Genomic DNA, 107,500 nt, shown 5'->3' with positions numbered 1-107,500 from the left:
AGACAGTCAATGTCTGTAGTCCATTAGGGCACTATACAATCCCTTCAATGTTTTGCCTGATTCCGTTAATTCCCAAGTTCCCTTTTCTCCGTTTAGATTTCCCCGTTGACCGTTTGTCCCTGTTTTGGCAGGTTTTCGCTCTCAAAAGTACACCTTTTTAATAGCAAAACAGCACAATTGGATGTTCTATGTCCACAACAATGTTTAAACCCTATCAGGTGACCATTTGTGAGGTCTGGGAAAAATGTAAGACATTTAGATGTTGGGGTGTAGTTACCCTTAAATGCAAGCATGCACCAGGAAGAGACCTTTGTTTGGTTAAGCGGTGTTGCTGTAGAACAAATGGCAACTGGAGTGATGCAAATGATCACGGTATAATTCTGCCAGGCAGGCATAGGCTACTTTGTAGTTAACATTTACTTGCGAAGGTTTTGGGGAAAGCCATTCCTCCCCTACCAGAAGAAGGTTATCATTAGCATCATCGCTAACGGCTACACAAAGTGTAGACATACGCGCGCACCGCACACATGCACACAGACAGGGGCATTCCTGTGCCGTTTCAGAAAGTTCATGGAAATACGAATCACTGATGCATTTTGTTCATGTCTTATGATTGACTTGGGCAAATAAATGCGTTTTCTAACAAGTTGAATAGATTTAGTTGATTTCTTACTAAGTTCAATAAATGTTTGAATATTGTTGAATTTCGGTTTAATGTCTGGATTCCGTGATTCGGTCCGCAACGCCTATTTTATAGGGCCCTAGTCAATGAACTTGTCATAAATCAACATAGGATATGCCCTCTTCCCCCCCCCCCCAACAAGACTCAAATATATATATATATATATTGGAAATGTAAGCAGGGGTTGAGCTTCTTCAGTTTGTGTCACAAAGTGGATACGTTTCTGTGTCCCTTTCAGAGTGAGTGACACATTGACTTTATATAGTGTACCAAGAGTTGTTCCCTCGCTTACGGCCATACCAGCCTGAATACGCCCGATCTCGTCCGATCTCAGAAGCTAAGCAGGGTCGGGCCTGGTTAATACTTGGATGGGAGACTGCCTGGGAATACCAGGTGCTGTAAGCTTTTTGTCCCAGTAGAGCGTGCTCTTGTGTCATGGAGCAACTGCTTTTTATTTATCACCCTAATAATATCATGGATTGTTATTGGACTAAATGCAGTTTGTGTGCTGCCCTGCCCTGATCAAATCAAATCAAATAATGGACAGTGCGTTTCCCTCAAAATATAGGCAGTACATGCAGCCTTTGTTTTTAGTCTAGGAGACAGTCAATGTCTGTAGTCCATTAGGGCACTATACAATCCCTTCAATGTTTTGCCTGATTCCGTTAATTCCCAAGTTCCCTTTTCTCCGTTTAGATTTCCCCGTTGACCGTTTGTCCCTGTTTTGGCAGGTTTTCGCTCTCAAAAGTACACCTTTTTAATAGCAAAACAGCACAATTGGATGTTCTATGTCCACAACAATGTTTAAACCCTATCAGGTGACCATTTGTGAGGTCTGGGAAAAATGTAAGACATTTAGATGTTGGGGTGTAGTTACCCTTAAATGCAAGCATGCACCAGGAAGAGACCTTTGTTTGGTTAAGCGGTGTTGCTGTGAACAAATGGCAACTGGAGTGATGCAAATGATCACGGTATAATTCTGCCAGGCAGGCATAGGCTACTTTGTAGTTAACATTTACTTGCGAAGGTTTTGGGGAAAGCCATTCCTCCCCTTCCAGAAGAAGGTTATCATTAGCATCATCGTTAACGGCTACACAAAGTGTAGACATACGCGCGCACCGCACACATGCACACAGACAGGGGCATTCCTGTGCCGTTTCAGAAAGTTCATGGAAATACGAATCACTGATGCATTTTGTTCATGTCTTATGATTGACTTGGGCAAATGAATGCGTTTTCTAACAAGTTGAATAGATTTAGTTGATTTCTTACTAAGTTCAATAAATGTTTGAATATTGTTGAATTTCGGTTTAATGTCTGGATTCCGTGATTCGGTCCGCAACGCCTATTTTATAGGGCCCTAGTCAATGAACTTGTCATAAATCAACATAGGATATGCCCTCTTCCCCCCCCCCAACAAGACTCAAATATATATATATATTGGAAATGTAAGCAGGGGTTGAGCTTCTTCAGTTTGTGTCACAAAGTGGATACGTTTCTGTGTCCCTTTCAGAGTGAGTGACACATTGACTTTATATAGTGTACCAAGAGTTGTTCCCTCGCTTACGGCCATACCAGCCTGAATACGCCCGATCTCGTCAGATCTCGGAAGCTAAGCAGGTTTAGGGCTGGTTAGTACTTGGATGGGGGACCACCTTGGAATACCAGTTGCTGTAAAAGCATGTAAGAAGCTATGACGTGGACTGATAATCTGCGTTATAGGCTGAGATGTGAAGATGTGAAATATGAAGATATGATATGGAAAAAATAAGCTGTGAAGCTATGAGATGTGAAATATGAAGCTATGATATGTAAAATAAGCTGTGAAGCTATGAGATGTGAAATATGAAGCTATGATATGTAAAAAGAAGCTGTGAAGCTATGAGATGTGAAGAAGTGATGTGAAATATGAAGCTATGATATGTAAAAAAAAGAAGCTGTGAAGCTATGATATGATGTGAAGATGTGAAATATGAAGCTATGATATGTAAAAAGAAGCTGTGAAGCTATGAGATGTGAAGAAATGATGTGAAATATGAAGCTATGATATGTAAAAAGAAGCTGTGAAGCTATGAGATGTGAGGAAATGATGTGAAATATGAAGCTATGATATGTAAAAAAGAAGCTGTGAAGCTATGATATGATGTGAAGATGTGAAATATGAAGCTATGATATAAAGATGGGTTAATTTAAAAATAAAAAAAAAAAAAAAAAAAAAAAATACGCCCGATCTCGTCCGATCTCGGAAGCTAAGCAGGGTCGGGCCTGGTTAATACTTGGATGGGAGACTGCCTGGGAATACCAGGTGCTGTAAGCTTTTTGTCCCAGTAGAGCGTGCTCTTGTGTTTTGGAGCAACTGCTTTTTATTTATCACCCTAATAATATCATGGATTGTTATTGGACTAAATGCAGTTTGTGTGCTGCCCTGCCCTGATCAAATCAAATCAAATAATGGACAGTGCGTTTCCCTCAAAATATAGGCAGTACATGCAGCCTTTGTTTTTAGTCTAGGAGACAGTCAATGTCTGTAGTCCATTAGGACACTATACAATCCCTTCAATGTTTTGCCTGATTCCGTTAATTCCCAAGTTCCCTTTTCTCCGTTTAGATTTCCCCGTTGACCGTTTGTCCCTGTTTTGGCAGGTTTTCGCTCTCAAAAGTACACCTTTTTAATAGCAAAACAGCACAATTGGATGTTCTATGTCCACAACAATGTTTAAACCCTATCAGGTGACCATTTGTGAGGTCTGGGAAAAATGTAAGACATTTAGATGTTGGGGTGTAGTTACCCTTAAATGCAAGCATGCACCAGGAAGAGACCTTTGTTTGGTTAAGCGGTGTTGCTGTAGAACAAATGGCAACTGGAGTGATGCAAATGATCACGGTATAATTCTGCCAGGCAGGCATAGGCTACTTTGTAGTTAACATTTACTTGCGAAGGTTTTGGGGAAAGCCATTCCTCCCCTACCAGAAGAAGGTTATCATTAGCATCATCGTTAACGGCTACACAAAGTGTAGACATACGCGCGCACCGCACACATGCACACAGACAGGGGCATTCCTGTGCCGTTTCAGAAAGTTCATGGAAATACGAATCACTGATGCATTTTGTTCATGTCTTATGATTGACTTGGGCAAATGAATGCATTTTCTAACAAGTTTAATAGATTTAGTTGATTTCTTACTAAGTTCAATAAATGTTTGAATATTGTTAAATTTCGGTTTAATGTCTGGATTCCTTGATTCGGTCCGCAACGCCTATTTTATAGGGCCCTAGTCAATGAACTTGTCATAAATCAACATAGGATATGCCCCCCCCCCCCCCCCCCCCAACAAGACTCAAATATTGTGATTGTGGAGGCCAGGTCATCTAATGTATTACTCCATCACTCTCCTTCTTGGTAAAATAGCCCTTACACAGCCTGGAGGTGTGTTGGGTCATTGTCCTGTTGAAAGACAAATAATAATCCCACTAAGCCCAAACCTGATGGGATGGTTTATCGCTGTAGAATGCTGTGGTAGCCATGCTGGTTAAGTGTGCCTTGAATTCTAAATAAATCACAGACAGTGTCACCAGCAAATCACCCCCACACCATAACACCTCCTCCTCCATGCTTTACGGTGGGAAACACACAGCGGAGATCATCCATTCACCTACTCTGCGTCTCACAAATACACGGTGGTTGGAACCAAAAATCTCCAATGTCCATTGGTCGTGTTACTTTGCCCAAGCAGGTCTCTTCTTCTTATTGGTGTCCTTTAGTAGTGGTTTCTTTGCAGCAATTTGACCATGAAGACCTAATTCACACAGCCCCTCTGAAAAGTTGATGTTGAGACGTCTGTGACTTGAACTGTGAAGCATTTATTTGGGATGCAATTTCTGAGGCTGGTAACTCTAATGAACTTTTCCTCTGCAGCAGAGGTAACTCTGGGTCTTCCTTTCCTATGGCGGTCCTCATGACAGCCAGTTTCATCATAGCGCATGAAGGTTTTTGTGACTGCACTTGAAGAAACGTTAAAAGTTCTTCGGGCGGCAGGTAGCTTAGTGGTTAAGAGTGTTGTGCCAGTAACCGAAAGGTTGCTGGTTCTAATCCCCGAGCCGATTAGGTGAAAAATCTGTCGATGTGCCCTTGAGCAAGGTACTTAACCCTAATTGCTCCTGTAAATCGCTCTGGATAAGAGCGTCTGCTAAAATGTAAAAATGTTCTTGACATATTCCGTATTGACTGACCTTAAAGTAATGATGGACTGTCTTTGCTTATTTGAGCTGTTCTTGCCATAATATGGACTTGGTATTTTACCAAATAGGGCTATCAACTGATTGGCTCAAACACATTAAGAAGGAAAGAAATCCCACAAATTAGCTTTTAAGAAGGCGCAACTGTTAATTGAAATGCATTCCAGGTGACTACCTCATGAAGCTGGTTGAGAGAATGCCAAGAGTGTGCAAAGTTGTCATCAAGGCAAAGGGTGGCTATTTGAAGAATCTCAAATCTATAATATATTTTGATTTGTTTAACACTTTTTTGGTTACCACATGATTCCATATGTGTTATTTCATAGTTTGGCATCTTCACTATTATTTTACAATGTAAAAAATAGTAAAAATAAAGAAAAACCCTGGAATGAGCAGGTGTGTCCAAACATTTGACTGGTACTGTATATGGAAATACCAAAAAGATTAAAGAACATATAACGGATAAATGCAGTGAAATGTGTTGTTATCTGCCTTGGTCATGGACACATTGACACATTTTTCAGCTTCGGTATTCAAACCAGCGACCTTTCAGTTACTGGCCCAGCGCTCCAACCTCTAGGCTACCTGCCATGAGCCAAGCATGTTTACATGTAGAATGGAATAGGTTATATGACCACTATGATTAATGTCATTGTCAGTTCTACCACCTCAACATTGTCCATTTTAAACAGGGTTAAATATCTAGTTAGGGGGGGCACTGTGTAACTGTCAGAAGATATGTGCTTCAGTCAGAAAATTTTTCTCTCATCTCTTCGGTCTCAGCTAGCTAGCCAGCCAGTAGCTACCGAAACAGCTAGCCAGCCAAGCTAGCTGCAGAAATGAAAACCATCAAATACACTTTTCCTAATATTATGACTTACATCAACATCCTTAGCTTGCCCATTCACTAAATATACTGTTAAATAACTCTGACTGACACCCAATAGCTTAAGGATGCTGAGCTATTTAACGTTATAATGAGAAAGATGTTGTTATTATGAAATAATCTGGTTGCAAGTTATTATGAGAAATAGCTTTATTATGCCGAAACATTAGCATAGGCTACTCGGCAAGCTTGGCTTCCTCTCATGCACAGGTTGACATTATGGCCGGTTTGCTTGAGTTGATCAACTTTTATTTTTGAGGCATTGGGAAATATTAGTGTCATTGAGCAATATAGATGGTGTTGTCAATACTTTACATACATTGCAGAGAATTCTGAGTTCTCTAAGGCTCTACAGACGGAAAAAACAATTGGACCTCCTTGACATAGCATTACTCCTTCTTGATCTAGGCTGACATGGGAAGCTTTATGGATACAAATTAATCTTAAACGCATCCAAGTGGGATATGTGGTGACTCATAACACAGTCAGGTGTTTACTTCATATTCAAGTCCCCAATGGAGTGTGCATTTGTGTGGAAGTCTCTGGGAATGACATTAGCCAGCTAGCTACCTTACCTTCACAAACAAGAAAGACGACATAGAGGAACAGCTTAGCTAGCTAAGTGTCCTTTTTGTCTTGTAATTTCACATTTGGAAGGTGCACTGAAACAAAATTATTATTTCATTTCTAGCACAGCCAACAACTAGCAAGCAAAATATATGAATAATGCGCTGAAATTAGCGACTGAGGGGTCACTATGGTAGTTAGCAATGGCTATTCTCAGGAACAAGCAAGCCCCTATCTGAGAAGCATGTTCGACTGATCGAGTATTCTATTCAATGCATTGTCAATGAACACATGATTTCATAAAAAGTGCATTAGAGTGGCTTGGAAATACAATGACATTGCAAAATGAGGCAAATAATTAGTAGGAAAACATATTTTCATCATTTTGATGTCATCAGATTGACTTTAGGTGCAGTATAACGTTAGCTAGCTAGATAGCTAAGATTTAGGGGAGACCACCGATTTTAGCTAGCTAGCTAACATTAGCATTGATAGCTATTTTTGATTAACTTTGTTAGCTAATGACAACGTTGCCATCCATTTGACGACATGATAATGATGGCAAAGTTGTTTCCTACTAAACATTTGCCTACTTTAGCAATGCCATCATATTTCCAGGCCACTATAGTGTTATTTAGACTAAACAGCCATTAGCTTCCATTTATCACACCACTAAGGCGCCAGTGGGCGGCTTGAGAACGTTCATAACAATGGCATGATGTAACCCAGTGACGGAGGTGCAACCTATGAATAGCAACATTTGTTTTTGCGTTATTCTATTTTACCCAGCTCTCACACTGTGTGTGTATGTGTGTGTGTGTCTATCTGTCCGTCTTGGAGTTCCAGATGTGGCGGCCACTGGAGGGCAACTTTAATACTGGAGCACATGTAGGAGCTCATCGTCATGAAATTAATCTATAACAGCTGATACAAGTATCCTATATTAGATGCCACTACAGTGCTAGCTAACTAGTAAATGTACACCGCAGGCGCATTGGCAACATTTCGTAAGTCCAGCTTGGTGAAGACCCGGGCTCCCTGCAATGACTCGAATGCCGTCAGGGGGAGTGGGTAGCGGTTCTTAACCGTGATGTCATTGAGCGCCTGGTAATCAATGCACGGCCGCTGCCCACCGTCCTTTTTGCCCACGAAGAAGAAGCCCGCGCCCGCGGTGAGGTAGAGGGGGCAGATGAGACCCTTGACGAGTGCCTCGTCGATATACTCCCTCATTGCCAGTGTCTCCGGCAGGGACAAGGAAAACAATTGCACTCGTGTGGGCATGGCGCCCCATGTAAATCCATTACATTAGGATTTCATGTAATGGACATACACAAAATAGTCAAAATTGGTGAAGGGAAATGAAAAAAATTACTTGTTTCAAAAAATTCAACAAAATAAATAACGGAAAAGTTGTGCGTGCATATGTATTCACCCCCTTTGCTATGAAGCCCCTAAATAAGATCTGATGCAACCAATTACCTTCAGAAGTCACATAATTTGTTAAATAAAGTCCACCTGTGTGCAATCTAAGTGTCACATGATCTCAGTATATACAGTTGAAGTCGGAAGATTACATACACTTAGGTTGGAGTCATTAAAACTTGTTTTTCAACCACTCCACAAATTTCTTGTTAACAAACTATAGTTTTGGCAAGTCGGTTAGGACATCTTCTATGTGCATGACACAAGTACATTTTCCAACAATTGTTTACAGACAGATTATTTCACTTATAATTCACTGTATCACAATTCCAGTGGGTCAGAAGTTTCCATACACTAAGTTGACTGTGCCTTTAAACAGCTTGGAAAATTCTGTAGCTCAGCTGGTAGAGCACGGCGCTTGTAACGCCAAGGTAGTGGGTTCGATCCCCGGGACCACCCATACACAAAAATGTATGCACGCATGACTGTAAGTCGCTTTGGATAAAAGGGTCTGCTAAATGGCATATTATTATTATTATGTTATCATGGCTTTAGAAGCTTCTGATAGGCTAATTGACATCATTTGAGTCAATTGGAGGTGTAACTGTAATGTATTTCAAGGCATACCTTCAAACTCAGTGCCTCTTTGTTTGACATCATGGGAAAATCAAGCCATGACCTCAGAAACAAAATGGTAGACCTCCACAAGTCTGGTTCATCCTTGGGAGCAATTTCCAAATGCCTGAAGGTACCACGTTCATCTGTACAAACAATTGTACACAAGTATAAACACCATGGGACCACACAGCTGTCATACAGCTCAGGAAGGAGATGCGTTCTGTCTCCCAGAGATGAACGTACTTTGGTTCAAAAAGTGCAAATCAATCCCAGAACAACAGCAAAGGACCCTGTGAAGATGCTGGAGGAAACATGTACAAAAGTATCTATATCAACAGTAAAACTAGTCCTATATCGACATAACCTGAAAGGCCGCTCAGCAAGGAAGAAGCCACTGCTCCAAAACAACCATAGAAAAGCCAGACTATGGTTTGCAACTGCACATGGGGACAAAGATCATACTTTTTGGAGAAATGTCCTCTGGTTTGATGAAACAAAAATAGAACTGTTTGACCATAATGACCATCGTTATGTTTGGAGGAAAAAGGGGGTAAATTGCAAGCCGAAGAACACCATCCCAACCATGAAGCACGGGGGTGGCAGCATCATGCTGTGTGGGTGCTTTGCTGCAGGAGGGACTGGTGCACTTCACAAAATAGATGGCATCATGAGGAAGGAAAATTATGTGGATATATTGAAGCAACATCTCAAGACATCAGTCAGGAAGTTAAAGCTTGGTCGCAAATGGGTCTTCCAAATGGACAATGACCCCAACCATACTTCCAAAGTTGTGGCAAAATGGCTTAAGGAGAACAAAGTCAAGGTATTGGAGTGGCCATCACAAAGCCCTGACCTCAATCCTATAGAAAATGTGTGGGCAGAACTGAAAAAGCGTGTGCGACCAAGGAGGCCTACAAACCTGACTCAGTTACACCAGCTCTGTCAGGAGGAATGGGCCAAAATTCACCCAACTTATTGTGGGAAGCTTGTGGAAGGCTACCAGAAACGTTTGAGCCAAGTTAAACAACTGAAAGGCAATGCTACCAAATACTAAATGAGTGTATGTAAACTTCTGACCCACTGGGAATGTGATGAAATAAATAAAATCTGAACTAAATCATTCTTTCTACTATTATTCTGACATTTCACATTCTTAAAATAAAGTGGTGATCCTAACTGACCTAAGACAGGGATTTTTTACTAGGATTAAATGTCAGGAATTGTGAAAAACTGAGTTTAAATGTATTTGGCTAAGGTGTATGTAAACTTCCGACTTCAACTGTATACACCTGTACCTATGATGAAAATTACAGGCCTCTCTCATCTTTTTAAGTGGGAGAACTTGCACAATTGGTGGCTGACTAAATACTGTTTTTCCCCACTGTAGATGCCCAGGCAGGAGAGGTGAAACGGCGCCAACCGTGCCAACGACGGAGACCCGAGAGGCAACCCCAATAAAAAAATTTGGGGGGGGCACACAGGGTGGATGACGAGGCTACAGGAGGCTAAAAGGGAGAAGAAAAGTGTAGAGGCACGGCGAGAGGAGCTGGTTAGGCAGCAGAAGGAGCGGGGGTTAATAAAGGAACCCAGTCCCGCTCCTCGCACCAAGAAAGTGGTCCATGTCGCTAGTCCGGTCCGGCCCGTTCCTGCTCCCCTCACCAAGCAAGTGGTGCGCGTCGCCAGCCCGGTCCGGCCTGTTCCTGTCCCTCGCACCAAGCCAGTGGTGCGCGTCGCCAGCCCGGTCCGGCCTGTTCCTGCCCCTCGCACCAAGCTAGTGGTGCGCGTCGCCAGCCAGGCCCGTCTGTTCCTGACCCTCGCACCAAGCCAGTGGTGCGCGTCGCCAGCCCGGTCCGGCCTGTTCCTGCCCCTCGCACCAAGATAGTGGTGCGCGTCATCAGCCCGGCCCGGCCTGTTCTTGCCCCTCGCACCGAGCTAGTGGTGCGCGTCACCGTCCCGGCCTGTTCCTGCCCCTCGCACCAAGCCAGTGGTGCGCGTCGCCAGCCCGGTCCGGCCTGTTCCTGTCCCTCGCACCAAGCCAGTGGTGCGCGTCACCAGCCCGGTCCGGCCTGTTCCTGTTCTTCGCACCAAGCCAGTGGTGCGCGTCGCCAGCCCGGTCCGGCCTGTTCCTGTTCTTCGCACCAAGCCAGTGGTGCGCGTCGCCAGCCCGGCCCGGCCTGTTCCTGTTCTTCGCACCAAGCCAGTGGTGCGCGTCGCCAGCCCGGCCCGGCCTGTTCCTGCCCCTCGCACCAAGCCAGTGGTGCGCGTCGCCAGCCCGGCCCGGCCTGTTCCTGCTCCTCGCACCAAGCCAGGGGCGCAACAGGGAGGCGGAGAATCGGTGGTTGTCACGCCCGGAGCCGGATCCGCCTCCGAGGCGGAATGCCCACCCGGCCCCTACCCTCTTATGTTTATGCTGTGCGGTCGGAGTCCGCACCTTTGGGGGGGGGGGGGGGGGGGGGGTACTGTCACGCCCTGACTCAGGGGACGCTTATATGTTGATTCAGGCTGTGTGTATTCTTTGTTGTGTTAGTTCTTGTTGTAGAATCTAGTATGTCTATTTCTATGTTGGCCGGTGTGGTTCCCAATCAGAGGCAGCTGTCGCTCGTTGTCTCTGATTGGGGACCATACTTAGGCAGCCTATTGGCACTAGTGGGTTGTGGGATCTTGTTTTGTGTGAGGTATGTTGTTTGTGTACCTTGGACTTCACGTTTCGTTTCTTGTTTTGTCGTTGTGTTTATAAGTCAAATAAACATGTTTGCATATCACACTGCACCTTGGTCTGACCCATTCATCAACGTACGTGACACAGTTGTAAATGAGAACTTGTTCTCAACTGGTTTACCTGGTTAAATAAAGGTGAATGAAAAATAAAAAATAAATACACCAGATTCTCAATTAGATTGAGGTCTGGGATTTGACTAGGCCATTCCAAGACATTTTAATGTTTCCCCTTAAACCACTCGAGTGTTACTTTAGCAGTATGCTTAGGGTCATTGTCCTGCTGGAATGTGAACCTCCATCCCAGTCTCAAATCTCTGGAAGGCTTAAACAGGTTTCCCTCAAGAATTTCCCTGTCTTTAGCGCCATCCATCATTCCTTCAATTCTGACCAGATTCCCAGTCCCTGCCGATGAAAACCATCCCCACAGCATGAATCTGCCACCACCATGCTTCACTGTGGGGATGGTGTTCTCGGGGTGATGAGAAGTGTTGGGTTTGCGCCAGACATAGTGTTTTCCTTGATGGACAAAACCTCGATTTTAGTCTCATCTGATCAGAGTACCTTCTTCCATATGTTTGGGGAGTCTCCCACATGCCTTTTGGCAACCACAAAATGTGTTTGCTTATTTCTTTCTTGAAGCAACTGCTTTTTTCTGGCCACTCTTCCGTAAAGCCCAGCTCTTTGGAGTGTACGGCTTATAGTGGTCCTATGGACATGTACTCCAATCTCCGCTGTGGAGCTTTGCAGCTCCTTCAGGGTTATCGTTGGTCTCTTTGTTGCCTCTATGATTAATGCCCTCCTTGCTTGGTCCGTGAGTTTTGGTGGGCGGCCCTCTCTTGGCAGGTTTGTTGTGGTGCCATATTCTTTCCATTTTTTTATAATGGATTTAATGGTGCTCCGTGGGATGTTCAAAGTTTCTGATATTTTTTTATAACCCAACCCTGATCTGTACATCTCCACAACTTTGTCCCTGACCTGTTTGGAGAGCCACTTGGTTTTAATGGTGCGGCTTGCTTGGTGGTGCCCCTTGCTTGGTGGAGTTGCAGACACTGGGGCCTTTCAGAACAGGTGTATATACATACTGAGATCATGTGACACTTAGATTGCACACAGGTGGACTTTATTTAACTTATTATGTGACTTCTGAAGGTAATTGGTTTCACCTGATGTTATTTAGGGGCTTCATAGCAAAGGGGGTGAATATATATGCACGCACCACTTTTCCGTTATTAATTTTTTAGAATTCTTTGAATCAACATCTTTTTTTTCATTTCACTTCACCAATTTTGACTATTTTGTGTATGTCCATTACATGAAATCCAAATAAAAATTCATTTAAATTACAGGTTGTAAAATAGGAAAAACGCCAAGGGGGATGAATACTTTTGCAAGGCACTGAAAGTAAATCTCTGTATTTCATACTACTGTAATCTACTGTAATATAATCTAGTTATGGTATCAAAGCAAGTACATTTATTGTATTATACTGTACAAAAGTAAATGCCACCATAATCTGAATGAATGAAATTCATTGAGGGGAGGGGGTTTGTATTTCACAGTATTTTACTGTAATTACAAGAGATTGGTGCAAGCAGGGTGGCTGTTAGATAATGTGTTTACACATTACAGCATATCAATGAATATTTGGTGTTATATATCACTTGCACTTGTAGAGTAGGGGTTCCCAACCTTTCTTCCCCAGGGCCCCCTTTTTCACATTTGAAAAATGCCACGAAACACAACAATTCTTTCCCTGCCCACAATATTTTCCCACAATGCGCCATAACTTACAGTATGCTGCAATAAAAAATGTCAGAGTATTTTACTGTTAATATCCAAATTACCGTATAAATTACAGTTTTCCATTACAGTGTGGGCACCAGAGGATTCCAATGCTGCAGATACAACTTGCCTCACGAATGGAACCCTAGGGCTCTGGTCAAAAGTAGTGCACTATCTAGGTAATAGGGTGTCATTTGGGATTCAGGTACAGTCACTTTCAATAGCCATGTAAAAATTCAGCACAGCAGTCTCACATCATCATACCCCTCAGACTCTAAGCAGCAGCACTTCTAACACGTTATAAATATAGCCCGTCTTGAGGTTTCCCCTGACAGTGCCATCTAGCATCTGGGATGTTCACAGACATGTTTCTGGTTTCATTATCACTAACCTTAACCCCTAACTCCTAGCCTAGCTAAAATTAGCCACCTAGCTAACGTTAGCCACAACATATTGTAATTCATAACATATTGTACGAATTGTAATTCATAACATATTGTACGAATTGTAATTCATAACATATTGTACGAATATTGTAATTCATAACATATAATTCGAAATGGATGATGGACATCCATAAATGAATACTGTACATACCATAAGAAACTTAACATATCATACTAATTGGAGTGTCCTGGATTTACGTTTACAATGTTACGTCTACCCTACCCAGAGACATTTTGATTTCTATATAGGCTATTGTTAAAAAAGAGGAGTCTAAGTTTGTAACATTGCTAAAGTTGTTTATCAACTAAAAAATGTGAGCGCAACTGAGCTAGTTAAAATCAAATCAAATTTGGCACATTTTTATTTTACCAGGCAAGTCAGTTATGAACAAATTCTTATTTACAATGACAGCCTACACCGGCCAAACCCGGACGACGCTTGGCCAATTGTGCACTGCCCTATGGGACTCCCAATCACGGCCGGTTGTGATACAGCCTGGAATCGAACCAGGGGGTCTGTAATGACGCCTCAAGCACTGAGATGCAGTGCCTTAGACCGCTGCGTCACTCGGTAGCCCATGCTTCGAATACAACAGGTGTAGCCCTTACAGTGAAATGCTTACTTACAAGCCCTTAACCAACAATGCAAAAAAAAAATGTTTTGTTACAACTGAAGTATCTGATCATCAATAGATTAGAGAAAAAGCTATTAGTTTTTTAACACAGCAGCCGCATTTCATCAGTTAGGTCCTTGTTTAATAGCCTATGACATGTTGTTGTAATGTTGAAACTTCTTACGACAATAGAGTGTCATTGCGGCTCGCAATTCGCCGTTCCTGCATGTGGGCATTCCCGCGGGAAAACAGTGCTCGACAGGCGAAGGCGAAGGACACTGTCTACCATTGACATATCAAGCTCTTCTTCTGTGGGGTTTATCGGCGGTTGGCATCCAATGTTATGGTGCATTACCGCCACCTACTGTACTGGACTGCCCCTGCCTCCTGCCTGTGTAGCGGAGTCCTAGTTTAAAAATGGCCAATAGAAGTATAAAGAGGGGTTCCTGCAGATTGAGGAATGCCCATATGCAATAACGCCCCAAATTGCAGGCCACAAATTCACCCTTCTCTCTTACAATAGCCTACTTCAAAACCAAATGGTACATAGTCACAAAAATAGATAGGGTGTTTGTTAAATTATCTTATATTTTAATATTTTATGAATGGAGTGAATTTGGAGCGGCAGTTGTTTTTCCTGTGAGTGCTGAGCGTTTTTTAGCGGAATGGGGGAAAGGACATTGAGCGCTGGTGCTGTCCGTGAGCAATGAGTGGGATTTCCAACTGTTCAACTCTGATCACATACTCTGGAAGCAATCTCAGACCTGTTGCTTAGATAAACTGTCACGGAATCTGCCGAGGCTGCTCCTCCTCCTTGCTCGGGCAGGTTTCGGCGGTCGTCGTCCCCCGGAGTACTAGCTGCCATCGTTGTATGTTTCATGTTCGTTTGGTTTTGTCTTGATGTTGTACACCTGTTTCTAGTTAGTGCTCATTAGTGTCCTATTTAGTTCTCGTTGTGTGTGTCAGATGTTGTGTGTGATTACGCTTCTGTTTGGTGTTCTGTGCTACGTGTTTCCCTCCGTTGTTTTGGAGAGGTTTTCGCACATGTTAGTGCGCCTTTTGTTTGATGCCTGTGTGCGCCTTTATTTCGCCTCCGGGCCTGTTGTGCTCGTGTACTACGTGAATATTTCACTAAAGTCTTTTGGACTTTGTTTCTGCGTCCTGCGCTTGATTCCTGCACCACACCCACCTTCAGCACTCGTGACATAAACCAAATACTAGTGTACATGCCTCTCTGCTCTAATGCTCTTATTGTTGTTGAATGAAACAGTGTTATCAAAGTGAAAGTATATATCAATGTCCCCGTTTTTTTCTCAGCCAACCATTAACATAATTCACAATAAACAATAAATTGTGTGATTCCTAGGGCCGCTTCAGGATGATATGTCTGGGTGGGCAGCCAGACATTTTCTGTCTGTTTCAAAGCTTTCTTACTGCTATTTTAACCGTTTAACATGATTCTGGCATAATCAATTGGGTGGGCAACATAGGATTTTGGGTTGGCAATGCCCAAGCCACAGTTATGTTTTCTCATTCCCCGGATGCACTCCACCACACTCATTAATATAATATTCTGCCCTGTTTATCAAAAGTGTTGGAAAAACTTGTCAATAATCAACTGACTGGCTTTCTTGATGTCTAAAATATTCTCTCTGGTATGCAATCTGGTTTCCACTCAGGTTATGGATGTGTCACTGCAACCTTAAAGGTCCTTAATGATGTCACCAGTGCCCTCTAAGCAATGTTGTGCTGCTATTGATACGGTAGACAATTCCATTCTTGTGGGCCAACTAAGGAGTATTGGTGTCTCTTAGGGGTCTTTGGCCTGGTTTGCTAACTACGTCTCTCAAAGAGTGGAGTGTATAAAGTCAGAACATCTGCTGTCTCAGCCACTGCCTGTCACCAAGAGAGTACCCCAAGGCTCGATCCTAGGCCCCACGCTCTTCTCAATTTACATCAACAACATAGCTCAGGTAGTAGGATGCTCTCTCATCCATTTACATGAAGATGATACAGTCTTATACTCAGCTGGCCCCTCCCCGGATTTTGTGTTAAATGCTCTACTACAAAGCTTTCTAAGTGTCCAACAAGCTTTCTCTGCCCTTAACCTTGTTCTGAATACCTCCAAAACAAAGGTAATGCGGTTTGGTAAGAAGAATGCCCCTCTCCCTACCGGTGTGATTACTACCTCTGAGGGTTTAGAGCTTGAGGTATTCAACTCATACAAGTACTTGGGAGTATGGCTAGATGGTACACTATCCTTCTCTCAGCACATATCAAAGCTGCAGGCTAACGTTAAATCTAGACTTGGTTTCCTCTGTCGTAATCACTCCTCTTTCACCCCAGCTGCCAAACTAACCCTGATTCAGATGACCATCCTTCCAATGCTAGATTACGGGCACGTAATTTATAGATAAGCAGGTTAGGGTGCTCTCGAGTGGCTAGATGTTCTTTACCATTCGGCCATCAGATTTGCCACCAATGCTCCTTATAGGACACATCACTGCACTCTACACTCCTCTGTAAACTGGTCATATCTGTATACCCATCACAAGACCCACTGGTTGATGCTTATTTAGAAAACCCTCTTAGGCCTCACTCCCCCTTATCTGAGACACATACTGCAGCCCTCAGCCTCCACATACAACACCCATTCTGTCAGTCACATTCTGTTAAAGTTCCCCAAAGCACACACATCCCTGGGTCGCTCCTCTTTTCAGTTTGCTGCAGCTAGCAACTGGATTGAGCTTCAAAAAACATTCAAACTGGACAGCTTTATCTCCATATCTTCATTCAAAGACTCAATCAAGAACACTCTTACTGACAGTTGTGGCTGCTTTGCGTGATTAATTTTTACCTCTACCTTCTTGCCTTCGTGGGGTTGTCTGTGTCCAATAATGTTTGTACCATGTTTTGTGCTGCTACCATGTTGTGCTGCTGCCATGTTGTGTCGCCATGTGGTATTGCTACCATGCTGTGTTTCTGTTATTTTATTTTTTATTTTTTATTTTTGGGGGTAGATCAGCTTTAATATTGCAGATAGATTGTAACTTCCATCAATGTAATTGCCTGCATCACTTCCAATCCCCCATATGTATTTTTTCCTCGCAAATATATATATACACACACTACCGTTCAAAAGTTTGGGGTCACTTAGAAATGTCCTTGTTTTCCATGAAAACATACATGAAATGAGTTTGAATAGGAAATATAGCAAAATGAATAGGAAATGTAGTCATTGACAAGGTTAGAAATAATGATATTTAATTGAAATAATAATTGTGTCCTTCAAACTTTGCTTTTGTCAAAGAATCCTCCATTTGCAGCAATTACAGCCTTGCAGACCTTTGGCATTCTAGTTGTCAATTTGTTGAGGTAATCTGAAGAGATTTCACCCCATGCTTCCTGAAGCACCTCCCACAAGTATGTCAACTTCTGAAGCTGAAATAAATCAGTGTACATATACAGTATCTACATTTTTGTAAATATTAGAGTATATCTTTTCACTGAAGAAATGACACTTTGCTACAATGTAAAGTAGTGAGTGTACAGCTTGTATAACAGTGTACATTTGCTGTCCCCTCAAAATAACACAGCACACAGCCATTAATGTCTAAACCGCTGGCAACAAAAGTGAGTACACCCCTAAGTGAAAATGTCCAAATTGGGCCCAAAGTGTCAATATTTTGTGTGGCCACCATCATTTTCCAGCACTGCCTTAACCCTCTTGGGCATGGAGTTCGCCAGAGCTTCACAGGTTGCCACTGGAGTCCTCTTCCACTCCTCCATGACGACATCACGGAGCTGGTGGATGTTAGAGACCTTGCACTCTTCCACCTTCCGTTTGAGGATGCCCCACAGATGCTCAATAGGGTTTAGGTCTGGAGACATGCTTGGCCAGTCCATCATCTTTACCCTCAGCTTCTTTAGCAAGGCAGTGGTAGTCTTGGAGGTGTGTTTGGGGTCGTTATCATGTTGGAATATTGCCCTGCGGACCAGTCTCCGAAGGGAAGGGATCATGCCCTGCTTCAGTATGTCACAGTACATGTTAGCATTCATGGTTCCCTCAATGAACTGTAACTCCCCAGTGCCGGCAGCACTCATGCAGCCCCAGACCATGACACTCCCACCACCATGCTTGTACTCCTCACCTAGTTGCCGCCACACACGCTTGACACCATCTGAACCAAATAAGTTTATCTTGGTCTCATCAGACCACAGGACATGGTTCCAGTAATCCATGTCCTTAGTCTGCTTGTCTTCAGCAAACTGTTTGCGGGCTTTCTTGTGCATCATCTTTAGAAGAGGCTTCCTTCTGGGACGACAGCCATGCAGACCAATTTGATGCAGTGTGCGGCGTATGGTCTGAGCACTGACAGGCTGACCCCCCACCCCTTCAACCTCTGCAGCAATGCTGGCAGCACTCATATGTCTATTTCCCAAAGACATCCTCTGGATATGACGCTGAGCACGTGCACTCAACTTCTTTGGTCGACCATGGTGAGGCCTGTTCTGAGTGGAACCTGTCCTGTTAAAGCTGTAATGCATCCTGATGTCTTTGCTTGCTGGGTCAGTAGGGCACCTCAGAGACAACTACAGGTCTTGACAGGTGGTCATGTAGTCAGCAACCATCTTCTGGTAGACAGACTGCTCACTTTGAACAAGCAGGAGATGCTGCACTTGTTTTTTCAGATTGGCAGATCTGAAGACCTGATAGTTGTTCCTCTTGCACTGCCAGCACAGGTCTGTCCTGGGCTTAGTGCTTGAGACGTGGGGTAGCAATTGTCACCACAGAGTCTTGAAGGAAGACAGCCCGACTGCACGTACCTCTGGAAAATACACAAATAATGTAAGATCAATAAAAATAGTGCCAATCATGTTGCCGGTAAATGCAATAATAAAAAAGGGTTTGTTTATGCTTTACATACTTTACAAGTGTTGTCATTGATTCCTTGTAGAGACGCCACACCGCTATTTTTGTCACATGAGATGGCAGCAGCTTTCCACCAAAGTGTTTGTGTCCTGGGTGGCGTCCTGGTAATACTATTGCATTATCCTCTGCATAGTTGTTGATGAAGTTCATAACTCGCTGCAAGTCGTCATGCTTCAGGTGTAACCTGCGCTTGCTTGGGCCATCTATTTTTGAATTAGACCATTCTTCTTGTATGACTTGTGGAGGAGAGTCAGGCGTGTTCTATTGATGCTGAAAAACAAATTCCAGTTACAAATATTTTAGCAATAAAAGATGAGGCTTACCCAGACACAATTCTCTAAATTGACATCTAGCTAAGTGGATGGGTCTCTATTGTCTAGACCTGTTCACATGTTCATGAAATACAATAGATGGGCGTAATCACCCCCAGACACACCTGGCTAACTTGATGGGTCATGTAATCATTGGGCAAAGTGGAGTCTTTTGTTTAGATATGTAAATTAGCTAGATAGCTAGCTAGCAAAACAATGAACCATTATCCCAATCTATACAGTACTAGGAATACAAACCAATTGCCATAGCTAGCCACGACGCATGAAATGCTGTAGTATGAATCTGCAGGTAGCTAAAGCTAACCAACTAGGTTCCATTTTAGCTATCTAGCTAACATTAGGCTATAACTAGCAATGCAAATGATTTTTTTAGATATATATAATATTACTAAGCAGATCATGTAATCATCTGGCGAAGTGGAGTCTTTTGTTTAGACATGTAAATTAGCTAGCTAGCTAGTTAAACAATGAAAAATTATCCCAACCAATACAGTACTAGCAATACAAACCGATTGTCATAGCTAGCCACCATGCATGAAATGCTGTAGTATGCTGAAATAATAGATCCCAGAAATGACTATATGCACAAAACGCTTATTTCTCTCAAATGTTTTGCACAAATATGTTTACATCGCTGTTAGTGAGCATTTCACCTTTGCCAAGATGATCCATCCACCTGACAGGTGTGGCATATCAAGAAGCTGATTAAAGAGCATGATCATTACATAGGTGCACCTTGTGCTGTAGACAAGAAAAGGCCACTAAAATGTGCAGTTTTGTCACACAACACAATGCTACAGATGTCTCAAGTTTTAAGGGAGAGTGCAATTGGCATGTTGACTGCAGGAATGTCCACCAGAGCTGTTGCCAGAGAATTTAATGTTCATTTCTCTACCATAAGCCACCTCACCAGGGTCTTGATCTGACTGTAGTTCGGCATCGTAACCGACTTCAGTGGACAAATGCTCACCTTCGATGGCCACTGGCACGCTGGAGAAGTGTGCTTTTCACAGATTAATCCCGGTTTACACTGTACCGGGCAGATGGCAGACAGCGTGTATGAGGTTGTGTGGGTGAGCGGTTTGCTGATGTCAACGTTGTGAACACCCCATGGTGGTGGTGGGGTTATGGTATGAGCAGGCATAAGCTACGGACAACGAACACGATTGCATTTTATTGATGGCAATTTCAATGCACATAGTTACCGTGACGAGATCCTGAGGGCCATTGTCGTGCCATTCATCCGCCGCCCTCACCTCATGTTTCAGCATGATAATGCACAGCCCCATGTCGCGAGGATCTGTACACAATTCCTGGAAGCTGAAAATGTCCCAGTTCTTCCATTGCCTGCAAACTCACCATAAATGTCATCCATTGAGCATGTTTGGGATGCTCTGGATCGACGTGTACGACAGTGTGTTCCAGTACCTGCCAATATCCAGCAACTTCGCACAGCCATTGAAGAGGAGTGGGACAACATTCTACAGGCCACAATCAACAGCCTGATCAACAGCCTGATGCAAGAGGCAAATGGTGTTCACACCAGATACTGACTGGTTTTCTGATCCACGCCTCTATCTTTTTTTAAAGGTATCTGTGACCAACAGATGCATTTCTGTATTTCCAGTCATGTGAAATCCATAGATTAGGGCCTAATTATTTTATTCAATTAACTGATTTCTTTATTTGAACTGTAACTCAGTAAAATTGTTGAAATTGTTGCATATGGCGTTTATATTTTGTTCAATACTATCAGTTGAACATCATCATTGTCATCAACCCCGTATCCATCTTCCTTTCCTCCCTTCTCCCGCATTTTGAGAAAGGGGAAAGCAGAGATGACATGAGGAATCACCCAATTACAATTGAGGGTCACCCAGGGTTCGCAATCGGCATTCCTGATGCTGCTTTGAGATGGAACAATGTAGTAGTGTCACCTGTCATGTGTACTGTAGCTAACTGCCTTTATGGAAATTCGAAGTAAGCTTTATTTAAAAAAGGCTTTTCAATGGCTGTATTGTTAAGTGGGTTATTTTGTAAAAAAAAACATATACATATTATTAGTGTAATCATGTATTATTATTATTATGAAAGAATATGAAATGATGTCAACACCAGGTTATGAAGGTTTTTCATTCCACATTCACAAATGTTTCCAAATTACCATGACTCTCTGTTGCTATGTATGGAGCAGTGGCGGCTCCTGAAAAAATTCTCAGGAGGGGCAATTTTTCTGATGATTTAGGTGACCTACACACATTTAAAAAAAAAGATATGTCCAGCAACAACATGAAGACAGGGGCAGCATATAAGTCAATACCAGAAGCATTTATTGACTGATCTCAAAAGTGTTGGCTTACCAGGGTTGGTGGAGCCCTCAGTTTCATCTTTGCCTCGCAAAGCTAACTCAAACACTCCGCAAAACTTCACACACTGGATTAGCCGGCTGAGGATGTGGCGGTTCTTGCTAATGTCGTAGTAAATATATTTGTTATAGTGAATATGGAATATGATATGTTGAGTAAAATGTTGTGCTAAGATCTATTTAGGTCAGGAGCTGGTTATAAGTTCTGTTCCTATCCAATAACAATGGACAAAAGGGTCCTATCTTGTCAGCCTTGTCAGCAGGTGGCCAAGGACAACACTCACGCCATAGGCCTCTCAGTTCTTCCAACTCACGAGTTCTTGCTCTGAGGACACACACACACACAAACACACACACACACACACATCATCACTGTTAAACACACACACACACACACACATCATCACTGTTAAACACACACACACACACACACAAAAATCCCCTCTCTTAGGCTGAACATTTGAAGACAGAGAACCCGACTCAGAGCCAATGCAACAGTGACAGTAGCCTGGAGGTGACCTCGCCCAACTCATCAGGACCAATCAGAAGATCAGAACTACTAGATTGAACCTACTTCATTTATTGCATAAAATGTCTGCACACAATGTTTCGGGGCTCTCTTCAGATAATAATAATAATAATAATAATATGCCATTTAGCAGACGCTTTTATCCAAAGCGACTTACAGTCATGCGTGCATACATTTTTGTGTATGGGTGGTCCCGGGGATCGAACCCACTACCTTGGCGTTACAAGCACCATGCTCTACCAGCTGAGCTACAGAAAGTGGATACTCATGGATGCGCATTGCAATTGTAAAATGTCAACACAATTGGAGACACCACGTCATTTTTGGAGACATGTTATTGACAGTAAACTATTGTAGATGCGACTGCTAACTAAATAAAACATTTTAGCTGGCTAGCTAATCATCTTAGCTAAATGTGGGGCAAACAATTCAGTTATTTACCGTTAATTTGAGGGATTGGGGTGAAAGAAATCGAGTTACATAGTGATACTTTACGATATACTGTATTGACAATATCGCAATATTTTAGCGCTAGTTGGCTGTACCTGCACCAAAACACCATTATTGTTCCTTCATAGCTTGTTCTCAATCTTTTCACATTGGGAGCCAATTAGTTTTCAGCACTTTTATTTCCATGACTGATCAAAACTCGTTCTCATGGCTTTCTGATCCCTCTGCAACAGACATATGGTGCGCAATAAAATCACAGTATCGAATCGCAATACGTATAGAATCATGAGACTCGCAATGCTGATGCATATATCTTATCGTGAGGTTCCTGGCAATTCCCAGGCCAAGTTCATTTGCCACAACAAATCTCTTCGCTAGCAAACGCGATGTCTTCTCCAAAACGACAATGTGTCTCCAGCAATGTTTACTTTTTTGACGTTCTATGGCATCTCCACTTTCCAAGCATATATGACCACATGTAATATTTTGGTAAGTGATGCAAATAGTGAACTATGTAGGGCCAGGATGTAAAATATATGTAGCTGCAGCAATTTCTCTTATCTGATATGGTAAGTAATGGGGCTTAATTTATAGCTCCCTAAGAGTTTGACGAACGGGTCCGTGAACGCGATTCCAGATATATTTACCTCTGAATAAACTGCCTTTATTACACCATATCCACATCCAGTAAACTTGTGATTATCAACACTAACCTCATCGTTGTGGCGGCGGACAGCTAGCCTGTATCCCTCGTCATCCAGTTGAGTGAGTGGCAATGTCTTTTTTCGTTCGTACCAATTTTTGGAAAATCCTCGGGTGTAGGACTTTCCGCCTTTAGTAGAAACCTGTTGAATTATTAAATTTGGTCTGGGAGGTCCTAATTGTTTCGTTGCCAATTTATCTTAATTTGTTCGCCGACAAAAAGGAACTTCTTTCAAAGACACAATCGAGTTGGACTGAAGCCTAGCCATTTTGATAGTAGTAGTGAATTGATTGAGGCTGCTACCTGGTCTTTTCTTAGTTACGTTCATTCGTGGTTACGTTATGTATGACGAAAGCGCGTAAGTGCAAGCCCACAGACACCCATAGAGAATGTATTGAAAGCTTTGAAATGTGAAAAAAATAGATTTTACATGACAGGCTATGAGAGACTTCTGGGCGATTTTCAACCTGACTGAAATCGCCCAAAAAACGGGCGGGGCCATTTGAAGCACGACTTTAGCCTGATTTGACATTTAGTGGCTGTCAGATCAGACGTGAACACTGATAACTGCTGTTGCCGTGATATAATTTTTTATAAATTTATTAAAATCATATATATATATATATATTTTTTTTTTTTTTATAATTCATTAGAAAAAAAATCCCTTCCTTTTCCCGTTTGGCAGTGCGTCGCCCATATCGCCCTATTGAACAAGCCGTCCCTGGTATGGAGGCATATAGCTGTCGATGTAATTTGCATGTCATTGTCTTCACGCAGTCAGAAGCGCTGTTCACAAGTGTCACCGCAGTGAACAAGTCCATATCTTTGGCCTGTAGTAGTCTGTTAGGCGGCTCGAAAAGTGACAACAGTTTCATAACAAGGTGCGCAATGAAAAGAAAACTGCTCTGCGTAATGGCACTAAGCAGCACGGTAGCCTCGACGCGCACCTCCGCTCCAAGGCCTCGTGTGTTTTCCACCTCGGTCAGTAATGTGGATATGTCGTGAAAACTCTTCACCACAACTTTGACCGTTGTCAAGTGGCCAGTCCATCTCTGGTTCAAGAGACGTTTCAGGGTATCGCCTTTGTACAGAATAGCCACGGTTGGCTTCCTGATGAAGTTGTACAGCATGTTGCATACTCCAAAAAAATAATCGACAGCTGCTTCACTGGACATGGCATGAATCACAACCAGATGAAGTTGGTGATTAAAGCAGTGAATATATGGTATGTTATGATCCAGCTTGTTTTGGAGCAATTTCTGCACACCACCATGCCTGCCAGACATGAGTGATGCGCCATCATAAACTTGACTCAGGATTTTGTCCGTGCTGAGTCCGGCGCTGGTGAGCTCATCAATGATGACACCTGTCAGAGCCTCTGCATCACTTTTCTCAGATGTGGCCATTACCAAGAGGCGCTCACACAGACCATAGTGTTTGTCAACAAAACGCACAACTACAGATATGTTTTCTTGGCTTAAAGGATCCCGTGTGACATCCACTTTAATACCAGCTATCGCCGACTTGTCTCACTATCTCCTCTGTCACGAGATTGCTCATCATTTCGAGAATCTCGTTTTGTATCTGTGGGCTGGTATAGCGTGCATTCTGTGGGATTGTTTTTGTAATCCGTGTCAGTTCAGGATCTTTGCGCATGGTGTACTCAAAGAGAGACAAAAACAGCCCCATTGAGCTATTATCATCTAGCACACTGGCAAAACCAGCATTATCTCCACGTAACGGCAATTGATTCACCACTAAAAACTCCAGCATATCAATTACAGCTGACATGTAGTATCTGTTGCGAGCCAGTTGCTCTAAATTTAAGAGTGGTGTCGTATATGATGAATGGTGGCAATTATCGCTGTCAACAAAAGAGTCCATCCATGCTGCATCGTGTCAGAAGTTTTTATTCATACCACGAGGTTACAGCATAGATTACAGACACGCGTTGTCCGGAGAACGGCTCCTCAAGATTGCTATGGCCGTTCTAACGTCTCATCGTTTAACCCCTATTTATAAACACTGATGCCCCCTCTTCTGGCCAATCACCAGTCTCCCCTGTCTACAACCCACCTCCTGTCTGTGATATGTGGTATTACACCTAAAACATTCCCTCTTGATACTACCATAAACAACATTCTATTTCTTCATGAAAAACATTTAACAAAGGCATAATCTTCAGATACGATATTCCCCCCTTTCGAGACGAAATAAACGTCTCGAAAACAAACAGAATAAGATTATGACGATCAACCATTTATCTCATTGAGTATCTTTAACATTAAACCAAACACATTCTCCTCTAGAGTGTAAATACCTTCCTATGAAATACCTGTTTATGAAGTGTGAATACATTACTATGACATATGAAGAAATCTCTATGGAGTGTAAGAGCGAAAAACTGTCCAGCAGCCATCCATCCATATCAATCAAGACAGTAAAATTCTCTCACGGTCCCTCTGCCCCAGGCAACCACCGTCGGTACTCCAGATAACCTCATTAACCATGTAAATACATTTGAAACTATGATGCCATTAAATACACATGTTTCCCCTGCAAACAAAATCCTATCCAGAAACATCCACTCTCAGGCTGGTCAACCCATAGGACCTGAAAGGGAATCTCTCCCTGCTTAAACCTTCTGTCCCTAAACCCCATCGAAATAAACAAAAGCATCTAAGATCCTCATCTGCATTCAATAACATCAAACATCATTCTACCAAAATTAATACCTAAGAATATGACACAATTATGTATTACACATGTCTATATTTCATTGCCAACACTGGAATGTAGTCCACTACACTTCATCTCCCTGTAGTGTCCTCTTCCAATGGACTTGTTGATGATGGAATCAGCCACACCCTCCTTGTGTCATCTCCTCCAGTCATATTGTCCCTTCATATTGTCTTTGTTTGAGTATTCCAATCTCCACATGTTCTCCCAAATGCTTCTGGAATGACAAGAAAATAAACGACCAAACAGTATCTTTTGCAAAACAACATTTTCAAATTAAACCTCAACATCAATTTAAGAATATAAAAATGACCTATAAATGATGTATGAATCACATTAACCTATCCCCCCCTTGATTCATAAATCATACTAAAATCATACTAAAAAAATGTTTTCCTTGAAACAATAAAAATAAAATGATCAAATAATCAAAAAGGATATTTATCCATTCAGTAGTCCATCTAGACCCCCTCGTCCGTCTTCGTCCAGATCCGGAACAGTCAACACCGGCATCATTCTCCAACCTATTTCAATCTCATAGCTTCCTCAAAAGTCAGTACAAACATCACACAGTGTTATCAAAGCTTAAACTAGAATCTGACCCATCACTGCCCCTACTGGCCTAATTGATCTTGCAACCAAATCCTTTCAAATGCATCCCTTATAATGCATCTATAACCCCAGTGATCTTATCTGAACTATCTGGACTCAAAGTATAACTAATATTTATCAATATTATCTTCCCAAATGTTACACCATACCATGAATGAAGTCCCCCCTTCTCCCTTAGACTTACCCTTCAATGATAGGCTTGAAGACTATGACATGTCGCCATGTCACCCTTTTAACCCTAGATTTAGCTGTGTCCAATGCTATCCCTCTTATAATGGTAAAACCTCATATGGAAGCTTCAACGTTGACATGTAACCAAATCCTGTCCATCCCTAATACAAGTATATATATGCTTTATCACCCCCAAACCCCTAAATATCTCTAAAATTCCCCATAGTCACATTGTCAGTCAAAAGCTAATCGTTTAATCATCAACGTCCTGCTCGTCTTACTACCTGGTCCATAAAAATTACATTATATTTGTCATCTCTAACCTTATGTTCATGCTTACCCAAAGTTATCATATAACATCCCAATATGATATTCCTATAAACATACCCTTTACCTCATATGTTTTATTAGAACAACAACAACTTTTATCCCTACTGTTTCACCTGCATACTTCAGGATTCCGTTGTTACCTGATTTTCCTTTCCCATTTAACAATTCCCATAGGGTAATCTCTTTACCCAAGAACACTTAAACCCTACTGTTCTGACAACTACATTATTTTATCGGTCAATGACTGTTGCCGATACCACAGTTATGACAAAGCATAACCCTGACCCAGACCCGCTAGAGGCTGCGCAACCGTCCAACACGTCTTGGGCTGGCATCCCCAACAGACATCAACCCTCAAGATTCCTCACTGATTCTTACAGAATGAGTTAATCTATCTCTAATTTTCACAACAGAGGAACGAGCAGCACTGATCAGATGCCCCCCCCCCCCCCCTCCGTCATCAAAATCAAAAGACCCCATCCTGCAGCTTCCATGATGAATCTATATTCTCCATTTCAGATTAATCTATATTACTCTCTACTACTATCTGCTCTACTTTTTTAACCCTATTCGTAGTAACCTAAACCCCTGAGTCTCTCTTGCTGCCTCCTTTAATTTCAGAAAAGTTGTCATCCTTCCTACATTTGCTATTACCATCGTATCATTAATCCCTTCCCAAAGTTACCATTAACGTTGTTGATTTAGTTGATGAATTAAAACCCTTAATTCCCTCTAGTGGGAAACTACCAACATCCTATTCGATTATTCCCTGTTGGAGTGACTACTGTAATAAACTTATCCTTAACTCCCTCTGTGACTGTGGAAAGTTTTACAGACTTCAAATCTTCCATTATAAGCATCACCTTACAAATTACATAGCCCTTTAACCAATCATTCTTAACCGGAACAAATTTCTATGCTTTCACTAGATAAGTACACATATTCTCCCTGATCTTTATCTGTAACATTACGCAACATAAGTGAACAGTCCCTCCTAACCCTCTTCTAAACTATACCTCCTTTTACTCCTGGTCCTGATAACAATACTTATTCTCCATAATTATCTCTCCATATGAGAGAAACGTCCCCATCCTAAACCCTAATAAGTGTTTTCCCCCTAAAATTGGTGCTGTATTGGTTCCCTTATAATCAAATGCAATATATTTATGACTTTAATACCTATCAATGTTGAAAGAGTTAACTTGCTTCTCACTGTTGTTATAATAGACTGAAGTGTTAATGTCCTTATTTACTCCTAGTTTTCCCCCAGTTTTCCCCTAAGACTTTGAACTCTTTCCTTGTACTTCCATCCATCACCACTAGTGTCACTTTTTCCCCAAATCTCAGTCCTATCTCTAAATCCTTGACTTTCAAACTTTTGATTATAACAAAAGGTACCCACAATTACCTTGATCTTCCTATTCTAAAGTGTCATTCATTACTGTTCTCTCTCTCCCTTACTACTAACGTTAAAACTTAGCTTACTGTCTCAGAGTTCCTTCACCCCTAGTTCTCCTAACTTATTTTAATCTAATCTTTTCTCTCATAACATTTAAAACCTTTTCCCCTGATTTATTGACAAAATCTCCTACCACCAAATTTTTGGAATATGTGATTGGGAAAGTTCCCCACCTGCTTCTGACTCATTACACACAGACTTGGCAAACGACTAAACACCTTTTAGCCTAACCTCAAATCTCTTTGTGTCAGGATGTAACCCAGAATAACAGTCACTCTATTAAGTTTATTTTCCCAGACAGATTGTCTAACAGGTAATCTAATACATTATCATCCTTCCTAGGATATTATCTTTTAAGCAAATGATTCCCAAAAACCCTACTTCGTAAAATATTCTACCAGACAGTCAGTCGTCTAGTGTGCATCTTATTGTACGCTTCAATTCTCTTCCCAACACTACAATAACAGTATCTTCTAATATTAGTACTTTAAGAGTAAGTACTACCTCAAATCCCTATCCTAATTAGTTATCAATTAGTGAGATGTTTAACCTCTTTAGGCTGAACACAGATAAGTTTTCCCCTATTCACTATCACTTCTAATGGCCGGTGGTTTCAACTGTTAGCTATTTTCTCTTCTCCTCTAATCGATGCTCTCAGCTGATACCCCCCTTCCGGATATTGTTCAGTTGAAGCTGTAACAGTGATTGTTGATTTGGTTCACTCTGATTCTTCATCACACAAGCTTCTCTTCTCCACCAATTGTATGATTGACTTCTCAGAGTTTCTTCGTCCTGTTCTTTGTTGTTGACATATCAGGATTCTTCAAAAGCTTATATTTCAAGTTCTGTCCTCGAAATATCGTCTTCCATCATCTTCTTACTTTTCTTCAGCATCTTTGCCTCAATGTATTCTTCTTCTCCTCCAATTCTTGGGATTAAAAATGTTCTCCGCAGGTTTTCTCCTTGTCTCTTCTGTATCTTCAGCGTCTCGAGCTGTTCCTCTAGCTCCCTTACCTCTCCCAAAGTCGTCTCTTCCTCCAGGCCTGATACGCCTCGGTCTATATCTCCTATTTCTTCTTTGCCAGTCATTGTAGGATAAAATCCTCTTGAACATACAACACCTTTAATCTCCAAATCTTCATCACTTTCTTCATCAGAACTCGAATCTCTTGTCTCCTTCTTCGTTCAACTTTCATCAGAGATCAAGTCTCCAGTATCCTTCTTTCCTCTCTTGCCACTTCCTTCTGATCACAGAGTCACCTCCACCCATGGCCTCTCATCAATCACTCTCATCGTCATCATCCTCATCTCCTTAAGTTCCCAGACATCTCGGTTTTCTTCCGTCTTCTTGATTCATCTTCATCGTTGTTTCTGCTCGTATTCGTCTTCATCTCTGATGCCATAATCACCCTGCTGGATGATGTCTTTCTGCTGAATCCATATGTGAGAAAGGTGTACTAACATCTGCCATTAGTCTCTCCTAACACTACCTTAGTTAAATAATTACTATTTTAGTCAATTTTCCCCTATATCAACCCTTTTAAATTCCTTTATTGTGAACTATGTTATTCTAGCCTGTATAGCCTAAGTAGCCTTCCCCCCTGTAATTCTTAATATAACCTAAACAAATCCATTAACAATCCTGAATAATTAACCCCAATTCCTATTCCTATGTCACCAATATCAATTAGTGTTGGCTATCTTACCACAACCCATCAAATGCAAGTAAATTAAGTTAGTAAACTTCAGACTAAAATACCCATAAACAAAGCCTTCTAACCTTACAACCCTTCAATACTCCAATTCCCATAACCCCTTGCTCTATTAGCTCTAATTATCATAAATTTACAGAAGAATCCTCAATCCATCCTGGATTCCCAACACATCTGTAATTAAACCCCAGTGATACACAGCTTCCAAAATGCAATTTTTAATGAAATAGTATTTGCCAAGCCCATGTAAAATTGTCATAACATCACATATCTTGTTAGGATGATTTTGTGTACTAGCCTGATCCGATCCTCTCCTGCATCATGTGATGTCACGTCATGTGACGTCACGCCACGCACACGTCAGCCCCTCCTCTCTCTCTCGTCTCGCCGTTCCATGTTCCTCTCATATTTCAAAAAACATAGAAACACACAAGATTTCAGCAGTTTATGCAATTAACCAAGTTATCCACATTCAAGATTCGTCCGCTTTACATTCGCTCTAAGACTTTAACTCAGGACGAATAGATCGCCCAAAAACCTTGATTTTAATCCGTCATTTAATTATTTAATTCAATCTATTATAATCCGTTATCCTATATTTAATTTATAAATTCAATAGGCTACAAAACAAGTTTCATCTTTAACCAATCGCAGTTTAAACTTATAAGATTCGTGTTAAACTCTCCCTGTGCCTATTTGTTCCGTCGTCTGTGTTCCTCTGTCTCCCCCTGCAGTTTAACCAATGTGTTGTTTTGCAGAATCCCACACATGCGCAAATATCATTTTAACCTCATGCTTGAGTTGCAGCATCCCCTCGTGGTGTCGTTTAGTGCCGTAAAACAAAACGTTCCCTAATCTCGTGCCATAAACTCCCCTTTCTGTAGTGTAGTGTCGCAAAATTAAACGCATGCGCACAACCATTCAAAAACCCCTTTTCACCGTGGAAGAAAGATTCTCTCTTCTCTCTCCCCAAACAGAATAATACCAGTCCAGCTGTAATTCCCATTTCCCCCTTATAGTCAAACAACATTTAACAGCGCTCACAAAACATACAACCTGACTTACAGACAGTGACAAGTTTAAGAGACTTTAATCCATCGCAATGGAATCTCTAAGGATATCCGTTAGCATGTAGCACGCAACACAATTAGCCTGTAGCATTAGCCTTTAGCTTAGCCTAAGGTACACCGTGGCACAAAACACAATTAGCCGTTAGCCTTAAGCATTAACATCAGCCTTTAGCCACGATGTACCACGTGGCCTGAAACAACCCAGCCTTAGCTTCAGCCTCTAGCCAACTGCCGCCTACTAGCTATACAAATGAACACCCCGCACCGCGGCCCAATCATTGTCCATGATTATCAATAATATCTCCTTCTAACTTTGTGTTGCCGTAAGTTCTGGATAATCATAGAGAGGTTACCCCAAGCATTATAGTTCGTCAACCATACGATGAGTATATAACATACATATAATTCGTCCAGCTTAATAATTCCCAGAATTAACCATACACCACATAACGCGTTGCAAGGATTTTATGGCCCATTCCTATGAATCGCCTCGATTCGAGGGCTTTTCCAGATCCCCCGGTGCCCTAATTATGCAGACATCTTCCCAACATTATTCTCTACCAATCCATTTGTACAATCCATTGTTGTAAACAGCGTTTACACATCAACCAAATTTAAAATATTTTCGTTCAGACTCCCAGTTAACAGCCATAACGCCACCCGAAACACGGTCGTAAGGGTACACTCCTCCAGTGTACATAAGCAGTAACAAAACCAACCACTTAGCTGTGTCTAGTCGGGTCATGACTCCAGACCAAAATCAGCCCGAGTTAGCTTGTCGACTCCAAATGCAGCAAAGAAGGATTGCATCATCCCTCCTGGCAAGCTCGCCATTCTGTCGTATATGATGAATGGTGGCAATTATCGCTGTCAACAAAAGAGTCCATCCATGCTGCATCGTGTCAGAAGTTTTTATTCATACCACGAGGTTACAGCATAGATTACAGACACGCGTTGTCCGGAGAACGGCTCCTCAAGATTGCTATGGCCGTTCTAACGTCTCATCGTTTAACCCCTATTTATAAACACTGATGCCCCCTCTTCTGGCCAATCACCAGTCTCCCCTGTCTACAACCCACCTCCTGTCTGTGATATGTGGTATTACACCTAAAACATTCCCTCTTGATACTACCATAAACAACATTCTATTTCTTCATGAAAAACATTTAACAAAGGCATAATCTTCAGATACGATAGTGGAAATCTCTTTTCCTGTCTCTCTACGTTTTTCTGAATCTCTCCACATTGCTTCACAGGCTAACTGTTCTTTTGAAGCTGCATGCTTATTTAAGCCCTTGCCTGTTCCAATTGCATGCTTCCAATCATTACATCCCTTAATGGAGAAGTTCGCGTCCGATGATACAGATTTGAATTTCCTGCACGCATAACAAAATGCGGAGTCCTTTTCCACCGAGTACTCAAGCCAGTCCCTGTTCAAATACCAGCTAGAGCAGGGGTGTCAAACGTACGGCCCGCGGGCCGGATCAGGCCCGCAAACGGGTTTAATCCGGCCCGCGAGATGATTTAAAAAATAAAAATATGTTTTTATTTTTTATTTTTATTTTTTAAGTATAAAAATGCGCTGCAATTTTTCAATAAAATAAACTGCTGTTCCAATTTCGTCCACTGGATGGCGCAATAGCAATTGTGTTAAGCAAGCAAACTGTTTATACCGGGGCAGAGCAAGTAGGTCAAGCACGTGCAGCCAATGAGCTACTTTGTTTTGCCCGCGATATTTATTACGGCTTCTACTTTTAACATTATGTGCTTTGGCACCCTCATTGCCCCAATATGTCTCTGTCAAAAAAGAGAAAAGTGGACGCAGAGTGCAGAGTGTTCCAAGAAAAATTGTCATCATATTTAATCACGGAATTGAATGGGAAAGCTGTATGTTTGGTGTGTTCAGAGCATGTTGCAGTGCTGAAAGAATATAACCTTCGTCGCCACTATGTGAGTCTTCATGCCGACAAATATGACAACTTTCAAGGACAGCGGAGATGAGAGAAGGTGAATGAACTGTTGGCGGGTCTGAAGAAACAGCAGTCTGTGTTTACTCACAGCCGAGACATCAGTGACGCTGCAGTGAAAGCTAGCTACCTCATTGCTAATGAAATCGCAGTGGCTTCAAAACCATTTAGTGAGGGTGAATTTGTAAAAACATGCATGATGAAGGCAGCTGAGATTTGGTGCCCTGAAAAGCGGCAGGCTTTTGCAAATATCAGCCTGACAAGAAACACAGTTGCAGACAGGATTTCCGATCTTTCAGTGGATTTGGACAGCCAGTTGAAGCAAAAAGTAAAGTCATTTATTGCGTTTTCGGTTGCAATTGATGAAAGCACGGACATTACAGATGTTGCACAACTGGCCATTTTTTCATCTGCGGAGTTGATGACACATTGACCGTCACCGAGGAGTTCGTGGAGTTGGTGCCGATGACAGATACAACGACAGCAGCTGATATTTTTACCGCACTGGTCGGCGCGCTGATCAGGGTCGGAGTGGACTGGTCCCGCGCTGTCAGCCTGGCTACAGAAGGTGCGCCCTCAATGATCGGGAAAAAAGCAGGCGTTGTGACAAAGTTCAGAGAGAAAGTGCAATCTGCAAATGGAGGACGTGATTTTTTGACTTTTCACTGTATTTTGCACCAGGAGGCTTTGTGTTGCAAGTCATTAAAGATGGATAACGTCATGAAGGTGGTCATCCAAACTGTTAATTTCATCCGATCCAGAAGCCTGAATCACCGTCAGTTTGACAGCCTTCTCAGAGAGAAAGACCACATCTATGGCCTGCCATACCACACTGAGGTAAGATGGTTAAGCCGAGGTGCTGTGCTGAGGCGTTTCTTTGATTTACGAGAAGAAATTGAACAGTTCATGGAAGAAAATGGCAAACCAGTGTTAGAATTTCATTCCGCAGAATGGATGCCGGACCTTGCATTTATGGTGGATGTTACAGAGCACCTGAATAACTTGAACAAACAGCTGCAAGGGCGCAACAATACGTTCTTTCAAGTTGAAGCTGTCATTGTGGGAGACGCAACTTGCCGGTGGTGATGCAGCTCACTTCCCCTGTCTGAAAAATGTGTGCGCGACCCAACATGTGGCAGACATGAAGCGGTTCAAAGATAAAATAACTGGACTGTTACGGGAGTTTGAGCAACGCTTTCAGATTTATGTTTATATGTTTTTATGTTGATGTGCTATTGTTTTTAATTGATTTTATTTTATTTGTATATTTAACCTATTCTTGACTCTGTGGTTCTTGCACTTGTTCGGGGAACAGGATTTCATTATTTTTATCTACATTTCTGCCTGAGAAATGACACCCTGATATAGTTATGTGATCTGTGAAACAGTTCTGTTAATCACTGAGGCATTGTGTGTTTGTGTGTTCTTTTTCTTAAAAATTTTCAAATAAACTTGACGTGTTTTATGATTAATAGTGATGTTGTGCTTGTACTATTTTGGACACACTGTCCTCAGGCTCCAGCTTTATGTTGTATGTTGATCGTATTAAAACAAAGAAAACAATCTGAAGTTGTTGTTTTTAAGTTATATATACCATGATTTTTCCGGTCCGGCCCACTTGGGAATAGATTTTCCTCCATGTGGCCCCTGAGCTAAAATGAGTTTGACACCCCTGAGCTAGAGGAAAATGATCATTTTTTTTAACCAAACATTTTGACTGAATATTTCCTCAACACAACCTTTTTGGGTTTGTCCATGCTGAGGTCACTCATACCCACTGATTCAACAGGCAGTTGTGGCCCAAATGCTGCCCCGGACTCCACGGAGCTACTAGCATCAGGCTCAGACTGTCGTCCAGGGTCTCCTTCTCCAACTACAACATCAGGAAGCGTCGGTGTCGTATCCAATTTGGCAGAGGAGACTGTTGGTGGGCTTTTCAACCACTTACGGATATATATGACGAACTGAAGCGAGTAAGCCGGCGAAAACTCATCCAGCTTTCAAAAATGCGCGGTAACTGTTGAGCGGCTACACTGACGTAGGCTACGTCACGTACGTAGCCTAACTTTCTTTTTATTAAGGCCGTGATAGGCTGTTGCAGTGTAGATTCCCATCAATCAAACAAAATCACACCATTGTTTCTTTATATTTTTTATGTTTTAATGATAAAGAATGCAACATTAATGCAACACAAAATTAGCAACTATTATAATATATATATATATATATTTTTTTTACATTTACATTTACGTCATTTAGCAGACGCTCTTATCCAGAGCGACTTACAAAATTGGTGCATTCACCTTACAGCCAGTGGATAACCACTTTACAACCATTTTATTTTTTATTTTTTTTGTGGGGTGAGGTAAGGGGGGGGTAGAAGGATTACTTTATCCTAACCCAGGTATTCCTTAAAGAGGTGGGGTTTCAAGTGTTGTTCCACCATTGGGGTGCGAGAGCAGCGAACAGTTTTGACTGGGCTGAGCGGGAACTGTGCTTCCACAGAGGTAGGGGGGCCAGCAGGCCAGAGGTGGATGAACGCAATGCCCTCGTTTGGGTGTAGGGACTGATCAGAGCCTGAAGGTACGGAGGTGCCTTCACAGCTCCGTAGGCAAGCACCATGGTCTTGTAGCAGATGCGAGCTTCAACTGGAAGCCAGTGGAGTGTGCGGAGGAGCGGGGTGACGTGAGAGAACTTGGGAAGGTTGAACACCAGACGGGCTGCGGCATTCTGGATGAGTTGTAGGAGTTTAATGGCACAGGCAGGGAGCCCAGCCAACAGCGAGTTGCAGTAATCCAGACGGGAGATGACAAGTGCCTGGATTAGGACCTGTGCCGCTTCCTGTGTAAGGCAGGGTCGTACTCTCCAAATGTAGTAGAGCATGAACCTACAGGATCTGGTCACCGCCTTGATGTTAGCGGAGAACGACAGGGTGTTGTCCAGGGTCACGCCAAGGCTTTTTGCACTCTGGGAGGAGGACACAACAGAGTTGTCAACCGTGATGGCGAGATCATGGAACAGGCAGTCCTTCCCCGGGAGGTTCAGCTTGACGTGGTGATCCGTCATCCACACTGATATGTCTGCCAAACATGCAGAGATGCGATTCGCAACCTGGTTATCAGAAGGGGGAAAGGAGAAGATTAGTTTTGTTTCGTCTGCGTAGCAATGATAGGAGAGGCCATGTGAGGATATGACAGAGCCAAGTGACTTGGTGTATAGCGAGAATAGAAGGGGGCCTAGAACTGAGCCCTGGGGGACACCAGTGGTGAGAGCACGTGGTGCGGAGACAGATTCTTGCCACACCACTTGGTAGGAGCGACCTGTCAGGTAGGACGCAATCCAAGAGTGAGCCGCGCCGGAGATGCCCAACTCGGAGAGGGTGGAGAGGAGGATCTGATGGTTCACAGTATCAAAGGCAGCAGACAGGTCTAGAAGGACAAGAGCAGAGGAAAGAGAGTTAGCTTTGGCAGTGCGGAGAGCCTCCGTGACACAGAGAAGAGCAGTCTCAGTTGAATGACCAGTCTTGAAACCTGACTGGTTTGGATCAAGAAGGTCATTCTGAGAGAGATAGCAAGAGAGTTGGCTAAAGACGGCACGCTCAAGAGTTTTGGAGAGAAAAGAAAGAAGGGAGACTAGTCTGTAGTTGTTGACATCGGAGGGATCGAGTGTAGGTTTTTTGAGAAGGGGTGCAACTCTCGCTCTCTTGAAGACGGAAGGGACATAGCCAGCGGTCAAGGATGAGTTGATGAGCGAGGTGAGGTAAGGGAGAAGGTCTCCGGAAATGGTCTGGAGAAGAGAGGAGGGGATAGGGTCAAGCGGGCAGCTTGTAGGGCGGCCGGCCGTCACAAGTCGCAAGATTTCATCTGGAGAGAGAGGGGAGAAAGAAGTCAAAGCATAGGGTAGGGCAGTGTGAGCAGGACCAGCAGTGTCATTTGACTTAACAAACGAGGATCGGATTTCGTCAACCTTCTTTTCAAAATGGATTCAGCAGGGAGGTGAAGGTGGTAAAGAGCTTCCTAGGGTTAGAGGCAGATGCTTGGAATTTAGAGTAGTAGAAAGTGGCTTTAGCAGCAGAAACAGAGGAAGAAAATGTAGAGAGGAGGGAGTGAAAAGATGCCAAACCCGCAGGGAGTCTAGTTTTCCTCCATTTCCGCTCGGCTGCCCGGAGCCCTGTTCTGTGAGCTCGCAATAAGTCGTCATGCCATGGAGCAGGAGGGGAGGACCGAGCCGGCCGGGAGGATAGGGGACATAGAGAGTCAAAGGATGCAGAAAGGGAGGAGAGGAGGGTTGAGGAGGCAGAATCAGGAGATTGGAGGGAGAAGGATTGAGCAGAGGGAAGAGATGATAGGATGGAGGAGGAGAGAGTAGTGGGAGAGAGAGAGGGAAGGTTGCGACGACGCATTACCATCTGAGTAGGGACAGAGTGAGTAGTGTTGGAGGAGAGCGAGAGAGAAAAGGATACAAAGTAGTGGTCGGAGACATGGAGGGGAGTTGCAGTGAGATTAGTAGAAGAACAGCATCTAGTAAAGATGAGGTCAAGCGTATTGCCTGCCTTGTGAGTAGGGGGGGACGGTGAGAGGGTGAGGTCAAAAGAGGAGAGGAGTGGAAAGAAGGAGGCAGAGAGAAATGCATCAAAGGTTGACGTAGGGAGGTTAAAGTCACCCAGAACTGTGAGGGGTGAGCCATCCTCCGGAAAGGAACTTATCAAGGCGTCAAGCTCATTGATGAACTCTCCAAGGGAACCTGGAGGGCGATAAATGATAAGGATGTTAAGCTTGAATGGGCTAGTGACTGTGACAGCATGAAATTCAAATGAGGAGATAGACAGATGGGTCAGGGGAAAAAGAGAGAATGTCCACTTGGGAGAGATGAGGATTCCTGTGCCACCACCCCGCTGACCAGATGCTCTCGGGGTATGCAAGAACACATGGTCAGACGAGGAGAGAGCAGTAGGAGTAGCAGTGTTTTCAGTGGTAATCCATGTTTCCGTCAGCGCCAAGAAGTCGAGGGACTGGAGGGTAGCATAGGCTGAGATGATTTCTGCCCTATTGGCCGCAGAACGGCAGTTCCAGATGCTGCCGGAGACCTGGAACTCCATGTGGGTCGTGCGCGCAGGAACCACCAGGTTAGAGTGGCAGCAGCCACGCGGTGTGAGGCGTTTGTATAGCCTGTGCGGAGAGGAGAGAACAGGGATAGACAGACGCATAGTTGACAGGCTACAGAAAATGGCTATAATAATGCAAAGGAGATCGGAATGAAATGAACTAAACATCTGGGAAAGCGAGAGAGCGGGGCCTCCTTCACTTACGTTTCACTGAAATATAACTCTCCCAACTTCCACCTCAGAAAGATCCACCTCACTTTTTAAGAGATCTGTGCCTCAAGTGGGGGTTGCCAAGCATTTTTGGGGGCGGGCCCGGCCCCCTATGGCCCGCCCATAGCGACGGGTGTGGTCCTCTTAAGCACATTATTTCAATATTTCCTAGCTCTGAATTGACGCAGGTTACACTTTTGCAAAACTACTCGGTTAAAAATAAGAGCATGAATGACAATAAAGGTATGACTTTAATTATATGCATAATGATGTAGTAAACAACATCGCTCAGCGTGGGAACTTTTGGTGGGGGGGAAGTAGCCTTTATAAGTCTCCATGGTGGGTAAAGACCATCACTTCGTTGTCTTGTTGGGAATAGTAATAATTTGTGACAGTACGCATTGTATTAGTCTAAGAGTTGTTTTTCATTTTATTTCTCACATTAAAAAGACATTTGAGAAGGATTTGAGAAGCGAATTGCTTGCAGTTGTACATATGACGCACAGACACACTAAAGCTGTACAGTGTAGTTAGAAAAGACAGTTTACATTATTTGCAGATGTGTTCCCTTTTATTTACAAATCGAAAAATTTAACATTTGAAATGAATGTGGCAGAACAGTTAAGCCAAGAGTTCCTGTGGGAGTCTTCTCCTTCAGTCTTTTTGCCTCCTATGCCTCGTTTCCCATTAGATGGGATTTTCCCAATGCCAACTTCACCTGAGACAGCCGCTATCCAGTGTCATGTGTTGCTGAATTACAGATCTCGCTATCCCAATGTCGCTGCTGTCCATGGTGCTGAAATATCCAATCTCGGGCTATTTGCATACATAGGACCATTCACACTTGACACCACACACACAAGTTAATGCTTTTTCTCTCACACACTTTTGAACATTGTACAACCTGCAACAAGACACTGAAACAACACTTAATTTCAAGTTTGTTTCTTTCTGAATAAAGATTAAATCAATGTGTGGAAGGAGATTGGACAATGTATAGGCATTCCCTATAGCTGTTTTTGACTGGAGCATGATCCGATTGCTTTGTTTGAGCCAGAATGGAAATTTGGTCTGAGAAACGACGCCCATTATAGCATGACTATTTCAGAGAGAATTAACTTTATGTTATATGTAAAAATATAAATAAGGCAGTGTTTATATGACCCCCTTTCAAACAGTCACTTATTTATCACTTTCTTGCAGATATACAGTGCATTCAGAAAGTATTCATACCCCTTAACTTATTCCACATGTTGTTTTCTTACAGCCTGAATTCAAAATGGATTCAATTATAATATTTTCTCTCACGCAGCTACACACAATACCCCATAATGACAAAGTGAAAACACGCTTTTGAAATTTCTGCAAATGTATTGGAAATTACATACAGAAATATCTCATTTACATAAGTATTCCCACCCCTGAGTCGATTAAAGCTGTGTCTTTCTGGGTAAATCTCCAAGAGCTTTGCACAACTGGATTGTAAAATATATGCAATATACATTATATAGACAGCCATTTTTTTTTTGCCATAGGTTTTCAAGCCGAATTAAGTCAAAACTGTAACTAAGCCACTCAGAAACATTCAATGTCGTCTTGGTAAGCAACTCCAGTGAATATTTGGCCTTGTGTTTTAGGTTATTGTCCTGCTGAAGAGGGAATTTGTCTCCCAGTGTTTGTTGGAAAGCAGACTGAACCAGGTTTTCCTCTAGGAATCTGCCTGTACTTAGCTCTATGCCGTTTATTTTTATCCTAAAAAAGTATCTAGTCCTTGCCAATGACATGCATACCCATAACATGATGCAGCCACCACCATGCTTGGAAATATGAAGAGTGGTACTCAGTGATGTGTTGTGTTGGATTTGCCCAAAACATTACGCTTTGTATTCAGGGCATGAAGTTCATTTCTTTGCCACATTATTTGCAGTTTTACTTTAGTGCCTGATTGCAAACACAATTCATGTACAGGTTTCCTTCTTTTACATTTACATTTTAGTCATTTAGCAGACGCTCTTATCCAGAGCGACTTACAGTTAGTGAGTGCATACTCTGTCAATTAGGTTAGTATTGTGGAGTAACTACAATGTTGATGATTCATCCTCAGTTTTCTCCTATCAAAGCATTAAACTTTCTAACTGTTTTAAAGTCACCATTGGCCTCATGGTGAAATCCCTGAGCGTTTTCCTTCCTCTCTGGCAGCTGAGTTAGGATGGACACCTGTATTTATGTGGTGACTGGGTGTATTGATACACCATCCAAAGCGTAATTAATACCTTCACCATGCTCAAAGGAATATTCAATGTCTGCTTTTTTTGTACCCATCTACCAAAAGGTGCCCTTTTTTGCGAGGCATTGGAAAACCTCCCTGGTCTTCATGGTTGAATCTATGTTTGAAATTCACTGCTCGACTGAGGGACCTAATAGATAATTGCATGTGTGGGGTACAGAGATTGTGTAGTCGTTCAAAAATCACTATTATTGCACACATAGTGAGTCCATCTAACTGATTATGTGACTTGTTAAGCACATTTTTACTCCTGAGCTTATTTAGGCTTGCCATAACAAAGGGTTGAAAACTAATTGATTAGATTACTAGATACTAGACTCTGTCAATATGTTTTTGGAAGTGGCTCTGCATTTCTTGCATACATATCATATTTATTTAAGGATTATGACGACTTTCTAAAAGGACAAAGCTGTTTCTGTGTGCTCCCTTGTCTCCACTGTCACTCACCACATCCCTCGATGCGTGCAAACAGAGCATCTATATCAGGGATGGGCAACTCCAGTCCTCGGGACCTGATTGGTGTTAAACTTTTTCCCCAGCCCCAGCTAACACGTTTGACTCTAATAATCAAGTACTCATGGGTTTCAGTTTAGAATGCAATAAGTTTAATCATCTGTGTTTGCTAGGGATGGGGAAAAAGTGTGACACCCCTCCGACCCCCAAGGACTGGAATTGTCCATCCCTGATCTATATGGTAGGACCAGTACCAGACCTGAATGAATGTGTCTGTTTTGAATATTCACGGAGACAGAATGATGTGGTTGATAGCAGAGACGTCATGCCAAAAGGGGGCACAGGGTCACTTGCCCCCTCAGATTTGTGATGTTTAAATTTGTCTTGTTATATTTTCTCTGTCATACTACTAACCATGAAGTTGGCTTTAGCTAGCCCAGATAGGATCCCAATCTCCCAACCTAATAACTACACTGAACAAAAATATAAACGCAACATGTAAAGAGTTGGTCCCATGTTTCATGAACTGAAATAAAAATCCCAGAAATGTTCCATTCGCACAAAAAGCTTATTTTTCTCAAATTGTGTACACAAATTTGTTTACATCCCTGTAAGCGAGCATTTCTCCTTTGCCAAGATAATCCATCCACCTGACAAATATGGCATATCAAGAAGCTGATTAAACAGCATGATAATTACACAGGTGCACCTTGTGCTGAGGACAATAAAATGCCACTCTAAAATGTGCAGTTTTGTCACACAACACAATGCACAGATGTTTCAAGTTTTGAGGCAGCGTGCAATTGGCTTACGGACTGCAGGAATGTCCACCAGAGCTGTTGCCAGATACGTTTATGTTTATTTCTCAACCATAAGCCAAGGCGGCTTTAGAGAATTTGGCAGTACTTCTAACTGGCCTCACGACTTCAGACCACTTGTAAAGCAGCGTATGGGCGAGCTGTTGGCTGATGTCAACGTTGTGAATGCCCCATGGTGGCAGTGGGGTTATGGTATGGGCAGGCATAAGCTACGGACAATGAATACAATTGCATTTTATCGATGACAATTTGAATGCACAGAGATACCGTGGGATAGTGTACGTGCACAAAGTGAATTTGTAACATGTATATCATTCTTACTTGTTGTTCTTTATATTTACTACCATTGCCTATTGTAAGTTGCCTCTCTGTGTTTTACTGTGTTGTGTAATACTCCGCAGGTAGCATTATGCCATTAATACAGCCCTTCCTTTGTTAATAGCGTTGTTGCTCTACTTGTGCTATCAGATATTGTGCATATTCATTACCCCTGTTATCTGTCCATTACAGGACCACTATCATTCCACTACCTTTCCATGTCCATTTCATCCGTGTGTGTCAATAAAGTATCCTTGAATGTAACTCTGAGGTTGCCTTATTCCCCTCTTACCGGGGGAGGTGAAAGCGCAACCTGGTCTCAGAACATTTCGTATTATTCTGTATGTACAAAGCTGTGATCAAGGCAAAGGGTGGCTACTTTGAAGAATCTCACATCTCAAACATATTTTGATATGTGTAACACGTTTTTGGTTACTACATGATGCCATATGTGTTATTTAATAGTTTTGATGTCTTCACTATTATTCTACAATGTAGAAAATACACAAGACACAGAGGAGGAGAAACTATCCAACACCCTGGGAGAGAGAACGAGTGACCTCAGTCGAACTCACAGCCAGAAAGATGGGTTAGATACAGGAGAGGAGGAGGTTACCCCGGATGCCATCACCCCTGCTCCTGTGAGCAAGGAATGAGAGGGGAAGCCTTCTAATCAGGCCAACGGGCAGGCGGAGCGAGAGGTCATAGTGATAGTGATTCACACCCAGAGAGAGACAGACAACCCATACAACCTCTTGGCTGAGATTAACCACACAGAGGTAGAGGCAGAGGGCCTTCAGGGCAAGCCAGTCAGCCTGCCTGCTCTGATCCTCAAGTCAATTGTATTTAAATTCATATTCATTAAAGATTTTTAGTCAAGACTTGAAAAGTGCCATTTATTTCAAATGATAATTATTCAGTGTCTGCAACCCTCAAGAACCAGGGTGAGTCTGGGTCGCCCTTTAACTGGGCAAACACAACTTGCATATCGTCATAGACTAGACCGAAACGTTAATCTTTTAACCTTGCTTAAATAAAACAATGCATTTTTAATAGTGAGCAAGAGTTTTCTATGATGATTAAAGTTTTTTTGTCGCGCCCTCCACTTTTAAAAAAAAAAAAATGTAATAAGTTAATTATTAAAAGCATTAAAATTGCGATTGGGATGTTTCCCACTTATTTATACAACCTACTCCACAAAGTTTAGAGAAATGTTCTGAAATTAATTAAGAATTAAACAGAAGAAAATCAGAATTGAAGGCAACTATAATGCAAAGAATTTAATGGTCTATGGTTCAATCCTGTTTCTGGTCTAATGAATAATTAATATTGTTCCTCCTCTTCCTTGTGGCAAGCGCAGCAGCACACTGCCCTCCAAAGCCTGCAAAAAAAACGCTGGACTGCCCCTTTCCTCGCCCTGCATGGAACATCCAGGGTCACGTCCTTGGTGACGTGTGGGGTGACGTGCAGGGTGACCACAGCAACATCCTCTGGAAAGGGACAAAAGCAGGACAGAATGTAAATAAATGCAAACCGTAGGTTCTAAACACTGGCCAGTTGAATGGGATCTTTTATTTCAGCTCATGAAACATGGGACCAACACTTGACATGTTATCATGATGAACGGCACCTGTCAGAGTGCTTTCTATAAGTCTTACTCACCTGCTTGGATGTCAGATGGCAGAGTGGCGTAGACGGCCACCATGAGAGGCTTTTCTTCAGGTGTGACGTCCACAACCTCCAAGAGTGAAGAAGCAGGGTATGCATCTGTGTTAGGGGTGAGGTCCACAAGCTCCAGGTGGGAAGAAGCAGGATCTGCCTCTGTGTTTGGGGTGATGTCCACAACCTCTAGGTGGGAAGAAACCGGGTCTGCATCTGTGTTAGGGGTGATGTCCACAAACTCCAGGTGGGAAGAAGCAGGATCTGCCTCTGTGTTTGGGGTGATGTCCACAACCTCCAGGTGGGAAGATGCCAGGTGTGCCTCTTTGTTAGAATTGATGTCCGCAATCTCTAGGTGGGAAGAAGCCGGGTCTGCCTCTGTGTTTGGGGTGATGTCCACAAGCTCCAGGTGGGAAGAAGCCGGGTCTGTCTCTGTGTTAGGGGTGGTTTCCACAACCTCCTGATAGGAAGAAGCCGGGTCTAACTCTGTGTTAGGGGTGATGACCACAAACTTCAGGTGGGTAGAAGCCGTCTCAGCCTCTGTGTTAGGGGTGATGTCCACAAGCTCCTTGTGGGAAGAAGCCAGGTGTGCCTCTTTGTTAGGGGTGATGTCCACAACCTCCAGGTGGGAAGAAGCAAGGTGTGCCTCTTTGTTAGGGGTGATGTCCACAACCTCCAGGTGAGAAGAAGCCGGGTCTGCCTCTGTGTTAGGGGTGATGTCCACAACCTCCAGGTGGGAAGATGCTGGGTCTGCCTCTGAGTTATGGGTGATGTCAACAACCATACGGTGGGAAGAAGCAGGGTCTGACTCTGTGTTAGGGGTGATGTCCACAAACTTCAGGTGGGTAGAAGCCGTCTCAGCCTCTGTGTTAGGGGTGACGTTCACAACCTCCATGTGGGAAGAAGCCAGGTGTGCCTCTTTGTTAGGGTTGATGACCGCAATCTCTAGGTGGGAAGAACCCGGGTCTGCCTCTGTGTTTGGGGTGATGTCCACAAGCTCCTGATGGGAAGAAGCCAGGTGTGCCTCTGTGTTAGGGGTGATGTCCTCAACTTCCAGGTGGTAAGATACTGGGTCTGCCTCTGTGCTACGGGTTTTGTCAGCAACCTCCAGGTGGGAAGAAGCCAGGTGTGCCTCTGTGTTAGGGGTGATGTCCAAAACCACTATGTGGGAAGAAGCCGGGTCTTCCTCTCTGCTACGGGTGATGTCAACAACATCTAGGTGGGGAGAAGCTGGGTCAAACTCTGTGTTAGGGGTGAATCCCTCAACCTCCAGGTGGGCAGAAGCCGGGTCTTTCTCTGTGTTAGGGGTGATGTCCACAACCTCCGGGTGGGAAGAAGCTGGGTCTGCCTCTGTGTTATGGGGGATTTCCACAACCTCCAGGTGGGAAGAAGCCTGGTCTGCATCTGTGTTAGGGGTGACAATTAAAATCCTGATTGGCTCTACTACTACAAGGCACCAGGATGTCATGACAAAAGGCATCTGTCAGAGTGCTTTCTATGAGTGCTACTCACCTGCTTGGATATCAGCTGGTAGTGTGGCGGAGAAGGCCACCACTAGGACAGGGGGAACTCGCAGGGTGTCTGCAGTAGGCTGGAAGTAGCTTTTCACCTCGTCCGCCACAAAGGCACAGACAGAGCTCATAAAAAAAGGGGTCTTGAGGTCATCCAGGGAGAAGGACTGGCTGATTCTCCCGAGGATCGACCTCACAGAGTCAAAAGCAGCAGCCCGGGAGAAAGGGGTGTGAGGAGAAGAGGCCTTCAACGTGTTGGAGAGCTTCTCCCCTACGGCCACCACCATACTCACAGCCATCCCGCTTAGGAGGATGGGGTGATCTGAATGGCCTTCCTCTGGCTGAAGCCACAGGGCCAGGAGGATCCTGGGCACCAGCTCCACCACCACCTGGGATGGGCTGAGCAGGTTGCTACAGGGCTTATTGGACAGCTTGTCCAGAATGCTCCTCACAGCTCTCTCCACGATGATGTGGACCTTGGGGTCGCTGAAATCAACAAAAAGCAGCAGAGAACGCTAAACGATGTGCAATGTTCACACAGAGAACACTGCCCTAGTTATTTTCTGCATAGCTCCAGATGTGTAGATGAATGGAGCAAGCTGTATGCAGGGCAATACATGGAACTCACATGTCAGCGCCAGCTGGAGAGGTGGTGTGCATAGAGCGGCGGAGCTTGCAGACAGCCTTGTGCTCCATGTCAATCATTTTTAGGCAGGTGTTTACTTCCCAGGTCTGCCGTAGGAAACAGGAAGTCCCATTAGTGTAATTTCACAACAGATATATTCTGCTGTACTGACTAGTTGTTGAAAGGCTAGAAAGGAGCTCACTGACTAATAGTCTAAGTCTCTAACTCTCATTCTCTTACCAGCCGAGCGAGTTCGTTCCCCTCCTCCAGGGTTTCCTTCCACACCCTTCAAATAAAACACAAAGCATTTCAACTTTCCTGGCTTCCTATTGATCTGTTGTTTATTTTACCCACACCTCCTGGAGTGCTGCTGGTGACAGAGAATGGCAGTGAAGGTGAGAGCTGACGTGGTACTCACCTCTCCCTAAGGGATTTTTTGCCCTGAGACACCAGCCAGTCGCTCATGTGCTCCATGGTGACATGGGGCGAGACCTGGCCTCGACTCTGGAGCAGCAGATAGTGGACCATGAACTTCTTCTGCAAGATGAGGTAAGGTGTGAGACCGTGCCACTAAAGACCATATAATGTGCTTTCAGAAGGGCCTCATTTCACAACTGCTCATGTCTCACAATTTGCAAGTCATATTAAAAACTCTTATGACCATCTTCTCTAAACTGTCTTGAAATAAAACTCTTGTTTTGGGATTAAATCTATCTCTTTTTTTCTGTGGTTACTTTTTTTGTGGGATGAATCTTACCTGTTTATTGTAATATGCTTCCTCCCAGCAGGCCTGCAGAGTCTGAAAATAAAGGCTGCTTCTACAGAATTCCTTTGAAGATAATTAAAACAATTATGCTTTATTAGGTACATTATGCACAGGCATTTACAGTATGCCAAAAGGAATATCTCCTAAGATTACCTTAGTGGGACCATAAGTGAACTCAGGAATGCTCCCAACCCTATCCATGGTCAGAGGGGGACGAAATGCAGCGCTATAAATATACGGGATGCTCTAGAGATAACAGGAATGACTTAAAGTCGCGAATGATCAATGCCTGTGGAGTCGTCCAATATGCTGCGCTGAGAATTGAGTTGTAGGCGATATTTGGATATGTTTGGCGCAATTTACATGTTTACATTCTATTGCCATGGAGAAATTGAGTTTCTAGAACCTGTTTTCTTCTATGTCTTTATTTCGTGAAATATTAAGATCTTTATTTTGTCATAATGTGTATATGAGGACGTTGGAGCCCGTTCCGATTCATGACGCGGTTATCCAGGTGCATGTTGCATAGACCTACTAATCCAACCTTGGCTTACAAGTTAAATTAAATTAGTATATATGCCTATACAAATTTATTGACCACATCCATTCAAATCAATGATTGTCAATTGAAAATGTGGTAGTTGTGTTATCCTGTTGTGCGTGTCAGGGCTCCTCTTAAGCACGTTATTCCAATATTTCCTAGAATTGACGCAGGTTACACTTTTGCAAAACTACTAGGTTAAAAATAAGAGCATGAATGACAATAAAGGTATGACTTGAATTATATGTGTAGTAGTGTGATGTTGTTCCCCTAGATTATGCACCAAATTGCACACAAGGACAGTTCAAGTAGGCCAGGTCAAGAGGGGATGTTAATAAATTAATAATAATAATAATTCAATGTGGTTTCTTTATTTAATTACAGCTGCATAGCTAATGTTATTTTTTGGTGTGCAAACATTTTTATGTATCTATATTGCAAATACACCTAATTGTAAAAGCTGTGTATATTTTGGTTTGGTCCATCGCGGGTTATCTGTATTTATGTACCCTCTTATTGTTCTCTTTTGCCTGACCTTCAACTAGCAAGGTATGTTGTCCTTGGCGCCGTAATTTGTCGATATAAAACTGTGGTAAAGTTACACAAAGTGCTGTTACGCAACTACAGGTTTTGTTACAATGTGGACAATATAAAGATGTATGTTAACAACTTTCACCGAGCTCGCTAATTAGGGTACCTATTGTAACTCGGGAGTATTTGGGTCAGTGTTTGAGTGAGTTTCTATGTGCTCACGCAGGTGCCCGAGAGCTGTGGCTGCACCAAGGGCTAAGCTATTGTGTGTTGTCTCTTCGTGTACAGGTATGTCATTTATTTTTGTCAGAATTATGTTGTATATCATTTTACTTGTATTGTATAGTGTGTTGTTAGGCACTGAATGTGTGCATGCAGCACCTGTTCATTTTTGCCTGACCTTCAACTAGCAAGGTGCCCGAGAGCTGTGGCTGCACCAAGAGCTAACATATTGTGTGTTGTCTCTTCGTGTGCAGGTCGAATAAAAATTATCCAACCATCAGAATTCCAGTTGTGGCAGTGTCCTGTGGCAAGCCGACCGCCGGAGCTGTGCATGTGGATGAGGTGCACGACCTGCGCATGTGAATTTGTTGATGGCTTACTGTAAGTGAATATATACTGTAAACAGTGAAAGTGAATCTAGCATATTCATTAGATACAGGTATTCGTGCTTATTTGTATGTTTTGGATGAATTTGTTTATTGCATTAATTTTTTTGGGTATTTGAATGCACTAAATTACATTGTATTTTAGTGCTCTGTTGAGCCATGGAAGATTCTCAAATCCATAAGACGTGTTATGCTGTGGATTTTAGTGTGGGTAGAGGGAGGGGTGTCCTTCCATTTACACCAATTGTACATTCAGCTCCTGGGAGTAGAGCGTTTGCTAGTCCTGAGTTTGCAAACACTGGGAGGGGTAGGCTGTTTGTTCCACCTGACCAGGGTATCCCACCTCTGTCTTTTGATGTACCATCATCCACAGTACTCGGTGATAATGGGACGCCTCCGAGTCAGCTTAGTGACCTTATTAAGCAGATTGGTTCAGAGATAGGAGAATCTATCAGAGCGAGTTTACTGCAGCCTGGGGTTTCAAGTCTTTCTCCTGCCCGTCCCCCTCACCAACCCCAGCAGTTTCCCCTGCCTGAGCAGTGTGGGTCAACCTTTATTGATGCGTCCAAGCTGAATCTGGTTGTGAAGTCAGATGTTAGTGCTCCACCTCTTTTTAGGGGTGATGGCTCAGATAAGTACTCTGTCCTGGAGTGGGAGGAGTTAATGGAAGTCTACCTAGAGAAGAGGGGTTACACTGGGTCTGGGAATGTTGGGGAGGTGATGTCTAGGCTCATGGGGAGGGCACGTGATGTGACCAAAGTCTGGAAGCGTAACAACCTTGTTGTCACAGATGTTAAGGCGGTGTTCAGTGTTTTCAAGCAACACTTTGGGGATACTGTCTGCTCAGGTATGCCATTAGCTGATTTCTATTCAATCAAACCATATGCTAATGAGGGTCCAATAGATTTCTGGATTAGGCTTAACAAAGCTGCAGAGGCAGCCGAACAGTACCTTGTGAGTGAGGGCAGGACCTTACCCAATCAGTGCTCAGAGTTGGCAGTCATGTTTGTACGCAACTGTCCTGATAAAGAGTTGGCCCAAGTGTTCAAGAGCAAACCCATTCGTGACTGGACAGCCAGTGAGGTACAGGATCGGTTGGATGAACTGTTAAGGGAACGTAAAGCATGTAGAACACAACTTTCACAGCAGGTTGCTGCTGTTTTTGACTGCCCTCAGGAGGGAGTGGGTCCTGTGAAAAGACCTAATGTGTCATCTTTTTCTCAATGTGGCCGTGAACCAGACCAGGCATCATCTGTATCTGAGGGTGGGACATTAAATAAAATGTTGACTTTGTTAGAGAAGGCTCTGGTCAGCAATACTCAGCAATACTCAGTCTGTGAGTGGCACAGTGGTCTAAGGCACTACATCGCAGTGCTAGCTGTGCCACTAGAGATCCTGGTTTGAATCCAGGCTCTGTCGTAGCCGGCCGCGACCGGGAGACCCATGGGGCGGCGCACAATTGGACCAGCGTCGCCTAGGGTAGTGGCGGGAATGGCCGGCTCAGTTCGTAGTGCATGGTGTTTGCAACGCCAGGGTTGTGGGTTTGATTCCCACGGGGGGTATGAAAAAATAAAAATAACGTATGCACTAACTGTAAGTCGCTCTGGATAAAAGCGTCTGCTAAATGACTTAAACATGTTAAATGTAGAGGGCCCTGTAAACAGTTCCACAAATGTCAGCATGAGTGCGCTGACTGTGGAAGCACTAATCACTGGACCAAAGCTCACTGTCAGATGCACCAGCTGTGCGTCAAGTGCTTTTCTCCGGGCCACATGAGCTTTGACTGTAGTGAGGCTGGGCAGCGACAGAACCCTGGATGTGGACAGACTGGCAGGTCTCAGGAAAACTAGAAAGCCTCCGTTCTGAGGAGGGCAATGTGGGGCATTCTTATTTTTCCTCCACTGATGATGATATCCAATCTGTTTATTCTTACTTTTGTGAGTCAGTACCCAAGAACAACACAGTCATTTTTCAGAACACAATGAGAATTACTCAGAATGACAGTTTGTTTTACACCACTGTGCTAGTACAGGATAAAGTTGAGCTGAAGGGGATGTTAGATAGTGGGTCCATGGCTACTACTCTGCGCGCAGATATTGTACCTCGGTTGAGGGAGGCAGGAGTGGTAGAGGGGAACTTTCTAGCTCCTTCAGACATCATCCTGGTGGGTTGTGGTGGGAACAAACTAGCCCAGTGGGCATGTGTGACTTAAAAATTCAACTTTATGGCTTCTGTTATGTAGTCCCAGTGCTTATTGTTGATGGGCAGGTTGATGAACTCATTGTGGGAACTAATGTGTTGAAGTCTCTGATTAGACAGTGAGTTTCTATGTGCTCACGCAGGTGCCCGAGAGCTGTGGCTGCACCAAGGGCTAAGCTATTGTGTGTTGTCTCTTCGTGTACAGGTATGTCATTTATTTTGTCAGAATTATGTTGTATATCATTTTACTTGTATTGTATAGTGTGTTGTTAGGCACTGAATGTGTCCCCTGTCGGTCTGTCCCCCTGTCGGTCTGTCACCTATTTTTCTGTCTGTGTCCCAGGAGCCAGAGTAAATGCCAAAGACAACAAGTGGCTCACTCCTCTGCACCGGGCCTTGGCTTCCTGCAGTGAGGTACGTGTACTGATACTGTCAGCCCTCACACACACTCCTGTGCATATGTGTTTGACTGTTAAGTGTGTTGTGATTTTTAAATGCACTTTAAACAAAGTTGAACATGATTTGTTCAACTTTGGACTGTGGTCCTCTGTAGCTCAGCTGGTAGAGCACGGCGCTTGTAACGCCAAGGTAGTGGGTTCGATCCCTGGGACCACCCATACACAAAAATGTATGCACGCACGACTGTAAGTCGCTTTGGATAAAAGCGTCTGTTAATGGCATATTATTATTATTATTTGAACTGTGTTCCTGTAGGAGGCTGTCCAGGTGTTATTGAAACACTCTGCTGATGTGAACGCCAGGGACAAGAACTGGCAAACGCCGCTCCACATCGCTGCGGCCAATAAGGCAGTCCGCTGGGCCGAGGCCCTGGTCCCTCTCCTCAGCAACGTGAACGTGTCAGACCGGGCCGGGCGCACGGCGCTGCACCATGCAGCCTTCAGTGGACACCAGGAGGTTAGCAATTAGCATGGACATGATTACACACTGTAGTCTACACTTTATACCTGTCCTATCCCCATGTTGAGCTTACTGTGCATCCGATTACTTACAATGGTTGAATGTAGGGCTGTGACGGTAATTGGATAACCGTGACATTGACGGTTTTGGATGAAGAACACCATGAAAATAAAATTACCGTCAAAACCAAAAAGAAGTATGATTTTCTCTCCATAAAATGTTTTATCACCTTTATTTTAATGTAGATATACTTTATCCATAGCGGGAGTGTTAACTATTGATTATATGGTATTGTTTTGCTGACTTAGTTGGAGGAGATATAGACAGTTTAATAGATGGACTATCTTTTGATGCACCGCAATCACCAAATCTGCTCTATGCGCGAATAGGAGAGAATCTTTGAAGGTCAATTCAGGTTAATTGAAGAGGGGGGGGGGGGGGGGGGGGGGGTGAGGTGAAAAGTGGGGACCGGGGGTAACTATAGTACCTCTAGATCTATAGCCTACAGGCTGGGGGTGGGTGGGTAGCCTCTGACCTCTGACCTTCACCTCTGACCTTTTTCATTGTTACAGTAGATCAGAGGAGTGAGGTGAAAAAGATGGCTCTCATAGCAAAAAAAAAAACATAACAACCTGTTTGGGCACATTTCAGTTTCACACCTAACGACGATGGAGAACCAGATGACTTGGCCAGCCTGTTTGCAGAATATGCGCAAAACCCATAGGCTACCTACTAAGAATTCCAGCACCACAAACGGGACACCGATAAGTGGCGAGCACTGCCAGACACTGGAACTCGTTATTTAGTCATAGGAATGGTGCCTTTACGAACGGTGGAGAAACCCGCCTTCAAATAAATGCTCTGGAAATTTGACAGACTATACGAGTTACCGGGGAGAAAGTATTTGTCTCAAACAGCGGTCCCTACCTTGTTCAACAAGGTGAAGGGGGAGGTTCAGGCATGTCACGGTTTCGGCCGAGGCGGCTCCTCCTCCTTGTTCGGGCAGGTTTCGCCAGTCGTCGTCTCCGGAGTTCTAGCTGCCACCGCTCGATGTTTCTTGTTTGTTTGGTTTTGTCTGTTAGTCACACCTGTTTTGTGTTAGGTCTCATTTAGCACCCTATTTAGTTTCCTTGTTGTTAGGTTTGTGTTGTGTGTGATTGTTCGTGTCGTGGTTGCGCTACCCGTGTCGGTACGCTATTTTTCCTGAGCTTCCTCCTCGTTTTGTGAGGAGAGATTTACGCACCTGTGTGTGTGCTTGTATTTTATGCCTGTGTGCGTCTTTTCCCTCCGGGCTGTTTTGGATTAATTTTCGTGCTCAGTAAAGTCTTGTTGGACTTACCCTCTGCTGCCTGCGCCTGATTCTACACCACACCCATACACAGCACCGTGACAAGGCAGAGCTAAAGGACGTAGATTTGTTTATTTTTGCACTGAATATGGACATGTGGTCAAGTGTAAATATGACTCCTTACATGAACCTAACAGTGCACTATCTGACGAAAGACTGGACACTGAAATCCAACTGTTTGGAAACAACCTACATTCCGGAATTCCTTGACTGGGCCCTTGACGAAAATCTAATGTCCTGTATCGCCACAGACAACAGGGCCAACATTGTGGCTGAAGTGAGGCAACTGAACTGGCCTTGGCTAAATTGCTTTGGCCACAATCTCCATCTCGCTGTCACCATCAATGTGAAGCCAGAGCACAGGCCGTGTTCTAGGCCTATGTAGAACTCTGGTGGGCACTTTTTAGCAGAGCTGGCGATTTAAAAGAGGGACCTAGTAAGGCCCAGACCGAGCTGAACCTCCCAATTCACAACCTCATTCTTGTGAGAAATTAAGTTTTAATAACTAAGCTGTAATAACCATTTATAGGCTATTCAATGTTAAAAGAATAAGCTATGCAAAATTATTGTTCATGAATAATTGTAATTCAGATGCCCGAGCAAATAAACGAACAAAATAGGCTAGTTTCCTTGAATCACTTAATGTTGCATTACCATAGGCCCATTGTTTTATTTAGCCAATCATACTCTAATTAAACCACTGATTATAATGAGTTAATAATGAGAATATAGAACATATTCTGGGAATCCTACATGTTACGTGTGTATACTATACCAGAAAGCATGATCATTAGCTTCTTCTGGATTGTTTTAAATCGCGTAGCCTGTCGGAAGGCAGCGGGTGCGGCGAATAGGCTTCCAAATAGATGACTGTTGAGTTGTGAATGTCAGTGAAAGAGAGGCTCAACCAGGCATATCGCAATTTTTCAAAATACAATGGAGGGAAAACAGTTTGGAAAGCAATTGGCTTATTGCTTCAAAGAGAAGAAGATGAAAATACTAATGTCTTTTTAATGATCAAAATCCTCAACTTAATTGAGGGAACAGTATTATTGGCATCGGCTATATCCCCGGTGAGTGTGCATATTCACTGTCTTTATCACTGGGTCAGTGCCACTTGAAAGTCGTGTTGAAAAAGATTCTGCTAATCTCTCTAGTCATATAAAGTGTAGTAGAATTGCGTGATTTTAAAATAATAAAAGGCCACATTTTTCCAGTGAAAAGAAACCTACTCCACCACCCGCTGCATTGAACAGCCTGTGATTGAGTTATATTATTAGCCTAAATTATGACTATCCAATTTACTAATCACATTAGGAATAGTCAGCTATTTTACATAAGTTCCGAGCTGGTCATGGGTGCACTTCAGCCACGCTCAAGGTCCTAAACGATATTATAACCGCAATTGATAATAGACAGTACTGTGCAGCCGTCTTCATCGACCTGGCCAAGGCTTTCGACTCTGTCAACCACCGCATTCTTATTGGCAGACTAAATAGCCTTGGTTTCTCAAATGACTGCCTCGCCTGGTTCACCAACTACTTCTCAGATAGAGTTCAGTGTGTCAAATCGGAGGGCCTGTTGTCTGGACCTATGGCAGTCTCTATGGGGGTGCCACAGGGTTCAATTCTTGGGCCGACACTTTTCTCCGTGTATATCAATGATGTCGCTCTTGCTGCTGGTGACTCTCAGATCCACCTCTACGCAGACGACACCATTTTGTATACATCTGGCCCTTCATTGGACACTGTGTTAACAAACCTCCAAACGAGCTTCAATGCCATACAACACTCCTTCAGTAGCCTCCAACTGCTCTTAAACACTAGTAAAACTAAATGTATGCTTTTCAATCGAACGCTGCTGGCACCCGCCCACCCGACTAGAATCACCACTCTCGACGGGTATGACCTAGAGTATGTGGACAACTACAAATACCTAGGTGTCTGTTTAGACTGTAAACTCTCCTTCCAGACTCACATAAAGAATCTCCAATCCAAAGTTAAATCTAGAATCGGCTTCCTATTTCGCAAACAAAGCCTCCTTCACTCATGCTGCCAAACATGCCCTCGTAAAACTGACTATCCTACCGATCCTTGACTTCGGCGATGTCATTTACAAAATAGCCTCCAACACTCTACTCAGCAAACTGGATGTAGTCTATCACAGTGCCATCCGTTTTGTCTCCAAAGCCCCATACACTACCCACCACTGTGACCTGTACGCTCTTGTTGGCTGGTCCTCACTACATGTTCGTCGTCAAACCCACTGGCTCCAGGCCATCTATAAATCACTGCTAGGCAAATCCCCGCCTTATCTTAGCTCATTGGTCACCATAGCAGCACCCACCCGTAGTCTGCGCTCCAGCAGGTATATCTCACTGGTCATTCCCAAAGCCAACACCTCCTTTGGCCGCCATTCCTTCCAGTTCTCTGCTGCCAATGACTGGAACGAATTGCAAAAATCTCTGAAGCTGGAGACTCTTATCTCCCTCACTAACTTTAAGCATCAGTTGTCAGAGCACCTTACCGATCACTGCACCTGTACACAGCCCATCTGAAATTAGCCCACCCAACTACCTCATCCCTATATTGTTATTTATTTTGCTCTTTTGCACCCCGGTATCTCTATTTGCACATAATCTCTTGCACATCTAGCATTCCAGTGTTAATACTATTGTAATTATTTTGCACTATAGCCTATTTATTGCCTTACCTCCATAACTTGCTACATTTGCACACACTGTATATATATTTTCTGTTGTATTTTTGACTTTATGTTTTTTTACCCCAAATGTAACTCTGTGTTGTTTTTATCGCACTGCTTTGCTTTATCTTGGCCAGGTCGCAGTTGTAAATGAGAACTTGTTCTCAACTGGCTTACCTGGTTAAATAAAGGTGAACAAATTTTTTTTTTTTAAATAAGTTTGCAAATGTGATGATGCATGGAATGCTTGATATTTTTCATGGAGAAAATTAGCTTCCCCAAACTTGAGAGCAAGACTGGCCTAAACGCGCTAATGTTTTCCTTTGCTAATGTCCGTCCCGCCCCCCTGTCAGCTGTCAGTTTTGTCGATGACCACGTACATAAGACACGCCAATCACCGACACCTGAAGTTCCATGACCATCACAGCCCTAGTTGTATGCTTGAGTTTGTTCAGAGGAGGCTTTTAATAAAATCCGATCTGAGTGTGAAATGCCTTACTGAGGGTAAATGGAAGCTCCTCTTGTGCCCGGCTCAGCCTTATACAGTTTAAGGTACTTTACCGTATCCATTTCAGTAAGGCCAGATTGTCCAAATTCTACCCAAATATTGATGGTACATGTGACAGGTGTAAAAGCTCCTTGGCGGACTTGACCCACATGTTCTGGTCCTGTCCCCGTCTGGCAGATTATTTGTCCACTATTTAAAACCCTTTCTGAAGCATTTGATATAAAGTTGCAGCCTAGTGCAGAAATTGCTATTTTTGGAGTACCAAACAACAATCCTTCTCTGACCAATAGACAGCTAGATGCCATTGCCTTTGCCTCCATGTTAGCCCGCAGAAGGATTTTATTGGATTGGAAATCTATCAATCCTCCCTTAGCCTCTCTTTGGCTCAAAGATCTGAAGCTGTTCCTAAAATGAGAAAAAATGAAGTTACCATTCGAGGGTCAACCAACTCATTTTATTCCTCCTGGGACCCGATGATATCCTATTTTGAACAGCTCCAAACACTTCCTCCAGATTAGTACTCTTGGCCCCACCTTGAGATTACTGCTATATAGGCCTATAAAATCACTTAATCACCTGAAATTGTTAGCCTATTACATTTTTGCTTGAAGTAACGTTGTTGTATACTTTTGTTTTGTTTTCTGACATGTAACTCAATTACTTTCCCTTTCTTTTTAAATGTGTTTGGAGGCATTCTGGGGGGAGGGGGAGGTCAAAGGGGGACTAAAAGGGGAGAAATGTACCATGTCTTTACATGTTATCTTTCATTCATTGTGAATACAAAATATATAATTTTAAAGGGAAGGCTTTGAAGCCAGATTTAGCGGATTTTGCTGTTTAGTTTTCCTCAACCTGTGTTTTGTTTCTCTCTCCTCTCCCTGTTAGATGGTGAGGCTGCTTCTCTCCAGAGGAGCCAACATTAATGCCTTTGACAAGAAGGATCGCCGAGCAATCCACTGGGCTGCTTACATGGGTGATGAGTTTACCACATCATTTACATTCTGACTAATGTCCTTTATACCAATGAATGAATGAATGAATGGACTGTGTGTTAGTCTCACAGCTCAGCTGTATGAGCCACGTCTAGTGTGTTATTATGTCAGAATCATGTACTAAGTAGGTTGATTAGATGTTTTCAGTTGTACTAACATGATGTAGGTGTTGCTTATGGTGCTGTGTACCACTGTAAACTAATCTATCTCTCCCTCTCTCTGCCTATCTCTCTGTGTTTGTATCTCTGTTTCTCTCTTAACCCCCTTACTATCTCCCTCCCCTCTCTCTCTCTCTCTCTCTCTCTCTCTCTCTCTCTCTCTCTCTCTCTCTCTCTCTCTCTCTCTCTCTCTCTCTCTCTCTCTCTCTCTCTCTATTTATCCCTCCCCCTCTCTCTCTACCATAGGGCACATTGAGGTGGTGAAACTGCTGGCCTCTCATGGATCAGAGGTGTCCTGTAAAAACAAGAAGGCCTACACCCCTCTCCACTCTGCAGCCTCCAGTGGAATGATCAGTGTGGTCAAGTACCTCCTGGACCTTGGTGTGGATGTGAGTCAACACGCATTCAAATGTGTAGGGGGTTTTCATAATAGTAATGAAGAGAGAGAGGTTAGAGCCAGTGATTTGGACCAGGGGGTTTTCATAACCAAGTAATGAAGAGAGAGAGGTTGGACCAGGGGGTTTTCATAACCAAGTAATGAAGAGAGAGAGGTTGGACCAGGGGGTTTTCAGAACCAAGTAATGAAGAGAGAGAGGTTGGACCAGGGGGTTTTCAGAACCAAGTAATGAAGAGAGAGAGGTTGGACCAGGGGGTTTTCATAACCAAGTAATGAAGAGAGAGAGGTTGGACCAGGGGGTTTTCATAACCAAGTAATGAAGAGAGAGAGGTTGGACCAGGGGGTTTTCAGAACCAAGTAATGAAGAGAGAGAGGTTGGACCAGGGGGTTTTCATAACCAAGTAATGAAGAGAGAGAGGTTGGACCAGGGGGTTTTCATAACCAAGTAATGAAGAGAGAGAGGTTGGACCAGGGGGTTTTCATAACCAAGTAATGAAGAGAGAGAGGTTGGACCAGGGGGTTTTCATAACCAAGTAATGAAGAGAGAGAGGTTGGACCAGGGGGTTTTCAGAACCAAGTAATGAAGAGAGAGAGGTTGGACCAGGGGTTTTTCATAACCAAGTAATTTACATTTACATTTTAGTCATTTAGCAGACGCTCTTATCCAGAGCGACTTACAGGAGCAATTAGGGTTAAGTGCCTTGCTCAAGGGAACATTTACGTCATTAGCAGATGCTCTTATCCAGAGCGACTACAAACACCCTATAGCCAGTGGGATAACAACTTTACAATTATACTTTTTTTTTTTTTTTTTTTTTTTGGGGGGGGGGGGGGGGGGGGTAGAAGGATTACTTTATCCTATCCCAGGTGTTCCTTAAAGAGGTGGGGTTTCAAATGTCTCCGGAAGGTGGTGAGTGACTCCGCTGTCCTGGCGTCGTGAGGGAGCTTGTTCCACCATTGGGGTGCCAGAGCAGCGAACAGCTTTGACTGGGCTGAGCGGGAACTATGCTTCCGCAGAGGAAGGGGAGCCAGCAGGCCAGAGGTGGATGAACGCAATGCCCTCGCCTGGGTGTAAGGACTGATCAGAGCCTGAAGGTACGGAGGTGCCGTTCCCCTCACTGCTCCATAGGCAAGCACCATGGTCTTGTAACGGATGCGAGCTTCAACTGGAAGCCAGTGGAGTGTGCGGAGGTGGGGGGTGACGTGAGAGAACTTGGGAAGGTTGAACACCAGACGGGCTGCGGCATTCTGGATGAGTTGTAGGGGTTTAATGGCACAGGCAGGGAGCCCAGCCAACAGCGAGTTGCAGTAATCCAGACGGGAGATGACAAGTGCCTGGATTAGGACCTGTGCCGCTTCCTGTGTAAGGCAGGGTCGTACTCTCCGAATGTTGTAGAGCATGAACCTGCAGGATCGGGTCACCGCCTTGATGTTGGCGGAGAACGACAGGGTGTTGTCCAGGGTCACGCCAAGGCTCTTCGCACTCTGGGAGGAGGACACAACGGAGTTGTCAACCGTGAATGCGAGATCATGGAACGGGCAGTCCTTCCCCGGGAGGAAGAGCAGCTCCGTCTTGCCAGGGTTCAGCTTGAGGTGGTGATCCGTCATCCATACTGATATGTCGGCCAGACATGCAGAGATGCGATTCGCCACCTGGTTATCAGAAGGGGGAAAGGAGAAGATTAGTTGTGTATCGTCAGCGTAGCAATGATAGGAGAGGCCATGTGAGGATATGACAGAGCCAAGTGACTTGGTGTATAGGGAGAAAAGGAGAGGGCCTAGAACTGAGCCCTGGGGGACACCAGTGGTGAGAGCACGTGGTGCGGAGACAGCTTCTCGCCACGCCACTTGGTAGGAGCGACCGGTCAGGTAGGACGCAATCCAGGAGTGAGCCGCGCCGGAGATGCCCAGCTCGGAGAGGGTGGAGAGGAGGATCTGATGGTTCACTGTATCAAAGGCAGCAGACAGGTCTAGAAGGACAAGAGCAGAGGAGAGAGAGTTAGCTTTAGCAGTGCGGAGAGCCTCCGTGACACAGAGAAGAGCAGTCTCAGTTGAATGACCAGTCCTGAAACCTGACTGGTTTGGATCAAGAAGGTCATTCTGAGAGAGATAGCAAGAGAGTTGGCTAAAGACGGCACGCTCAATAGTTTTGGAAAGAAAAGAAAGAAGGGATACTGGTCTGTAGTTGTTGACATCAGTGGGATCGAGTGTTGGTTTTTTGAGAAGGGGTGCAACTCTCGCTCTCTTGAAGACGGAAGGGACATGGCCAGCGGTCAAGGATGAGTTGATCAGCGAGGTGAGGTAGGGGAGAAGGTCACCGGAGATGGTCTGGAGAAGAGAGGAGGGGATGGGGTCAAGCGGGCAGGTTGTTGGGCGGCCTGCAGTCACTAGTCGCAAGATTTTATCTGGAGAGAGAGGGGAGAAAGAAGTCAAAGCATAGGGTAGGGCAGTGTGAGCAGGACCAGCAGTGTCATTAGACTTAACAAACGAGGATCGGATGTCGTCAACCTTTTTTTCAAAGTGGTTGACAAAGTCATCCACAGAGGGGGGGGGGGGGGGGGGATTCAGCAGTGAGGAGAATGTGGCAAAGAGCTTCCTAGGGTTAGAGGCAGATGCTTGGAATTTAGAGTGGTAGAAAGTGGCCTTAGCAGCAGAAACAGATGAAGAAAATGTAGAGAGGAGGGAGTGAAAAGATGCCAGGTCGGCAGGGAGTCTAGTTTTCTTCCATTTCCGCTCAGCTGCCCGGAGCTCTGTTCTGTGAGCTCGCAATGAGTCATCAAGCCACAGAGCTGGGGGGGAGGACCGAGCCGGCCGGGAGGATAGGGGACACAGGGAGTCAAAGGATGCAGAAAGGGAGGAGAGGAGGGTTGAGGAGGCAGAATCAGGAGATTGGAGGGAGAAGGATTGAGCAGAGGGAAGAGATGATAGGATGGAAGAGGAGAGAGTAGTGGGAGAGAGAGAGCGAAGGTTGCGGCGGCGCGTTACCATCTGTGTAGGGGCAGAGTGAGTAGTGTTGGAGGAGAGCGAGAGAGAAAAGGATACAAAGTAGTGGTCGGAGACATGGAGGGGAGTTGCAGTGAGATTAGTAGAAGAGCAACATCTAGTAAAGATGAAGTCAAGCGTATTGCCTGCCTTGTGAGTGGGGGGGGATGGTGAGAGGGTGAGGTCAAAAGAGGAGAGGAGTGGAAAGAAGGAGGCAGAGAGAAATGAGTCAAATGTAGACGTGGGGAGGTTGAAATCCCCCAAAACTGTGAAGGGTGAGCCATCCTCAGGAAAGGAACTTATCAAGGCGTCAAGCTCATTGATGAACTCTCCAAGGGAACCTGGAGGGCGATAGATGACAAGGATATTAAGCTTAAATGGGCTAGTGACTGTGACAGCGTGGAATTCAAATGAGGAGATAGACAGATGGGTTAGGGGAAAAATTGAGAATGACCACTTAGGAGAGATGAGGATTCCTGTGCCACCACCCCTCTGACCAGATGCTCTCGGGGTATGCGAGAACACATGGTCAGACGAGGAGAGGGCAGTAGGAGTAGCAGTGTTTTCAGTGGTAATCCATGTTTCCGTCAGTGCCAGGAAGTCGAGGGACTGGAGGGTGGCATAGGCTGGGATGAAGTCAGCCTTGTTGGCGGCAGAACGGCAGTTCCAGAGGCTGCCTGAGGTGTGTGGTGCGTGCAGGGACCACCAGGTTAGAGAGGCAGCAGCCACGCGGTGTGGGGCGTTTGTGTAGCCTGTGCGGAGAGGAGAGAACAGGGATAGGCAGAGGCATAGTTGACAGGCTGCAGCAGATGGCTACAATAATGCAGAGGAGATCGGGATGAAATGAACTAAACATCAGGGAAAGGAGAGAGCAGGCCTCCCTCACCAAAAAAAAATATATATATATAACTCTCCCAACTTCCACCTCAGAAACTATAATTGTTTCACTGAACCACCCGAGTAAAACTCTCCCAACTTCCACTTTAGAAATTAGAATTGTTGTAAACTACAGCAGACTGTTATCAGTAGCTATAATTAAGTACAGCAGCTACCAACCACCTAACGTTAATGCCTCGGATGAGGTTAGAAAAACAGCTGAATGGTAGCAGCTAGCTGGCTCAATCACAGGTACTCTTAACCATGAAATAACATTGGAAACAATTAACCATAGTTGCAAAGAGTTACCAGTAGCTACCCGCTAGCTAGCTAGCTAGCTTTGTTGGTCCAAGTAGTGGGTAGGCTAGCCTCGTGCTTCGCCGGAGTCCGCCGAATACAGTCCTTACCTACAATAATTACCTACAATAACCTTCAATAACTACCTGAGTAAGCTACCTATAATACCAAACTACAATACCTACCTACAATCTAAATACATGGTTTAAGCTTAACTCAACACCATATAAGAAGCCAAGCTTACCTTTCATAACGCAGCAACGATTAAACGTTGGGTAGCTAGCACAAAGATATTGTATTTAGCTACCACAGCCTGCTGGTAGTGTTGGCTGGCTAGCAATGGCTACTGTGTTGACTTTGTTTGAAAAACGGCGTCGCTGCGAACGAATGTAGCTGGCTAAAAGGATATTGTTTTTAGTTGCAACCGTTGCTATTAGCAACTCACCAGCTAATCCAGGAGGTGAGTTAGCTAGCTAGCTTAGTAATGAAGAGAGAGAGGTTGGACCAAGGGGTTTTCATAACCAAGTGATGAAGAGAGAGAGGTTGGACCAGGGGGTTTTCATAACCAAGTAATGAAGAGAGAGAGGTTGGACCAGGGGGGTTTCAGAACCAAGTAATGAAGAGAGAGAGGTTGGACCAGGGGGTTTTCATAACCAAGTAATGAAGAGAGAGAGGTTGGACCAGGGGGTTTTCATAACCAAGTAATGAAGAGAGAGAGGTTGGACCAGGGGGTTTTCAGAACCAAGTAATGAAGAGAGAGAGGTTGGACCAGGGGTTTTTCAGAACCAAGTAATGAAGAGAGAGAGGTTGGACCAGGGGGTTTTCATAACCAAGTAATGAAGAGAGAGAGGTTGGACCAGGGGTTTTTCAGAACCAAGTAATGAAGAGAGAGAGGTTGGACCAGGGGGTTTTCATAACCAAGTAATGAAGAGAGAGAGGTTGGACCAGGGGTTTTTCAGAACCAAATAATGAAGAGAGAGAGGTTGGACCAGGGGGTTTTCAGAACCAAGTAATGAAGAGAGAGAGGTTGGACCAGGGGGTTTTCATAACCAAGTAATGAAGAGAGAGAGGTTGGACCAGGGGGTTTTCATAACCAAGTAATGAAGAGAGAGAGGTTGGACCAGGGGGTTTTCAGAACCAAGTAATGAAGAGAGAGAGGTTGGACCAGGGGTTTTTCATAACCAAGTAATGAAGAGAGAGAGGTTGGACCAGGGGTTTTTCAGAACCAAGTAATGAAGAGAGAGAGGTTGGACCAGGGGGTTTTCAGAACCAAGTAATGAAGAGAGAGAGGTTGGACCAGGGGGTTTTCATAACCAAGTAATGAAGAGAGAGAGGTTGGACCAGGGGGTTTTCATAACCAAGTAATGAAGAGAGAGAGGTTGGACCAGGGGGTTTTCAGAACCAAGTAATGAAGAGAGAGAGGTTGGACCAGGGTGTTTTCATAACCAAGTAATGAAGAGAGAGAGGTTGGACCAGGGGGTTTCCATAACCAAGTAATGAAGAGAGAGAGGTTGGACCAGGGGTTTTTCAGAACCAAGTAATGAAGAGAGAGAGGTTGGACCAGGGGGTTTTCATAACCAAGTAATGAAGAGAGAGAGGTTGGACCAGGGGGTTTTCATAACCAAGTAATGAAGAGAGAGAGGTTGGACCAGGGGGTTTTCATAACCAAGTAATGAAGAGAGAGAGGTTGGACCAGGGGGTTTTCAGAACCAAGTGACCTGATCAGGAATGTATTGTTCTGTTCTCTTCCCCCCCCCCCTCTCTCTCTCTCCACTCTTTTCCCTCCCTTGCTCCCTCCAGATAAATTAGCCCAATGGGTACGGTAACACCCCCCTCCACGTGGCATGCTACAACGGGCATGATGTGGTGGTGAATGAGCTGATCGAGTGTGGCGCCAACGTGAACCAGGTGTACGAGAAGGGTTTCGCCCCACTCCACTTCACGGCCGCCTCGCGCCATGGGGCGCTCTGCCTGGAGCTGCTGGTGGGCAACGGGGCCCTCGTCAACATCAAGGTGAGGAGACCGGATGACCAACACTGTGTCTGAACTAAATAACACCCTATTCCCTATGTAGTGCACTACTTTTGACCAGGGGCCCATAGAGCAAGGAGCCGTGATGACACTGTCTATGTCCCAAATGGCACCCTGTTCCCTTTATAAGTACACTACTTTGGTTCAAAAAGTAGTGTACTTATAAATAGGGTGCCATTTGGGACGCACACACTGACGCAGCACATGGCTTAGTATTTGGCCCTGGTCTACATTCAAATACCAATGGAATAGGCCTAACAATGCAAACTAAATGCCATCAAGCGCTCCTCCAATACGTGTTTGATTTTGCCTGTGGTCAGCAGCACAGACTGCCGTGTGAACCATCTTTGTCTTTCTATCTGCAGAGTAAAGATGGAAAGACCCCCCTCCACATGACGGCCATCCACGGACGCTTCTCCAGATCTCAAGCCATCATCCAGAATGGTGAGTCGCTGTGAATGCTCTCAACTGAATATATATGAACCAGTAGGCTCTTCAGCATTGTCTTTTGTCTTCAAACCATGATTCAGTGGCACAGAGCAATGTTACTTGCAATGTGGTTGAACATGAAGCTTCATGAGGCCTCTAGGGTCAAGTGGTTGACGTGTGTGTGTGTCTGTGTGTGTGTATGTGTGTGTGTCTGTGTGTGTCTGTGTGTGTCTGTGTGTGTGTGTGTGTGTGTGTGTTCTGTAGGTGCTGAGATCGACTGTGAAGAAAAGAATGGAAACACACCTCTGCACATCTCTGCTCGCTACGGCCATGAGTTACTCATCAATACACTCATCACGAACGGAGCTGACACAGCCAAGTGAGAACACACACAGTTTCCAGCAAAAATGCAACATGCATCTGCAATTCTGTCATTGACCGAATTCCCGCTTGGAGACTATGCTCAACACATTGTGGTGTGTGGGGGGTTGATAGACAGGGCATTGCAGCATGCTGATGTGTTGATCTGCTGTGGGGTTTAATGAGGACTGTGATGTGGTGCTGTTTCCAATCTTAGCTGAATCAACTGTAAGTCGCTCTGGATAAGAGTGTCTGCTTAAAGTCTAAAATGTAAAAATGTGTTGCAGGCGAGGCGTCCATGGGATGTTCCGCCTCCACCTGTCTGCTCTCAGTGGGTTCTCTGACTGCTGTCGGAAGCTCCTCTCATCAGGCTTTGATATAGACACCCCTGACGACTTTGGAAGGACCTGTTTACATGCTGCAGCAGCTGTTGGGTGAGTGGACTGGTCCAGGCTTTACACCAAGGAATATTTAGTTCATGAACTGGAAAGCCACCAGAAAGAACAAACACATATTCACACTCTTACATTTCACATTGTTTAGCAGTATAAAAAAATCGTATAGATCATTAGTGCAGTATAATTTCTGTATAATGTGGTTCCATGCCATGGTGGTATTGACTTGCGCTCTGGTCTAAATTGTCTTTATATCTTCTTGAAAGAGAAGAGAAACCTGCAAACTGCTCTTGCTAGTATCACTTTTTATTATTGCTTTTATTAGCATTATAAAAACAGTGATACTAGCAAGAGCGGTGTACGGGTTTCTCTTTTCTTTAAGGTTCTCATTGTTACCATCCACCTGATAGCTTAGATGTGAAAGGGCCTTTCTGAACTTGATATCTTGTTACCATCCACCTGATAGCTCAGATGTACGAGAGCCTTTCTGAACTTGATATCTTGTTACCATCCACCTGATAGCTCAGATGTACGAGGGCCTTTCTGAACTTGATATCTTGTTACCATTCACCTGATAGCTCAGATGTACGAGGGCCTTTCTGAACTTGATATCTTGTTACCAGGAACCTGGACTGTCTGAATCTGCTGCTCAACACAGGGGCAGACTTCAACAGAAAGGACAGCTTCGGAAGGTCTGTCTGTGGCATCAAATAACTTTCATATGTGATCTTTATGATAATGGGGAATATAGTATAGGGGCATATAGGAATTATTATGGGAAATATTGTGCGGCAGGTAGCCTAGCGGTTAAGAGCGTTGGGTCAGTAACCGAAAGGTTGCTGGTTCAAATTCCCTAGCTGACTAGGTGAAAAATGTGTCTATGTGCACTGCAGCAAGGCACTTAACCCTAATTGCTCCTGTAAGTCGCACTGGATAAGAGTGTCTGCTAAATGACGTAAATGTAAAATGTAAATGTTTTACAGCTCCAATAAGTTGTTTCTGTTGTTGATGTTGAATGGTTTCTGTGCGTTCTTCTAGGAGTCCTCTGCATTATGCGGCAGCCAATTGTAACTACCAGTGTCTGTTTGCCTTGGTGGGGTCTGGGGCCAGTGTGAACGATCTGGATAAAAGGGGTTGCACCCCGCTCCACTACGCTGCTGCCTCCGACACAGACGGAAAGTACGTCTCACACCTCTCTTACGGTTGTGTGTGTTGTGGTGCCATGACCTTTCACATTTCACTGTAGTCTGGAGAGTATGTTGTGGTGCCATGACCTTTCACATTTCACTGTAGTCTGGAGAGTATGTTGTGGTGCCATGACCTTTCACATTTCACTGTAGTCTGGAGAGTATGTTGTGGTGCCATGACCTTTCACATTTCACTGTAGTCTGGAGAGTATGTTGTGGTGCCATGACCTTTCACATTTCACTGTAGTCTGGAGAGTATGTTGTGGTGCCATGACCTTTCACATTTCACTGTAGTCTGGAGAGTATGTTGTGGTGCCATGACCTTTCACATTTCACTGTAGTCTAGAGTATGTTGTTGGCCGTGTTTGAATACATACTAGTGTTAAATCTGCAGTGTGAAAGCTTGGCCACGTCTCCTTTGGGAAAGTGTCTCTGCTTGCTTATCTGTCTGTCTTGATGTTGGTATAATGATTAGTGAACTCTTGACCTCTGACCTCTAGGTGTCTGGAATATTTGCTGCGAAACGACGCTAACCCAGGCATCAGGGACAATCAGGGCTACAACGCAGTCCATTACGCGTCTGCGTACGGACACCGCCTCTGTCTGGAGCTGGTGAGTCAGAACCACAGGGGACTAGACGCCCTGCATTCACAGACCATTTTGTCTGCGTCCCAAATGGATGTAGGGCCCATAGGGCTCTGGTCAAAAGTAATGCACTATATAGGGAATAGGGTGCCATTTGGGACAGACGTTGATATTCAGTAGGTTTTAAGGTGTGGTTGCATGTTTGTCGTGGCCGCATCGTCACTCTTGATGTTCTTTTTCCAGATTGCAAGTGAAACACCTTTAGATGTGGTAAGTACCAGTTGGTTACTTTTCCTCACACTAGCTTGTTTAAGATACGAATGCAACACCCCAGTATGTCTGCAGGGGCTGGTCACTGAGATTTACAACATGAAACATGCTACTAGACTAACCTTCAAAGTAAATATGTTACAAGTCTAAACTGGCCCGTCCTTGTCTTTCCCCAGCTAATGGAAACCTCAGGGACAGACATCCTGAACGACTCTGATGTCAGAGCTCCCATCAGCCCCCTACACTTAGCTGTGAGTAAAGCCTACCTGCTCCTGTAGGGGTCTCGCCACATGACAAATGGCACCCTATTCCCTATTTAGTGCACTACTTTTGACCAGAACCTTATGGGCCCAGATCAAAAGTACTGCACTACATGGGAAATAGGGTGCTATCTGGGATGCAGGCATGGTGTTGTTTTTCCACGAAAAGTTGATTGTCCAGACACTCACACACCATGTTCCTATCTGTTCCTGATTAGTGTAAAATACATGCATATTTTGACACGGTGATGATGAGGATGATTTCCTTATTTTGCCATTTGAGTTAATCAACCTCCAACAGAGGAGTAGTAGTGTGTTTGTTTCTAAATCTCACGCTTGGCAGGGACCTTCGATGTTGATGCTGGGCGGGAGAAAAAATGGGCACCCGATTTGAGAGACACTGGTCTACTTTAGAGGTCTAGGACTGTTTCTGTTCAGGCATACCACTGGTCTACTATAGGACATTGATTATATTAAGAGTGTATATCTGTTCAGGCATACCACTGGTCTACTATAGGACATTGATTATATTAGGAGTGTATTTCTGTTCAGGCGCACCACTGGTCTACTATAGGACATTGATTATATTAGGAGTGTATATCTGTTCTGGCATACCACTGGTCTACTATAGGACATTGATTATATTAGGAGTGTATATCTGTTCTGGCATACCACTGGTCTACTATAGGACATTGATTATATTAGGAGTGTATATCTGTTCAGGCGCACCACTGGTCTACTATAGGACATTGATTATATTAGGAGTGTATATCTGTTCTGGCATACCACTGGTCTACTATAGGACATTGATTATATTAGGAGTGTATATCTGTTCTGGCATACCACTGGTCTACTATAGGACATTGATTATATTAGGAGTGTATATCTGTTCTGGCATACCACTGGTCTACTATAGGACATTGATTATATTAGGAGTGTATATCTGTTCAGGCATACCACTGGTCTACTATAGGACATTGATTATATTAGGAGTGTATATCTGTTCTGGCATACCACTGGTCTACTATAGGACATTGATTATATTAGGAGTGTATATCTGTTCTGGCATACCACTGGTCTACTATAGGACATTGATTATATTAGGAGTGTATATCTGTTCAGGCATACCACTGGTCTACTATAGGACATTGATTATATTAGGAGTGTATATCTGTTCAGGCATACCACTGGTCTACTATAGGACATTGATTATATTAGGAGTGTATATCTGTTCAGGCATACCACTGGACTTTGCTTCAGACTGTGTGTTTGTTTCCATTCAGGCGTACCACGGCCACCACCATGCTATGGAGGTCCTGGTTCAGTCTCTGCTGGATCTAGACGTGAGGAACAGCCAGGGGCGCACCCCTCTGGACCTGAATGCCTTTAAAGGCCATGTGGAGTGTGTTGACGTCCTCATCAACCAGGGAGCCTCCATCCTGGTTAAAGACTTCACCCTGAAGAGGACCCCCATCCACGCTGCAGGTACGCATAGGATATCACGTAAGACCTAGAGATTCTGTAATTCAAAAGTTTTCCTTACCAAGATGGACATTTGTTTGGTCATGTTGCTAGGACACCAATGTCCACTCTAGGGATATTATATAGCATAGTGTGAAAATGCCCACTACACACTGATCTAAGGTCATTTTTTGTCATTATTGCTGAGGATCTGGGGAGGGTAAGCTGATCCTAGATCAGTGCACAGGGGGACTTCTATCCAGAGCCAGGTACACAGCTAGCAGGTGACAGGCTTCAAGGGCCTCAGTCCCAAAATGTTTTATTATCTGCTGTGTTAACATCATGAGGATGTCATCTACCAATACCACTGTTCTAGAAATCTGTCTGTTCATGTGAAGGTAATAGTCGTCCAGCAATCAGCTCATATCCTCTCTGTTTAGCCTCCTCTAGCTACCAACGGTCAATCATCTCACATTCTTATATCCTCTCTGTTTAGCCTCCTCTAGCTACCAACGGTCAATTATCTCACATTCTTATATCCTCTCTGTTTATCCTCCTCTAGCTACCAACGGTCATTCGGAGTGTTTGCGTTTGCTGATTGGAAATGCTGACCTCCAGAGTGCAGTGGACGTTCAAGACGGGAATGGACAGTAAGTCAATTGGGTTTTGGATACAATTCCTGAAATAAAGAGATTTTGACACTAGGTCTACGTCCCAAATGGCACCCTATGCCCTACTTGGTGCACTACTTTAAACCAGAACCCTATGGGCTCGGGTCAAAAGTAGTGTACCATATAGGGAATAGGTTGCCATTTGGGACTCAGCCTGGTTATTACCAGTTTGTAATATGACCTTGTTGTCTTGTGTATCAGAACCCCTCTGATGCTGTCGGTGCTGAGCGGACACACAGACTGTGTGTACTCACTGCTCAACAAGGGAGCCAGCGTAGAAGCCAAAGACAAGTGGGGCAGAACAGCGCTACACAGAGGGGTGAGGAGGAGAGCTGGCTGTATACGCTCACACACAGAAAGAGACGGGGAGGCTCAAATATACATATTATCTTCAGAAAAGTAGTTGTCCATGGGTAGTGGTGTATTCATCCCTGTAGGGGGACCTGCCTCCAGACATCATTTGTAATAATTGATGATTCATTATTATATCATTGATTATTAGTTATTCAAATCCATTCTTGTCTCCCCGCCCTTCCTCCCAGGCGTTGACGGGTCATGAGGAGTGTGTGGAGGCCCTGCTGCAGCACAGCGCCAGCTTCCTGGTTCGGGACTGTAAGGGGCGGACCCCTGTCCACCTGGCGGCGGCATCCAGACACATCGGGGTGCTGGGGGGGCTCCTACACGCCGCCCAGTCAGTGGAGACCCTCCCCGTCATCACAGACAACCAGGGCTACACGCCACTACACTGGGCCTGCTACAACGGTACGTACTGGACTAACGGAACACTAGATCTTTTCTGATTTTCTCTCTTCAGCACCGTAAACATGTCCCTGAATTAGGCAGGCCATACAACTAGGGGTGTAACGATTCGATTTGTATCACGATTCGTGGTTGTCGATACGATTCAAGGACGATATTGGTTCATTTAGAACGATACGATCCGAAACGATTCAGTGACTTGAAATCGATTCAGTAACCTTTTAGCCAAAAATTCAACCAGTGTGACTGAAATAAATACCTGGATACTGGACAGTGCAGGTGAAGTTTCCTAGATTCCTGTTCCTTGTAAGGACCGCAATGGTGGCTTGATAATTTCTCGCTCGTCGGCTTCTCCTCTGTCGTCCGCCATGCTATGTTTTGTTGTCTTTGCGCCTTTGCGCTGCTGCTGGCGTGGGGCGATGACGTCACGGATAGGCAGACTGAATCGAGTAATGTTTAAAGCCTTTATCATTAAAAGTGCTAAGAAAAAACATCCATATAAAGTCTGACGTGCTTAAATCCAATGGGTTATTTCCTAGTATCGATACAATCGATTGATTACATTTTAAAACGATGTTAGAGTGATATATGTTGTCCAAAAGGCCAACTCGCCGAGCACAGATCGATGTAGTTGGATCATAGGAATATAAATCGATACATCGATGTAGTAGATGGATCGTTACACCCCTACATACAACGGTACGTACTGACTAACTGGACTGTAGCTCTGTTCTCTCCTCCATGAAGTGTACACTCATTCATTCCCTCTTGTGGCTTGAAAAGCATTCGATTGGTGTGGACGGAGCCATGTGGGGGAATGAACAAGACTACAACAGAATTAGGGGTTATGACTCTCAGTGGAGGACCTTACACTGAAACAGGACTTTGTCAGGGATTGACATAGCATATGTTGTAGCTAAAACATATTTTGTGACTTCACCATTGTCAGATGTGTAGCTTTCTCTGAGAGTATTGTTGTGGTCTGCAGCGACGTCATCTTTTTCCGGTATGAATCAATCTTCCACTAGGCCATGACACGTGTGTAGAGGTGCTGCTGGAACAGGAGGTTTTCCACAAGACCGAGGGCAACTCGTTCAGCCCCCTCCACTGAGCTGTGATCAATGACAACGAGGGGGCTGCAGAGATGCTGATTGACACTCTGGGGCCGGCCATTGTCAACGCCACTGACACCAAGAACCGGTAACTACAGCACATGACAAAGTCCTTTTCTTCTGGAGAATAATGTTGTCTTGGGAATAAAATGACCTCTGGGGTTGGATGAGGGATTGTAGATTACTTTTAATACATCTATTAGTGATTTTATATTTCTATGGTATAAACAGGGTTAATTGAACAAACTTGTTTACAACAGTCCTACATGATATCGGTGAAATAAGTTTCCTCTCTCTCCAGGACCCCCCTGCATGCGGCGGCTTTCACGGACCACGTGGAGTGTCTTCAGCTGCTGCTAGGCCACAACGCCCAGGTCAACTCCCCCGATGCCTCCGGGAAGACCTCCCTCATGATGGCTGCTGAGAACGGACAAACCAACGCTGTCGGTACGCAGCCCCCTCTCCTCCGCTTTGCCTCGCCCAGCCGGCTTAAGTTCAACATGTCTGTTTTACATTTTAATAAGTCGCTTAATTTCCTAATTGAGTTTCTTTATGTTTCTCTGTCTGTGTCAGAGCTGTTGGTGAGCAGTGCCAAAGCAGAGCTCACCCTGCAGGATGCAGTCAAGAACACTGCTCTTCATCTGGCCTGCAGTAAGGTGAGCATCCCCACATGAAGATGACGTTCATCTGAACAGTTGGCTCTCTCTGGTTGAAATTTTGGTCTGACATGTTTGACTCTGGTTTTTAAAGGGGCATGAAACCAGTGCTTTGTTGATATTGGAGAAGATTACAGACAGGAACCTCATCAACTCGACTAACGCAGCCTTACAGACGTACGTATGGTTCAGCTGTATTAATTGGGCCAGAAGAATTAGAAGAAGTGCACTATATAGGGAATAGTCTGGCATTTGGGAGGTATCCTCATTTGCTGCTGGCTAATCTGACGGTACTTTCTCCTCAGGCCGTTACACGTTGCAGCCAGAAATGGTCTGACGGTGGTGGTTCAGGAGCTACTAGTGTGCTCGCAGTCGATGAGAATGGTAAGATCCATAACGCTAACACCGTTTTCTTCTGTACTTCTCTTCTCAATGTGTCCACAAATGTTTCTCTCTAGTCCACTGCTTAGTTATTGTCTTAACTTTGTATCTCCTAGCCTGGTGTTATTTCATGTTTTTCACCAAAAGTGTTATAGTAAACGGTGATGCTCCTGAAGTGACCCTCTGCTGTTCTGTTTGAACCCCTCAGGTTACACGCCTGCCTTGGCCTGCGCCCCCAACAAAGACGTGGCGGACTGCCTGGCGCTGATCCTGGCCACCATGATGCCCGTGTCCCCCTGCAACCCGGCGCCCAGCCTGTCCTTCAGTGCCATTAACCACTACACCACCAGCCCCTCCAAGAGTGTGACCTTCGACAGCCTGCCCGTGCTGCGCAGCGAGCACAGCTCCTACTGCAGCTTCAACAACATCGGCCACCGCGACCACGATGGAGGCTTCTACAAGGATGAGGAACTCAACGACTCAGACTCAGAGACATACTGAGGGGGGTGGTGGTCGCTGCCCAGGAGGGGAGCCAAGGGCAGGCGGATGGACAGTGAAGTGGGGCAGAGGCCACAAACAAATCCACACATACACACCGTGTCTTAAATCACCACAGCCAGCTTTGGGAGGGCACGAGCCGAGACAGTCCGCACAGGAGCCTTAAGAGTCCCGCAGTTGGAGAGAGAGAAATGGAGGGAGGGAGGGAGGGAGGGAGAGGGGGAGGCACAACAGGCTGGCTGGCCACACTCATCCTCTCATACCACCAGGTGTCCTTCCAGCAGATACTGGACTTCAGAGGAACTGCTGCTGCTATACCCCACCTTTACCTTTACCCACAAAGGTCCTAAACGGTAGAAACTGTCCAGCCAACAGACAGACGGACACCTTATGACGGCAATAACCTGTAGTCCAAGGGGATAGTAGCACTTCACTGAGTGAAAAACAGACATGGACCAAAAGATGTGGAAGAAGCCTTTTCAAAACCTGTTTTGACAGTAGAAATGGGATTGAGCGTTTTGGCCTGAGAAAAAACATAAGGAGTGATGTTTCATTTAAGTTTTATGAGAGTGATGGTCATGTTTATCCGCACACTAAGACAGTCAGAACGCACCTAGCCTCTTGTCTGTAATCCATGTGGGAGGAGGGGAAATCATTTATTTTTTATGAACAAACATTTTAATAAAATCATTCATGTCTTAAGCTCCTGACCCTCTGTGGGAACCAAAGAATCGTAGTATTTGCTCTCATGAGTAATTTCAAAGAATTTCCATCCCCAATGGCACCCTATTCCCTTTATAGTACACTACTTTTGACCAGGGCCATAGGGTTCTGGTCAAAAGTAGTGTACTCTATAAAGAATAGGGTGCCATTTAGATTTTGCATTTGTATGTGAGCGACAGGACTTTTTACATTTGCGTTATTAAACCTACCTGTCCTTTGCCCTCTAGAAAATATTTTAGAAAGTAAATTATTAATTCATGTATTCTTTCTTGTGATATTTATGTCATCATTTTGTGCCTTCTTTAGTTACTGAGGGGAGGTTAGGAGAGTAGGGGCAGCTGTATGAGCGAAAACAATGATGCACACTAAGTACTACAACGTTTGTGAAAAGCACTGATACTATTCCGAGGCATACGAGGGGGAAAACATGCCTCCCTTGGAGAGGAGAAACACTGTAAACCAATGGTAGGACAGCAGCATTTAGATTTTCTTCTGTTGAAAAAAATATATATATATTATTTGTCTTGGTCTTATAATCAATGTATTTTGACAGGTTTTGCTTGCTTAACTTCTTCAAAAAAATGAAACCACTCAATCCTTTTATGTGATTGCTTGTTCAAACCCCCGTTTTTGTCTCTTTTTGAAAATAATTTTAACTGGAAATATGTACAATACATATGCTATGTTCGTCAAATCAGGATCAGGAGGTTCACAGGTTTTTTCGTGTCCTTTTTTTTCTTTAAAAGGATGAAACTAGCATGTACATATGAAATAGTGACTGAATTCGAAACTCCCATGAATTCTTTCAGTATCTGAAGATTGCTGTATATTTTATGAGTAATAAAATAAAGAAATGAGTTATGTTATTTAATAATGAACTATGGGTTATCTGTTTTATGTGACAACCGCAGTATCAATTTCTAGGTGACAGTGGTGCTAATCCCAAAAGAAAGGCTACATACAACAAGGAACAAGAAGTCTATTGGCAAAGTGATGAATATTGCATGTACCTTGGCCTAACGGTGTGGGTTATGTATTTTATTTTTCATGGCGTCCTCAACATTACAGTTTTAAGGGCAACAATAGCCTACATTTGTTTACAACTCGCAGGATTTCCATACATGAGCTTTCAACAACACAGAGTGTTGCATCAGCACGAGATCGAAAGTGCGTCAAATCTGTACAGGTCATTGTTACGTCATCACTGATAAATGTTGAAACTGATCAAAAACCGCTGGAGCAGTTCAGTCTAATCCTCCCTAGTGCTGGAGGATTGCGTTTGTTTTCGCTCTGGATGCGCGTTCATTTTGGCAAGGAAATGTGCTGATTTTGCAAGGAGATGGAGAATAAAGAGTTCAAGGTAGACATGTTATTTATTTTTAAATCTTCAATTATATTAATTACTGTGGATTAAATATTGTTTAACAAATGAAATAATGTGCTATTCATGCTGTAATATCAAACTAGAAAGTATATGGCCGGGGAGTCATGAGAGTTGGCTAAAGGTACAGTAGGGTCAAATGGGGGTCAAAGGTTATGACAGCACCTTCATAAATTCGTCCAAAATGGCACCCTATTCCCTATGTAGGCTAGTGTACTACTTTTGACCAGGAGCCATAGAAGGGTTGGCTGACGTCACGAAAATGATGCTCGCGCATCGATGGCCGGAAGTCGTGTATCTTGTTATGATTCTGTACCTCAGCTAACAACAAGCTGCCATGTGGGGAATCGTAGCTCTATGGCATGTTTCAGCTCGTTGTATGGTGTTATTGATACCATGTCTTGTTTTGAGGTGTTTTGACTGATATCATGTCTATGCAATGACTAAAATTCGCTACCTAGCTAACCAACAACAACTGTAACAATGTATTTGAGACGAGTTCATTGTTCAAATGTATTTATGTTTGCATTAAACATTTAGAGACTAAATATAGTTTACATGTTGTCTAAGTCAAACCCTGTCTATTTTGCCCCATAGTTGCATGCCAGTTTTGTTGCTAAACAACCAACCCCTCTATAGAGTGTTACAGTGGAGGTGTGATAATACCCATAAAACCTAGCGGTCAAACAGGGAAATGGTTCCAATCGTTTTTCCACCATTAATTTTTCCCATAGGCGATTTTAGAAACACATAAAATAAGGGCTGTATTTCGTGTAGGCTTTTATTTTTATTTTATTTTTATTTATTTCACCTTTATTTAACCAGGTATGCCAGTTGAGAACAGGTTCTCATTTACAACTGCGACCTGGCCAAGATAAAGCAAAGTAGTGCAATAAAAACAACACAGAGTTACATATGGGGTAAAAAAACATAAAGTCAGAAATACAACAGAAAATATATATACAGTGTGTGCAAATGTAGCAAGTTATGGAGGTAAGGCAATAAATAGGCTATAGTGCAGAATAATTACAATATTATTAACACTGGAATGCTAGATGTGCAAGAGATTATGTGCAAATAGAGATACTGGGGTGCAAAAGAGCAAAATAAATAACAATATAGGGATGAGGTAGTTGGGTGGGCTAATTTCAGATGGGCTGTGTACAGGTGCAGTGATCGGTAAGGTGCTCTGACAACTGATGCTTAAAGTTATTGAGGGAGATAAGAGTCTCCAGCTTCAGAGATTTTTGCAATTCGTTCCAGTCATTGGCAGCAGAGAACTGGAAGGAATGGCGGCCAAAGGAGGTGTTGGCTTTGGGAATGACCAGTGAGATATACCTGCTGGAGCGCAGACTACGGGTGGGTGCTGCTATGGTGACCAATGAGCTAAGATAAGGCGGGGATTTGCCTAGCAGTGATTTATAGATGGCCTGGAGCCAGTGGGTTTGACGACGAACATGTAGTGAGGACCAGCCAACAAGAGCGTACAGGTCACAGTGGTGGGTAGTGTATGGGGCTTTGGAGACAAAACGGATGGCACTGTGATAGACTACATCCAGTTTGCTGAGTAGAGTGTTGGAGGCTATTTTGTAAATGACATCGCCGAAGTCAAGGATCGGTAGGATAGTCAGTTTTACGAGGGCATGTTTGGCAGCATGAGTGAAGGAGGCTTTGTTGCGAAATAGGAAGCCGATTCTAGATTTAACTTTGGATTGGAGATTCTTTATGTGAGTCTGGAAGTTGAGTTTACAGTCTAACCAGACACCTAGATATTTGTAGTTGTCCACATACTCTAGGTCAGACCCGTCGAGAGTGGTGATTCTAGTTGGGTGGGCGGGTGCTAGCAGCATTCGATTGAAAAGCATGCATTTAGTTTTACTAGTGTTTAAGAGCAGTTGAAGGCTACTGAAGGATTGTTGTATGGCATTGAAGCTCGTTTGGAGGTTTGTTAACACAGTGTCCAATGAAGGGCCAGATGTATACAAAATGGTGTCGTCTGCGTAGAGGTGGATCTGAGAGTCACCAGCAGCAAGAGCGACATCATTGATATACACGGAGAAAAGTGTCGGCCCAAGAATTGAACCCTGTGGCACCCCCATAGAGACTGCCATAGGTCCAGACAACAGGCCCTCCGATTTGACACACTGAACTCTATCTGAGAAGTAGTTGGTGAACCAGGCGAGGCAGTCATTTGAGAAACCAAGGCTATTTAGTCTGCCAATAAGAATGCGGTGGTTGACAGAGTCGAAAGCCTTGGCCAGGTCGATGAAGACGGCTGCACAGTACTGTCTATTATCAATCGCGGTTATAATATCGTTTAGGACCTTGAGCGTGGCTGACGTGCACCCGTGACCAGCTCGGAAACCGGATTGCATAGCGGAGAAGGTACGGTGGTATTCGAAATGGTCGATGATCTGTTTGTTAACTTGGCTTTCGAATACTTTCGAAAGGCAGGGCAGGATGGATATAGGTCTGTAGCAGTTTGGATCTAGAGTGTCACCCCCTTTGAAGAGGGGGATGACTGCAGCAGCTTTCCAATCTCTGGGGATCTCAGACGTTATGAAAGAGAGGTTGAACAGACTAGTAATAGGGGTTGCGACAATTTCGGCGGCTAGTTTTAGAAAGAAAGGGTCCAGATTGTCTAGCCCAGCTGATTTGTAGGGGTCCAGATTTTGCAGCGCTTTCAAAACATCAGCTGTCTGAATTTGTGTGAAGGAGAAGCGGGGGGGGCATGGGCAAGTTGCAGCAGAGGGTGCAGAGTTGGTGGCCGGGTTAGTGGTAGCCAGATGGAAAGCATGGCCAGCTGTAGCAAAATGCTTGTTGAAATTCTCGATTATTGTAGATTTATCGGTGGTGATAGTGTTTCCTAGCCTCAGTGCAGTGGGCAGCTGGGAGGAAGTGCTCTTATTCTCCATGGACTTTACAGTGTCCCAAAACTTTTTGGAGTTAGTGCTACAGGATGCAAATTTCTGTTTGAAAAAGTTAGCCTTTGCTTTCCTGACTGCTTGTGTATATTGGTTCCTAACTTCCCTGAAAAGTTGCATATCGCGGGGGCTATTTGATGCTAATGCTGTACGCCACAGGATGTTTTTGTGCTGGTCAAGGGCAGTCAAGTCTGAGGAGAACCAGGGGCTATATCGGTTCTTAGTTCTGTATTTTTTGAATGGGGCATGTTTATTTAAGATTGAGAGGAAATTACTTTTAAGGAACAACCAGGCATCCTCTACTGACGGAATGAGATCTATATCCATCCAGGATACCTGGGCCAGGTCAATTAGGAAGGCCTCCTCGCTAAAGTGTTTTAGGGAGCGTTTGACAGTGATGAGGGGTGACCGTTTGACCGCGGACCCGTTACGGACGCAGGCAATAAGGCAGTGATCGCTGAGATCCTGGTTGAAGACAGCTGAGGTGTATTTAGAGGGTATGTTAGTCAGGATGATATCTATGAGGGTACCCATGTTTACGGATTTAGGGTTGTACCTGGTAGGTTCGTTGATAATTTGCGTGAGGTTGAGGGCATCTAGCTTGGATTGTAGGATGGCTGGGGTATTAAGCATATCCCAATTTAGGTCACCAAGCAGTACAAACTCTGAGGATAAATGGGGGGCAATCAATTCACATATGGTGTCCAGGGCACAGCTGGGGGCTGAGGGGGGTCTGTAGCAAGCGGCAACAGTGAGAGACTTATTTCTGGAAAGGTGGATTTTTAGAAGTAGAAGCTCAAACTGTTTGGGCACAGACCTGGATAGTATGATAGAGCTCTGCAGGCTATCTCTACAGTAGATTGCAACTCCACCCCCTTTGGCAGTTCTATCTAGACGGAAAATGTTATAGTTGGGGATGGACATTTCAGAATTTTTGGTGGCCTTCCTGAGCCAGGATTCAGACACTGCTAGAACATCAGGGTTGGCAGAGTGTGCTAACGCAGTGAATAACTCAAACTTAGGAAGTAGACTTCTGATATTTATGTGCAAGAAACCAAGACTTTTGCGATTACAGAAGTCATCAAATGATAGCGCCTGGGGAGTAGGAGTGATACTGAGGGCTGCAGGGCCTGGGTTAGCCTCTACATCACCAGAGGAACAGAGGAGGACTAGAATAAGGATACGGCTAAAGGCTTTAAGAACTGGTCTTCTAGTGCGTTGGGTACATAGAATAAAGGGGGCAGATTTCCGGGTGTTATAGAAAAGATTCAGGGCATTATGTACAGACAAGGATATGGAAGGATATGAGTAAAGTGGAGGTAAACCTAAGCGTTGGGTAACAATGAAAGAGATAGCATCGCTGGAGTCATCAATTGAGTCGGTCTCCGCGTGTATAGGGGAAGGTGCAAAGGAGCTATCTAAGGCAGGTTTAGCTAGGCTGGGGGGTCTACAGTGATATAGTACAATTAGAAATAACCGAAACAACAATAAACTAACCATGTTTGGGCTGAGGCTAAACATAAACAGGATGTAGTACCGTAAAAAGGAACAGTCCAGCAGATATCAGCTGTATATCTGAGTTATCATAAGGTCCGGTGGTGAAGCACTAGTAAGAGGCCACGGCTAGCGTGTGCTAGCGGGCCAGGGCTAGCAGATGGATGGAATCTTCGTGGTTAACGTCGTAACCACATCAGACGATTTCGTCGGTAGACCAGTCGTGTAGGATCGGCGGGGCTCCGTGTCAACACTAGGTGGTCCCGTCCGGTTGACAGAGAGGTAGATAGCCGGGAGATGGGCGATGGGCCTAGCTCAGGATGATTAGCCAGACCACAGCGTCCGTTTTGTTGTAGCTGGCTGGTGGTAGCTAGCTGGTAGCGATGAATCCGGAGTTAAAGGTCCAGTGATTCAGTGATTCCGGCGGAAAAACTGATATGTTCTGGGTCGATAACGCGCTGTGCAGACTGGCCGAATATCCGGTGATCAATGTCCAGTGATTAAAATTAATCCCGCGGAAAAAAATCCAATGTTCTGGGTGAAACACCGCTAGCTGTGGCTAATAGCAAGTAGCTAGTTAGATGGCTAGCTAGTTTCAACTGGAGATTCTAGATTCTAGATAAAGGTAAGTTGATAATAGAATCCGTTCCACATTGAGTGAGGCGGGTTGCAGGAAAGTATATTTTGTAGAAGGATGAAAAGTCTGATAGGGAAATATGTACGAAAAATACAAAAAACAGGGTATTTACAGGCTATTTACAGACACACGACAGAAACAGGACTGCACTACTTCGCCATCTTGGAAAAAAGTGGCGTGACGTTTTTGTAACCATGTAAATCTCTCTCGGACAAGTTGATGTATTTGATGTATTTTTCTATTACATGTATGACATTTCATTGAGATATTTTGTGTTTTAATGACGCAAAATTGAATTACAGCCTAACTCTGCTTTCTGTTGTCGCCATCAGGCTGCAGTGGTGACCTTCACTACCGTGACCCACAAGGATGAAACTTCCCAGACCAGCCTCACCCTCAGCAGGGGAAAGAGAAGCTACCCAGACCTACACACCTTTGTGCAGGACATGAAGGACGAGTAAGTTGCTCTTTGGCTTCCCCATGCATCCCCTAGATATGTTCCCTATCTCAATTGCATACTCCTCGTGTCCTCTCTTCTCAAAACCCATTGGATGAGAAAGCCAGAGGTCCCGCCCTTCTGACCTTCTCATCCAATGGGTTTTGAGAAGGAGGCGAGGAGATTGAGAGTCTCCCATAGTCTCGGGCCAATACAAAGGACTCAACGGACCAAATAACCAATCAGGGATGTCTGGGTGTGGCCTAGTTCCATAGAGGTCCATCCATAACGTAGTCTAAGATAATAGAGGTAATGTCCATCCATAACGTAATCTAAGATAATAGAGGTAATGTCCATCCATAACGTAATCTAAAATAATAGAGGTAATGTCCATCCATAACGTAATCTAAAATAATAGAGGTAATGTCCATCCATAACGTAATCTAAAATAATAGAGGTAATGTCCATCCATAACGTAATCTAAAATCATAGAGGTAATGTCCATCCATAACGTAATCTAAAATAATAGAGGTAATGTCTATCCATAACATAGTCTAAGATAATAGAGGTAATGTCATGTAGTTCATTGTGTACTTGCATTTATTTACTTTTCAGCCATTGGAATCTGCTGAGTGAGAATATGCGTGCCGGGGTGAGTTATAGTCACCTCTAAAGTAGTTAATGTTGGTAAAATGGACCAAACATTCATTTGTGGAAATCCTGCAGGACCTTTAATCCTGAACCACTGCTTTAATTGACTAGCTTGAGTAAATGGTTCTACATTTTATATCAGTGCAGCCCCTTTAACAAACTAACTCTGTATGGTCTTTTAACATTGCAGATGAGCAGACATGAGTTTAGTGCCAAGTGTATGGATATTGTAGCATGGGTGATGGAGTCTACATCCACTGTGGTTGTTCCCGCCCTTGACCTCACCATGCAGATAGAGCTCTCTGATTCGCCAAGCTCTTCTGGATCAGGAAGTAATGAGGCAGGAGAGGTGACCTCTCTTGGCCGCAGCGTCAGATTCAGCTGTAGTGGAGGACCCAGCAGGTGCACCAGCGCCAGAACTGCCTGCAGCACACGCACTCCCACGCCTTTCCCCTCCTCTCACAGGTACCTAGCCCTATCCCCTCCTCTCACAGGTACCTAGCCCTATCCACGCATCTCACAGGTACCTAGCCTTATCCACGCCTCTCACAGGTACCTAGCCCTATCCATGCCTCTAACAGGTACCTAGCCCTATCCATGCCTCTCACAGGTACCTAGCCCTATCCGCTCCTCTCAAAGGTACCTAGCCCTATCCTCTCCTCGCACAGGTACCTAGCCCTATCCCCTCCTCTCAAAGGTACCTACCCCTATCCCCTCCTCTCACAGGTACCTACCCCTATCCACGCCTCTCAAAGGTACCTAGCCCTATCCCCTCCTCTCACAGGTACCTACCCCTATCCACGCCTCTCAAAGGTACCTAGCCCTATCCCCTCCTTTCACAGGTACCTAGCCCTATCCCCTCCTCTCACAGGTACCTACCCCTATCCACGCCTCTCACAGGTACCTAGCCCTATCCCCTCCTCTCACAGGTACCTAGCCCTATCCCCTCCTCTCACAGGTACCTAGCCCTATCCCCTCCTCTCACAGGTACCTACCCCTATCCCCTCCTCTCACAGGTACCTACCCCTATCCCCTCCTCTCACAGGTACCTAGCCCTATCCCCTCCTCTCACAGGTACCTACCCCTATCCACGCCTCTCACAGGTACCTAGCCCTATCCCCTCCTCTCACAGGTACCTAGCCCTATCCCCTCCTCTCACAGGTACCTAGCCCTATCCATGCCTCTAACAGGTACCTAGCCCTATCACCTCCTCTCACAGGTACCTAGCCCTATCCACGCCTCTCACAGGTACCTAGCCTTATCCATGCCTCTCACAGGTACCTAGCCCTATCCATGCCTCTAACAGGTACCTAGCCCTATCCATGCCTCTCACAGGTACCTAGCCCTATCCCCTCCTCTCAAAGGTACCTAGCCCTATCCTCTCCTCTCACAGGTACCTAGCCCTATCCCCTCCTCTCAAAGGTACCTAGCCCTATCCTCTCCTCTCACAGGTACCTACCCCTATCCCCTCCTCTCACAGGTACCTACCCCTATCCACGCCTCTCAAAGGTACCTAGCCCTATCCCCTCCTCTCACAGGTACCTACCCCTATCCACGCCTCTCAAAGGTACCTAGCCCTATCCCCTCCTTTCACAGGTACCTAGCCCTATCCCCTCCTCTCACAGGTACCTACCCCTATCCACGCCTCTCACAGGTACCTAGCCCTATCCCCTCCTCTCACAGGTACCTAGCCCTATCCCCTCCTCTCACAGGTACCTAGCCCTATCCCCTCCTCTCACAGGTATCTAGCCCTATCCCCTCCTCTCACAGATACCTAGCTCTATCCCCTCCTCTTTTTGCAGGTATTTCCTGTTATAGGTACAAATATCCATTCCAGATCCACTTAGTGAGAAATACTACTTAGATACTACACAACCACTCTAAAACGTTTACTCTGAATGTTAATGTTTGCTCTGAGTGTGGTTTGAGATGGTTCACAATGCTTCCTTTGAATAATAATAACAAGGTTGAGTTAGTGTCCCAAATTCTTGGATCATATTTTTTATTTTGTTACCATATACTATTCATTTATGTTGTGCATTCTGCAGGTCCATGACCTCTTTGCTAAGTGAGAACGAAGAGCGATATGTCTCCTCACCTGAGGGTGGCGATAGAGAGATGAGACACAGACAACACTCAGCACCACTGAGATCTGTGTTTGGCATCTCTGAGGACTCTGTCTTCGACATGGTCCAGAGCGGCCAGTCGCAGGGTGACATCGTACCGCTGCCCAAACGGAGTAGACAGGAGAAATACAGACCTAGCAAAATGTCAACGGACGGCAAGTTTATGATGGGTATTGTCGAGTTGGTTATAAACCTTCTCAACTCCAGATTGGCTGAGCTAATGCGAAGTGTCAGTCAGGGAACTCTAGTTCTGCTGACTGGAAGTATCTCAGCAAGTCAACAGTTTGCCCAAGAGATGCTAAGCATGGCGACTTCTAAGATGTATTCCCATGCCATAGAGCATATTGCGCTCGGCCACAAGTCTCCCCTTGAGTTAGAGAGGGAGCTTGAGGCCATCTTGGGTCCTCTGGCTGGACAGGTCATAGTCATCATCATAGATAGCATCATCAAGGCTAAAGCCAACGGAGGAAATGAGGGGAGAGCGTCCAGCCCCTTGACCTATTTTCTAACTGCCATTTCGGCAGAAATACAAAGCCTAGTGGTTCACAGATCGGCTAGCAGACCATCCACCAGACTGTCCAACAACGACCCACTGCTGAACATTTCCAAGTCAAAGGTCTTAAGATCAGTTCTGCTCAAAATGGCAGAGCTCTTTGGCCAAGGTCCAAGTGAAACCTGTCTAGTTCCACTAGTCAAGAGTCAGTCCAACAACTCCATTTGCGACTGGACTGTGAATGCAGGCACCATTCATCCAAGTACATTTCTGTCCGACAACAGAGTGACAGAAGTGTCATCCGATGTTGTGGATCTTGTACTTGAGGTTTTTTGGATAACAGGATTTTTGGATAACAGGAACCCGTCAAGGCCACAGAGTGCCTGCTCCCACAACTCAGCTAGTGGAGCAATAGATATGAGAGCTCTTGCTGGGGACTTGGTCAGACAGGTGTCTGTCAAACTCAGCCCATTTGTCTCTGAGAGTCAACTCTCCACCATGTCCATGACAGATCTGTCATCATCTTTTTCTGACTCCACCTTGAAGCAGTTGTGTTCTCGCTCTGTTGTTGCTCTGGCAACTGCCTGTCAAGCAATCAAAACAGAGCTTGAGAACCAGAGACCTACCAACCTGGCAGCCAGAGACCTACTATCGTCTCTGGTAGAGACCATTGAGGACATGGATATCTCTGACATCCTCCAGGGCCCGTCGGCCATTTTGGAGGAGGCTGCTGTGATAAAGCACCCAGAGATGTCCACCTCGACAATATACAGATCTCTGCTTCTCGACTCATCTCTCGCCTCCTCTAAGATGGTCACTGAGAGCATTATCTTCAACAACCCATGCCCATCAGAGGAGAATGTGAGTATTCAGAAGGAGCTCCCTGCTGATAAAGTTGACATCCTCCATGGTCAACCAGTGGAGGAGTATATTGTCAAAGCTGAGCAATGCATCACTCAGGTCATTCAGGATGCAGCTGTGACATATACTGCTGCGCTGGATAAAACCGACACTTGTGGGAAACTGTCGGAAATCCTATCTGTCCATGTTTCCTCAGAGAATATTGAGGAGGCATCCTCTGATCTCTTTGGTGGAATTATTTCCGACCTGCATGAGGTATCTGAGGTCAATAAGGCCTCCATGCGTACGAAATCAGGTCGCAAAATGTTCTGGGTGGAAGTGAGTTCAGGTTCCCAGAAGATTTATACCAAAACCCTGGACAAACTAAGGAAGCTGTTCACCTCCCACCATCTCACTGAGGGAAAAAATACTCCTGTGCAAATCGAGCTTTCTGCAACTGGACTACTTGTAACTGAGGCCACTGTGCAGGAATCTCCTGTAACTGAGGCCACTTTGGCAGTGTCTCCTGTACAGAAGACAGACAGTAAGACCCTTCTAAGTCCCCAGCCTCAGCCTACCAGCTCACCCTCGACACCTGCACTAAAGGGGTAATCAAACAGGTGATCTCGGTGCTGAGGGTGGACACTTCAAAGGAAGACTGCTCCGCTTCCGTTGGGGAGAGCACGTCAAATTCATCCTTCGACTTCAACCAGAAGTTGGACTCGATAATTTCGAAATTGGAGGACCTCACCATTTCGAGTGATGTGACATCAGCCGAGATTGCCACACTCACGCGATCTCTTAGTGCAGCCAGCAGAACCTCTAACATTTCCATCCAGAGCTTTCACAGTGCTGAGTTCCGAGCTAAGGCCAAACACATTGTGAGTGAGACCATTCTCAGAGCTGCTAGCAAAGCCAGCCATTCTTTGCTACAGAGCATGCCTAGCACCACCTTCTCACACCATGCGGTTTCTACAGCCGAAGATATAGTAAATATTATCATGCAAGACCTTGAAAGTGTATCCCAGTACACTGTGGACGACGCAGACTCCTTCCCACTAGGAGAGAAAAAGCTGGAGTTCCAGCTCAAACCCAGAGTTGTCTTTGACAACTTATTGGATGCTGCTCAAACCATGTACCACAGAGTAAAGGATAGACTGAACATCTTTTTCTCTTTTCCACCAGTGTCAGTCACCACAGCCAAATATGTGCTGGACTCCGCCCCTGTGGAGACACTCAGACATTCTAAGTCCGCTGACACTGCTCTTGTTGAGGACAGGAGCCGCCCTCCGTCTGTGAGAAGTGAGAAGCCTTTGTCAAAAGTCTGTTTGGCTAAAAGGTCTAAAGCCCTTGTGTCTTCGAGTGGCTCTTCAACAGACCACCATATAATTGACACATGCAGTGAGGATGTCACTCTGCCCACCAGGAGTATGTCAGTTGTGAGCAACAACAGTTTGAAGAGAGCCTCTCCTCTCCACGGCAGTGGATTGAGTGAAAGTTGCAAACCTCTTGTGGCTCTAAAAGACGTAACAGTGGCAGTCAGCCAAGAAGGCTTTAGCAAAACTGCAAAGAAGACGCTCAGCTTGATCCTAAATGTGATCAAGTGTAGAGTGGCCAACTCTGAGAGTTCATCTGTTGGGCAGATTGCAAGTGAGGAGTGTCTGATAGCCACTAACATGTTAGACTCGACCAGTTGCCTGACATGAGCGCTGCCGATGAAATCACAAGGACAGAATCCCATACCTCTATCGCAATGGACGAGACAGGTTCACGGTCAACGCTTGTGAGCCAACAAGAAATAAACATATCTGACACCAATATCATAGTGAAAACTATAATGGACACATTGAAGACGGACGACCCAGAGATGACTTCAGCAGAAGAACATCTGGATAGGCTCCTGTCAGTTGAAGCCCTTCAAGGTGCATCTGGCAACCTGATCGCAAAGGTCCATGGTCTCATTCAGGAGATAACCATAAACCGCCAGCTTCAATCCATGGTTGGCCACAGAAGCCTCTCTCAACCAGCGCTGCCTAAACCAGCCCTGAGGAAGCTGTCAAAGGACGATGCCTCAGAGCTCATTTACAACTTTGCCCAGACTTCTGTTAGGAGACTCCTGGGGCAGTGTATGGGAAGGCCTATGCCACCATCGGCTGAAATGGTTTTGGATCAGGTCATCAAGTTGATGACAGACGTGGTGATGGACAGCCTGACTTATGTGTCCAAGTCTACAATGGAGGATGGTAAGTGAAAGTACCTATTTTCATCTGCATAGGACTTAATTGTAACATGATGCTCAATACATTGCGTTTTATGATGTGAAATTCACTGGTTGTGTCCAAAATGGCACCTTCTTCCATATTTAGTGCACTACTTTTGACCAGACCCTATGGGCCCTGGTCAAAAGTAGTGCACTATAAAGTGAAGAGAATGCCATTTGGGATGCAGTGACTGACTTCAATGGCTGCGTCCTCTTCTCCCAGTTATTGTACACAGGTCGGTCACACTAGCGTGCTCTTCTCACTCAGACACCAGCAATGCCACAAGTGACATCACTCATGGTGTTGTAGCTGACCTTAATGCTACTGAGGAATTCCCTGCCAGGAGCCTTAGCCCGGCTGATGTAAAGGCTGACGGCATGGCCCGTCTTCCCTCTGCCAGAGGGGAAGAGACTAAGAAGAACAGGAAGTGGCGTTTCCTACCGAAAATGCATAAGTTTCCAAAGATCATGATTAAGGTAGGGTGCTCTGTGTTTTGAGATTACCTCTGTAAGGCAGGGCTGAAATTTACCCTACAGATTCACTACACCCCTATTGTCTCTCAGCATTAGAACAAAACTGTTGTCATTGTCTTTAGGAGGTTGAGTGAGGACGCTGTAATGCAATCCTAATACACATGGGAGAGTCCCAAATGGCACCCTATTCCCTATATAGTGCACGACTTTTTACCAGAGCTCTCTGGGCCCTTGTCAAAAGTAGTGCCTTACGTAGCGAATAGGGTGCCTTTTAGGATGCACACTCTGTATTTTACACAGGCTCAGTTGTCCTGATGTGTTTTGTCAACAGCTGTTCAAGACAAAAGGGGAACCGAAGAGACACCCTGAACAGGATGCGCTGCCTACCAAACATCTCAGAGAGACTCATATTTCACAGGGTAAGTGATAAGCATCGATAATGTCATATTGATGTATCACCCTATGACAAGCTTGTTAAAACAGTGACAACAGATACAGGCAGACCGACGGACAGACATGCAGACAGACAGGCAGACTGACAGGCAGACGGACGGGCAGACAGACATACAGGCAGACAAAAAGACAGGCAAACAGGCAGACAGACAGACGGACAGGCAGACGGACAGGCAGGCAGGCAGACAGACAGACTGACTGACGGACAGACAGACAGACAGACAGACAGGCAGACAGGCATACAGACGGACAGACAGGCAGACGGACAGACAGGCAGACAGGCAGACAGACGGACAGGCAGACGGACAGACGGACAGACACAAACACACACATTCATTTTCTGATTATGAAATGTTCTCATGACAGATGCTGAGTGTGAGGTTCCAGAGGTTCCATCCACTTCCCCACCCAAGGAGGACCTGACAACCACACCGGCCCCTGCTCCCCAGGAGTCCCAGTCCCGTAAACGCCCACTCATAGTCAGGGTGTTACACGCTCTCTCCAGAGCCATCTCCAAACCATTCACAGGAGCTTCTGGGAAGAAGAATTAGCCAAATGCCTGATTTTATTAATATGATATTTTAATCAGAGCCTTTATTTAATAAAACATTACTGCATTGATTTCTGTCTATAGTAGTCTTCATGTATGTGCAAGATAACGGTAAAGTACTTCAAACCACATAGTCAAAAGTATTCATAGTGAAGTACCGTTTATGATTATTGATTGTGGAAATACACATAATACAGAAAAGTTGTTGTCACATATAAAGACAGACATAAAGGAGAACTCCGTAGACCAGTCACATTCTCAAGCCATAACTAAATCCATGAATGGATCTCCTATAAGATGACAGGAGAACATTTGTAACACTTTCTATGAAGCCTATATCTATAATGCATACACTCAAGTCATTTACATTTTACATTTTAGTCATTTAGCAGAAGCTCTTATCCAGAGCGACTTACAGTTAGTGAGTGCATACATTTTTTTTTTCATACTGTCATACACTCATAATGACTTAACTGAGTTAAGTGTTAAGTAAAGTGCAGTTATAAACACATAATGAGGGCTTATTATGTATTTCTTGCAATAAAAAAAGAAAAATGCTACTAGTTTATTAAATATTCATGACTGCTATTGCACGGCTCATGTCCACACTTCTGTACAATAGGGGGCAGTAATGCACCATAACGTTGGATGCCAACTTCCTATAAACCCCACTGAAGAAGAAAAAGCTACTCATGTAATGCATGCTGGAAAGCAGACAAAACTAATGATTTGCAAGAGATCTAAACACGATTTATAAGCTACTGAACAACAAGTCCAAGAAATCATTGCTAACCGCGTTTGCACTTTGAACAGATTTCTCGACAATAATAATGGAAGATGTGACTGGGGCTCAGCTCATTGCAGAGGCACTAAAAGCTCAGGTGAAGTGTGTGCAATATATATAAAACAGTGTTATACTGTGTAACCGTGTTGCTAATAATATATTAGTCGCTGATCATGTCCTTGGCAGTGAGAATGTAACACTATGAGTTGTGAAAGTGTGCCATAGGTCATTGCACTGGTATAGCTAACTATTAATATTGTTGTAGAAAAACATTTAGATGTTTATGTGGAATAGTATATGTTAACACCCTTGTTGATGCATGCCAATGTGTGTGTCAATGCAAAGAAAATCTAAACTACATTGTAACAATTCATATACAATTCAGTATGAAAATGTATGCACTCACTAACTGTAAATCGCTCTGGATAAGAGCGTCTGCTAAATGACTAAAAATGTTTAAAAAAAGGTAAATATACTGTATCTACATGTAACTCTCTACAGAATGTAGAATATATGTTTGGAATAGTTGGTGTTCCAGTCATTGAAGTAGCTAAGGCAGCTCAAGCCTCAGGAATCAAGTATGTGGGAATGCGCAATGAACAAGCCATAAGCCACCTTTTTATTACTAAACCAGCTCTCCCCAAATCATGTGATATTAACTACCCGTACATAGACTACAGGAGCGTGTAGTGTGTGAGGGTCAGTTTCATAGCTTTTTTGCATTGCTAATTATGTCTGCCTGTCTGTCTGACCCTTTGTGTGTCTGTCTGCCTGTCTTCCTGTCTGTCCCTCTGTCTGTCTGTTCCTCTCCAGTCCAGGTGCGTGTCTGGTTGTGTCTGGACCGGGACTCATCCATGCACTTGGTGGAATGGCCAACGCTAACATGAACTGCTGGTATGCTAGAACTCCACAAACAGAAGACCCTACTACTCATGTTCAGTGGTCCTTTCAAAAGAAGGGATGCTATCCGCACACTGCAAAAAATTATCTGAGGACTCCAAACTATCTCAGATTGTCAGTTGATGTCATTGTGTGATACCTCTCTCTCTGTAGGCCTGTGATTGTTATTGGAGGCTCCTCCGATCAAAACCAAGAGACCACTGGGGCGTTTCAAGAGTTTCCACAGGTACCGATTGAACCATGATATTTATGACTTTTGAACATTAGGGGGTTGTTTCCCAGGACACAGATTAAGCCTAGTCATGGCCTAAAAAGCAAACTCAATAGAGAATCTCTGTCTGGGAAACTGGCCCTAGCAGTTTAATTGCTGAAAGAGGAAATAATTTGTTATTTGTGGTCCTCTTTCTCTGTCAGGTGGAGGCATGCAGATTGTACAGTAAGTTCTCTGCTAGGTCTAGCAGTCTGGATATGATCTCCTCAGTGGTAGAGAAGGTATACAGTCTACTCTGACTCCCTCTGTGTAGTCCTCTTCATATCATTTGGTATCACCTGCAATTGTCTTTTTTCTGACCTCTAATTTTCCAGCTTAGCAAGGTACCTTAACTGCTTCATAAGAGCACAGCACAGCCTTAATTGATCTGAATTTAAGGGTGTTTGGTATGTCTAAGGCAGCACGCACTAGCATGTATGGACGTCCAGGTGCTGTATACGTAGACATATCTGGGGACATGGTCAATGCTAAATTGGACAGGAGCAGAGCCAGGTTAGTGGCCATCACTGTCTTTCATCCATTTAAAATGTATACTAATGTGTTACTGTTGAATATGTATACCTCTGAATTCACATCACCGTAGTCATTTTTATTTTATCTTGTTATACCTTTTAACGTCTGAAGTGAACCAGAAATTAAATTACTTAGAAAATATAGCACTATATCAAAATATTCTCATCAGAGAATAGCAATAAGCCTCGATAGACCTTCATGGTTTATTTACATATGCAATAAAGTTGCTAGGTAACATGTTTAATGTTTGACCTATTATTTATTATTTCCTTTGTCAGAGAGGTGCCCTGTAGTCCACCTCCTCCTGTGAGTATGGCTAACCATATGGCGATCACAGAAGCACTGGCGGTCCTGAAAGGAGCCAAACGGACTTTACTCATCATTGGCAAAGGTAGGCATTGCTTTTTTAATAGCCAGATAATCTGGGGGAAACAGAACTAAAATCTTGCATAATTGCGTCAGATACTTGGATAAGGTCTGGGGAGATGTTAAGAGAAAGATACTAACGCCACTTGCGAACTCTCCACCCCCCTAAACGGAAACTCTCTGCAAGTTTCCGGCAAGTTTATGGGCCAAATGTCCCCTCCCGTTCTGAAATTGAAAAGATGCGAGCACCTGCGAAATCGGGATTTGTCCAAATGATTAGTGGTGAAAAATCAGCGTACCGGAACAAAGTTGTCACATCCCATTCTGTTGACAGACGCTACTTCCAGTTATGTTACGTGCGTCTGTCCAAGAGAGATCAATAGCCAGCTGAGACGCACTGTAACACATATAGCACTGTACCACGGTTCAGTTGAAAACTGGGCCACGTTCAGTCGACAAATGTTGTTGACATGATTTCTCATTCTACCTGTCTGAGAGGCACGTTCGTTCTACATGCTATATTTCTATCTGAACGTTGCACAACGTTTTGCTCAGCTGAATGCATCCCAGTTGTGAAGACCAGTCTGTTGAAATCCGTGTGGCAGTGCCCTCTGTCTGTGTCCCTCTGCAGGTGCAGCCCATTGAAGAGCAGAGGGGGCTCTGAAGGAGCTGGTGGAGGGGTGTGACCTGCCCTTCCTGCCCACCCCCATGGGTAAAGGGGTGCTGCCTGACGATCACCCCAACTGTGTTGCTGCTGCCCGCTCCAGGTCAGCCTCTCCTTCTCTCAGCTGGCATCATATTCATGTACAGACCATTGACTGTATAAGTAGGACCAAGAATTTCCCTGACCATTTGAACGGACCACGAAACTCCTGAAATCCCTATCTATAACTAGTCTCTCCTGGCCAGGTCATGTCAATGTAAACTGGTGTCAATCAAACAACTACACTACTCCTATAACTAGCCTCTTTTCATTACATTTTGTTTTGTCCCTGCTCTCCTCCTCCTCTCTTCCTATCCTCCTCCTCCTCTCTTCCTATCCTCCTCCTCCTCTCTTCCTCCTCCTCCTCCTCCTCTTCCTATCCTCCTGGTTCTATGGTCTTGGTGGGGACTGCAGAGCTCTGCTCCAGTCTGATGTTGTGGTACCAGACTCAACTGGATCCTGCACTTTGGCCTTCCTCCCAGGTTTGACACCCAAGTAAAGGTCATCCAGCTAGGTCAAAGGTCACCAGTAGGGTTTCTTTTTTTTCCTTCTTTTTTTCGGATTCCAGATTTTCTGCTTATTCCGTTCTGATTTCTGGAATCTTCCAACAGGGATTTCTGGGAATTTGGGGAAAGTAACTGTAATTTTGCAACCCTAGTCACAGGTCATTTCATAGTGAACTACATTTCATTGTAACCAGGTATAAAGGTATTTGACTCAGTCTATTGGATTTAGTCTATCAATTATATAGCTTCTCTATAAGTCTTTGTGGTCTCTCCAAATAATGTCATGGCTGTCTTAGTGCTGTACAGTACATCTATATTTAAGCAATAAGGCCCGATGGGGTGTGGTATATGGCCAATATACCACGTCTAGGGGCTGTTCTTAAGCACGATGCAACGCAGAGTGCCTCGACGATACAGCCCTTAGCCGTGGTATATTGGCCCTATACCACAAACCCCAGAGGTGCCTTATTGCTATTATAAACTGGTTACCAACGTAATTCGAACAGTCAAAATAAATTTCAAATCAAATCAAATCAAATTTTATTGGCCACATGCGCCGTAATACAACAGGTGCAGACATTACAGTGAAATGCTTACTTACAGCCCTTAACCAACAGTGCATTTATTTTAAACAAAAAAGTAAAAATAAAACAACAACAAAAAAAGTGTTGAGAAAAAAAGAGCAGAAGTAAAATAAAATAACAGTAGGGAGGCTATATATACAGGGGGGTACCGGTGCAGAGTCAATGTGCGGGGGCACCGGCTAGTTGAGGTAGTTGAAGTAATATGTACATGTGGGTAGAGTTAAAGTGACTATGCATAAATAATTAACAGAGTAGCAGCAGCGTAAAAGGATGGGGTGGGGGGGCAGTGCAAATAGTCCGGGTAGCCATGATTAGCTGTTCAGGAGTCTTAAGGCTTGGGGGTAGAAGCTGTTGAGAAGTCTTTTGGACCTAGACTTGGCACTCCGGTACCGCTTGCCGTGCGGTAGCAGAGAGAACAGTCTATGACTAGGGTGGCTGGAGTCTTTGACAATTTTGAGGGCCTTCCTCTGACACCGCCTGGTATAGAGGTCCTGGATGGCAGGAAACTTGGCCCCAGTGATATACTGGGCCGTACACACTACCCTCTGTAGTGCCTTGCGGTCGGAGGCCAAGCAGTTGCCATACCAGGCGGTGATGCAACCAGTCAGGATGCTCTCGATGGTGCAGCTGTATAATTTTTTGAGGATCTGAGGACCCATGCCAAATCTTTTCAATCTCCTGAGGGGGAATAGGCTTTGTCGTGCCCTCTTCACGACTGTCTTGGTGTGTTTGGACCATGATAGTTCGTTGGTGATGTGGACACCAAGGAACTTGAAGCTCTCAACCTGTTCCACTACAGCCCCGTCGATGAGAATGGGGGCGTGCTCAGTCCTCTTTTTTTTCCTGTAGTCCACAATCATCTCCTTTGTCTTGGTCACGTTGAGGGAGAGGTTGTTATCCTGGCACAACACGGCCAGGTCTCTGACCTCCTCCCTCAACGTGACCCATGTTATACGGTCAGATATACCACAGCTTTCAGCCAATCAGCATTCAGGGCTCGAGTCACCCGGTTTATAAAAGGGAACATGTGTGTGTCAGCCTTAGCATTATGTGGTGGTGCCTGGTTATTTCTGTTGTGTTTAGCTTGAGGTTTGGCCACTCCTCCAGCTGCTGTTACATGTGTCACGCACGGCGCTCTTCCTGTCGTGTCGTTGCTGGTATGTTGTAGTAACGTTCCACATACGTTATTTATGTCAAGGTCAATGTCAAGGTTGATCTGTGTGCTGAGGAGATGGGGAACAACGTGCAACCTGCTGCTGCTCTCCTGGGGGACATCAATACTATTGTCAAGCAGGTAACACAACACAGTCCTGGTTTGAATCCAGGCTCTGTCGTAGCCGGCCGCGACCGGGAGACCCATGGGGCGGCGCACAATTGGACCAGCGTCGCCTAGGGTAGTGGAGGGAATGGCCGGCTCAGTTCGTAGAGCATGGTGTTTGCAACGCCAGGGTTGTGGGTTCGATTCCCACGGGGGGGTATGAAAAAAAAAAGTTACGTATGCACTAACTGTAAGTCGCTCTGGATAAGAGCGTCTGCTAAATGACTTAAACATGTTAAATGTAGAGGGCCCCGTAAACAGTTCCACAAACGTCAGCATGAGTGCGCTGACTGTGGAAGCACTAATCACTGGACCAAAGCTCACTGTCAGATGCACCAGCTGTGTGTCAAGTGCTTTTCTCCGGGCCACATGAGCTTTGACTGTAGTGAGGCTGGGCAGCGACAGAACCCTGGATGTGGACAGACTGGCAGGTCTCAGGAAAACTAGAAAGCCTCTGTTCTGAGGAGGGCAATGTGGGGCATTCTTATTTTTCCTCCACTGATGATGATATCCAATCTGTTTATTCTTACTTTTGTGAGTCAGTACCCAAGAACAACACAGTCATTTTTCAGAACACAATGAGAATTAATCAGAATGACAGTTTGTTTTACACCACTGTGCTAGTACAGGATAAAGTTGAGCTGAAGGGGATGTTAGATAGTGGGTCCATGGCTACTACTCTGCGCGCAGATATTGTACCTCGGTTGAGGGAGGCAGGAGTGGTAGAGGGGAACTTTCTAGCTCCTTCAGACATTATCCTGGTGGATTGTGGTGGGAACAAACTAGCCCAGTGGGCATGTGTGACTTAAAAATGCAACTTTATGGCTTCTGTTATGTAGTCCCAGTGCTTATTGTTGATGGGCAGGTTGATGAACTCATTGTGGGAACTAATGTGTTGAAGTCTCTGATTAGACAGTGAGTTTCTATGTGCTCACGCAGGTGCCCGAGAGCTGTGGCTGCACCAAGGGCTAAGCTATTGTGTGTTGTCTCTTCGTGTACAGGTATGTCATTTATTTTGTCAGAATTATGTTGTATATCATTTTACTTGTATTGTATAGTGTGTTGTTAGGCACGGAATGTGTGCATGCAGCACCTGTTCTCTTTTGCCTGACCTTCAACTAGCAAGGTGCCCGAGAGCTGTGGCTGCACCAAGAGCTAACATATTGTGTGTTGTCTCTTCGTGTGCAGGTCGAATAAAAATTATCCAACCATCAGAATTCCAGTTGTGGCAGTGTCCTAATTACGTGACCTGCCGACTGGTCAGCTCAAGCCGACCGCCGGAGCTGTGCATGTGGATGAGGTGCACGACCTGCGCATGTGAATTTGTTGATGGCTTAATGTAAGTGAATATATACTGTAAACAGTGAAAGTGAATGTAGCATATTCATTAGATACAGGTATTCGTGCTTATTTGTATGTTTTGGATGAATTTGTTTATTGCATTAATTTTTTGGGTTATTTAAATGCACTAAATTACATTGTATTTTAGTGCTCTGTTGAGCCATGGAAGATTCTCAAATCCATAAGACGTGTTATGCTGTGGATTTTAGTGTGGGTAGAGGGAGGGGTGTCCTTCCATTTACACCAATTGTACAGTCAGCTCCTGGGAGTAGAGCGTTTGCTAGTCCTGAGTTTGCAAGCACTGGGAGGGGTAGGCTGTTTGTTCCACCTGACCAGGGTATCCCACCTCTGTCTTTTGAAGTACCATCATCCACAGTACTCGGTGATAATGGGATGCCTCCGAGTCAGCTTAGTGACCTTATTAAGCAGATTGGTTCAGAGATAGGAGAATCTATCAGAGCGAGTTTACTGCAGCCTGGGGTTTCAAGTCTTTCTCCTGCCCGTCCCCCTCACCAACCCCAGCAGTTTCCCCTGCCTGAGCAGTGTGGGTCAACCTTTATTGATGCGTCCAAGCTGAATCTGGTTGTGAAGTCAGATGTTAGTGCTCCACCTCTTTTTAGGGGTGATGGCTCAGATAAGTACTCTGTCCTGGAGTGGGAGGAGTTAATGGAAGTCTACCTAGAGAAGAGGGGTTACACTGGGTCTGGGAATGTTGGGGAGGTGATGTCTAGGCTCATGGGGAGGGCACGGGATGTGACCAAAGTCTGGAAGCGTAACAACCTTGTTGTCACAGATGTTAAGGCGGTGTTCAGTGTTTTCAAGCAACACTTTGGGGATACTGTCTGCTCAGGTATGCCATTAGCTGATTTCTATTCAATCAAACCATAAGCTAATGAGGGTCCAATAGATTTCTGGATTAGGCTTAACAAAGCTGCAGAGGCAGCCGAACAGTACCTTGTGAGTGAGGGCAGGACCTTACCCAATCAGTGCTCAGAGTTGGCAGTCATGTTTGTACGCAACTGTCCTGATAAAGAGTTGGCCCAAGTGTTCAAGAGCAAACCCATTCGTGACTGGACAGCCAGTGAGGTACAGGATCGGTTGGATGAACTGTTAAGGGAACGTAAAGCATGTAGAACACAACTTTCACAGCAGGTTGCTGCTGTTTTTGACTGCCCTCAGGAGGGAGTGGGTCCTGTGAAAAGACCTAATGTGTCATCTTTTTCTCAATGTGGCCGTGAACCAGACCTGGCACCATCTGTATCTGAGGGTGGGACATTAAAGAAAGTTTTGACTTTGTTAGAGAAGGCTCTGGTCAGCAATACTCAGTCTGTGAGTGGCGCAGTGGTCTAAGGCACTACATCGCAGTGCTAGCTGTGCCACTAGAGATCCTGGTTCGAATCCAGGCTCTGTCGTAGCCGGCCGCGACCGGGAGACCCATGGGGCGGCGCACAATTGGACCAGCGTCGTGGAGGGAATGGCCGGCTCAGTTCGTAGAGCATGGTGTTTGCAACGCCAGGGTTGTGGGTTTGATTCCCACGGGGGGTATGAACATTTTTAATAACGTATGCACTAACTGTAAGTTGCTCTGGATAAGAGCGTCTGCTAAATGAGGGCAATGTGGGGCATTCTTATTTTTCCTCCACTGATGATGATATCCAATCTGTTTATTCTTACTTTTGTGAGTCAGTACCCAAGAACAACACAGTCATTTTTCAGAACACAATCAGAATGACAGTTTGTTTTACACCACTGTGCTAGTACAGGATAAAGTTGAGCTGAAGGGGATGTTAGATAGTGGGTCCATGGCTACTACTCTGCGCGCAGATATTGTACCTCGGTTGAGGGAGGCAGGAGTGGTAGAGGGGAACTTTCTAGCTCCTTCAGACATCATCCTGGTGGGTTGTGGTGGGAACAAACTAGCCCAGTGGGCATGTGTGACTTAAAAATTCAACTTTATGGCTTCTGTTATGTAGTCCCAGTGCTTATTGTTGATGGGCAGGTTGATGAACTCATTGTGGGAACTAATGTGTTGAAGTCTCTGGTTAGACAGTTCAAATCAAATGACAGCTACTGGCGGGTGGCGGGTACACCAGGTTCCTCTAGCCAGTGTGATGTCAAATCTGGAGAGATGGAGAGGAGACTCCATCCCAGATAAAGTGGGCACCATTAAGTTGAAGATAGCAGTAACGCTCCAACCCATGAGTGAGCATCTGGTGTGGGGCCGCCTACCGCCAAAGACAAAACTCTCTGTGGGCAGTACTGTTGTTGTCGAGCCCAGCACATCTCGTTGTGTGAATCGACACATACTAGTGGGGAGAGTAGTTACGCCTCTGTGGGGGGATGGATGGCTCCCTGTGAAGATTGTGAATCCAACAACATCGGCAGTTACCCTGAGACGAAATGCTAAAGTGGCGGATGTGTACCCTTGCATTGCATTGGAGTATTTTAATGATGTCAAGCAGCAAGCAGCTCATCAGAATGTGGCAAAGGCTCAATGTGACAGATCACATGGCAGTCTGACAGCGAAGAGTTCAGTTGGTGGCAGTGTAGATAATGGCAACAGTACACTGAGGAATCTTGGACTTCAAGGCCTGTCTGTTGAGGAGTGTCCAGTTTCACAGTTCTGGAAAGATAAACTTGTCAACTTAATTGGGAAGTATGACACAGTGTTCTCTAGACATAGCCTAGATTGTGGCGAGGCAAAGGAGTTCTGCCTTCGCATACGGCTGACTGATGACCGCCCATTTCGATGACCTTATCGTAGGCTGTCTCCAGCTCATTACCAAAAACTCAGGGAAACACTGGATGATATGGAGGAAAAGGAAATCGTCAGAAAATCCAGCAGCGAGTATGCCTCACCATTGGTGCTGGTATGGAAAAAGAATGGGGACTTGCGCCTATGTACTGACTTCAGGTGGTTAAATGCCCGCACAGTAAAGGATGCTCATCCCCTGCCTCATCAGGCTGATGTACTGGCCGCGCTGGGAGGTAATGCCTTCTTCAGCACAATGGATTTGACGTCAGGGTATTACAACGTGCCACTGCATGAAGAGGACAAGAAATACACTGCCTTTTCCTCCCCTTTAGGTCTGCACGAGTACAATCGGTTACCTCAGGGCCTCTGCAACAGCCCGGCTACTTTTATGAGAATGATGCTGACCATCTTTGGTGACCAAAACGTTCTAAGTCTCCTTTGTTACTTGGATGATCTGATGGTTTTTGCTAAGACGGAGGAAGAGAGTCTGCAGAGACTTGAGATGGTTTTTCAGCGGTTGCAGGCGCACAACCTTAAACTGTCTCCGTCTAAGTGCAAGTTTCTGAGGAGGTCTGTAAAGTTTTTGGGCCACATCATTTCTCAGGAGGGTGTAGCCACTGACCCTGCTAAAGTTCAAACCATTTTGAATGTGACTGAGAGTGAAGCTGAGAGTGAAGCTGATGGTGTCACACCGTCTCCTATCAAAATAGGTTCTTTCCTTGGTATGGTAGTATACTATTAGCACTACATTGAGAATTGTTCCATGGTTGCTAGGCCATTGTTTCAGCTAACTACAGGTCAGAAGAAGCCTAGGAGAGGCAAGGGTAGGAAGAGGCCTGGTCCCCCTCGCAGGCTCACTGCTGCAGACTGGACTGCCGAATGTCGACTCGCTTTTGAAGCTTTGAAATCAGCACTAGTTGACCAGGCACTGCTGGTTCATCCAGATTTTTCTCAGCCATTTCTACTTTCCGTGGATGCATCTACTAGTGTTTTGGGAGCTGTACTATCACAAGTGCAAGATGGGAAGGACATAGCCAGGCCGATAGCTTTTGCTAGTAAATCTCTTAATCATGCACAATCCAAGTATCCTGCTCACCGGCTGGAATTTCTAGCCATGAAATGGGCCATTCATGATAAATTCAGCCATTGGCTGCGAGGGCATAAGTTTACTGTGTGGACCGACAACGATCCACTCAAATATATTCTTACAAAGCCGAGACGATGCATGCGAGCAGAGATGGGTTGCAAAGCTGGCACCCTTTGAGTGGCGCAGTGGTCTAAGGCACTGCATCGCAGTGCTAGCTGTGCCACTAGAGATTCTGGTTCGAATCCAGGCTCTGTCGTAGCCGGCTGCGACCGGGAGACCCATGGGGCGCCGCACAATTGGCCCAGCGTTGTCCAGGGTAGGGGAGGGAATGGCCGGCAGGGATGTTGCTCAGTTGGTAGAGCAGGGTTGTGGGTTCGATTCCCACGGGGGGCCAGTATGAAAAATAAAAATGATGTATGCACTCACTAACTGTAAGTCGCTCTGGATAAGAGCGTCTGCTAAATGACTAAAAATGTAAAATAAAAATGATATCCAGTACATACAGTGGGGAGAACAAGTATTTGATACACTGCCGATTTTGCAGGTTTTCCTACTTACAAAGCATGTAGAGGTCTGTAATTTTTATCATACATACACTTCAACTGTGAGAGACGGAATGTAAAACAAAAATCCAGAAAATCACATTGTATGATTTTTAAGTAATTAATTTGCATTTTATTGCATGACATAAGTATTTGATACATCAGAAAAGCAGAACTTATTATTTGGTACAGAAACCTTTGTTTGCAATTACAGAGATCATACGTTTCCTGTAGGTCTTGACCAGGTTTGCACACACTGCAGCAGGGATTTTGGCCCACTCCTCCATACAGACCTTCTCCAGATCCTTCAGGTTTCGGGGCTGAGATCCCCAAAGCCTACAAGAATTCAGATAGTGAAACTCCACTCAGCTGGGATGGTGCTGTGCCTGATGTTGTTAACTTGGTTGAAGATGCTTTGTCAGTCTGGTCTGTGACAATCTACCAGGATTCTGATCAGTCGTCTGACACTACTAGTGTTGAGTCGGAAATTGAAAGTGTGCTGGCTCCGGATATGCTGATCTGTAGTACTCCCCAACCTGAGGTTAGACCTTTGAGCACGGTTGGTGCTGTCCGTGACATTCCTGCTAGGTTTTTGGGTGAGGGTGTTCGGACTAGACTAGGTAGATTTATTAATCCAGTGAATAGGCTAATCCAAACTATGTCTACACAGGAAATGAAACAATTCTTGGTTTCTCAGTGACGGTAGGATATTGCCTACCTTTTCTTTGTTGTGTGTATGTGGTAATCTAAGTGGGTCTTAGAGTGATTTGTGGGTTTGTCTAATATTTTTGACAATTCATGTAACTTTGTGTGTAGTTCATCAGCATAAAATGTATTTGGCATTTTTTGTATAGGTTTGAATAAGGGATTAGCTACCTCTTATTTTTCCTAATCCTTCACGGGATAGCTTTCCAGCTGATCGACCATTTGTGGGTCTAGAATTAAGGGACTACACTGGGTTACTCTGTCGCCCTGTGGGTGTGGAATGTTTTTTTTCTTTCTTTGCTTTGTTACCTTCGAGGTTATGTGTTTTGTTTTGTGTTTATAATATAGTGTAAAACAGTAGGGGTGAATGTAGTAGTGTGATGTTGTTCCCCTAGATTATGCACCAAATTGCACACAAGGACAGTTCAACTAGGCCAGGTCAAGAGGGGATGTTAATAAGTTAATAATAATAATAATAATAATAATAATTCAATGTGGTTTTTATTTAATTACAGCTGCATAGCTAATGTAATTTTTTGGTGTACAAACATTTTTATATATCTATATTGTAAATACTGTCATGGGCCTCTCACTCCACCGGGTTACCACCTTAATTTTCTTCCACTCTGCTCACCACTCTCTCTACTCAGCCTAACTAGCTCCACCTGTCCCTGCTCTGCTCTGCTCTAATTACTCTGCCAGCTGCGCTGCATTACCCACTACCTCTCCCAGTATTTAAGGCCCTGTCTTTCAGCTCTCCGGTGTCAGATCGTCTGCAAAGCTCACACCCGGAACCTGTTTGCTCGCGCTTCTGGCTCACCCTGGTTTTGTGACCCCGGACCTGCCTGTTTTTTGGATACTCTTCTGCCTCAGGAGATCCAGACCTGCTTCTGCCATTACGACTCCTGACTACTCTTCAATCCCGGTAACTCTGACCAGCCTTCTGCCTTGCTACTACGTATTTTGGATTTCCCTTGAACTGTACTGCTGCCTGGTTTCATTCCGCCCTGTTGTGTCTGTGTCTCCCCCCCCCAGGACTTCTGGACCACCCACCACCGGCTTCATAGGACGCATCGCTGCCACTGGGGGGGGCACAGACCCAGCGCATTGGACGGGATCCCTGTTACCCCTGGAGCCTTCATTCACTCCCTACTTCCCTTTTCCCTTAAGTTTAATAAACTTTCTGGTGTGACGCAATTGTGGTCCTCTGGTCGTCTGTCTGAACCGTGACAGTACGATCTGACCATTATGGACTCAGCGCACACTTTCCCCGACATGGAAACCGATGAGCATGAGCAGCAGTTCCAGCAGCAGCAACAACAACTCGCCATGATCATTCAACTCCTCACCAACCTTACCCCAGCCAGTCTGCCCACCAGCCCAGCCCCCGAGTTACCTGCCCCGGTCATTGCAGCCGCTGCTCCGGAACCCAAGATTGGAAACCCCGAGCGGTTCAACGGCGATTCAACCCAGGTCCGGCCATTCCTGACTAGCTGCCGACTTCAGTTCTCCTTGCAGCCAAGGACCTTCGCCACGGAGGGGGCTAAAGTTGGGTATGCCATCACTCACCTGACGGGCCGAGCTCGACTCTGGGGAACAGCAGAGTTCGAACGTCAAACCCCCGCATGTGCAACCTTCGACCTGTTTGCTGAGGAGATGCTGAAGGTGTTTGACCTGGATTCACCCACCGCAGAGGCGTCTCGTGAACTGTTCAGTATTCGACAAGGCAGACGTACAGTCGCAGACCATTCCATCGACTTCCGAACCCTGGCTAGACGAAGTTCTTGGAACACACCATCGTTGGTGGACGCGTTCTTCCATAGTTTGGCTGACTATATCAAGGACGAGTTGGTCTCCCATGAACTGCCTTCCACTCTTGATGAAGCCATCGCACTGACTGTCAGGATCGACAGAAGGATACAGACCCGTCGTCGTGAGAGGGGGCGCCAAGGTCCACCTACTACCGGCATTCGGAGAGATCCGACTGGGCTCCTGTCATCTACTGCCACTCACCCAGGTCAGCTTGATCAGTCTGAGCCTATGGAGATTGGGCGAGCCTCCCTCACTCCTGCAGAGCGCCAGCGCCGCTTCACCTCAAACCTCTGCCTCTATTGTGGAGGTGAGGGACATCGTGTGGTAACCTGCCCTTTAAAGGGCCGAAGCTCACCGGGCATAGGGGGAGTCCGGTTGAGTTCAATGACCATCCAGTCCTCCGACCGCAAACCCCTGCTGCAAGTTCACCTCCGCCTCTCTGACTCAACTCACACCCTGGCTGCTCTGGTGGATTCTGGCGCCGAAGCCAACATAATGGACATCAAGCTGGCACGCCAACTGGGACTGGAGAACCTCCGTTTGACACCTCCTATTCCTGCCCGGGCACTGGACGGACACTTACTCGGATCGGTCACTCATGTCACGGCCCCGGTCTCGATGGGTCTGTCCGGAAACCATCAAGAAACTATCCAGTTTCACCTGCTCCCCTCTCCAGGCCAACCCCTCATCCTGGGTTACCCATGGCTCCGCCGGCACAACCCTCAGCTCGACTGGGTGACCGGGGTGATCAGGGAGTGGGGAGAGGACTGCCACCGAACCTGCCTGCTTGCTGCCGCACTACCCCCTCGGCCAGTACCTACTAACTCCGCTCCTGACCTCTCCAATGTCCCAGAATGCTACCATGGTCTCAGAGAGGTGTTTAACAAAGCAAGAGCCACATCTCTGCCCCCTCACCGTCCGTACGACTGTGCCATCGACCTCCTCCCTGGAACAGCTCCTCCAAAGGGTCGTCTTTATTCGTTGTCTGCTCCTGAAAGAAAGTCCATGGAGGACTACATCAATGGCTCTCTGTCCGCAGGATTAATCCGTTCATCTTCATCTCCTGCTGGTGCTGGCTTCTTCTTTGTGGGGAAGAAGGACGGATCTCTTCGCCCCTGCATCGACTACAGGGGACTCAACGACATCACAGTGAAAAACCGTTACCCTCTGCCTCTGCTCACCTCTGCTTTTGAGTTGCTCCAGGGAGCCACTGTTTTTACCAAGTTGGATCTCAGAAACGCTTACCACCTAGTGCGGATCCGGGAGGGAGATGAATGGAAAACCGCATTCAATACACCAACAGGCCACTACGAGTATCTGGTTATGCCTTTTGGCCTCACCAATGCTCCTGCTGTGTTCCAGGCTCTAGTGAATGATGTACTGCGGGACATGTTAAACAAGTTTGTCTTCGTTTACCTGGATGACATCTTAATCTACTCCAGAAACCTGTCTGAACACACCCGCCATGTCCAGCAAGTCCTTCATCGTCTTCTGGAGAATTCCCTCTACGCCAAGGCAGAGAAATGTGAGTTTCACGTCAAGACAGTGGCCTTCCTGGGGTACATAGTGGCAGAGGGAAGTATCCAAATGGATCCTGCCAAAGTATCAGCAGTCACTTCATGGCCTGTTCCGGAGAACAGAAAGAAGCTGCAACAGTTTCTGGGGTTTGCTAACTTCTATAGGAAGTTTATCCGGAACTACAGTACCGTTGCTGCCCCTCTCACTGCTCTAACCAGCACCAAGCAACCCTTCACCTGGACCCCAGCAGCCGACAAAGCCTTCAGTACCCTCAAGGTGAGGTTCACCTCCGCTCCCATCCTCCAGATGCCTGATGTGGACCGGCAATTCATTGTGGAGGTGGACGCCTCGGATGTGGGAGTTGGTGCTGTGATTTCTCAGTGGGCTGCGGAGGATAGGAAGCTCCATCCCTGTGCCTTTTTCTCACGTCGGTTGTCCCCCTCTGAGTGCAATTACGACATAGGGAACCGTGAGCTGCTGGCTGTGAAGCTTGCCTTGGAGGAGTGGCGTCACTGGCTGGAGGGGTCCACCATTCCATTTCTCGTTTGGACCGATCATAAGAACTTGGAGTACATCCGCACGGCCAAACGGTTGAACTCCAGGCAGTCCCGCTGGGCCCTGTTCTTCACCAGGTTTAATTTCACTCTGTCATACCGGCCTGGATCACGCAACACCAAGCCAGACGCCCTCTCCCGTCAATTCCAGAAGGATGACACCCCCTCCAAGGACCCTGTGTCGATTCTGCCAAGTCCCTGCATCGTTGCAGCTCTGACCTGGGCTGTTGAGGAACAGGTGCTGGAGGCTCTCCGTAACCAGCCAGGTCCCAGCACTTGCCCAGCTGACCGCCTTTTTGTCCCCGAAGACCTGAGGTCCCAGGTCGTTCAGTGGGGACATGACTCCCGCCTAGCTTGTCACCCTGGCTCCACCCGCACTTACAACCTGCTCGCCCAGAGGTTCTGGTGGCCCTCTCTGAGGAAGGATGTACGGGAATTCGTCCAAGCCTGCCCCATCTGCAACCAACACAAGTCGTCCTGCCAGCCCCCAGCCGGATTGCTGCAGCCCCTGCCTGTGCCCAGACGTCCCTGGTCTCACATCGCCCTTGACTTTGTCACGGGGCTGCCCCCTTCAAGTGGCATGACCGTCATTCTCACCATCGTTGACCGTTTCAGCAAGATGGCACACTTCATTCCCCTCCCCAAGCTCCCAACCGCCAAGGAGACCGCCCAGGTGGTCCTGGAACACGTCTTCCGGATCCACGGACTGCCAAAGGATGTAGTTTCTGACCGTGGTCCACAATTCTCCTCCGCTTTTTGGAAGGAGTTCTGTCACCTGCTGGGAGCCACAGTCAGTCTGACTTCCGGATTCCATCCCCAATCCAATGGGCAGTCAGAGCGGGCTAATCAGGAGCTCGAGAAGGCACTGCGATGCATGACTTCACGCAACCCCCACTCCTGGTCGCAGCAATTGACATGGGTGGAGTACGCACACAATTCTCTGACCTGCTCTGCCATCGGTATGTCCCCTTTCCAATGTGTTTATGGATACCAGCCTCCTCTATTTGCCAGCCAGGAAGAGGAGGTTACTTGCCCATCTGCACTTGCTTTTGCCCGTCGATGTCGCCGCACCTGGTCACAAGCCCGAGCCACACTCCTCAGATCCGTTGCCAGCTACACTACCGGGGCCAACCGTCGGAGAATTCCTGCTCCCACCTACCATGTTGGTCAAAGGGTGTGGTTGTCATCGAAGAACCTGCCACTCAGGGTGGAGTCGCAGAAGCTGGCACCTCGGTTCATTGGCCCATTCCCTATCATAAGAGTGATTAGCCCAACTGCTGTCCGGCTCCAACTGCCTAATTCCCTGAGGGTGCACCCCACTTTCCATGTGTCTAAGATTAAGCCCATCCATGAGAGTCCGCTGGTCCCTGCTGCGCCTGGTCCTCCTCCTCCACGGCTCGTCGATGGTGGTCTGGTTTACACCGTCCGCCGCCTGCTTCGGTCCAGACAGAGGGGTAGGGGTCTCCAGTACCTCATTGACTGGGAGGGCTATGGACCTGAGGAGAGGACCTGGGTGCCAGCTAGTCGGATTGTGGATAGGACTCTCATCACCGCTTTCCACCAACGGCATCCTGATCAACCTGCAATCCGTAGGGGCCGCCCCAGAGGGGTCCCTAACCGTCCGGCCCGCTCGGCTTCCTGTCCTGTGCCTGATCCTGTCTCGGGACCTGTCCCATCTCCCGACCACGGCCCTCCGGCTTCCTCCGAGGATGAGGACGTTCACTCGGACCGTTCGGAGGAGTTCTAGCCCTCCTCCGGCTCCCCTCCTCCCGCCCGGCGTGGTGTTGCTCTTGGGACTTCTGGGGCCGTCCCTTGGGGGGGGGGGGTTCTGTCATGGGCCTCTCACTCCACCGGGTTACCACCTTAATTTTCTTCCACTCTGCTCACCACTCTCTCTACTCAGCCTAACTAGCTCCACCTGTCCCTGCTCTGCTCTGCTCTAATTACTCTGCCAGCTGCGCTGCATTACCCACTACCTCTCCCAGTATTTAAGGCCCTGTCTTTCAGCTCTCCGGTGTCAGATCGTCTGCAAAGCTCACACCCGGAACCTGTTTGCTCGCGCTTCTGGCTCACCCTGGTTTTGTGACCCCGGACCTGCCTGTTTTTTGGATACTCTTCTGCCTCAGGAGATCCAGACCTGCTTCTGCCATTACGACTCCTGACTACTCTTCAATCCCGGTAACTCTGACCAGCCTTCTGCCTTGCTACTACGTATTTTGGATTTCCCTTGAACTGTACTGCTGCCTGGTTTCATTCCGCCCTGTTGTGTCTGTGTCTCCCCCCCCCAGGACTTCTGGACCACCCACCACCGGCTTCATAGGACGCATCGCTGCCACTGGGGGGGGCACAGACCCAGCGCATTGGACGGGATCCCTGTTACCCCTGGAGCCTTCATTCACTCCCTACTTCCCTTTTCCCTTAAGTTTAATAAACTTTCTGGTGTGACGCAATTGTGGTCCTCTGGTCGTCTGTCTGAACCGTGACAAAATACACCTAATTGTAAAAGTTGTGTATATTTTGGTTTGGTCCATCGCGGGTTATCTGTATTTATGTACCCTCTTATTGTTCTCTTTTGCCTGTCCTTCAACTAG

The 107,500-nt window shown here is 45.1% G+C and overlaps 1 pseudogene across 1 annotated transcript; it reads left to right on the top strand.

Annotated features, from left to right (window-relative positions):
- The first annotated feature begins 16,927 nt into the window (after window positions 1-16,927).
- LOC311120069 (2-hydroxyacyl-CoA lyase 1-like) lies at window positions 16,928-92,682 on the top strand (annotated as a pseudogene). The gene is made up of 8 exons: window positions 16,928-16,932; window positions 90,248-90,328; window positions 90,488-90,560; window positions 90,749-90,826; window positions 91,003-91,097; window positions 91,397-91,509; window positions 92,116-92,251; window positions 92,602-92,682. The product of its transcript is annotated as a 2-hydroxyacyl-CoA lyase 1-like (transcript).
- Window positions 92,683-107,500: the final 14,818 nt, after the last annotated feature.

The sequence above is a fragment of the Coregonus lavaretus genome (assembly GCF_964263955.1).
Source record: "Coregonus lavaretus genome assembly, contig: HAP1_SCAFFOLD_776, whole genome shotgun sequence".
In the NCBI taxonomy this organism is placed as follows: domain Eukaryota; kingdom Metazoa; phylum Chordata; class Actinopteri; order Salmoniformes; family Salmonidae; genus Coregonus; species Coregonus lavaretus.
This window is presented reverse-complemented; position numbering and strand designations above follow the sequence as displayed.